Here is a 117,771-nt window from a genome sequence, read left to right as displayed (position 1 = left end):
GAATTCAGATGATGACCCAACATTATGCAAGATCTGGCCCCTGCATCTCTCAAGGAAAAGCCATGACCTTGGCTGCGTGTTGGAGAGTCCTGATGTGTGCATTGAATTTTAGGAGCAAAAATTTCCCTTCAGTATAAAGGTGTCTAGATGCCAAGAAAAGATTCTTATTATAAGAGGGTTTTGTTTTTGTTGGTATGATGAGAGAGTAAGCCAGCAGGGCTTCTTACAGCCCTTGAGAAGAATTTCCACTGAACTCCTGGTCCCTGTCCTCTTCTCTATTTGTGACATTCATTTTCCAAGCACCCCACCACCACCTGGCACTGCTTGCATCCCTCTGGAAACATCCATAACATAGCATTCCAGGTAGTTGTCAGCAAGCTGGCAGCATCCACAAACGAGACGGAAAGCCTTCAGACTTCTTTAAGAGGTAAACATACAAAGGATATAAATCTGATTCCTGTCCTCTGCAAAGCAATCTCCCTGTGGGGAAGTTAGATATGTCAACAGATCTATGGGAGTCTGAGCTCAGGGATGGAGAGCGACCTGTGTACAGGCTGGGCACCCAGAGGAGGGAGGGCTTCTCCTTGGGAGAGCCTGAAAGACTTCTAAGGAGACCTGACATTGGAGCTGGGTCATGACCAAGAACTCTGCAGGCTGAGAAAGGAGAAGAGAGCATTCCGGCAGAGGCATCAGCATAAGCAATGACTATTTGTGGGACAATCAGAGGCTTGGTGACAGAGAACCTGGTGAGGAGGATAGTAGTGGAGTGTAGAAACAGGGTGGAGATAGTGGATGCCAGACCATCCAGGGCTCAGACATCGTCAGGGACTCCAACTGAACTTGTCCAAGATGAACTGCTCTTCTTCCATACCCCTGCGGCCCCTCCTCCAGGGCTCTCCAGCTCCCACCCGGGTGACAGAGACCTGAGCATCTGCCATGATTGTATCTTATGCTTTTTGCCTCTCCTGAATCCAACTGTCCCCTCTACTCCTGCCCAGGCCACCACTACCTCCAGCCTGACACCTGCGATGGTCCTCCCTCTCCTCCACCCCTTGCACCCTAGCTCTTGGCTTCCAGTCTGGCTCACCTTTGCTCCATCTTCTCCCTAAAGCCCAAATGTTCCGTGTAGAAAACACAACTGATCCTATCATCTGGATGGTCGTGTAAAACTATAAACTATCTTAAATTGCTTACAAGTTTCTGATCAAAACCCTACAATGCACAGGGGAACTCATAACAGAGAGCACTAGTGTTCCCTGGGGCAGCAGGATGCTTTCTCCCCACAGATCTTCTTTCAAACCAGTTCTAGGTTGTAGCACTTCTGGTGCTTATTTCTATATCCATTCTAAAAGAAGAAGAAAAAAGTTAGCCAGGAAAAGGAAAGATACAGCATTCAGAAACAGTGCCTCCAACCCCGGAGGGCAGTAAAGGGAAGCCCAGGATGAGCTGCGCGCTCTGAAGAAAGCGAGGACAACATCCAGGTCAGATGGTCCCCAGAGCTCTTGGTGGGGGGTTGGGGAGGAGGAAGAGGAAGGCAGGCAATTACACCCCCCCCTCAAAAAAAAGTAAACAAGAAAATCTGGTGGCACATGCAGATAATCCCAGGGAGGTTGAAACAAGAGGGTCACAAGTTCAAGGCCAGCCTGAGCAACTTGTCAAGACCCTGTCTCAAAATAAAATATAAAAAGGGCTGGGAACATGGCTCAGGGGCAAGAGTGCACCTGGGTTCAATCAATATATATATAAATGAAATAAAACAGCACAGAGATGGCTGCAGTGAACATGGTCTTTCCTAACTGTTATAAAGTCAGCTTTTTTCCCCCCTCCCTTTTAGGATCAATGTAGAAGGAATTAACGGAAGATTCCACTAAGGTTAAGTAGAATATAATGTTATCAAACTGCTTAATGCATGTCAGGGGTAAGGCAAGAAATAGCATAGAAGGTGAGTAGTGGGACCTCTAAGGTATCCATTTTTGTTGTTTTGTTATTGTTTTCTTGTTTGTTTGTTTGTTTTGTTTTGTTTCAGTACTGAGGACAGAATCCAGGGATGTTCTACCACTGAGCTACATCCCTAGCCCTTTTTATTTTTTATTTTTTGAGATAGGGTCTTGCTAAGTTGCTTAGATCCTCACTAAATTGCTGAGACTGGTCTCAAACTTGCAATTCTCCTGCCTCAGCCTCCCAAGTAACTGAGATTACAGGTGTGAGCCACCATGCCCAGTGCTTGCTTTACCTGGTCTTCTGACCCATGGGTTGTAGATTGAGTTTCCCACAAACCTTTCCTTAGGTTTGATTAATTTTCTTGAGTGGTTCACAGAACCCAGGGAAACACCTATATTTATCAGTTTATTATGAAGGATATTATTAATGAAGAGAAACATAGGGAGAGGTAGAAGAGAAGGGACCCAGAGTCTCTATGCCCTCTTCCTGTACTTTTGGGCTTTCATGGAGACTTACTTGGTTGCATAGGCATGATTGAAGCATAGACACAGTGTTGAAATGTGATTGGACAAAAAAAGGATGATCTATTATTAATTGACTGGGCCAGAAAACCCATCAAGACTTGTCTGTTGATTCTTTGGTGTTCCTTCCTCCCAGATATGGGGCAGGCACCTTGTGAAACTGGAGTCCTATCATCTACTATCAGAAAAGGTAAGTCAGAAGGAAGAGAAATTCTAGTTTTTATATCCTGCCTTTGGAGGGAGTTTTGAGCCAGGAGCCATAGATGAAAACCAGAAGTTAGCTGGGGTGGTGGCTCAGTGGTAGAGTGCTTGCCTGGCATGTGTGAGGCACTGGGTTTGACGCTCAGCATCACATAAAATAAACACATAAAAATAAAATAAAGGTATCATGTCCATCTACAACTAACTAAAAATAAATGAATAAATAAATAAACCCAGAATTTATATATTGTAATGTCATGTAAATTTTTTTTACCTTTTATTATGGAAAACTTCACACATATATAAAATAATATAATGAATACTCATATATCCACCAACCAACTTTAGAGATTGTGGACTCTTGACCAACCTTATTTCACCTACTCTCCTACCCATGACTTACCACTGCCAGGTTACTTTGAAGCAAATTCCAGATATCATATCATGAGAAAATATTTAAGAATATATCTGGAAAAGATAAGGGTTTTTAAAAATATATAATAATTATACCATTGATTCACCTCAAATTAGCAATAAGTTCTTTTTAAAGAATTTTTAGATTGTTTTAATTAGTTATATATGACAGTAGAATGCATTTTGATACATCATATTTAATGGAGTATAATCTCTCATTAATGTCATCTGTTGGTATTCAAATTTTTCTGATACATATATAAATGTTTGCTTGTTTGAATTAGATCCAACTGCAGTTGTTTGTTACATGTGTCTGTGTTTTGCTGAGTGCATTGTTATCGTGACATTTGACATGGTCCTTTATCCCCTGTAATTCCTATGCATTAAAATCTGCAGTCTTCATCAGATTCAGATTGGATTCCTCCCCACCCGACTCCCTGGCACTGAGAATAGAACACAGGGTCTCATGCATGTTAGCCAAGCAGCCTACTACTGAGTCCTTTTTTATTTTCTCTTGAGACAGGGACTCACTAAGTTGCCCAGACTGGTCTCAAACTTGTGATCCTCCTGCCTCAACCTCCCAAGTAACTGGGATTCAGGAACGTACCAGCAAACCTTGCCCAGGTTGGATCATTTTGGAGGTACCTTCATAGGTGAGATTGTATAGTTCCAAAAAGGGGCACAACATGTCTACTGTTGGAGGTCTTTGTGAAGATCTATTATTTTATTAGGTGTTACAACATAATGATACTGTATTCTATCAACCCTAACTTATTTTTTTTTAAAGAGAGAGAGAGAGAGAGAGAGAGAGACAGAATTTTTTAATATTTTATTTTTTAGTTTTCGGCAGACACAACATCTTTGTTTGTATGTGGTGCTGAGGATCGAACCCGGGCCGCACGTATGCCAGGCGAGCACACTACCGCTTGAGCCACATCCCCAGCCCTCAATCCTAACTTATTAGCTGGAAGATTTCTATGGTAGAGAGAAATTTTCTCTCATTTACTACTTAGTCACCCTGAGGTTCCTATGCCAAAGGTAGGATAAATTCTGGCTTTCTCTCTTTTATTTAAACATTTTTCAAAATAATGAGTCCACAGCAACTTCCAAAGCCAAACTGTGAGGGTTTTAAAATTTTTTCCCCATGATACATCAAACGTGTTTCAATTCATTGCACTTATAATCCTTAACGGTGCTCCCACTTTCCCTTCTATTACCAGTGGAAACGTCTTTCAGTTAGATCTGAGCCTCCTGCCTTGATTTGTCCTTGATATCTGGAATTATTTGATGTTCTGGTTCATTATTTCCTGCCTCTGCTTCATCCCTGAATACACATCCTTCCACATTCTGTCATCTAGAAAGTTGTTGAAATCCTTTATCTGCAAATATCTTCTCCTGTTCTTTTCTGCACTAGAAAGAACAGGAATAGGGCAGGGATGTAGCTCAATTGGTAGAGTGCTTGCCTAGTATTTGCCAGGCGCTGGGATTGATCCCCAGCCCCATCACACACACACACACACACACAAATAAAATAAAATAAAAATAAAACACACACACAAATATATGTTAAGTTTCTTTCCTTGTAATTATTATAATGGGATCTCGAAGAGACAGAAGTACAGGGACTGAGAAGCCCCAGCCTTGTCTCTCACCATCTTGCCTCTGACCTGGCTCTTCTCATTTCCTGAAAGGGGTTTCAATCTCTCTTACTTTTGGACATTTGAAAACTCTTTCCTTCATCTGGGAATATTTCTCCTTCTCCACCTCCTGCTTTGGGCCTGGTTAATTCCTGCTCACCTTCCAGGCTGTGCCCCTTCCCTGAGAGGTCTCCTCTGACCCTCCACTAGATCAAGTCCCCTTATTTGTGCTCTCATCACAGTCTGTACTTTTTCATCATATTTCTAGAACATTCTATAACAATGTCTCCCCCTATTGCAATTACTTCTTCAGAATCTGTCTTCTGACTCTGGGCCCCTTGAAGGCAAGAGTTCATCTGTTTTGTTCAAGATCTCATTCACCTGCTTTAGAGAAGTTCCATATGATCAGCCAGGAGTCAGTGCATGGCCATCCCAGCCTCTAGGAAGTTACCTGGAGGTAAGGTGGTGATGAGCTACAGAGATGCCTATCAGAGAGGTGGACCAGGAAGTCATCTCTAGAATCTACCAGGAGCAGAAAAAGCCCTGGACTAGGGGTAAAGAGAGAAGGGAGCCTGGTTCAGAAGTCGTGTCAGAGACTATAATCAGAATTTGGAGTCCCTTCACAGAGAAATGAGGGAAAATAAGCATTCAAAGATGAATCCCCATTCCTTTATATATATATATATATATTTTTTAGTTGTAGATAGACACAATACTTATTTATTTTTATGTGGTGCTAAGGATTGAACCCAGGGCCTCAGATGTGTGAGGCAAGCACTGTGCCACTGAGCCATAATCCCAGCCCTGAATCCCCCATTTCTATCTTGTGAGAAGAGGAAAATTGTAGTTGTTTGCTAAGATAGGAAAGATCAACAGGAGGCAAGATGCAAAGTGAGTTTGTATAAGAAAGGTTCTAAGTTAAGAGGTGTTTGTGGGTCACCTGGGAGGAAGGTGCAAATGAGAATCTACAGCTCAGGAGAGACTTCTAGGCTGGGATGTGGGAGTCCTGAGCTTCCAGATGGTGAACCAATTTAGGAAGAAGGTTGGTGAGAAGGAAGGATCGGGTGGAACCTCTAGTCCCAAAAGGGCTGTGGAAGAACACCCATGGAGGGGAAGAGGAAGAGAGGGATAGACAGGAGAGGCAGGAATACCAAGGGGAAAGAGTTTCAAGAAACAAAAGACCTGTGGAAATGGCTCATTTGTGGCATGGCCATCCCTTTGGAACAAGCAGCAAAGTATGTACTTGACAGATGAAGACAGCAACTTTATTAATTTTACCAGTATTTCTTAAGGGCCTATTAAGTACCAAACATGGCTCCAGGCCCTGGGGATTAAGTAATAAACAAAACAGACAAAAACCCCTGTCTTCATGGAGTTGGCTGTGCAGTGAGGAGGACAGATGATGAATAAGTACATGAAACATACTGTATGTTAGAGGATGGTGAGTGTTAAGGAGAGAAAAAAAGTGAAGAAGGGTATGAGATATAGGGAGGGTTGGGATTTTATAGCTTGGCCAGGGAAGGCCTTACTGAGAAGGTGACTTTTGAGAAAAGGCTCAAAGAGTAAGCACATGAGCCACCTGGATGTCTAGGTAGGCACATGCCAGGTAGGGCTAGGAGTGCTCAGGGGACAGCAGAGTCCAGTGTGGCTGGAACAGAGAAAGCAAAATATCAGTGAAGTACTGAGGGAGCTCAGATCATATATAACTTTGCAGGCCATAGTAAGCATCTAGGCTTTTACTCTGAAGGAAAAGGGAGCTATGCAGGTTTATGAGCATCATAATGACAGGATCTGACTTATGCTTTAATAGAATCTCTTACTGAGCTAAAACATTGACATTGAAAGTTCCTGGTTTTTTTTTTTGTTGTTGTTTTTTTGTTTTTTTGTTTTGTCTCAAGGTAATGATAGATAAGCAAAGAAAGAGAGAATTCAGAAGTTAGAGGTATACTCAAACTAGGTAAAACTTTCCATGGTCCAGAAATAGATTATAAACCCAGAAACTTAGGTTAAAGTTTTGATAGGTGCAGAGTCTAGATGTGATGGAGATATCCAGGTCAGTGGCTCTTGAGAGCTTCCTATAGCTAACAATTCTCCTCACAAAGTGGGGGGCTAGAACCAGGCCCACTATGGAGAGCTGGGTATTGAGACAGAGCTTGTAAAACCACAGGTATAGCTTTCATGTTTTAAAAATAACCCTAACTGTGATGGGGATGTGGCTCAGTGGGTAAGTACTTCTGGGTTCAATTCCCCAGTACAAAAAGAAAAAAAGAAAGAAAAAATCCAAACTAACTGGGTGTGGTGGTATATGCCTGTAATTCCAGTGACTTGGGAATCTGAGCAGGAGAATTTTAAGTTCTAGGCCAGCCTCTGCAACTTAGCAAGACCTGTCTCAAAAAGGGTTGAGGATATAGCTCAGTGGTAGAACACCCCTGGATTTAATCCCCAGCACTGGAAAAAAAACAACAACACTAAATGTGTATGAATTCTACTTTTCTTATGCATGGACAAATGTCTAAAAAGATGTGTTAACCCAGAAAGTGGTGTAGGGGGCAGGGACAGGGATCTCCTGGTTTTTCCTTTGTATATACTTATAGATTTGGCTTTTTCCCTCTCAATGAGTATATACAATGTCTTAGAGAATGTAACAGGGGCTGAGTCCAGTGTGAAAGAAATAGCATGAGAATTGAGCCAGGTGCAGCAGAGTAGGTCTGTAATCCCAGCTACCTTGGAGACTGAGGCAGGAGGATTGCAAGTTCCAGACCAGCCTCAGCAACAACACTCTGTCTCCAAATAAAAAATAAAAAGGACCTGGGATGGAGCTCAGTGGTAGAACATCCCAGGTTCCAATCCCTAGTACTAGAAAAAGGAGGAGAAGGAGAAGGAGAAGGAGAATATGCCACTCGATTTGGCCAATAACAGGACATTGATAGCCTCAGCAAGAACAATTTCTTTAGAGGTATGAAGACACAAGTCACATGAGTGAGTTGAAGAGTGGATCTCTCATTCAAGAGGCTGCCCAGGAAAGAGAAAGAGAGATAAAGAGAAGTCCTGATGGAGTCAGGGTCAGACATAAGCCTTCTTTTTTTTTAATTTATTTTTTTAGTTTTTTTTTTTGTGGGACACAACATCTCTGTCTGTATGTGGTGCTGAGGATCGAACCCGGGCCGCACACATGCCAGGCGAGCGCGCTACCGCTTGAGCCACACCCCCAGCCCCTCAAGCCTTCTTAGGTAGAGGAGACTTGAGGGTGTTGGCTTGATAAGAACTCAGGAGATGAAAGGAAAGAGAGAGTTTAGCTGTGGGGAAAAGAAGGAACAACGGAGCCTATAAGAGGGAACTACCTTCACAGAAGAGCTGGGCCACGTCTTCCTTGGGGTCCAGGCAGCTATATCTCACAAGTCTTGGGCTGGGTGAGAGGAGGGAGGTGGCCTCAGGAAGGGCTTTAGACTGTGCCTGGCAGTTCAGATATAGCACAGCATGCCCATTTTTACTTTTCTGACCCCCATTGTATTATGAGGGCAAGAACCAGGCCTGCTCTGTCCCTGTGACTCCAGTGCACACAGTAGGCCTTTAGTTAATGTTTATTGACTAGGTGGATTTTTCTCCATAAAAATGAGGCCACCATATCAGCTGAGTGTGAAGGGGGACAAAACAGGGCAGAGTGATTAATATTTGAGTCAACAACCATAGGGGGTGACTAGGAATGCAGGCAGGATTTCCAAGCAACTCCAGGAGCTCTGCTGAGCATGGCACTGTCAGGATGGAGTGCTGTCAGGCTGCAGGGCTGTGAGACTTTTTTTTTTTTTTCCCCTCATGCAACTCTGGGCAGCTCAGGAACATGCCGAGAAAGCAGATGGGTTGTTTGTAATGTGAGTTGGCCTGCTGTCATTCTCTCAGTGGTGGCTTGGAAGGGTTTGTGTAGCTCCCCGAGGCTCTGGCTTCATTCCTGGAGGGTGTTTATGCCTTGGGTGGGCTCCTCCTTTGTGTCTGAAGCTGCTGCTGACCAGAACAAATTAGTGTGTAAGCCTCAGCCCAAATGTCATACCCAGGGACACCTTCTCCTCCCCTCCATCACTCCTCCCATCCTCCTCTGGGTGCCTGGCAGCGGGTACCATGTCTGTGAACTTCCTGCTTTGTGTTTGGCCCATCAGGACATCCTGTGCAGGGGATGTGGATTCCCCAGCGCAGAGCCCACCCTGGGAGGGCAAGAGTCAGTCTGAGCCATCAGGTATACTCAGCAGGCCTTCAGTAGGAGGCTGTGCCCAGGGAAGCAGAAGCAATGGTGTTAGTTGCATATGGGGTTCTCCAGGCCATTCGAAAACTGCAGTAATATCACACGAGGCAGGCTGGGAGACAGAGCCAAGGGAGAATAAGGCGAAGACAGACTGTGAAAGATGTGAACGGGTTGCTGGTATAGGGCGGCTCAGGATTTGGGCTTCATAACGCTGGTGTTTGCACCCTGTTATCCGACTCATTTTGCTTTGCTGAGGGCAGACTCTTAAAGGGATGTCTAAGTGGAGCTGTATGTATTATAATTAATAATTATTATGTTTGCTCTCCTGTTGAACTCTGAACTCTGGTATCCATCCTCATGCCCAAGTACTCAGTAAACCTTTGTTGTGTAAATGACTAAATAACCTCAGTGTTCAGCCAGTCATTGTTATAATTTGAATCTGGAATGTCCCCCAAAGACCCATGTGTTAAAGACTTGGTCACCAGTCTGTGGTGCTTAGGAAGTGGGGCCTACTGGAAGAAATTTAGGTCACTGGGTTTGTGTCAGTGAATGGGGCATTAGGACCTGAGCCCATTTCTGTCTCTATTTGCTTCCTAGTGGCCTTGAGGTGAATAGGGCTCCTTCATCCAATGCTCCCACCATGATATACAGGGATAGGTAATCATGGACTGAGACCATGAGCCAAAACCACCATTTTCTCCTCATAAGTTGATTATCTCAGCTGTTTTCATCACAGTAATGAAAAGCTGATTAACACAGTCCAGAAACTTCTACAGTCATAATAGCCTGGGCTAACAGGATGCTGAGAAGTGAGCCAAACAATCCCCTTCCAAGAGGAATGTCACAGATAATAACAAATTCTAAAGGCCCCAATCTGGGATTTATCAGAACCAAAGAACACTTTCCTTTATTAAAATGAATGAGGCCCAGGAGTGGTGGTGCATACCTGTAATCCTACCAACTCAGGAGGCTGAGGCAGGAGAATGGTGAGTTCAAAGCCAGGCTCAGCAACTTAGTGAGGCCCAAACAACTTAGTGAGGCCCTGTGTGTAAATTAAAAATATAAATAATAAAAGGGTAGGGGATGTGGCTCAGTGATTAAGCAACCTTGGGTTCAATTCCTGGTATGTATAAATTAATTAATTAATTAATCAATTAATTAATTAATTAAAATAAAAATAAAAAAGAATTCAGTGAACTGAATCTGGAGTCAGAAGACTAGATGAAGTGAGCTCTTGTGCCTTCAATCTCCTACCTAACAGCCATTCTCTGTGTCTCCTGTTGAGCATTAAGGACTACAGTTTTGTTGAGATAGCAACGTGCCCAGCCCCAGAGAACAGAGCTTTATCTTCATGTGTGGAATTATCTTGTTACAATGTAACCTTCAAGTTCTCCATCAGGCAAGTGTCTGGAGGTCATGAATAGACAGACTTGTGGACCAGTTTAAGATGCTTACATCACTCAGTGTATTGATTCCATTTCAAATTTACAGCGAGACTAGGGAACAGGGATGGGGCAGATTAACCTAGCCAGGACATGGTATAAGTGGGGTGTAAGGAACACACTGCCTGAATTCTATGTTCACACGCTGCCTGCCCTAAGTTCCTCTTCCATATCATCTGTCCCCACCAACAATGTGGTTTTGAAAATAAAAGTCAACATTGAACAAAGTGGCTGAACAGTCAGAAGTTGCCTAGAGCTAACACGTGTTCTGTCAGAGAAACCGGTACAAATATGCCTGGCTGTAGCTAAAACATACCACTGACCACCACACAGCTAGGAAAGAGCACAGGAGGGGCCAGAAAGGGATCATCGTGTGTCGGGGAGTGTCATTGTTACAGCTGTCAATGTGACATGATCTTTACCTTGGGGTTTCAATCCCTATCTACAAGTAACCTTTGTGTGTTCTACCTTATTTTTTTTAAATTATTTTTTAGTTGTAGTTGGACATAATACCTTTATTTTATTTATTTTCATGTGGTGCTGAGGATCAAACCCAGGGCCTCTTGCATGCTAGGTAAGCGCTGTACTGCTGAGCCACAACCCCAGCCCTCTACCTTTTTTTTTTTTAATCTATGTTTAACACCCATATGTTTTATTCATTCTGTGTCTAGCATATCTCACAAGTTAATAATTTAATATCTATACTTAACACATCTTCTGAATTTTGACTACTACTTTGTTGTTTTTCTTGCCTTCTAGCAGATTTAAATATTCTCACTATGCAGGCAACACACATTGCATCAGTCTGGGCATACCTCTGGAGATCTTGAAACTTCTGTGCAGTCAATGAGACCCCAGGGGGAAATGTTTAGGGAGGTATCTGGAAAAGCTTTTCTTCCTTGACAAATGGCTAGAGTAATGCGAGGAGGAAGTCCTTCAACGCCTTTCCTCTCTTCCCTTGTCTTCAGCATTTGAAATGGTGGTTGCTACATAATAGCCGCTTGCTATGTTTGGGATGTGGTTTGTCTCCCAAAGGTTCAGGTGCTGGCTGGAAGTATGGCTCCCCAGTGTTGCAAAGTGGAGGTGCTAGAATCTTTAAGAGGTGGGATCTAGCTGGGCACAGTGGCAAACGCCTGTAATCCCAGTGGTTTTGGGAGGGGGGTTGAGGCAGAAAGATTGCAAGTTCAAAGCCAGTCTCAGCAATTTAGCAAGATTCTAAGCAATTTAGTGAGACCCTATCTCTAAATAAAGTATAAAAAGGACTGGTGATGTGGCTCTGTAGTTAAGTGCCTCTGGTACAAAAAAAAAAAAAAAAAAAAAAAGAGGTGGGGCCTAGTGTATTAATCCTATTTTGCAAGAGTGGGTCAACTCTCTTGTGACTGGATTAATTCTCCTGAGAGCAGGTTGTTATAAGGTGAGGCTACTCCATGGTATTGGCCCCTTCTGTCCACAACTAGTATCTGCATCTCAACTGTGTTGTGATTCATCCAGGGGGCCCTGGCCAAGATGCTAGTGCCATGCTCTTTGGACCCTGTAGCCACCAGAATCATGAGCAACATACACCAATTTTTTTTTTTTTTGAGGGTGGGTACTGGGGATTGAACTCAGGGGCACTTTTGCACTGAGCCACATCCCCAGCCCTATTTTGTATTTTATTTAGAGACAGGGTCTCACTGCGTTGCTTAGTGCCTCACTTTTGCTGAGGCTAACGTTGAATTCGCCATCCTCCTGCCTTAGCATCCCAAGCCTCTGGGATTACAGGCATGTGCCATCACACCTGGCCCACAAACCACTTTTTAAAATACATTGCATAGTGTCAGGTATTTTGTGGTAGCAATTACAAAAAGGACTAAAGCACCCCCTCAACAAATACTTCTTTGAATGAGTGAATGAGTGTTTGCATTCAGTCTTAACTTCTGTGTCATTGAAATCAGTCTTTGTCTTATGACCAAGTTTCATTTCTGAGTCCAGGGTTGGAAAATATGAAAGCAGGGTGGCAAAAGTAAGTTTGTGACGATAATTTAAAATAACACTAATATTAATAACAGCTAACATTTATTGGAAAGCGTATGCTGTCAGAAAGGGTTCTAAGCACTTCACATATATGGTGGCAATTATTATTATACTGACTTTGTACATGAGGAAACTGAGGCACAGAATGTAAGAAAACTCTGCCAGCTAGTGGTGACCCTGGCATTAAAATTCTGACAACTTGGGTTCAGAGAGCACATGGTGCCATCTGTATTCGTTTCCTCTTGCTGCTATAACAACTTACCACAAGGCCTGTGGCTTTAGACAACCGCAAACTTGTTATCTTACAGTTCTGGAGAATTTTAGACTGCTAACTGCTTACCAGGCCAAAACCAAGGTGTTGGCAGGGCTGTGTTCCTGGGAACTCTAGGGCAGAACCCATTTCCTTGCCTTTTTCAGTTGTAGAAGCTGCTCAAGTTTCTTGACCTGCCTCTGTTTCCATCATTGCATTCCCTGTGATGCTCCTGTTTCCCTCCTACACGGACCCCTCTGGTGATATCATGTCCACTCAGATGATCCAGGATAATCTCCCCATCTCAAATTCTTTAACTTAATCACATTCGCAGAATCCCTTTTGCCACACAAAGTAAGATACTCTTAAGTTTTGGGGAATAGGAGGTGGACATTTGGGGGGCAGCCATTATTCTACCATCCTGCCCATGGGGGCCTATAACCCATCTGCAGCAGTAGTTCTGCCACACATCAAGGAATAGAGGAGTATTCCCTGGAACCTTCTCCATGTTTCCAAAGGCTTCTTGTTACCCCTCCCTCACAAGCCTCTCATTGCAGCAGGCATCCTAGGAACTCTTAGAAATCCAGGAGTGTGAACCAAATGAAGAGGAAGTTCATCATCATCTATATGGCTTTCTATACATTATCCAGATCCTTTGCTTTGTCTAGTTTTGTCCCCCAGCCTGTTGGCCCTATCCTTGTGTGTGTGAGTTCTCCTTCTTGCTTATTTGCTGTTATTTCTACTCCCACTTCAAGTTAGAATAATTTCTCTTGGTTCCCTTGAATTTTCTTCCAATCGCTCCAGCCAACCCCTCGGAGCCAGGGGAAACTTGACCTCTGTCTCCTAACTCCCTCTTAGTGGTTTCCCCGTTTCCTCCCAGCAGCAGCCTTTTCCAGACCCGTTTTGTCTGTCTGAATAAATTCTCCCCAGAGACATAGTTTTCAGACATATTTTTAGCTGCCGAAGAACGTTTGTTGAAATGAGACCCTAATTTATAAAGCAGATGGAGTGGAGCTGTTTGGGGTGGGGGTAGAGTCCCTCCCACTGGGCTCTTTCTCTGTCTCCCACAGCTCATCTGGGCCCAGTTAGAAAACCATTGCTCTGCAGGGTTTTGGGTCTTGCCTTTTGTTAGTTAAGTGACTCCTTCCTTAATGGCTTTCTTTAGTGCCTTGTACAATCTGAAGCATTCTTTCTCTCTCCACTTCTCATGCTCTTTGAAGGTCACATTTTCCCAAGAAAAGTGAGAGATTTTAACTTTCTCATCTCTGCCCAGCAATGTCACCACGTGGGGCTTCCTCTCACCTGCGTGTATCCTGCCTACTCAGGGCTGCCAGGATGGAGGTCACACTGAAATGGGCTGGCCAGCCAGCTGTGCATCACCTGGTCACCTCCATAATGTGAGTATCATACAGTCCTGTATATAAATTGTGGTTGCTAGACAATTGACATATCCCCCTACTCCCCTGCCCAGGAAAGTTCTTTTTTTCTATGACTAACTTGAAAGGGAAGAAGTCTTCTACCTTAGTGAGACCCAGAATTCCAGCGGGACAGGTCCCTGGAAAGATTCTCTGGATGATTGTGTGGAACTCCTCCTTATGAAGTTGATGTCAATCCTGTCCCGTTTCTCCAAGCCAAGCTTGGAGTGGGGTTTCTGGTCCAGAGTGGCAGCTCTGGACCGTGGAGTTGCTTCAGGGATCCCTGTAACTTCTGGGACTGGGGATCCTTGGGTGTCTGTGTGGCTTATTTACCGAGGGTGGCTTGGACCTCAGGAACACCATGAAACTTACATTTCCAGGGCTCTCACTTGCAAGCATCCCTTCCTTTTCTCGGTCTAAATAAGTAACTACTTCCATATCCACTTTGCCTTTATAACTGTGCTTTTTTTTTTTTTTTTTTTTTTTTTAAGGAAAACCTTCTAAATTCTACTAGATTTAAGCTCCTCAAAACTTGGATGCATCCTTGGAACCGTGGATGCATCAAGTCTCGCTCAGGGGACCCAGGGATCCATGTACAAGGAGATCCTCTTCTGTGAGAAGAGGCAGAGATTCTCATTTCCAGGGCTTTCCAAGGAATCCCTAGTATTATCTTCAGAGTCTCCATGCCAAATTCTCTGGTGGAAAACAGGAAGGCATACAGTCTCTCCCAGCTACATCAGGGTTCACTCTGGCACTCTGAGGCAGAGGACAAATAGAAAGCTATGTGGCTAGGGAAGGGTTGTTTGCTACTGGCTACCCCCCTCACACACACACCTAGTGCTACACAGCTCCCACACCAAATCTTGGTGCAAATTCTGGCGGTTTTCCTGGCAAATGGTGTCAGAACATGGTCTTTTACCTCGGGCCAGCTTTCCATCAGGCCAGGACTTCTGGTCTAGGCCTCAACCTGGCAGTACTGCCATTTGACTATAATCCCTAAATATGGGTTCTAAGAACCATATTTTGTAAAATGGGAAAGTTTGCCCATCTGGGAGGCCTGTGGACTTGTGAACTCAGTGCCTAGGACCTAGCAGGTTCTTCAGGTCTCCCCTTGCTTTGTATTATTTTTGCAGCTGTTGACACAAGTCAGACCTGGAAGTCAGAGACAGCAAATGTTGCTTTAAAAAAGTGTAGGCACTTCCAGAATAGGTAGTAGATTAGGGCCTCCTCATAGTTCTCATTCTCAATTCCTAATGAAATAAAAGCAAATAAAACCAAGGGGGAGATTTACTATTATTGACCAATACAGTATGCCTCAAAAATAGCATCCAAACAAAGATATGGAGGATCCCGGAGTGACCAGAAGTCGCAAAGAACATCTCTCTGTGCTCCCTATCCTATCCTCAATGCCCAGAAATTGACAAACTCCTGTGTTCTATCTACTGCTCCTGCACCTAAAAAAGAAGCAGGGATGAATCATGCTCTTATTCTTCCTTTTCTGGAAGAGCTCGGGAGACTGGATAGAGCAGAGCTTGGTCTACCCAGCTGTCTTGGCTAATAGAAATACAGGCTCCAGAACAACACTCCAGATAGGGACAGTGATCTAAGGCCTGGGTTATCCCCCTTTTGGGGGAGAATTATAGTGTCCTCCTCTCTATCCCCAATCAGGTGGCATGAGCCTTGTACCGGACTTTAAACAGAACTTCAGGACAGGAGCATGCCTAGGTATTCCAACAAAGTCTGTACTCTGCTTTGACCAAACTCTTCCAAAGTCTCCTTCCCTTCAGAATACTTAAAAGTGTACAGAATCCAAAGACCCAGCCTTGCACTTAGCTCAGAGGGAAAACCAAACTGGTCTCAAACAGTGGGGTGATGGTCACTAAGCCCCTTTCTCTTATCACTCTGTTTCAGCAGTATTAAAAAAATTCTGAACAGAGCCACACCAAAACAAATGACAAGAAAATGATTCAAACAAATGGGAACAAAATATAATGATCAATAAAAGGGAAACAGAGGACAAAAGAAGAAAAAAGTTCCTTCCTCCTACACCTGCCAAAATAAATGTGTGTGTGTGTGTGTGTGTGTGTGTGTGTGTGTATGTATGTGTATGTGTTGAGGAGGTTGGTTTGACTTCTTCCTAGAAGAGAAAGGAGCAAAATCTACCATCTTTTATAATATTCTTGCAAAATGGGAAAGTCTGCCCATCAAGAATATTATACCCAGCTAAGATATGCTTCCTGCAAAAAGGCAATAGGTAGACATTCTTAAACATACTTAAGAATGTTTGGAAAAAATAGCTGAACAATGAAATTCAGGCCATTAAGAGATTAATTGAGGGGCTGGGTATAATAACAGTGGTAGAGCACTTACCTCGAACGTGGGAGACCCTGGGTTCGATCCTCAGCACCACATTAAAAAAATAAATAAATAAGTGAAATAAAGGTGTTGTGTCCAACTACAACTAAAAAATAAATATTTTTTTAAAAAGAGATTAATTGAAATAAAGAACTTGCAACTGAAAAAGGTTTTGTAAAAAGACCAGCAATAAATGTCTGCTAAGTAACTATAAAATAGTGTTTACAGAGCAAAATATGATTGTTGTAAGCCTAGATATTGTAATAATAACAAATAACAAAGCCAGGAGGCAGGAGCAGGGTAGATGGGAAGAATCACAAAAACTAATTTTCCAGAGCAATGAACACCCACACATACACACATACACATAATTTAAATGTCTAACATAAAAACAATGTATAACATTGTTTTTCACAATTTTTGTTTAACCTCAGAGGTATCTTTTTGGAAGTAATATTTCTTTTTTAATTTATTTTTTAGTTGTGGATGGATACAATATCTTCATTTATTTCTATGTGGTGCTGAGGATCAAAGCCAGTGCCTCACATGTGTGAGGCAAGTTCTCCACCGCTGAGCTATAGCCCCAGTCTCTTAGGAAGTAATATTTCTTGTGGTCAAGAAACATTCTTTGAAGTTCAACTCCTCCTTCAGTTTCACTTCAACTTCAAGTAAAATTAAATGTAATACATTTATTTAAATAGCATCTGTATTATGGCCCACATTTCTTTAAAATATCTATTATCTTTCTTCTGGCATGTAAATATTCTCAGAAAGCTTTCTGAAATATATTGTTCATTATGGGCATTTCTGTGTGATGGCATTGGAACAATTCAAACTTTTCTGTATTGTTAAAATTATTTAAAGTATCCACATATCATTTTTATAAAATCATGTAGTTTTTATTAAAAAGGAAAGCATAGGATAAGAAATTATCTCTGATTAATTCTGAATGGTGTTGTCTGATTAATTATTTTCTTGCTTGTCATTTTTTTTGTTTTAATTCTCCAACAAATAAGCAAATAAAAATTTTAAAGTGTCAGGAAAAAATTTTCAGACATCTCACCATCCAGAACCAGATATGGCAAATATTGCTTCTGTCTTCCAATATCTCCTCTCCTTTTCTAATATTTAAGGAAGTTCTAGCTGTGCATGCAATGAGCAGCAAAAAACCCTATTTCTTAGTTCTCATATGGGATGTAAACAGAAGCACCATGTGGCAGCTTCTGGAAAGATTTGAGAATGTTTGCTCATTTTCTCTGTATTACTTTCATTTCCTTTTACTGCTTGGAATGCAGGTTCAGTAACACTATGCTAGACCATAATGGTCAAGCCATTCAAAGTCAAGCAAAAGGGCTGGGGATGTAACTTGATGGTACAGCACTTGCCTAGCATGTGTTAAGTCCTGGGTTTGATACCCAGCATCAAAGGAAAAAGAGAAGTGGGGGAAGAGAAGAATGAGGAGGAGGAGGAGGAGGGAGAGGAGGAGGAGGAGGAGGAGGAGAGGGAGGAGGAGGAGGAGAGGAGAAAGGAAAAAAGGGAGGGAAAGTCTTTTATGGACTTGAGTTAGGGAAGTTTTCCACAGAAACTTTATTCTTGTATGGAACTCAATATTCCCCATGGTTATTTGACAATGGAATCAATCTTTCCTGTTAAAATTCCCCCTGGAGTACAAGAAACACTTGGAAATGCTATTATAAGAAATAACACTTTGCAATGTGAGACATGATCGGTATACTCACCTTTGAGTCCCTATAGATAATTCTCACTCCTTCATAAGTTTTGACCAGCAGCAGCATACAAAGAGAAAGAAATCTGGGGTTTGGAAAATAGGAGTAAATTCTCCCAGTAAATTGAACATATACCAAGAGAAGGAAATCAGCTGGAGTCTGGGTAACTTCAAGGAGTAGGTATTTTGAGATATGCCCAAGTAGGGATAATGACCATTTTAAAAACAATTTAGGGCAGATCCCAAGAGTTGTGATGCAGAAAATGGTAGTCGGGAGTGCCTTCTTGGCACTTAAGAAGAAACAGCAAAAAAGGTCTAGGATGATCAAATCAATATGGATTGGACACTCATTCATTCATTCATCTTCCTTCCTTCCTTCCTTCCTTCCTTCCTTCCTTCCCTCCTTCTCTCTCTCTCTCCCTCCCTCCCTCCCTCCCTTCCACTTCTGAGCTTATAGAGATATATTATTAAACACTATATTTCAACTACAGTTTATGGCCCTTTACTTATTTTACCTTATTTAATCCTGTGATATAGATATTATGGATAGTATCTTTAATTTTAGGGCAAGGCAAGGGAAGCAAAGTTAAGTAACTTGCCTAAGTAAGATTAAAAAACTAGCAAGGAGTGAAGGCAGGATTCCAACTAGGAAAGTTTGCCACAGAGTCACCTCACCTAACCACTGCTTATACACAAAAATGTCCAAGAAACAGCCACACAGCAAGACAGAGAGAGGAACCCAGTGAATATATGTCAGGAAAGTCCAGCAGGATGGGATGTCAGTTCACCTGGGTGATAAGCTACTGTTTTCTAGGGAGCGAAAGGAAGGGGGAGTCCCCTCAGGGTGAGAAGGTCTAGGGCAGGGAGGCAACTCCTCTTAAAGAGGGGTGTGCCAAGTCCAGATTGGGATGGAAGGTTGTTTTTTAAGGGATTAGAGGGTGGACACACCTGGATAAGGCCAATGGAGGATCAAGAAACAAACCTTGCCATATTACCAAAGAGAAACCAGAGTAATGCAGAAAGAACGGAAAGAAAAGGAGAGTTTCAGGGTTTTGGAGTTGTATTTAGTACGGATAGTGAGAAGAACACAGAGCCCCTTGAGGCCTCTGGTTTGGGCATAGGTGCTAGTTGTCTGAGTTTTGTGCACGTTTTGAGTGGGAGCTTAGCAGAGAAAATGTTCATACATTGGGAGCGGTGGACTTCTGCAAAGATCCAGAATGCCATTAATATGCTATTCCAAACTCTTGGGACAGTAGGTGATGGTCAGTAGCAACATGATGCTTTTACCGTTGAGCTCTGTTTTCTACTGCACGATTTCTGGTCCGAACTGCGCATCCTGCGCATACATTGCGCAAGAAGCCAGAGGCTGGTCCCTTGCCCGGGAAGGCCGCCCGGCCGGCTGCGCCGGTCCTGCCCGGGTTCCCGCCCTAGCTCTGGCGGGAGCATCAGGTGGGACCCAAGATACTGGCAGTCGAGGCTGAAGCGGCCCCCCCAGGACCCAGGCGGCCTCTTGTAGCCCGTCTGCACTCTGGTGGGTGGTTCCAGTACATTTGCAGGTCCAGCGTGCCTAAGCAGCTTGGAGCGGGGAGCCCCCAGGAAACGCACAACACTCCTCTCTACTCCCCACACTCCGGGCTTCCTAGCGCGGGGGCCCAAGACACTTCCCACCGCGGCTCGACCCCAGGCTCCCAGGGACACGCGGCAGGCCGCTGGGCACCCGCCCCAGCCCCCCAGACAGACGTCAGGGCCCCCCAAATCGCGGACTACAAGTCCCAGCAGCCCCCGCAGTTGGCACCTCCCGCCTCGCCGCGGAGACCCCCGGCGGTCGCAGCCACAGGGCTCCGCTGCGCTCGTGGCCGGGCCGGGCGGAGAGGCCGGTCCCGCGGGCGGGGGCGGGGGCGGCTCCGCGGCTTCTCCCGCCGCCGCCGCCAAGGGGAGTTTCCAGGAAGTGGCCATATTGGATCCATTCAGCCGCAGCCGCCCGGGCGGAGCGCGTCCCGCAGCCGGCTTGTCCCCGTCGCGGCCCCGGCGCTCCCTGCAGCCCGCCCGCCCGGTGCGGAGCTCACCATGGCGGCCACTGACCTGGAACGCTTCTCGGTGAGGGCCCTGGTGGCAGCGGCGCGCGCGGGAGGCGCTGAAGGGGGCCGCCCTGCAGCTGGCCGGGGGGGCGCGAGGCGGGCTGTCAGCGCCGCGCGGCCGGGCCTCGACGCCCAGCGGCTCGGGAACACTGGAGCCGGCTCTCGGCCGCGCTAGCCCCGGGTCTCGGGGAGTCGGGCGGGGGCGATTCGCCCGGTGGCTGGCGAGGCAAACCCCCTTCTTGGGAAGAAGGAAGGACCCGCCTGGCTCTGGGCAGGTGTGAAGATAGACCTGGATCCCGGAGGCCAGAGGAAAGGATCCGGGGTACTCTCTACCCCCATCTCCCAGGGTTTTTCTTTCTGCACAACTGGGAAGATTCCTAGCCGCGCAGGTGCTGTTGGATGGACACAAACGGTGGGGATGAAGCCCTAAGGATCCAGGGAGTCCCCCCAAAGCTCTCAGGGTAGTTGCACACTTGGATCCTGAAGACCCTGCGCCCACTTTTCTTCCTCTTCTCCCCTCCACTTTCCTCCCCGCGTCGGGATCCTGGATGCGACCCCGACAGGTCAGGCCTCAGTGGTCGGGTCTGCGGCAGTCATTCCCCTGGAACAGGAGTGATTCCAGATTCAGCCCATTGGGTGTTTGGGCTCAGTCTGGGTCTGCCTTCTCTTGGGCTCATTTTTGGTGGTCCCTGCAGGGGTCTCTCTGGACCTGAGTCAGGCCATAGTCAACTTCCTAAAGGTTTTTATTATTCATCCGGGGGAGGGAGGCCTTTTGGGGGTTGTGTCTGTACGTCCCTTGGTGTCTAAGGCTGGATCTGGGTGTGTCTGAGAGGCTAGGCTGTGACAGTGAAGGGAGCTGTGTCCTCTTGGCCAGCAAGTGAGGCCCTGGTCGGCTGGAAGGGAGGAGGGAGATGAGAGGAAAGGGAGGGAGGGGAGGGTGGGGGGACGGGGGGAATTCTGACTATGTGACCGATAACGAATTGGTTCTGGGGCTAAATAAGGGAGCCAGGACTTATGTAATTAATGCTATAAATACTGTCATCTGAATTTATATATGTAAATTTCCCCTTTAATCTGAAAATACATTTGTTGGTCTACTTTGGAAATATGCATAACTAAGCAGGAGCTCATGGTTTCATAATTTATAGACTGGGTGTTTTATTTCCCTTGGTGCGGGGGGGGGGGGGGGGGGGGGAGGCATGTATCAGTTAAGTAAATTTAACTAGATGAGTAAAGATTCAGAGGCTGGGTGAATCCGAAATCTACTTCACCCCTGTGTAGTGAATTGGAATTTATATACTGGAGGAAGGCAGTTCCTGAATCCTGATAGACCCGCTGGAGGCTGAGACCAATGTATGCTTGTACGTGTCTGTGTGCATTTTCTGTGCCCAGCTGACCAGAAAGTTATGTCTGGTTCTTGTCTGTTGCTAGAGGTAGCTCTAGCAGTTGATCTTGTTGGGTGGGAGTGGTATGTAGGGTAACCAGAATCAGACGACCTGATTTGAATCTTATGTGCTACTTGTTGGTCATCTGACCTTGAGCAAGTTATTAACCCCTTGTTGATCTTAGCTGTATAAAAGGATAAAAGACATTATTTCTTATTGGGTTATTGTGAGGATTCAGTGAGGGAATTTAGATGAAGAACTTGAGCAGTGTTGGGTACATGGTAAGGACACAATAAATGGCACATGATACTTACTATTTATGTGGACATAAAGACTGATCCTCTGTGTGAGAAGGCAGCAGAGAACATGTTTGCCCCATGTTGCACTCTCTAGAAGGGCTTCCTTCCATTGATGTTTGTCCAGAGATAGTTCTTAGAGGATCAACTGAGAGGCCTGCCTGCACAGCAGTGGTCTGGAAGGGCCTCTTTATGTTTGCTCTTGGACCATTCCTGTGAGGAGTTTGGGTGTTGTTATCTCTCAGTGCACTGAGGCACTGAGAGTGCACTGTGAGCTAAGAGCATGGAGCCTCAGTACTGTGCCAGGTTGAACTGGAGGGATGGCCGCCTACCACACCCTCTGCTCTGGGTCATCAGCTTCTTGGGAAGACTTGGACAGGGTTGAATTTGGGTGGAGATCTTAGGTGGAGTTTGGCCTGAATTTTGGAGCCTGGACTCTATTCTCCCCTCATGTCTTGTCATTCTGGGAAAATAATCTCTTATCTTGCTTTTTCCTTATCCTGCTGCAAATTGGGCACCACCACACTGACTCTTCAAAGAGTTTGTGGAAGGTTAATTGTAGTCTTGGTGTGTTTGGAGATGTCTCAGGTGTCTTACCAGCTCCAGGGTCTGGATGTGGCTGTGGTAGGTCTGCACTGCCCCTCTGGTTAGCACAGTGGTTAGACCAGCCCTGAAGGGCCTGGGCACTGTCTTGACCTGAAGCTCAGAAGAGCATACAGAATTGTGCTTTGAGATCAAGATGTGCTAACTTCCTGTTTCCCCTGTAGCAGGATTGTGTGTCCCACATCCCCAGCAGCCTTTACCCTTGACTGGACCCTGCTCAGCTCTAGATCAACCATGGGGTTTGGGTTGATGCCTGAAGTATGTGCATGTCGGGGGCAGGAAACACCTCAGGAGTTTCTGTTGCCTCTTTCTCCTTGTGCGTCAGACTCCAGTCCACTCTTGCTTGGTCTCTTTTCCTTACTGGTCCCTGACTCTGAAGCTAACCTCTTCCTGCCCTGAGGGCCAGTTCCTGTTTAATCCTATCAGAACCTCATGATGCAAGATTCAGACTCCATGGTGAAGGACCTTATCAGGCCTGGGGAAAGTGAGATGTAAGGGGGGAGGAAGAAACGTGAGGCAGCCTCATGCTTGGCATTCTTCCCAGCCAGTCACACCCCCCCCCCATCTCGGCTTTATCCCCAGCACCATCTGTTGCTTCCGTTGTCACCCCTGTAATCTTGACACTTCCCCAAGAAGCAGACTATCTGAGAGTGCCTATTCTTCCCTGAAGCGAGGGATGTGGGAAGCAACCCTCTCACCCAGGTGGTGTTTCAAGGCCTCTGTCACAGTGTGGTATCTCCCTGTCCTGTAAACATGGCCATTGACCTCCTTGCCAAGCCTTCCTGAGGGAGAAATGAGAGGTGAGCAAGAGATGTCTCTGCAACTCCCAGTGCCTGATGACTTTGAGGGGTCACATGTGAGCACCCTGGGCAAAGCCGCAGCTCTTTGCAGTGGGTCTTCCCCAGCAGTGGGTCTGCCCTACCCTTCTCTCTCATTGTATCATGCCATGCTATGGTGCCTGCCCTAGGAGGGACTGTGTGGGATCTTGGTTGGAATGGTTGAGGGCTGTGAGGCTGGTCGGGGAGGCAGTGACAGTTCAAGGGTGCACTCCATAAAGGACTGACCAGGGTAAGAACAGAGAGGGTGGTGAGAAGAGACTGATCTCAGTGCCAAGGAGAATGGATGGAAGCTGAGCACCCAAGGATTGGACCTGTGTCTGAAACTGGAGACAGGGACAGCACTGGATGCTTTGTTTCCATCATCTTTTTGATACTAACAGGTGAGGAAGCCAACTTTGCTCATTGGCCAGTGAATGGAGGGCTCAAAGCCCAGATTAGCAACTAAGGACCCCTTGAGATGACCAAGAGGGCAGCCCTCTGTGTTTTGAGTTCTAGGATTGACCAGGTGGAGGAGCATATTTAGTGCAGTGACTACTACAAGTGTCCCTGTAACTCCAGTCCAGCTACCCCGAGGCAAGGCGAGCAGCTGTAGGATGACATAGCAAAGGACCTAAGGGACAGCTGGTCTCCATGGGTTCCTGTCTTCCTACCTCTGTGTTGCTGCTGCTTGGGTCTGGGGATTCCCAGACATAGCCCCCAAGGAACAAGCTTTGCCAGACAATGGGATGTGGAGCTATGCAGGCAGGAGGGAGACACCTCTGCCTGGTGAAAGGATGCTTTCCAAGGTCAGAATGCCTTCATAGTAGAGCTGGGTGCTCTTGACTGGGTGCCTTAGGAGTTGTCACCCTCATGGCTCTTGAGGAACCGTGGCTGGGTAGAGGCATTAGAAGACAGGGCAGGGGGCATCTTGGCAGTGATTGCAATTGCCCTGAAGGTCTTGGGACAAGTTAGATGTTCTCATACTCAGAACATAGCTTCTAGGTGCTTCTTAGCCCCATCTTAGAGACTTAACAGGGTTAGAACAAGGAGAAGAGGGAATAAGGGTCCATTTCTGATTGTGGCAGTTGGCTGTTCTCTGAGGGACCTTCTGGGCCACCAGGGAAGTTCAGGAGGAGCAGTGGTTATGGACCTAAGTCTACTCCCCAGACCTGGCTATGGGGTTGATCACAAGCCTGACCCTCTGCCTGCTGCTGGGGTGAATGAACAAGCACCAGAGTCATGTAGCAGTGCCACCCACACTTCCGTTCTCCATGTTGGTGCTCATGAATTCCTCTGTTCCTTGCCAGCACTGGCATCTGTCCTGGGGTGAGAGGAAAGAAGAGGGACCTTTGCTACCCACGTTCCACCTTCCAAGTCTAGGGTCTCATTTTCTGTGGAGCAAAGACTGCCCCCTCCTTCCAGCATTGTCAGACCCCTCATGACTTTCCCTGTTGTAAGTGACATCTGCCCTGAGCCAAGTGAATAAATAGGAACACCTGGTTTTCAGTGCTTTCTGTAGCCCAGAGAGCCTTTCCCATCTGCACAGCTGTAGGACAGACAACCTCTTAGCACATCGAAGCCCAAGAATGGGGCTGTGTCCTAGGCCTGGGCACTGAAGGTGACAGGCATGGGCCCAGGAATCAGCAAGTATGCTCTTGGTTCCTGGAAACCTGATTTTGATAGGAAATCAAATCATTCCCAATTAATATGCTGCCACCTGACTGATGTGCAGGGAGAAGGAGAATGTACCTTCTGGAGACAGGGAAGCAGAGAAGACAGAGTACTAGTATCAGCGGAGGGATGGTCTTAGACTCCCGCAGATAGTTTTGCTCCAGAGTTTCTTGTCTTCTGAGGATTTGGGGGGGGGGGGACAGCGGTTTGTGGAGTGACTGGTGGTCCAGCTGCTATCTCCCTGTTATTATCCCGTCTGCCACCACCGTGATGCTAGGAAGGTTGATCCCTGTTTGAGTCTTCTCTGGTTTTCTGTGGTGTAGGAGAGAGACACTTTGGTTCCTAAGTGTCCTGTTGATTTGGGACAGGTATGTCCTGCCTCTATTCTTCCCTCTCTGCCCAGGGTAGCAGCATCTCCACCCCGCCCTTCCACATGTAGTCCTTTTGGTTATTTCCCGTAACCTCTGACCCAGGCTTTAGAGACTTATTGTGGAATCCTGGGACCAGAGCCTAAGCCTTTCCTGGGAAAATTCCTAGGATTCCTCTTGGGCTCAAGGACAGTTGTGCTTAGTACCAGACCCCGCGTTCCAGCCTGAGGCCTCTGCTCTGGCTATTTAAGGCCCTAGCTCCTAGAAGTAGCTGGAACTGGTGTAGGATGATTTGGGTCAGGAACACTGGTAGAGAAGGCCCCCAGTGGTGCAGTGACTCCTGGTTCCTAACAGGGCCTCTCCCAGGGCTGGAGCGCTCCTGAGGTGAAGGCCTCCTTTCTGTCTGGCAGGGTGAACAGGCCAGTGGATGCTAAGCATGGGAACCCAGGTGAAGACAAGTGTCCCAAGCCCAAGGCATAAAGAACTCTGTGGAAGGCCACATGCCACTGTGTAGGGTATCCCCTCTATTTCCACCCTAAAAACTGTGTTGGTTTGGGGGTCTTTATTTACCCACAGCTTTCCTGGCTGTGTTGGTTTGGACATTGATCAGATTTCTGTTTTTTTTTTTTTTTTTTCTTTCTTTCTTTCTTTCTTTTTTTTTTTTTAATCTGGATAAAAGGCTATTATTTGTGTGTGGCTAAGCCACAAACAGTAGTTTCTTCCCTAAATCCCATCTTGCTTCTTGGTAAAGTGGGCAGCTCCTTTTGGCTGGCAGTTAAGTTAGGGTTGATCCAGAAGACTCAGAGAACCCTTCCTGGTCAGGAATAGGACGTCCTAGTTATCCGCTGGCCTGCATAACAAAATACAGTTCTCCACTTTGTTTTGGATGGCCAGGCTTGGAGGAACACAGCCGACTGAGTAGTTATTATTTTGGTTGTTGTCTTTGATATGCCAAAGAAATGATGACACAGAAGCCAGGGGCTTAGCTCAGGAGCCAAAAGCTTGTTAGTTATTAGAGAGGGGATAATGTCCCCATAAAGTTTCTCATTATGAGTGTAGAGCCCCAAGCTGCCAACTCTCACTGTCCTGGGCTTTGAAGACATTAACAGGTCCCTGAATGAGACCCCAAGTCGTTGGGCATGTGGAAAGGGCCAGAGGCAGCAGGGTCTGCCTTTCTCCAGGGTCCAAGTTGACCATTCACCCAGGCTCCTCCCTGTGGAACAGTGTCCTGTCAGTCTGCATGCTTGAGAACAGAGGCAGGTGCGTCATAGCTCCAGCTCATTCTCCTTCTAGGCCCAGGTTGCAGATGGTCAGGCCTTTGGTCTAGACCAGGCCCCTGATATGTCGTGTTGGGCCCTCCCAGGATTCTCAGATTGTATTTGTTGCCAACCTTTAAAATTTAGGGGATTTCACACAAAGATCTAGATTTCTGAATTCTCTTGAAAAATAAGGTTTGGCAACACTAGACTTGCATTCCCACAGTTGGCTGGAGTCATGGAACTGTGACCACCACAGGCCGTGTGTACACCTGGGCTCTGCAGCTCCCCACTATGCTTAGTCTCCCTGGGGGATCCCACACTTGGCCATATCAGTGGCATCTTTCCTCCAGCATGCAGGGTTGCCATGCGGCCAGCTGTCTGCGTTTCTCCATCATGCTGTCTCCGTTGACAGCCTGGCCTCACCCTCCTGAGCAGCATGTTTGTGTGCAAATTACTTAAGCTAGCGTTGCCTCAGTGGTCTCATCTGTTCAGTGCAAACTATGTTACGGCCAATCTCACAGGACCGATATGTGAATTAAGTGATATTAAATCAGAACTGTTAACAGCAAGTGCCCAATGAATGTTAGCTTGTTCTTGTCATCATTATTACTGTATTGCTTCTCTTCATGCATTTACATTACCTGTCTGGCCTCTAAGTACTTGAGTTTAGAATAAGCCTGTTGAAGGCAAAGGATCTGGTGCCCTCTTTTCATTGCCTGCCATCCCAGTGCCTGGCACACAGCAAGTGTGTCCAATAGGTGTGCGATGAGTGACACTGATGTACCAGCATGGTTAGGGGCAAGGGCTTGCTTTACTCTCACATCCCTGCTGTGCCCTGATTAGTTCCCACATCATGTGCCTCAATTTCCTCACTGGTAAAATGATGCCTGCTGCATAGACTAAGGGAGAGATCGTGTAACACACTCGGTCAAGTTCACACATAGTGGTCCTCAGTGTGGTGCTGGTGTCATCTTTGATACCCATTCCTTCCTGTGGTTGTGAACTCTGTGACACTTGACCTCCCACATCTTTCCACTCTGAGGTCTCTCTGCTCACCGCCACCTCCCCATTCCTGAGGATTCAGAATTTCACAGCAGCAGTCAAGGTACTTTCAGTTGCAAGTACTAGAGTACTTCACCCAACTGGCTTAAGCAATTAAGGGCAAATACAGCCAGGGGTAAAGGGGAAGGCCCAGAAATAGGGCAGACATTGACTCTTTATAGCCATCTTGAGATGGCTATAAAGGCTCCATATGGGTCACCTGCCTGTATCTGAGCCAATCATGGAATCATGCTGAGCGATTCCCACCAAATGGCAGGGCTGGTAGCCAATGGGAGACCTAATTTTATTTCTGAGACTTGCAGGAGATGCCTCGGGGGCTGCTGGCTTCTTGTAGGCTGTGATCCTGCTCAGATTAGTAGACACCTGTGGTGAGCACCTTGGAGCCAGCCATGTATCTTGGATCACATGTTGTTGATGTCAAATATATGATCAGGGAGGCTGGCATCAGTGAGCACCACCATTGATAAAATTGAGAGATCACATCAGCCTCCTGAGACCAGGGAAGAACACTGTTTCTATTCGGGCCATTATGTGCATGTGCTCCATAAACTGAATACCCCCACTGACCCTGAAGCTCTCCGGCAGCAATTGTCCCAGGTGTGTGACCTTGGTGACAGAGTGCAGCCTGTGCAACAACTGGGGGATAATGACCTCCATTCTCCACACACTTCCACAGAGAGAGCTGAGCTGAATGAGTGAAGGGCAGGCAGGCAGGAGCCTGGGTAGGTGGGCTTATGTGAGTCCCCCAGTGCTGCTCTAAGCCTCTGAAACCTGGAACTGTATGCGGGGTGGGGGATGGGGATCTGAGGCACAGGATGGTCTCTGTTTCTCTGCAAGTATTCTGCTGTGGAGTGTGTGTGTGTGTGTGTGTGTGTGTGTGTGGTTTCCAGACACAGCTGACTTGGTGGGTTTTGGCGGCAGACTACAGGATGTTGGATTGCATCCTGATTGTGTCACCCTTGGAACAGGAGGATGAATAAACACATAGCCTTCTCTGCAAGCACAGCACGCCTTAAATTTTAGAGATTTTCTGTCTCACCCAAAAAGAAGAAAGCTCCAGACTGACTGTTCTGTCCTCCATTTAATCCTCAACCTGCCAAGAGCAAGGGGAAAATAGACCAAATAATGAAGCCCCCTGTCAGGTGGGCAGATGCCCATAGAGTAAGTAATAAATAGGTAGTGTTGTCTAGCACTGAGCATGCTGGTGAGAAGAATGGGAAACATGATCTCCCCCAACCTGCAGCCAACTTCCGGAAGCTTATGGAATAGGTGGAGAACCAAGATGCACAAAAGGATAAATAACAGTGCAGGCCAGGTGACAGCAGTACCAGGGAAAAGCTAGAGCTCTGGAGCCTAGGGAAGGGCAGAGCTCATAAAGTGAATTGAGAAGTAACCAGTGGGGCGGAAGCTGAGCCTGTGAAGAAGGCCTGGAATGCCACACCAAGGGGGTTGTTCCTGGCAGCCACATCCGAGGCTCCATGCACTGTTCTTGATGTAGATGCTGCCTGGGGACTCTTTGTCGGGTTATGTTTGCAGCCCTAAAGGAGCCTGGGCTTAGTGGGGAGCTTGGACCATGATGCCCTGGGCTTAGGGGAGGGAGGAAGGTTCAGCTGTAAGAAAAGAGGCTCCACTAAGAGAGAGTCATTGGAGAAAACAAGTTTATGGGGTAACCTGGACTTATTTCAGAGGGCATAGTATACTGCCCAAAGAGGCCAAGTGGGGTATAGCCTGTCAAGAGACATACTTAGGAACCAGTGGTGCAGGGCTGTCATGGGGAGGTGGGCGTAAATGGGGAAGGAAGTTGGGCTTGAGTGCCAGATGGCTCTGGTTGTGAGGAAAGACTGCTCCGAGGGGCAGAGGCAACAGGCTGTTGTTGCAGAGTCAGACACTCAGGTACAGAGGAGATCCCTCTGCAGAGCAGGAGCAGGGCCCTCCTGTCCAGTCCTCTGTCCCTCTGCCCACTCTACCTGTATCTACATTTGTATGAGCAGCCATGGTGTTGAGTAGTAGCTCTTGTACTGACCTCTGCTGGGCCTGCTTCCTCCCCTTGGGAGCTCTGGGAAGGTGGGACTCTGAACCTATTGCCCTTTCCTGTCTTTAGCTGGTGGTCAGAGCAGAGGGGCTCAGGAAGGAGCTCCATGTTTCTGCCCAGCATGGAGTTGTGTGGGGCCTTCCCTTCAGTGGGGCTGAGCATTTTGCCTTCATTCCCAGAGAAGCCAGAGAGATCATCTACACAAAGGGGAATCTGACCTTGACCCTCTGCTTCATATTCTCATGATTGATTTCTTGTTGTGGTGCTATGGGCCAGCTCCTGTGACCCCTGCTCACTTGGGGCCTGCTGTCCATCTTTCTGCTAAAGCCAGGCCCCACATTCTCATCCAGAATCTTCTGTGTAAGCAACCATAGCTTGGATTGGGTTGGGAGGGTGACAGGAGCCAGAGCCTGGAGGTCTCTAGAGAATATCACTGAGAAGGAGGTAAGAGGCTTTCTCTGAGCCCAAGGGGTGGGATTGTCTTCATGATTACCAGCCCCTTTAACAGGACCCATGTGTGCATTACATACTTTAGTGCACAAGGAGTAGCGGGTGGACGTGGAGGAACATGAGCCCAGACTGATGGGGTAGTCCTCTCTAATGGAGCATAAGTGTGAGGGGTTGGGAAAAGGAGGATCTGGGAGCGGGCAGCAGCATCACTGTCTCCTCAGAGCTGGCCACAGGAACATACATTCTGCACTCTGGACTCTTGGAATCTTTATTTAAGATCCAGAGATAATTGGAGTCTCCTCCTAGGCAGGAGGACAGGTGAGCCCTCTGAGGTATCAGTCATAGGCCCTGAGACTACCCATGTTAAGAGAGATGGAGCCTGAGGCCCAAGTGTCCCTGGCCATGCCACATGGAGCAGAGCCTCAGAGGGAAAGGGCCTTGCCTTTCCCAAAGCCGATTCAGGGTCTCCGAGTATTGCTGGGCTCCCTTTGTGGGCGTATTAGAGTGGAGTTGTAGCTGTGGGGCCCTCAAGGTGTGCTGAGCACTGGGGGAAGAGAGGCAGGGCTTGTTTCACTCAAGGTACAGCCTCCCCCCCCCACGCCCCCACGCCCCCCCCCCCCCCCCCGGGGGCTCACAGCCTTGCTTTGCTTCTCTCAGCAGAATGCGGATCCAGAGCCCCGGAGCCTTTCCCTGGGTGGCCATGTGGGCTTCGACAGCCTCCCTGACCAGCTGGTCAGCAAGTCTGTCACTCAGGGCTTCAGTTTCAACATCCTCTGTGTGGGTGAGTGTCATGGCCAGATCAGGGGCATCCTCGGACAGAGGATGAATGGGAGCCTTCTAGGAGATGGGGCATTGCTGCCTTGACCACCTGTCAAACTATGTGGGGGCTTCTGAGGGATTTGGTTGGTGTCTCTGCCAGAGTCAAGGAGACAGGATTGGAGTCAAGGCCTGACTCAGAGTTGTCATGAAGAATAGATAGGATTAGGCACAGGAAAATGCTTTTGTAAACCGTGGGTGTCTAGACAGAGATTTAGTTTCATTTGTTCATTCATTTTTTTTAAAAAAATGCACTTATTCCTTCTATGTGTCAAGGACATGATGGTGAACCAGACCCTGCTCTTCACGGCAGTATCATGTAATAAAATCTCCAGCACACGCCTGAACAAACACAATCCTTAAACAGGAGCTCTGGGAGGAGTGCCTCAAGACTCCCAGGAGGGCACAAAGTGCTCTACCAGACACACACACCCCAGCCCCGTTTAAACTACACAGAGCTGGCTGAGCGCAGTGGTGCATGCCTGCAATCCCAGCAACTCCAGAGGCTGAGGCAGGAGGATCACAAGTTCAAAGCCAGCCTCAGCAATTTAGCAAGGACCTAAGCAACTTGTTCTCAAAATAAAAAATATGAAAAAGGGCTGGAGATGTGGCTTATTTATTAACTATCCCTAAGTTCAATCCCCAGTATTTTTTTTTTAAAGGACTACATAGAATTGAGGTGACTCGGGGTTTGTGGGACAAGTCATTGGTGGCTTTAGATCCCGACCCTGCTGACCTTATAATCATCTGGGACCTAGGGGGATGGCATGCATGGGAGGATATGTGTTTGGTGATTGGGTCCCTCTGAAGCCAGCATCTGGTGGTGACCTCACAGCTGTCTGACTCTGCTTCTCCACTGTATGAGGAAATGTCGCATGTTCTGCACAGCTGTGTCTTACGTCCAAAGCTTCCTTTTAGCTTTCTTCCACACTTTATTTCTTTACTTTCTGGTTTGTTTTTTGTTTTTGTTTTGTTCTTGTGGTGCTGGGGATCAAACCCAGGACCTCATACAATCTAAGCAAGCACTCTAGCACATCCCAGCCCCGACACATTATTATACTAAGAAAAGGGATAATTCCTAGGGAATAGGGTCAGAGAGGGATGGAGTGGGAGGCCTGCCCCTTTCTCTTGTATCAGGCCTAAGTGTGCCTGAGCCTCCCCCTTCATCCCTGGCCTAGCCACTAGCCAGGGACAGTCCCCGTTCTAGCTTTCCACATCCACTCTCTCCCTCCTGTCGCCTCTCCTTAGGAGAGACGGGGATTGGCAAGTCCACACTGATGAACACCCTTTTCAACACAACCTTCGAGACTGAGGAAGCCAGTCACCATGAGGAGTGTGTGCGCCTGCGGCCCCAGACCTATGACCTCCAAGAAAGCAACGTGCAGCTCAAGCTGACCATCGTGGATGCTGTGGGCTTCGGGGATCAGATCAATAAAGACGAGAGGCAAGAGATGGGAAGGGCAGCCCCACCTAGCCTCGTCCATCCCTCCCATGTTAACCCCGGTTCTAAAACTGCCTGGGCACATGTCATCTTAAACTGCCCCTATTTGAGTAGTTGAGCCGCCACACTCCAGCGAGGCCAGGGCAGGGCCTCTCAGGGACTTCTGAAGCATTGTGGCCATTAACTGACCAGTTTTTACTTGGGAAGGGGGTCAGCCACCTGGACCAGATAGGGTAGAGCCTTTTATGTCCATGGAGGAAAGGAAGGGCCAGAGTATAGCGTGGCTAGGCTCTGAGCCCTCCAAGCAGCTTAGCTACCTGGCTCCCAGGTGATGGAGCTGTCTGTAGTTACAGGCCTATAGTCGACTACATTGATGCGCAGTTTGAAAACTATTTACAAGAGGAGCTGAAGATCCGCCGCTCCCTCTTTGACTACCATGACACGAGGATTCACGTTTGCCTCTACTTCATCACACCCACTGGGCACTCCCTGAAGTCCTTGGATCTGGTCACCATGAAGAAATTAGACAGCAAGGTACGCGCCCTCTCCTTGTTCCCTCTCTCATTATCCACTAAGGTGTGATATGGCAGCTGCAGCTGGGCAGTCCACTGTGGTCCTTAGGGACCTTGCACGCAGCTCCCTTCGCTGTCCTCTCTATATTGTATTTTGCAACTGTCTCTTCTACTCCAGTGGGTCCACACTTGCTCTAGACTCTTTCTCCAGGACCCTGTCCCCTGAGTCTGGCCCTGAGCCCCTTCCAGCTGAATCATTCTTTGTTCCCCTGCTAGCTCATTCCCTCCTTCTAGAATGACTTCCACCTCCCTCTGATGCTCTGGGGCAGAGCCCGGGAGACCTTTGTTTCCCCTTCCCATCTCAGCCTTTTTTCTGCTTATTTTGTCTCTCATTTCCGTTTTCCTACTTCCCACTTTCACTTCCTCTTTCTTCTACAACATGGATCCTGAGCCCTCTAGGGGGAGGAGAGTGAAGCCCCAGAATTGGTATATGAACAAGGAGTGGGTATTGTGAGACCGTAAGAGCATCTTCATGGGGATGTCAGGAAGGGTTGGAGATCCTGGAGGGCCTGTGACTCTAGTCAACCTGTCCGCTCTCAGGTGACCTCCCCCTCTTAGGAATTAATGTGAAAAATATGATAACCTTGTCCTGGGAGATTTTGATATCTTTCCATATCTTCTGCTGATATAAAGGTCATCTTACCTGTTTAGTGGGGGGCTTGGTTCCCCATCAGTGCTTCTGTCAGATTCTATTCTGGTTGTGACCTTCAAAGCATTCTGGGTCAAAGCTTGATATGCCCAGGAGGCTGGATGGTTGTTTCAGAGACCAGGACTGTAAGAAGCATCACAGCCAATTATGATGGCTAGATTTGCGCTGGTACTGGCTGTGGGATAGTTCCATCTTCTTGGCTTCCTGTTCCTCTATTTAGAGCTGTCCATAGTCTGGGACCATTGCTCAGACTAACTAACTTGCTGTGTGCCCCACACCCCTATGGTCTGGCAGGTGAATATAATTCCCATCATCGCCAAGGCTGACACTATCTCCAAGAGTGAGCTCCACAAGTTCAAGATCAAGATCATGGGTGAGCTGGTCAGCAATGGAGTCCAGATCTACCAATTTCCCACTGATGATGAAGCTGTTGCAGAGATTAATGCAGTCATGAATGTGAGTGATGCTCAAGGGTCTCAGGGCTCTGGGGCCAGAGGGCTTGGAGCCAGCACAAATCTCAGACAGCCCCAGGAGACCTTTGTTTCCCAGGATTCTAGCATTAGCTTAAGGTGTGATATGGCAGATGAGTATTTGGCACGAGCCATTCCTATTTCCTGTGGGCAGGGGACAAGAGGACTTGGATATTGGACCCACACTGGAGTTCTCCTAGGTTTGAGTGCTAAAATATTTTTACTCAGAGTAGGAACTTAAAGCCTATAGGAGTGAGCAGACATGAGGCCAAAGTATGAGAACCTTAAAAGGAACCAGGTCCATAGGCCCATTTGTGGAGCCCCGAAAAGAACATCCTAGAGAGTTAGTAACATCAGGGAGGGGGATTGAGGCTTCAGCTCACTACCCTGTATGGAAGAGAACATTTATCCAAAGAGAGCCAGAAAATGAGCATCTGGGCCCAGGGCCTTTGTTCAGGTCTGGCAACCCCTCCCTGGAACCCAGGGGCAGTGAGGGAGAGTCTGTGTGTCCCCCTCTATAATGCAGCACTCACACATACTTGGGTCCCTTTCTAGGCTCACCTGCCCTTTGCCGTGGTGGGCAGCACCGAGGAGGTGAAGGTGGGGAACAAGCTGGTCCGAGCACGGCAGTACCCCTGGGGTGTGGTGCAGGGTGAGTGTGAGGAGAGAGCACATTCCCATCTGGTGATGTGAACTTAGTCCCCATCCTGTCCTGCCACCTGTGGCACTCTGACCACGTTTCTGCATGCTGCCCTTCCCCTGCCCAACTGTGTGCCTGCCACATGCCTCACATGCCCCCTGCTTTCAGTGGAGAACGAGAATCACTGTGACTTCGTGAAGCTGAGGGAGATGTTGATCCGGGTGAACATGGAGGACCTCCGTGAGCAGACCCACAGTCGGCACTATGAGCTCTACCGGCGCTGCAAGTTGGAGGAAATGGGCTTCCAGGACAGCGATGGTGACAGCCAGCCCTTCAGGTGACAGCCTGAGCTTCATAGCCACAGCTACTCTTGCCACACTGGCCTCTAACCTGGTCTTATGAGCCAGGCAGAGGCTATTGGAAGCCCAGCCTCCTCTTCACCCCAGCATCCCCTGATTGTACTTCTCTGGCCCTGTCCCACCCATTCTCTCCATAATCCTATCCTGAGTCTCTCTCCTTTGGGTCTCCACAGCCTACAAGAAACATACGAGGCCAAGAGGAAAGAGTTCCTGAGTGAGCTGCAGAGAAAGGAGGAAGAAATGAGGCAGATGTTTGTGAACAAAGTGAAGGAGACAGAGCTGGAGTTGAAGGAGAAGGAAAGGGAGGTGAGTATGCGAGGATGGGGCCGTGGTGAGGAAAGCGAGGGGACACTGGCTAGGCCTAGATGTGGGGGCCCAGCTCCTTCCCTCTTCATGCCAAAGTGCCTCTCCTTCCGTCGTCCCAGCTCCAGGAGAAGTTTGAGCACCTGAAGCGGATCCACCAGGAGGAGAAGCGCAAGGTGGAGGAAAAGCGCCGGGAACTGGAGGAGGAGACTAGTGCCTTCAACTGCAGGAAGGCTGCCATGGAGGCTCTGCAGTCCCAGGCCTTGCATGCCACCTCACAGCAGCCCCTGAGGAAGGACAAGGACAAGAAGAAGTAGGTGGTGGGCTCCCCCGCTACACTGGCTTCTCTCTACCCTGTGCACTCACCCTGGGATCTGGCTTCTGCTGTTCCTGCTCGTCTCTGGCTCACCTGGCCTTCTGTCTGGTTCATCCTTGTCTTGCTCTCCCTCATGTTCACTTGTTCTGCCACCTCTTCTTGCTCATGGTTCTTATTCTTGTTTCTGCACTAGTGCTCTCGATGCACCATAATCTGCATCTCTCTCTCATGGCCTGTGCTCTCTTGCATGGTGATCTTGCCCTCTCCTTTCCTGGCTCTGCCTTTCTTTTTCTCACCCCTCCCCCTCACTCTTCTGCTCACTCATTTCTTTTCCTGCAGCGCCCACAGCAGCTGGGGCCTGCTTGCTGCACGTGGGGAAGGCTGACCCCCCAGCCCTGGGTGGAGCTGCTGGGGTCTTGGGGAAGTCTCTGGGGCCAGGAGAGGAACCAGGCCTGGTATTGTCAGCATTTCTAGCCAGATTCCAAAACTTCCTGTGGTTTCTGCTTAGACAGCCATAGCTGTCCATCCTCGGCCTCTGAGATGGTGGGTGTGGGACCCATATTGGCTGGCAGATGGTAACCAAGAGCAGCCGGACTCAAGGCCAGCTAGCACTGACCTGGACACTGTGATTACTACTCAGCTGTTTTGAAGGGCACGTGGGGCTGAAAGGATAGCAGTTCTCTGCAGGACTCTGGTTTTGCCAGGTAACTGGACTGCCCCTCCAGGAGAGGTTAGAGCTGTTCATATAGAGTAGTGAAGGAAGAGAAAAGGATGCCAATTTTTTTTTTTTTTCAGCCTCCACAAGTGCTGTCAATTTATCAGCCAACTGGGGCAATTCTGAGTCACTTCTTGGCTTTTTGTTTGTTGTCTTTTTTTTTTTTTTTTTTTTGAGGTGCTAGAGATCAAACCCAGGGCCTCACACATATTATGCCAGTGCTTTACCACTTTGTTATACCCCTAGCTCTCCTTGATATTTTTCATGTCCTATTTATACACCCTTAACTTGAGTCCAGATGCCCTGGCTCTCCCTCACCTACCCTACTTCATGCAGAGTCCCATGCCATGCCACACTGTGGAGCTCTTATCTGTCCTTACATCTCCCTTTCCCCAGCCTGGATCTGGTACCATTATTTTCTTACCACCTCAGGAAATAAGCAAGTTTAACCATCTTGGACTTCATCTGGGGGGCGGTGGGTGAAGTCTTTGGCACCCAAGTTACTTTGCCCTTCTCTCTGACAGCTTGGCCCAGGTCATCTTGTTAAAGAAAAAGTAGGCATGATCCCCTGGGAAACATGCTGTGGAGAAACCACAGACATTGAAAACAAGGACCAGTTCAGGCCTGAGGGTCAGTGGGGGTGGGGTGCAGACTGGCTGCAGGGGACCAGCAGAGCTCTCAGTGGGGGCTTGTCCCTGGAGTCTGGTCTCCGTGGTACATTGTTGTCCTGGCCGAGGCCTGGAAGACAGGCTCTTCCTGTCTGCTGGATATGCCAGAAAGCTTCAGTCGGTTTGGCCCTGGGAGAGAGAACTCCTCCCGTGTTGGCCTAAAGAGGCTGGAGTGGGTGGGCTGGGTGGCTGGGGGCATGTTTTCCTCTTGGCCTGGTCAAGGGGATAGGGTGGGTTGGGAGTGCATTTTACGGGTGGGTATTTTTCATGACCATTTAGTTGAACAGCTTTGATTGGTTGTACTTATTCTTCAGATTTTAACCCGTTTTTGCAAAAATTACTTCCCAATCAGATCTTGACCCTCAGCCTGGGACGTCACAAACTGAAGCGAATTCTCTGCTTTGCCCGTCACAAATGCCAAACTGACTGCCCTTTCCCAGTGTCCATCTTGCTGTCTTTTGCTTCTGTTTGATTTGGTCTGTGTATCTTTTAATGTGTCTGTTTTTGTTTTGTTTGTTTTATTTTTATTTTTCAGTTAACGCACGCACAGACTTACATGTCAAGAGCGGACTTTAGACTTTCATGTGTTAAGTTGCTTGAGTTACACCTTGTGACCCTTCTCCCATAACATGGTGTGAGGACGGACTGGGAGCCGGTACAGACTCCAGTGTTTACAGCCTTGCTTTGCCCCTACCCCAATCTGGCTCCAGGCTGCCCCTGGGCCTGGCCTGTCACCCCTCTCTATGCAAATACCTAAAAGCCATGAATGCTGGAATCCAAAACTGATGAGGTTTATTTTTTTCAGAGCCAGTGGCTGGTCTTCCATTTACAGTGTCACTATTCCTTGATGGAGCAGTTATGTGCCGCTCTAGTGAAGGCCCCTGCCGGCGATGCTAGGCCTAACTGTTCAGCGTCAAGATGGCAGCTCACGTGGTGCCTAGGTGTGGCCTGTGGTCTGGTATACATGCTGCAAAATTTGCCCGATTCCCTTTCAGTTTAATTTTTCTAACCTAGAGTTTAATTTCAATAATAACTTTGAAACACTTCTAAATTTTTATTTTGGCACCAGCGTAAAGACAAATAATATCCTCTCCCGTTATTTTCATAAGTAACACAGACTTCCTGGTTTTTTAAAAACTAAAAATATCTCTAAACCTTCTTATGTAAAAAAGTACCCCTATAATATAAAGGGAGAGGTGGGTAATAAACTTCCTGTAATGACAGTGTTTGGAATTTCTTTACGGAATGAAAGTGAACATGAACGAGACCACGTCCAGTGTTTTTACTGTGAATGTAAATGGAACAGCAGCCCAAAGCCATTGTCTCTGTGCCCCCAAGGTGCTGTAACCAGGGACCAACTCCATGTGTGTGTGTGTTAAGTGTTCGACTTCAAATAAGGCTCTCAAGCCAATCCTGCGTGTTCCAAATGAGTTGTTTCCAGTGGGGAAAAAGCTATTGCCCCAAACTCATTGTTTCTTTTTTCCTGGCTGAGTCACAGGACAGAAAGAAGGTCTCTGGTGTACTTAGGACAATTTGAGAACAAATTAGCAGTCAAGGAGCCTTCCCCACTTCAGCTGCATTCTACAGCAGAACATTTTCTAAAGTTCGGGCAGCACTGATTCTTCTTTGCTTCTGATGGTTTGCACCACCAGGATATATGAGTGTTAAAAATCATGGCCGGGAAAATCGGTTGGTGAAAAATGAAGAGATGAGAGGAAGACTAGCCTCAAGGTTGCTGCAGCACTGTGCAGCCTGATGCCACCTGGAGGAAAGCCCAGCCCTCTCCTCAAGGCATTCCCTCACCAGGAGTCTTAGGAGGCTGTGTCGATTTATTGCTAGGCTGGCAGTGTTTCATGCCCCCATCTTCCATCACTCTTTCCCCCTTTCTACCTGGCCCTGGCCTGCTTGATTGATTTCCAGGACCAAGTTGGGGATTCTTCCTGCCCTTGATGTTCCATTCCAAGTGAGGTGGAGGTAGGGAGCTGTTGTATGTCTAACTGAGCCACAGCCAGAAAGGGGCAGTTTGTACATATGGGGGGGCTCCATATGCCAAGAATAGAGCAGGTTTTATTTATGCGATAAATGTTATGAAAATCCTCCAAGTGTTATGCTATGACCAGGGGTGGATTCTGACTTTTTTACTGAGCTGGAAGCTTGAACTATTTAGGACAATTGGTTTAAGAAAAAGAATGTGAATGAAAAATTAGGCACAGGGCCTTGGAAGGGACCCTGAAGATTAAGCCTTATCAGCTTTGCAGTTAATCCACCTCTGGTTGTGAGTGGAAAGGGATACTTCATTCTGGGTATCTGAAAAGGTCAACTGCTGATCTAAGGCAGATGTGGATGGTGAGCGACTCCTCCTTGGGGTAATTGTATATCTGAAAGTGTATTCAGTTGGGTCAAAGCATGACCTTTAAAATATCTTCTTGTAGCTAATATATATCTGACGATGAGGTTCAGTGACCCAACAGGTTCTTTGATTATGTAAGAAATGAGGACTCCTGGCTCATGGCCAACCTGAGGCTTCTGGAAAGGGAAGATTCTGCCACCCGTCCACCACACCTGCTGGCCACACCCCAGGCATACTGGAAAGCCATACTTGTGGCCAGTTGCTTGCCCGTAGGCCCAAGACTTCCCAACATCTCTGGGGAGACCTGATAGACTTGCATTTTCTGGGGTCTGAGCTGCCCCCACAGTCATCAGCTTTAGCAAGTCTTGCTGTGCTCTCCTGCTCCTGTTTGTGTTTGGGATTTTGTCATCTTTAGCTGAGACCAAATGAATCCTTGGTATACAAGGTGAGCATAATGCATAATTATTTAATGTACCCCTCATGTAATATGGCCCCCATGTGCAGATCTGATTTTCCCCTCTTTTTTATTTTTTGTTATTATTCGTTGGTATTACTAGGGATGTCATATAGGATCATGTTGGCATTTACTGTTTTGTCTCCTGAACTATGTTGGTTTGGGGTAGAATCACCGTAAAATTTATTGTCCAAACTAGGACTTTTGAAAGAGAAAGGGGATGCTGTCAATAATTAAGCCAGGTCAACATCCATAAACCAGAACCATCCCAGGCAAACCAGAATGTGTGGTATCCCTCATCAGCATAGGAGGCTTGTAATTGTTCAGATTGATTGCATTTTTGTTTTTATTTGTCCATGTGTGGGTTCCCTGTTTGGCAGTTTTTTGTTTTTTTGTTTTGTTTTGTTTTGTTTTTTTACTGGATAAGAGGGCTGAGGCTTGCTAGTCTGTTATGTTAACATGCATTTCTAAAACTGCTTCACTTGTTAATTCATTTACTCCATTCATTGACTGTTTTTGTTCCTTTCAGTTCACTTTGTACTTTTTTTTTCCCATTAAATTTTGCATTTATTTGAGTTTTTATGGTGTCTTTTTTGGACAGAATTTTTGATTTAACAAGTTTCCTGAGCCTATTAATACGCTACAGTTGTGTTAAGATACAGCTTGTCTTTTCTGTGAACTTCATGAGAGTTACTTCTGCAGAAGTTATGTTTCAATAGTGAATCATGCTATTGACATCTCTGAAGGGCTTTTGTATGGTGCGGGGTGGAGGAAAGAATTGCAAGAAAAAGAAAATGAAGTCTGTGGCATGAATATTTATTGGGCAACTGGGTTAAGGAAATGAGACTGAAACTCCCTCAAGGAGTTTATAAGGAGCCTTGACCCGGGACAACTAACATTTGTGTGCTCTCAACTGCATTACATGCATTAACTCCTCTAATCTTCATCAGTTTCCTATAATTAGATACCATTATTCTCCATATTCCACAGGTGAGGCACAGAGAGGTAATGTAATTACCTAAGGTCACAAAGCAAGTAATGGAAGAGTTGGGATTGGAACATTAGTTGTCTGTACCCTTAAGTCCCAAGCTGTAACCGCCTCTTGGCATCCCAGTAGGCTCATGTAAGAAGACTGGAAATGTGGTCATTGTTAGGGTATATAGTTTGACAGGGTGGGCTGCTGGACCTGGGAAGGTTTTGTAGAGCGGAAAGCCCTCGGATACAGGTAAATGGCTGAGAAAGAGAAAACTGTGTTTGGAGAAAATAACAAGCACATGGTTGGACCATTTGTTGAGAAGCTTTCTTTCTAGGACCTAGTCAGATCCTGGAAAGACCAAAATGAGAAAATAGGGACTGAGGTTGGGGAGTTGACAGCCCAACGGGAAGACTGGATGCTGACACCCCTGTTGAAGGTGTAGTTCAACTCTACCTAAGGGAGGCAAAGTCTTCACCAGTCTTTGAAGGATAGACTCTCCAGGAAGCCAGAGGGAGCTGGGCCTCCTTGGTGGAAGGAGCAATATCATACAACTTGACTCACCCGTGTGGGGGAAGTACCATTTGAACATGTTTAAGAAAGATCCATGACACTCCCCCCGCCACCACCTCCCTTAGCCTGTTGACCTTTCCCACTGCTATGGCATCTTCCTCTGGGCTTTCTCCCATCTCCATTTTTCTGCAGCCTCAGTCCTTTACCAACCCCCGCCTTTCTGTATGGGTGGAGACAAAAGATGGATTGTGTCCCTATTAATCCCCCCTACAGAGGATCCCTAGGGTCTGCTCCAAAGTGAATGTGAATTCCGAATGTCAGGAGGGGAAAATGTTAGAGGGGACTAGCACAGATCTGGTACTCTGAGGCAAGGGTGACCAGCACAGACTTTTAAAAATGTACAATTGGTACTTTGGCAACGCAAGTGTTAGCTTCCCAACAAGGGTTATGTCGTTTATAGAACAGCTGAACAACAAGGCGGGGATCACAGGTCTGTCTTCTTTCACTAAGATTTACATGTAGAGCCACTGGCTTACGAGGCCCAGATGCCTCCCAGCAGTTCCCCAAAGCCTGGTGTGGGTCCTCAGGATGAACTCCTGCCTCATCCACTGCCGTGCTCACTCACATTAGAGGCAAGGAGGCGGAGGGCAGTGGTGGCCATGCAGCTGCTCGGCATCTTCATCTGTAAAATGAGTACTGGATGTTCTGCCTCTCTGCCACCTGCCTACCAGATGTAGAACTGACCTACACCCTCATGGGAGATGTTTGCATACCAGTCTTTTTTTAGGCCTCTCAGCTCTCCAACCTCAGTCCTTATTTTCTCACTTTGTCCTTCCAAGATCTACCTGGAGGATAGTTATGAATAGGATCCAGGAGAGTGTGTTCCTAATGTATTTGACTCTAGAAGTCTGAATGCACAGTACTCTGTAAGTGCAAGAAAAGATTCAAGACAGTGTTGAAAGCAATTAAAGTCTATTTTTTACAGAAGCTCCAATAGGCAAACTTGTGTCAAGAAAAGGTACAGATGTATACTGACTTTAGTATAGATGTGATTATAGTGTATCTGGTTCTTACCAAATTGCCCCTAGTAGCAGACCATATCCCTACCTGCCATGACTTAGCACATTCCTGAAAACAACCGTTCACAGTGGAGAGACTTCACAAACCACCTCTAAATGTGTGCCCTAGTCATTCAAATCCCCAACACTGCTTACACAGCTCCAGCTGGCCTCTGGGCCAGCTGGGCTCTACTGCTTAGAGAATGGCCCTATAGTATCATGGCTTCAGAGAGGCAGCTGGTCTTTCTCTCAGCCACACAAGTAACATCCTCCTCTTCCTGGCAGCACAGTGGTTGGAGCAGGCTGGGCCTCGAAACATGTCTACCCCAACAAAAGCGCTCAGAACTGCTGCCTTCCCCTCACAGGTGTCACCCAGTAATCTCCATTAATTAGCATGAAATTCCTCTACTTAGATTAAAAAACTACTTTGATTCACAGTAACAAAGTTGCTTAAAGCATTTTTGAGTTACTGTACCTTAAATAAGGTCTACTCTAAAATCAAGACCTTGTGGAGAAGACTTAAGACCCATCATGGTAAATGATTCTGGAGAGACTGTCCCAGTTTTGAAGGGGCTGCAGGGCAGCTGAGATTGGGACACATGGACCTGGCTGGCTCTGGCATGTAGAACAGCAAGAACTGGTCAGTCAGGATCTGGTCCAGCCCCAGCCTTTTAGGCTTAAGCAGGGCCCACCCTTTGGCCTCAGCTCTCTGAGGGGCCAATATCAGCCCTTGCTGGAGAAGGAAGGAAAAACAAGTGCCATTGAAGCATGCATTTATTACCTGCTAGGTTGGGGGGAGAAGGGAGAAGGCAAGATAGTATCTGTCAACCACCCTTGCTACTGTTGATCATGACCCACCCTTCCCCTCTCCTGAAAATTTTCTCTTAGGGCCAGAGGCTCTTTCTCAGTTACTCTTCTGGGCCTTCTTCCTGTCTTGTTACAGGATTCATAAAGCCAAAGAATTCGTAAGAGTCCATGCATGGAGGGTTCCCATTATGCTGTGAAGGAACCAGTGTCGTGGCAGAGAGGCTGGGTGGCAGGTGGAATGGAGCTGCCTATGCGGGAGGCTGATTCAAACTTCCCAGGTGCTGCTTTACAAGTTCCTTGCAGCAGCTGTACTGCTCGGTACAGATGACCTGTGTTAAAACAGTGGCCAGCCTGTTTAGGCAATTGAGTACCCAAGCAGGATCCAACCACCCAACCCGCCAGCATTAACCCCACTGGGTCAGGGACGTCCCTCTCCAACTTCAGTAAACTGTCAGGAGTCTAATTGCACAGCTCCATCCTGACCTATCTGTCTGCAGGGATTCTGACCCTCCAGGGCCTGGTGCCATAGATTCAGACAGATTGGGGTGGGGGTGGGGTCTGCAATTTACAATTCCCAATATTAAGCTCAAGGTTGCTTCCTTCTGAGCTGGGCATTCCCCCCCAACACACACCCAATCTTCTTGGCACTAAGGATTGCCATTGAGATAAAATTTCTCATTGTCAGGGATCCACCTGCATTGATCCAGTGAAGATGCAGGTGTGTTCAATCTGATGTTCACAGAGTGTGGCCAAGTGTGGAATGCATAGCCCTTAGGCAGACTCTTGCCAGAGTCATCAAGGCCAGAGCATCTTCTGGAGCTCACAAGGGCCAAGAAAGGCCATGAGTACTCTTTCAGGGGCACAGTATATCTTCTAAAGGGGCAAAACTCAGAGCCAGGCTTGGGGCAAAGTTGATGTCTACCTGTGCTTTCTTTAGCAGATCAGATATAGGAGTCCACCAGTCGGGCATGAGCCTCTCCAACTCTAAGGTGATGATGACCAAAGCCAGTGTGGAGCCCTTGAACTGCAGCAGCTGGTGGCCCGCCATACAGTGCTGCAGCTGCCTGGTCAGGGACGCGACGTGGAGGGAAGGATTCCTCTGAGGCAGCAGCTCCACCACATGGGGCCGGCTCAGGACCACCAGGGAGTGGAACTGGAGACCATGGTTTTTAATGTTAGAACAGAAAACCCCATACTTTTCATATATCAGTGACCAAAAGTGCAAACAATCTCCGTTTCCTTCAGGGAGCATCAAATGTGGCCCAACCCTTCTCATCCATGGCCCCATGAGGGGCTTGAGGCTTAATGCCCATTCTGTGGCCAACCTGAGCCTCAACCCTGGAGAGAAAAAAGACAGTCTGCTTTGTGACAGTCTTTGCAGGCCTAAAGTACTTAGATGACAATGTTTCTAATCTGAAAAAATAGAAACATACTATTCAAGATCAAAGTAGCAGAAAAGTTACTTGTATCTGCTTGATACTAGAAGAAACTCAACTTGGCAACAGTGGCCAGTTTTCATAATGAAACATCCCTCAGTAATTTAATCTTCATGCTTCATAACAGACCAAAATTCTATGACATTTTCACATTGCATAATTTTGCCTTACTAACAGAATCATATCCTTGAAAATGATGATCATTCCCCTAACTAAAACAAACACAAACTAATGTATGATATTTTTTTAAGTGCCAGATCTATATGGTCTAAAGCCTCAATAAGGATTGTGTGTAGGTGAATAAAGACAGCTAAGTGAATGTGTGTAAAGTGTAGCAAAAGCAGACAGATATTTATGTACAATATTCATAGAATGGAAAGTTAAATATTTTTGCAGTGTGTATTTAAAAGAGAAACTCACCATAATAGTGCCGTTTAAAAATCTTTGTCAAGTAAATTTAATGTCCTTCAGAAATGGGAGTCTGGTGGAATGGTGTTGGATACATTTTCACTCCCGTATGTTGTGAGCCTTGTGGGTCACCTCACCGTGGTGCATGTGCAAGGACGTGTGCACGCCTGTGCTTTGCTGTCCTATGTTGTGAACAGCTGTTCCAAAGGCACAAATGAGTCTCAGGGAGACTCGGCAAACTCCTCATGCTTACTATAGTCAAGAATTCCAGCGGCGTCCCAGTGTGTAGGTCCCAGTGCAGTCTGTCCAGAATAGCCAGCTCCATCCTCAGCAGCTCATTCGGGGTGTAGCCAAAGCCATAGTGCTTTATGAAGTCTTTTATGCGTGGAATCAACTGTAAAAAGAAAATAAAGAGGCCAAAGCCCTACATTATGTCATAGTAGCTTTTGTTTTCTTATCCGTGGGGGATTGGGCATATACAACCTGAGCAGAGTTGTCTTCCAGTGGCATGCCACAGAAAATGCTTCTAAAAGAAAAACCAAATCAGACCTTGACTATCTATCAAGTCCCCAGAAGTTATGACACTGTAGTGCATGTCACATGGTCACCCTCTGCAAACAGGTCTTGATCCCCCAACTGCATGCCAGCTCAGACCCAAAGGTGCTTTGGAGACTGGGTGGGGCTGTTCTAGTTCCTGTGTTCAGCTACAAGAACTCCTCAAAGGTTTTCAGGAGCTATGGGTTTGGACTGTTCTTGTTCCTGATCCCTACCATGGTTTCTTATAGAAAGTTTCTGCTTATGAGCTTCCTGGTCCACACCAGGCAGGCACATTGACAAAACCTCCTGTGGTTTTTGCACCACTACAGCTGGATACACTTCCCTTCAACCTGCATTGAAGGTGGTTTAGTTCTGGGAAAAATATGACTTTTCTCCAGAGGGACTTTTTAGTTCAGAGGAATAATAAAACTTGTCTATGAGTAAACACTGATGTGTCAAGTGCATTAAAAACTTGGTCCTACTTTTTCAGGTATTTAAAATATTGCTATAACTTTCAGAAATACTTCTTTTAAGGGTTATTTACTTGATTTTTTCATTGGGCAAAAAAAAGTTCATGGAGCATAAATTATAATAAATAAGGGTTAAAAACATTTTTATTGAAAGTTTGGAACTGGACACACAAGCCTTTTGTTCCTGCTTCCTCAGACTTTGAGATCAGCTAAAGGAGACCCTTGAAAAGGACAGCAGTTTCCCCATCCCAAAGTAGAAGGGCTCAGAAGGTGGTGGGGGGTCTGGGAAGGGTACTGAAAGACAGTCTCCTCCAAAACAGAAAAACATGGTGAAACTAAGGTGACCAAGCAAGCAAACCTGAAGCACTCAGCAGGGACTCTCCTTTACCTCCAGCACATAGCCTTCCTGCCCCTCTCAGAAGAAGGATCCCAGAGTCCCCAAGGACTAAGTTCATTGGCATAACCAAGTCCTTAAGCATCAAGCAGCTTTCTTAGACATAGTTTCTGGGAGTAGACTTTAAGCCACATGGTTTTGGAAGACTTTTTTTCTCATTAGCATATGCCTCTATTTAGTGGGCATGACACATGGCATTTACCAATAATATCAGAAGTATGTGCCAGGAGGTCAGGCCTCTGGGTTTGCTGGGTCAGGAGAGTTCACGTGTTTGTACTTCCCCATTTGTGAAGGTTGAGCCTGACAAGCCAAAAGGCAGGAGCGGGGTGGGGGCCAGAAGAGATCCCAAGTGCTTTTCCCAAAATGCTCATCATTCCCAAGGGCACAGCCTTTCAGGAAACCCAAGAGCTCTAGTGTCACATCTCTATCCTTCAAATGTGACCCAGTGCAGACTTCCAGGGATGCATACCTCCTCCTCTTCATTCATTTTTACAGCAAGTCTCAAGGAGGTAATTGTGATAATTTGGAGTAACCTCTCTTTTATCTGCAGTATGAACACATTTAAGAAGACTATGAATGCCAGAAATAAACTGCAAAGCATCTGTGGGGATATTTTCTTTAGTTAAAACAAACCTTTTCCCCTACTTTTGTGATACTGGAAATTGAACCCAGGGGCACTCTACCACTGAGCTACATCCCCAGCCCTTTTTTTTATATTGAGACAGGGTCTTACTACATTGCCAGGAAGTGATGATACTTCCCTGGCCTTAAACTTGTCATCCTCTTGCCTCAACTCCTAAGTAGCTGGAATCACAGGCCTCTACCATCAGGCACCCAGTTGGTGTCACTTTTAAATATTACCAACAAAGATGTTTCTGATTTCAGAATCACTGGTGACTAGTCAGTAATTCCTTTGTTAGGGGATGAAAGGAGTTAGGAAATATGGTACTTTTTCAGGGATACCATCCTGTCCTGCCTCAAGCCCAGCTTGACAGGTCCAGACAAGGACTTCCTACTTCAACAGGAAGCCCTTCCCCAAATAGGTCCTCAAGGCCAATCCTGAGGATCACAGGACACCCAGACAAATGTGCATGGAGAGGTTCTAATCCCAGCTTTACCACTTGGGGCATGTGGTAAAGCTGGGATTGGTTTATGCATATGGAGCACTCACTTCTCAGGCAGCAATAGGAAACAAAGGTTAGTTTCGTGTCCCACTATCTCTCACCATCCCTTAGAGGCCTCCCTACCTTCACTGAAACCAGGAGGCGGTTGAGGATGGTGAGAGCCAGGTTAAAAGTGGTCTGAGAGAGGTGAAAGATGTTTCAGGAGCCACACCACGACTTTCTGGAAGTCATTGCAGATCTCAGCCTGATTGAAAAGGTAGGCAGGGAGGGCAGAAGTATTTCCGAGTTTGGGGCAGCCCGTGTCCACCAGTAGCACGAGCTGCCGGCTTAAGGTGAACTGAGGGGCTATGAGAAGCCCCATCACCTTAATCCCGGGATGGGATTAAGTGCCTCTCGGTGGCCCGGCGTCTCACCCATTGGTACCCCAACTCCAAGGGCACCTGCTTTTCGTTCTAATTCCCCAAATGCAATAGGGCCGGTTAGGAGGCAACTATTAGCAAAATTCCTTCCTGGTGCGGGAAGTCAGGGAATCCCGCCTAGAGCCGCGAATGGAGACGCACCTGAAGGGCCGGGCCTTCTGAGTTTTAGACACCTGATTGCGGATGCAGCGGATCCGCCAGTGAGAAGGGCCCCGCCCCGAGGACCGGTACCTGGAGGTTGCCGCCCCTCCACAGACGTTCTTCGCGAAGCTGGGCCAGATGCAGGTGAACGAGAAGCCTGCGCTCGTCCAACAGGCCACTCCAGTCGGAGGACACACCATGATCGCGCTGGGAGGACTGCTGGGTGGGTGGCGGGGACGCGGCCGGAGCGGTAGCAGGGACCCCGCCTGCGGCTTGCTGAGCTACCGCTGCCGGGTGCTGGGACAGCAGGGGTAGGCTCGCCGACGGCGCGGAGAAGGACGCCGCCCCAGGCTTGAGGATCGCCTGCAACTCGCTGGAGGACGGCGGCGCGGCAGGAGAGGCTTTGCTAGGAGAAGGCGGGAGAAGGCTAAATCCCCCAGAGCTCTGCAAGGCGCTTTCCTCCGAGGCTGACCGCTCCGGTGGGAGGCGCGCGTCTGAGGCCATGGCGTGGCAAGGATCCTAGGTCTGAGTGGTGGCTTAACCTGGCTTTTTATAGCCCAGTGCAAGGGACTCTGCAGCAGGAGCTCCGGGGTAGGGGCGGGCTCGGCGGGCCCCACCCCCAGCCCTCGCCGGGGAAGTGCAGGGTCTTGGCACTAGCCCGGGGGGGGGGGGGGGGGGGGATGGGCGGCGCACACCTGGCACTACTAGACCGAGCTCACTCAGGTGAGTGAAAGATCCCCATCTTTCCTTCCCATCTCCACATACACCTTCTGTACGCCTCTTCCCCACTTGTGGCCTGAGCCTCATGCAGTCTTCAGCCCTCCGTGTGGTGGCTAGTGACCAAGCCGACCCTGAACATTCGTGTCCGAGCACACATCCTGTGTCTTATCTCATAGTACAGATTTGGGGATACAGGTAGAGAAGCATCAGGAGCTCAGCTCCTCAATAAGACAGGTTTGCTATGGAATTTCCAACCTGCAGTGTGTGTCTGACCTCTCGGAGTCTCCTTCTCTAAAAAAGTGATGATACTTCCCTCAAAAGTATCATCCATGCATGCATTTATCTTTTCAGTAGTTATTTATAGAAGGACTGCTATATGTTAGGTGCCAGAACATAACAGTGAACAAAATGAGCATGATACTTACATTCCAGTTAGGAGAGAGAGACAAAAAACAAAAGTAGAATATATGGGGGTAAACCAGGCAGGGTGGCTCACACCTGCAATCCCAGCGGCTCTGGAGGCTAGAGCAGGAAGTTCAAAGCCAGCCTCAGCAAATTATGGAGGTCCTAAGCAGTTCAGTGAGACCCTGTGTCTAACTAAAATACAAAAAATGGCTGGGGATGTGGCTCAGTGGTTAAGTGCCCCTGATTTCAATCCCAGGTGTCAAAATACACACACACACACACACACACACACACACACACACACAAATACCAGCAATTCCCCTCTTGAGTATAGGCCCAACAGAAATGTTCATGTATGTACCAAAAGACACATAATGCTTAGAACCACACTATTTGCTAAGGCCCAAACTCTAGCTGAAATGCTCATCAGGAGCTAGAGCTAAATGAGATAGATAGGTTGTGGTATATTCACACCATGAAATATTGCATTTTGTTGAAGAATAATGAACTACACTATGCTTAGCAAGATGGAAGAATCTTACAAACATACTGAGTGTAAGGGAACAGAAACACTGTATGACTGGTTTATATGAGATTTTGTTTAAGAGATGGGGTCTTGCTACATTGCCCAGGGTTGACCCCCAAACTCCTGGGCTCAAATGAACCTCCTGGCTCAGCCTCCCTGGTAGCTGAGATGACAGTTACCTTCCATTGTATCCGGCCTTACAAGAAAAACTCATTACATTGTTTAAATGGAGAAAGTGGTTACCTTTGGAGATGAATGCAATATGACTGGAAGGGGACACAAGGAGCTCATGGGGGGGCTGATTATGCTCTATTTCTTTATCTGGATGCTGATCACATAGGTAAGTTTACCTTGTGAAAACAGATCAAGGTCTATACTTGTGATTTATACATTTTCTTATGCAAGTTACATGCTGTTAAAATTTGATCCCATTAAATGTATGAGATTATTAAAATATATGGGAATACTAAAGGAGAAAAAAGAGGAACAGAAGATGTATTTAAAGTAATGATGAGTGAGAATTTTCCCCAAAATAATGTCAGATGCCAAACTCCAAATCTATGAAACTCACAGAACACCAAGCTGGATGAATGGAAAAAAAAATGTATCTAGGTGTTCACATTAAATTTGTAGAAAATCAAATATAAGAAAAAAAACTGAAATAAATCAGGGGCAGGGAGCCCTTATCTATAGAGGAGCAAGGATATGAATCACATTAGAATTGTCTTCAGAAATCATGCAAGCCAGATAGTGGAATGAAATATTTGAAGTGTTGATAGGAAAAAAACCCACCAATCTAGAGTTCTTGTATTCATTGAAATTAGCCTTAAAAAGTGAAATGCAATAAAGACTTTCTCAGGCAAATAAAGTTGAGGGAATTTGTCACAAGTAGACCTGTCCTGAAAAAAAAAAATGTTAAAAGAATTTTTTTCAGGGGCTGGGGTTGTGGCTTAGTGGTAGAGTCCTCGCCTAGCATGCATGAGGCACTGGGTTCAATCTTAAGCACCACATAAAATAGAAAATAAAGATATTGTGTCCACCTAAAAACTAAAAAAAAAAAAATATTAAAAATATATTTAAAAAGATTTTTTTTCAGAGAAAAAGGAAAATCATATAGACCATAGACTCAAATCTACATAAAGGAAGAAAGAACATTAAGGAATACATGAAGGTAAAATAAACTTTTTGTTGTTAACTAATCTAATAATTATTGAAATTAAAGCTTATAGGCTATATAGTTATAGGTTATGGGTAAGCAAAATAAATGGCAACAATGATACAGGCATGTAAGGGAAGAATTAAGAATACTTTGTGGGACTGGAGTTGTGGCTCAGTGGTAGAGTGCTTGCCTGGTATGTGTGAAGCACTGGCCTCAAGCCTCAGCACCACATAAAAATAAATAAAATAAAGGTCCATTGACAACTAAAAAATATTTTCAAAAAAGAATACTTTGTAATAAGGTACTCACACTATCTGTAAAACAGTAAAATGTTAGTCAGAAGTAGATTAATTTTAAATGCATTAGTTTTTAAATTTTTTTTTAGTTGTAGATGGACACAATATTTTTATTTTATTTATTTTTATGTGGTGCTAAGGATTGAACCCAGTGCCTCACACATGTCAGGCCAGTGCTCTGCCACTGAGCCACAACTCCAGCCCTAAATGCATTAGTTTTAAATGTACATTGAAAAGTCTAAGGTAACCACTAGACAATTTTTGAAATATGTAAATAACATGCTAAGAAAGGTTAGAAATGGCACCATAAAATACTAGTAACACCAGATAGTCACCTGAATCCACAGAAAAATGAAGAGAAATAAAAATAGTAAATAAGAAGGTTAATGTAACAAACTATAATTTAAGCTTAGCTCTCCTCTCAGCTTCTTTAGACCATTTAAAAGATATATCACTGAAGTATAAATTAGAATAAATCTGAAGTTGTTCATGATATATACATATATATGTATATGTATATATATATATTTATATACATATATATAAAGCTCTAGAGCAACCACTAATAAAAATAACTAAAAAATACAGTAAAATAACCATGGAAGAATTCAAAGGTTAAACTAGACAATATTAACTAAGTGAAAAATGAATAGCAGAGCAAAAAAGACATGACATTACAGAAAACAAAAAGCAAAATAGAAGACTTAAATTGAATGGTATTAATAATAATATTAACTGTAAGTAGATTAAACAGTTGTATTGTCTATAGGAATTGTATTATTAACTGGAAGTTTGTGTCCCTTTAAAATTCATAAAATTAAACCCTAATCTCCAATTTTATAGTATATGGACATGAGGCTTAAAAATATACATATATACAAATATAAAAAATATACAAATATACATATACAGAGAGGTAATTAGAGTCTGATGAGGTCATAAGGGTAGAGCTGTCATGGTAGGATTGGTGCCCTTCTAAAAAGAACCTGCTCCCTACCCTCAGATTATTCTATGAGGCCAGGATCACCCTGATACTATAACCAATTACTAAATGAATGAATAAAAGATTCTTCTAAAAACAAAAACTACAAGCTTGGTTTAATATCCCAAAATGTGTGCCTGTGTGTGTGTGTGCACGCGCGCACGCACATGCACACATGCCTGCACACATGTACACCTATCTGATAAAGGACAACTGAGATGCACAAGCATCACAATAGAACCAGAAAAAGCATTTGACAAAATCCAATGCTCTTTCATAATAAACACACTCCACAAATTAGGAACTTCTCTAACTTGATAAAAAGCATCTATGAAAAACCTACTGCTAACATCATGCCTAACAGTGACCAAATGCTTCCCAACTAAAATCAGGAAAAAGACAAGGATGTCTATTCTCATTACTTCTGTTTAACATTGTATAGGAGGCAATTAGATCATAAAAAGAAAGAAAAGGTTTGGATCTAGACTAAACAGAAGTAAAACAAACACTACTTTTGGATAATATGATTTTGTACATAGAAAATCTTAAGGATAGAATACACACACAAACTACTATTAGAAGAATAAAGAAGGTGGGAAAGTTGCAAAGCATAAGATCAATATATTTAAAAAGTCAGTTTGAGCCAGGTGTACTATACACCTGTGATCCCAGTGGCTCAGGAAGCTGAGGCAAGAGGAACACAAGTTCAAAGACAGCTCAGCAATTTAATGAGGCCCTAAGCAATTTAGCAAGATCCTGTTTGAAAAAAAAGGGGTGGGGGCTGGGTATGTTGCTCAGTGTTTAAGCACCTTGGGTTCAACCCCTGGTACCAAAAGAAAAAAAAAGTCAATTTGATTTCTGTACATTACCAGAGAATAATCTGAAAATGAAATTTTTAAAAATTCCATTTACAACAGCATAAAAATAAATAAAATATTTAGAAGTAAATGTAATAAAAATGCAAATTCTGTACATTGAAAACTAGAAAACATTGCTAAAATTAAGTGGAACATTATATATATTTTTTCCATAACTAAAGGGAAAGACACTCTGTGTTCATGCATTGGAAGACTTAAATTGTTTTCGGCGAAACTTCTTGATATATGGATTCAACAGAATCACCGTTCAATTTTCAGTTGCCTATTTGCAGAAATTGACAAATGTATTCCTAAAATTCCTTTGGAGATGCAAGGTAAATCCCTGAATCAAATGGTCAAAACAATCTTGAAAAAGAAGAGCAAAGTTGGAGAATCACACTATGTGATTTAAAAACTCAGCTACATTCCTCTAGACAGTGTGGTACTGGCATTTGGACAGATGTATAGGTCAGTGAACTAGATCCAAGAGTTTAGGAATGATTAATTGGTTTTCAACAGAAGTGCCAGTTCAGTAGGGAAAAGAATATTCTTTTCAGCAAACTGTGCTGGGATAGCTGGAAGAGAACCATGCAGAAGAATGAAGTTAGATCCCCATGTCTATCAATATACAACAGTAAGTCGAGGGCTGGGGCTGTAGCTCAATAGTAAAGCACTTGCCTAGCATGTGCAAGCCTATGAATTTGATTCCCCAGTGCCACAAACAAAATGAAACAAACAATTAAACAAACAAACAAACAAACAAAAAACTACTTTGAGATAGATCATAGACCTGAATGTAAGAGCTAAAAATGGAAAACCCAGAGGAGAGAAAATCTTCACAAGCTTGGGTTAGGGAATGGTTTCTTAAATTTGCAACAAAATCACAAGGACAAAAGAAAATGTATAGAAATTGAACTTGATCAAAATTGAAAACTTTTGCACCTCAAAGGACATCATCGTAAAGTAAAACGACAACCCACAGAATGGGGAAAATATTTGTATATCATATATCAGAAAAGAGATTTGCACTCAGAATATATATAAAGAATTCAATGAAAAGACAAATAAAATGGGTAAAGGATTTGAACAGATATTTTTCCAAAAACGTTTTATAAATGGTCAATAAATACATGAAAAAATGCTGAACACCATTAGTCACCTGGGAAATGAAAAATTTAAAACCAAAATGAGATACTATTTTACACAGTGTTGGTGAGTGTATAGAGAATTGAAAACCTGATACATTGCTGATGGGAATTTAAAATGGTGCAACTACTGTAGAAAACAACTTGGAAGTTCTTCAAAATGTTATAAACATTAAAGTTATGAAATGATGCAAAAATTCTAGGTATACATACCCGAGGGAAATAAAAACATATGTTCAAGTGCTGGGAATGTGGTTCAGTGGTGGAGAACTCATTTAGCATGTACAGAGCGCTGGGTTTGATCTCCAGTGCCTGAAAACAAAATGAAGTTGGCATGTATAACCAGTATATATAAAATATCAGATGATGGTAAGTAATATGGAGAACTATACAGTCGAGAGGGGAAATAAGAAAAACTGGGGCCAAGTTTTGAAATTTTAAATAGGGTGGTCGTGTTAGGGCTCACTGAGAAGGTATCTTGTGAACAAAATCTTTCTAAAGGAGGTGAGGGAGCAAGCAAGTGAGGTATCAAGGAGAAGAGCTTCTGGGCTGCTTAAGTTTGAAGCTGGACTTCATCATGGCCCACATGTGTGACCTTGGAAAAGTTATTTATTGGCCTTGTGCCTCACTTTCTTTATTTGTAAAATAAAGATAATAAATACTACCTATTTTGAAAGATTATTGTGTGGCTTAAGTGATTAAAAAAGAAAATAAAGCACTTAGAACATTACACTGGCAGTAAGAAAATGCTTTATAGTTATTTTCATTAGTTTCTGCTGCAAGCACACAGCCTTTGCATGCTAAGATAGAAGCATGCCTGGAATGTTCAAGGAGGCCTGGTGGGGCTGGTGAAGAAGCAAGAATAAAAACAGTAGGAGGTGGAGGAGGATTTGTGGTTTTTACTCTGTGAGATGAGAAATCAATGGAGGATTTGGAGGAGAGAAAAGATCTGATTCATATTTCAACACCATCACTCTGGCTCCTGTGTTGAAAATATAGTCATCCCTCTGTATCTGTGGGTGATTGGGTCTGTATAAAAATCTTTGGATGTTTGAGTCTCATATAAAATAGCATAGTATTCGCATATAGCCTACACACCCATATACTTTAAATCATCTCTAGATACCTAGTCCAAAGCAAATGCTACGTAAAGAATTGTTATACTATACTTTTTAGGGAATAATGACAGAAAATGTATATGTTCAGTATAGATGTGAATTTTTTTCCCAAATGCTTTTGATTTGCTGGTGGTTGAATCAACGATGCAGAATTCACAAATATGGAGGCTTGACTGTATACTAAAAGAGGTCAAGGATGCAATCAAGGACATTAATTAGTTCTGAGATGTTGTAATAATGCACATGAAAGATGTTGGTGGTAAGTGGTCATATTCTGGTTCTTAAATTTGAAGATAGGTCCAGTAGACTGGATATTGGGTGTGAGAAAGAGACGTAGTTTAATCTGAGCAATTGTCTAGTTGTTGAGATGAGTCAGAGGAGCCTTTTTTATTTTTATTTTTATTTTATTTTATCTGTTTTTTTAGGGGCTTAAGATAAAGAGTCGGGGAGGCAAGTGGAGAGGGGATGAGGATTTACATTTTTGATTGTGCTAAACTCCAGATGTTTGTTACACATCCAAGTAAACTGATGCTCAAGGGAGAGGAGAGTTTCGGACCAGAAAAAGAACAAATCATTGGTTCTTTCACAAATATTTATTGATATCCCATCCTGTGCCAAGTTTTATTGTTAGGTTCTGGAAATAAACCTAGGAATACTGACTCTTGAAAGCTCACCTCCCAATGGTAAAACAGGTCATAAACAAGTTAGCAATCAAGCGAGGTAACTATGTAAGGTCTTTAGCTCTTCAGGTGGGACAATGTACAAATGCTATTGTTGTTTTCAATATTCGGGATATTATAAGTCTCAGAAGATAAATGAGCCTTGCAACCTAGGAGCGCCTCCTTCTTCCAGCCGGGACCTGCCAGGTATCCTTCCTCAGGGATAACCGATTCTTCAGCGCAGGGGATTGGCACCATTGCGCAGGCGCGGCCTCAGTCTGGCGTCCTAGGAGATGGACTTGAAACGCCTCCGCGCGTGCGTAGTTCAAGAGGCAGAGGGAGCCCGAAATCTGGGATTGGGCGGGGCGAACTTGGAGTGCGCTTGCGCACTGCACACTCTAGTCGAAGAAGCCGCAGTCTCGAGAGCGCCCAGGAGGTGTTTCAGTAGACTCTGGCCAGCCTCTCCTGCGGACCCGGTGTCGTTGGGCTACACCCCGGTTGGGGACGTCTCCCGGGCACGGGAGTGGGCCACGATGCCGGTGAGGAGAGCCACTCAGCCGCTAGGGTTCCTCATCCCAGCGGCCTGGCTCGGGGGCGCGGCCGTTGCCATAGAAGCGCGGAGCAGGCGGGAGGCCCGGGTGGGGCGGGGCAGGGCCGGACCCCGTGGGTCTCGGCCGTTAAGGGAACTGGCTGGTGGGCCCAGGGCCCGTGGGGGTCCAGCCCTCTTGTGGAAGCACTCGGGAGCAGGCCCTGTTGCCTTTGTCCCTGCTGCATCCCATGGGGCCTGCGCTGTTTGACATAAAGGTACTGTGCCAGAGGATGCGTCCTGGCTCCCAGCCCGGCCCGCTGGGTAGGGCGTCTGGGGGCGGCCACTGAGGGTCGTTCGTACGCTCCGCGCCAGGTGGGGTCTGCGCAGCGGAGGCACGCCCCGGAAAGTGGCCGGGCGAAGGTTGCCAGTCCCTGTTTTAGGGCCCTGACTTGCGTTTTCCTAGGTTTGAGCTGTCATTCCTCTTGTGGCGCTGTAGTTACCGTGCAGAATGTAACCTGTAGGTGTCTTTGTTGTGTATGTGGTGGATATACATAGTTACCGTTCTTTTAATATATATATTTTTTAAGTCCAATAAAGGGTCATGGAGAAAACTTGAGCCTTGGAGAATTATTTATTGGTTATACGGCCTCGGATAATTATTTAATCTGTCTGGGTTCTTAGTTCCTGCATAATGAAACTTTTCTTCATGGGGTTTCTTTTAGGGCGAAATAAGATGATACACAGGAGACGAAGGATAGTTTTGACATCTAGCATTCATTACTCTATATCTTTTTTTAATTGTTTTCAAGTTATTAATTCAGTCAATGTTGGGCATCAACCACATGTTAAGCACTGAAGATACAGTATTGAGCAAAACCAGACGCATTTTTGAATTTGGAAAAAAAAAAAGACTTGCTTTCTTAGGTAGAGGTGAAAATCATACACTAAATTTACAGAGATAATACATATTCTTAAAGCATGAAGTGAGTGGGTGGCATAAAGTAGAAACTAGTGTATACTAGTGATTGGAAAGTGTTACCATGTAGGAATGCTAGCCTACATTGATATCAAATCATGTATTTTTTATTAGAGATGGATCAACTGTTTTTTAAGAGACTTTAGAAATTGTGTGCTTGTGAAATTTTTCCAACTAATATTTTAAAGTACTGTGAGATAAAAGATATTTATGGGCTGAATTCAGTCCCTTGACTATTCATTTGCATTTCTGATGTAGACAGAGGGAAAGACATTAATCAAATAAGGAAGAGAGTAAAATTTTGTCCTTGGAAAAGAGAGCAGGGTGCTCTGAGAGCCTATAAAAGCATTTGACCTAATTAAAGAAGTGTTTCCAGATTAAGTGGATATTGAGTTGAGTTCTGAAACATAAGTAAATGTTATCTAAATGAAGAGGGGAGTAAGGAATGTTCTAGGCAGAAGGCATACCACAAGGAAAAGCCAGTGGTAAAGGAGAAGCATGGTGATTAGAGAAGACCATAATGAATGTAGTTGAGAGCAGGTGAAGTATCTTGTGAAATAAGCCTGGAGAAGAAGTAGACATGGGCAACAGCCAGATCTTACAGAACACCTTAAAAATTTTTATTTTTATCCTAAGATCTATGAGAAACTATTGAAGAATTTAAAGTAGAGGAGTCAACATGATTAGATCTGTGTTGATACTGACTGCCAGGAGTACAGACTATGGGACAATCTAATTCGACATCCTACAGGAGTAAAGGGCGTAGATGATGGGGACCTAGATTGTGGTAATGAAGGTAAAGATGGAGAGAAATGTGTTGTATTGGTATTATCTGTTAACTTGTCAATGACAATTTCAAAGTCAATGTTTTACATGTTTCTTTTAGTGTTTATAAGAGTATCAAAAACAGGAATTTGATAAGTTTATGTTCAATGGAAATGTTAAGCTTCATTTCAGTAATAGAATTGTATTTTGATTTATAAAATTTCAAAAATTGAAACTTTGGATATACAAGTTTCTTGAGTTTAGGTCATTCTAAGACATGTTTCTCTGTCTGCTGTTGTACTTTTTTTTTTCACTCTTAACTTCCTGTTGTCTTATATAGAGAAGATAAGCCATGCATGGAGCTATATTTTAAAAATAATTTTACTATTGTGTTATAGAAAATAAAACTAGATGTGTCAGGGGAACTAAGGACTGACTATATTCTTTTTTTAAAATATTTTTTTAGTTGTAGATGGACACAATATCTTTATTTTATTTATTAATTTTTATGTGATGCTGAGGATGGAACTTAGTGCCTCATGCATATGAGGCAAGTGCTCTATCACTGAGCCACAACCCCAGGCCTGCCCCCCCCCTACTATATTCTTGAATTAAATTTATTAACCATGCTCCTTGTGTTTTCTTATAAGCAGGAAACTCAGAATGTCAGGGACTTTTTTTTTTTTTTTTTTTTTTTTTTGTTACTGGGGATTGAACTCGGGGGCACTCAACCACTGAGCCACATCCCCAGCCATATTTTGTATTTTATTTAGAGACAGGGTCGCTCTGAATTGCTTAGTGCCTCACAATTGCTGAGGCTGGCTTTGAATTCAAGATTCTCCTGTCTCAGCCTCCCAAGCTGCTGGAATTATAGGCAAGTGCCACTGCTCCCAACTGTCAGGGACTTTGTGCAGAAAGACAGTCAATAATATACTAGTTCATTTTCTGCACTTACTATAGAAGTAAATTAGTTTTTCTATCCCCTCTTTTGCATTGTAAAGAAAATTTTTTTTAAAATTTATTTTGGTACTGAGGATTAAAGCTAGAGGCACGTTACAACTGAGCAATGTCCCCAACCCTTTTTATTTTTTATTTTGAATAGGTCTCATCTCACTAAGTTGCTTAGGACCCCCATAAATTGCAGAGGTGTGTCTTGGAATCACAATCCTCTTGCCTCAGCCTCCCAAGTTGCTTGGATTGTAGGTGTATACTACCAGGCCTAGTTTAATATCTTAAAATTTTTTTTTTTTAATAGTAAAGATGGACACAGTACCTTTATTTTATTTTTGCGTGGTGCTGAGGATCAAACCCAGTGTTTCACACATGCTAGGCAAGCACTCTACCAACAGCCCAGCCCCATAGCTTAATATATTTTTTTGAAGTCTTTTTTTAGTTGTGGATGCACACAATGATTTTATTTTTACATGTTGCTGAGGATTGAACCCAGTGCCTCATGAGTGCCAGGCAAATGTTCTAACACTGAGCTACAATCCCAGCCCCACTTAATATCTTAAAAAAAAAAAAAATATATATATATATATATATATATATATATATATATATATATATATTTATTAGTTGTAGTTGGACACAATACCTTTATTTTATTTATTTATTGTTTTAATGTGGTTCTGAGGATTGAACCCAGGGCACCGCATGTGTCACTGAGCCACAACTCCAGCCCCTTAATATCTTTTTAATAAGCTTTTGCTGTATATATATATGAGATCTTTAATTGCATTTAATGAAGACTTATGAAATCCTAACATATGCAGAACACTGAGATGGCAGCACAGTCCTTTTTAAATTATAAATTTAATAGGTTGATGGCAAAAGCAAATGTTCTTTTCATTATTTGTAAATATTGTCTCCACAGATCAATAAATCAGAGAAGCCGGAAAGCTGCGATAATGTGAAGGTCGTTGTTAGGTGCCGTCCCCTCAATGAGAGAGAAAAATCCATGTGTTACAAACAGGCTGTCAGTGTGGATGAGATGAGGGGAACTATCACTGTACATAAGACTGATTCTTCCAATGAACCTCCAAAAACATTTACTTTTGATACTGTTTTTGGACCAGAGAGTAAACAACTTGATGTTTATAACTTAACTGCAAGACCTATTATTGATTCTGTTCTTGAAGGCTACAATGGTAAGTGAATATATAGTTTATTTTTAAAAAACTTTATTATGGCATAATTAATGTCCCATAAAGTTATCTCTTGTAATAGTACAGTTAGATGAGTTGTAGTAAATATATACAGTTGTGAAACCATCACTATAATACAGTTTTAGAGCACTTCCATCATCCACCAAAATTATTTTGTGCCATTTTGCAGTTCCACCCCCAGGCAACCATTGGTCTGCTTCTGTCACTATAATCTTTACCTTTTCTCAAAATTTCACATAAATGAAATGTCATCTTTTTAATCTTTTTTCTTTTACTTGGCATAATGTTTTGAAGTTCACCCATGTTTTGCATATACCAGTAGTTTGTAGCCTTTTATTACTGAATTGCCTTCCAGTGTATGAATACAACAATTTTGTTTATGCATTTAGATGTTTGGCTATGATAAATACCACAGCTATGAACATTCATTTATACATCTATGCACAAACATATTTCAAAGTTTCTCTAACATACAGTTTTCAAAATTCTCCCATGTCATAAGAATGTATCAGTATTTTATTCCTTTTTATGGCCAAATATTCTCTTATATGTTATATAGATATAACATTTTGTTAATCCATTCTTTTGGATTAACATTTGGATTGTTTGTATTTTTAGCTATTATGAATAATGTTGCTTTGAACATTCTAATGCAACTTTTGGTGTGAATATACGCTTTTAATTCTCTTGAATATATAGGGAGGAGTGGAATTACTGAGTCATGTGGCAACTCTGTTTAACATTTTGAGTAACTGTCAAACTTTTCCAGAATGGCTGCATCATTTTATATTCCCACCAACAATGTTTGAGGTTTTCAACTGCTCCACATCCTTGTCAACAATTTTACTTGTCTTTTTGAAAGTGTCATTCCAAGGAGTATAAGGTGGTATTTCATTATGATTTGCAATAGATTTTTTTATATTGACCTTGTATCTTGCAACCTTGCTAAAATTGCTCTTTAATTCTAGTAGATTTTTTGTTTTGCTTTTTTCTTTTTGCAGTGCTGGTGATGGAACCAGTACCTTGCACATGCTAGGCAAGTGCTCTACCACTACTAGCCACCATATTTTGTTGCTGATTTTTTTTTTTAATTCTGTAGGATTTTTTTTTTGCATGTAATATTATGTTGTCTGCAAATAAAGGTGTTTTTTTTTATTTCTTTCTAATCTTTATGACTTTAATTTCTTTTTGTTGCCTGATTACACTGACTGGAACTTCCACTGAATAGAAATGGTGAGAGTGGACATTTTGTTTAGTTGATGATCTTAAGGAAAATGTATTCTTCTTTGTTTTTTTGTTCTTTTTAGGTATACATGATGAGTGTTTTTTTACATAATACATGGAGTGTAGCTTATTCTAATTAGGATCCTATTCTTGTGGTTGTACATGATGTGGAGTTTCACTGGTTATGTATTCATATAACATTTATTTTTTCACTAATAAATGTGATATTACATATAGATTTTTAAAATAAATATCCTTTATCAGATTGAGGTAGGTCTCCCTTGTTCTTAGTTTGCTGATTTTTTTTTTTAAGGAAAGTATATTGAATTTTTTCAAATGTGGAAACTTTAAACAAGTTTTCCAGTACTGGGTATTGAACTCAGGAATGCTCTACCACTGAGCTAATAATCCCAGCCCTTTTTATATTATATTTTTAAATATTTATTTAAATACTGGGGATTGAGCCCAGGGGCACTTTACCATGGAGCCTCATCCTCTGCCTCTGTCCTCCACCCTCTTTTTTGAAACAGGTCCAAGTTGCCAAGACTGGTCTTGAATTTAGCAGTCGTCCTGTCTTAGCTTCTTGAACAGCTGGGATTACAAGTGTGCACCACTATATCCTACTCTGTGCAACTAATGAAATAATCTTTTTTTCTGTGTGTTGATGTGGTCAATTACATTACTAGTTTTTCAGTGTGAAACCAGCTTTGCCACTTGGTCAGGAAGTATTACCCTTTTCAAATATTGTTAGATTTTGTTTAAAATGTTTGTATATGTGTTCATGAGGCATATAAGAATGTTGTTTTCTTGTAATGTCTTTATCTGGTTTAAATATCAGAACAATTCTAGTTTTATAGAATGAGGTAGGAAGTATTCCCTTCTTTTCAAATTTTATAAGAATTTGTCTAGAATTAGTATTATTTCTTTAAATATTTGATAGAATCCATCAGTGAAGCCATCTGGTCTTGGAGTTTTCTTGTGGGAAGATTTGTAAGTTTTGCCACAGATCAAGTTTCTGTAATAGATATAGGGCTTTTCTGATTGTGCATTTTTTTATTGAGTTTTAGTGGTTTGTCTTTAATGGAATTCATCTGTTTCATTGAAGTCAATTTATTGGCAAAAAATTGTTCATATTATTCTTTTATTATTCTTAGTATGTTAAAATATAGTGATATAACCTTTCTTATTCATGATATTGGTATATTTGTAATTTGTATCTCCTCTCTCTCTCTCTCTCTTTTTTAACCAGTTACACTGATAAGAGCTATATCAATTTGATTATCTTCTGAGAGAACTAGCTTTTGGTTTAATTTTTTCTATTCTCTTTCTTTCTTTTTGGTTGGCAGGGGTGGCAAGTGATACTGGTAATTGAACCACCCAATGTCTCCTCCAGTCCTCTTTTAAAAATTTTGAGATAGGTCTTGTCAAATTGCCCAGGCTGTCTTTGAACTTGTGATACTTTTGCATTAGCCTCTGAAGTTGCTGGGATTATCCGTGTACTCCATGGTATCTGGCTTGTTTTTATTTCATTGATTTCTGCTCTGATCTTTATTGTTTCTTTTCTCCTACTTACTTTAGGTTTAATTTGCTCTTTATTTTCTACTTTTTTAAGGTGGAAGCTGAGATAATTGAGAACTTTCTTCCTTTCTAATATAGGAGTTCAATGGCATAAATTATTCCCCAAGTTCTGTTTTAGTGGCATCTCACAGATTTTATCATACTGTGTGTTTTAGTTAGCTATGCTATCACTGTGACCAAAACACCTGACATGAATAACTTAGGGGAAAAGTTTATTTGAGGCTTGGGTGTCAGAGATCTCAGTCCATTCTGGGCTCAAGTGAGGCAGCATGCTTTGTCAGAAGGGCTCAGTAAGCAAAGCTGCTCAGCTAATGGTGGGTCAGGAAACTGAGAGGGGCTCCAGGGAAGGCGCACCCTTTCAGAACATACCCCAGTGACTCATCTTCTACAATTATACCCCACCTGCCTATAGTTACTATCCAATGAGTCCATTCAAACTATGATGAACAGGTCCAGTCATTTCACAATCCAGTCATTTCACCTCTGAATATTCATGCATTAACAGGAGCATATCCAAACTATAACTGTTTTCATTTTCATTCTGTTCAAAATACTTTTTTACTTCACCCCTGGATTTCCTTTTTTAATCTCTGACTTATTTAGAAATATGTTGCTTAGTTTTTATATTTTTTGAAATTTTCCAGAAAATTTTTTGTTGGTTCTAGTTTAATTTTATTTTAGTCAGAGAACATACTTTGTTTGCCTTGAATCTTTTTAACTTTATTGAGACTTGTTTTATTAAGACTTATTTGTACTAGAATGTAATTTATTATTATTAGATCTTTGTGTATACTTGAAAATGCATGTATATTTTTCTGTTCTTGGATAGAGAATTCTGTAAATGTCTATTTGGTCAATTTGATAGTGCTATTCAAATCATCTGTGTACTTATTTATCTTCAATCTACTTGGTCTGTCAGTTATTGACAGAGGAGTATTGAAGTTTCTGAACATATTTTCATATTAGCCTTTTTCTATCAGTTTTTGTTTCATGTGTTTTGAAATTCTGTGTGTACATGCATAGATGCTTAGGATTTTTAGGTTATCTTGATGAAAAAACCTCTTTATGAAATTATGAAATTACTTCTTCTTCTCTGGTAATATTCTTTGCTCTGGAACCTGCTTTGTCTGATATTAACATAGATACTCCAGCTTTTTTTTTTTGATTAGTGTTAACATGCATGACTCTTTTCCCATTCTGTTAACCTTTATGTGTTTTTATATTGGAAGTCCATTTCTATTAGGTAAGTGCAGTGGAGACCCTCATGATCACCCTAGATTCAGTGATTGTTCAGAGGACTCACAAGATGATCATATAGTTGTACTTATAAAAAGAAAAAAAAGTTTAGAAAAGGTAAAATGTGCTTGGAGCAAAGTTTCCAGGAAACTAGATGCAAATTTTTAAGAGTTCTTTCCTATTGGTCACCCAGAATATACAATGTGCTTAATTTTTTTGGCTTTCAGTATGAAAATACATATAAAGTATTGTCTATCTGAGGAAGCTCATTAGAGACTCAGTGCCCAATGCTTTTACTGGGCACTGGTCACATAGGAACTGTGAGCCCAGAACATGCCAGCATCCCAGACTTTTAGCAGGAAAGCTGAGATAGGGTCTTAGTGAGACCCTATCTCAAAAAATAAATATATAAATGACATTGTTTTGTATAAACTATTTAGGCAAGAGCAGGCACTCTTTTCAGCTAGGGAATGATGGAAACCCCCTAACTTCAAATTCCCAAGGGCCAGTCTTACAAGCAGGGCTTTCAAACAACAGCAGCCTCAGGTTGGCTTTGTTCTTTTCTGCACAACAGCATATAAGTCAGTCTTGCTTTTTAAATTCAGTTTTGCTGTCTTTGTTTTTGTGTGTGTGTGTGGTGCTGGAGATCAAACCCAAGGCCCTCACGCATGCTAGGCAGATACTCTGCCACTGAGGTGCACTCCAGATCTATCATCTCTTTTTTGTGTTTGTTTTGTTTTATTATATTTTTTGCTTTTTATTTGGGGTATTGAGGTTTTTAAGAGTATTTACATTTAATGGGATTATGTGTTTGGGTTGCAACCTGTCATCTTGCTATTTCTTTTTGTCTCATTTGTTCTTTGTTCTTCTTTTTTTTTTTAATTAAGTATTCTTATCATTTTGTTTTATCTTTGTTGGTTTATAGGAATACACAATTGTTTTAGTCTGTGGTTGTGTTAAGATTTATGATATAAATTTTTAATATATTATGGTATACCTTCAAATGATATTATACCACAATGTACAAGAATTTTTTAACAGTAGATTTTATTTCTTTCCTCTCAAATTTTGTTGTTATTTTCACATATTTTACTTCTTCATATCATAAATTCCATAACATATTGTTATTTTTGTTTAAACCATTAGTTATCTTTTAAAGATACTTAAATAATAAGAAAAAACATTTTATTTTTATTTTTATTTTTTTATGTGGTGCTGAGGATCGAACTCGGGTCCTGCCCGTGCTAGGTGAGCGCACTACCACTGAGCCACAATCCCAGCCCAAGAAAAAATTTTATATAGTATCATTTTTGGTACTCATTGCTTTATGCAGATTTATATTTCTATCTAATACTATTTTCCTTCTGCTTGAAAAACTTTAACATTTATAATAGTGCAGATTTACTGCCTATGAATTCTTTCAGCTCCTATAGTCAAAAAAAAGCATTCATTTCACTTTTTTTTTTTTTTTTTTTTGTGTGTGTGTGTCTATGTTGTACAGGCATTGAACACTGGGGATTCTACACTAAACTACTTCTCAACCCTTTTTATTTTATTTTGACACAGACTCTCACTAAGTTGCTGAGGGCCTTGCTAATTGCCCAGGCTGATCTTGAACTTGCAATTCTCCTACTTTACTCTCTTGAATCAAGGTCAGCAACTTAGTGAGACCCTATCTCAAAAAATAAATATATAAATGACTGGGAATGTAACTCAGTGGTAAAGCACCCCAGGGTTAAATCCCCAGTGCCCCCAAAAAAGAAAAATATATGTTCACTATACAATCTAGGTTGACGGTTTCTCTTTTTAGTGCTTTAAAGAATTGTGCTCTTGTCCTCTCACTTGCATTGTTTCTGATCAAAAAGCTGCTTTCATTCTCATTTTTGTTCTTCTGTACATAGCATGTCCTTCTTCCTCTATTTTTTTTAATATGGACACAATGTCTTTATTTTAATTTTTTTTTTTTAATGTGGTGCTGAGGATCAAACCCAGTGCCTCACAAGTATGAGGCAAGCGCTCTGCCACTGAGCTATAACCCCAGCCCCTCTTCCTCTATTTTTTAAAACTGTTTTTATTAGTGCATTATAGTTATGTGTAAATAGTAGGTCTCTGGTTGTTTTAAAGTTTTTGTTCTTTGTTGTTGGTTATGTGGTATTTGATTATGGTATGCTTTGGTATGTTTTTATTTGTGTTCTCGTGTGTGTGGTTTGTTAAATAGCATTTTGAATTTGTAGTTTGTAGTTTTCATCAAATTTGGACAAATTTCAACCATTATTTCTGGACATTTTTTCTTTCCTTGCCTCCAACCTTTTGGGGGAATTCCAAAGACATGTAGGAAGGCTAAAAATTAGGCTGTTTGGGGTTGAGGTTGTGGCTCAGTGGTAGAGTGCTTGCCTAGCATGTGCAAGGCACTGGGTTTGATTTTCAGTACCATAAATAAATAAATAAATAAATAAAGGAAGGAAGGTCCATTGACAACTAAAAAAATATTTTTAAAAACTAGGCTGTTAGAGATATATGAGATGGGAGGGAAAGGGAGAAAAAAAGAAAATTGCATGGTAATGGAGGGAGACCCTCATTGTTATACAAAATTACATATAAGAGGTTGTGAGGGGAATGGGAAAATTAACAAAGAGAGAAACGAATTACAGTAGATGGGGTAGAGAGAGAAGATGGGAGGGGAGGGGAGGGGGGATAGTAGAGGATAGGAAAGGTAGCAGAATACAACAATCAAAAACTAGGCTGTTAGAAATTATAGCACAGCTCACTAATTCTCTCTCTCTCTCTCTCTTTTTTTTCTGTTTTCTCTCTGGGTTGTTTCTGTTAGTGTGTTTCCTAGTTTACCAGTCTTTTCTTCTATAGTACCTAATCTGCTATTAATAGTGTTTATTGTATTTTTCATTTCACACATTGTAGGTTTCACCTCTAGAAGTTTCATATGGACTTTATGTTTTCCATCCATGTTTCTACTTGGCCTTTTAACCTATGAAATACAATTTTTATAACTATTTGAATGTACTTGTCTGCTAATTCTCACATCTGTATCATTTATGCATTAGTTTTTTAAAAAATTTCTTTTAGTTGTAGATACCTTTATTTTGTTTATTTTATTTTTATGTGTGCTGAGGATAGAACCCAATGTTTCACAAGTGCGAGGCAAACACTCTACCTCTGAGCTACAACCCCAACCCCATGCGTTAGTTTTGATTGATGGATTCATTTCTTCGTTATGGCTAATATAGTTTTGCTTTTTTGCAAAGTTGGCAATTTCTGGTTGGATGCAAGACATTCTGAATTTACCTTGGTCTTGGATTTTTTTTATTCCTATAAATATTTATGAGTTTTGCAGTGCCTTGAAAACAATTTGATTCATTCAGATCACTCTTTTAATACTTGTTAGTAAGTATCAGAGCACTGTTTAATCTGAGGTTAACTGTTCCCCATTGAGGCAAAGACCCTTTTGCATACTTGTACCTAATGTCCTGTCATGGACTTTTCCAGTCTGCCTGTGGAAATAGATACTATTCCTGGCCTGTGTGAATGCTGAGTATTCTTTTTTACAATCTGTCTAGCTGATCCTCCCATCCCCCCATTTAGATAGTTTCTCATATAAGCCTATCAGTTTCAGCAGAATACTTTCGGAGGACCCTGGGCAGATGTACAGAGCTCACTCTATTCAGTTCTCTCTTCTCTGGTACTGTGTCCTCCTCTTCGGACTTACTTTGTAGTTTCTCAGCACCTTCTTCTTAGCTCAGGGTATCTTCTGGTTTCTGAGTTCTCCCTCCTGCTCCATGGCTTGGATTTTCTCTTAAGGCAGTAAGATGGGAAATCAAGAGACCCACCTCATTTGTGTCTCATTTTTCAGAAATCACAGTCCTTTGTTTATGAATGTTCATTGTTTTTTATTTATTTATTTTTATTGGTTGTTCAAAACATTATAAAGCTCTTGACATCATATTTCATACATTAGATTCAAGATGGTTATGAACTCCCAATTTTACCCCAAATACAGATTGCAGAATCACATAGGTTACACATCCACATTTTTACATAATGCCCTATTAGTGATTGTTGTATTCTGCTACCTTTCCTATCCTCTACTATCCCCCCTCCCCTCCCCTCCCATCTTCTCCCTCTACCCCATCTACTGTAATTCATTTCTCTCTTTGTTAATTTTCCCATTCCCCTCACAACCTCTTATATGTAATTTTGTATAACAATGAGGGTCTCCCTCAATTACCATGCAATTTCCTTTTTTTCTCCCTTTCCCTCCCACCTCATGTATCTGTTTAGTGTTAATCTTTTCTTCCTGCTCTTCCTCCCTGCTCTGTTCTTAGTTGTTCATTATATCAAAGAAGACATTTGGTATTTGTTTTTTTGGGATTGGCTAGCTTCACTAAGCATAATCTGCTCTAGTGCCATCCATTTCCCTGCAAATTCCATGTTTTTGTCATTTTTTAGTGCTGCGTAATACTCCATGGTGTATAAATGCCACATTTTTTTTTTATTCATTCATCTATTGAAGGGCAACTAGGTTGGTTCCACAGTCTAGCAATTGTGAATTGTGCTGCTATGAACATCAATGTAGCAGTATCCCTGTAGTACGCTCTTTTAAGGTCTTCAGGGAATAGTCCGAGAAGGGCAATAACTGGGTCAAATGGTGGTTCCATTCCCAGCTTTCCCAGGAATCTCCATACTGCTTTCCAGATTGGCCGTACCAGTTTGCAGTCCCACCAGCAATGTACAAGAGTACCCTTTTCCCCACATCCTCTCCAGCACTTGTTGTTGTTTGACTTCATAATGGCTGCCAATCTTACTGGAGTGAGATGGTATCTTAGGGTGGTTTTGATTTGCATTTCTGTGACTGCTAGAGATGGTGAGCATTTGTTCATGTACTTGTTGATTGATTGTAAGTCCTCCTCTGAGAAGTGTCTGTTCAGGTCTTTGGCCCATTTATTGATTGGGTTATTTGTTTTCTTATTGTTTAATTTTTTGAGTTCTTTGTATACTCTGGATATTAGGGCTCTATCTGAAGTGTGAGGAGTAAAAATTTGTTCCCATGATGTAGGCTCCCTATTTACCTCTTTTATTGTTTCTCTTGCTGAGAGAAAACTTTTCAGTTTAAGTAAGTCCCATTTGTTGATTCTTGTTATTAACTCTTGTGCTATGGGTGTCCTATTATGGAATTTTGAGCCCGAGCCCACAATATGTAGATCGGAGCCAACTTTTTCTTCTATCAGACGCAAAGTCTCTGATTTGATATCAAGCTCCTTGATCCACTTTGAGTTAACTTTTGTGCATGGCGAGAGGAGGGGATTCAGTTTCATTTTGTTGCATATGGATCTCCAGTTTTCCCAACACCATTTGTTGAAGATGCTGTCCTTCCTCCATTGCATGCTTTTAGCTCCTTTATCAAATATAAGATAGTTGTAGCTTTGTGGATTAGTCTCTGTGTCCTCTATTCTGTACCATTGGTCCACCCACCTGTTTTGGTACCAGTACCATGCTGTTTTTGTTACTATTGCTCTGTAATATAGTTTTAAATCTGGGATCCCTATACCACCTGATTCACACTTCCTGCTTAGAATTGCTTTTGCTATTCTGGGTCTTTTATTTTTCCATATGAATTTCATGATTGCTTTCTCTATTTCTACAAGAAATGCTGTTGGGATTTTGATTGGCATTATATTAAACCTATAGAGAACTTTTGGTAATATCGCCATTTTGATGATGTTAGTTCTGCCTATCCATGAACAGGGTATATTTTTCCATCTTCTAAGATCTTCTTCTACTTCTCTTTTTAGGGTTTTGTAGTTTTCATTGTATAAATCTTTCACCTCTTTTGTTAGGTTGATTCCCAAGTATTTAATTTTTTTTGAGGATATTGTGAATGGAGTGTTTTTCCTCATTTCCGTTTCAGAAGTTTTGTCGCTGATATACAGAAATGCCTTTGATTTATGCGTGTTGATTTTATATCCTGCCACTTTGCTAAATTCATTTATTAGTTCTAGTAGTTTTTTTGTAGACCCTTTTGGGTCTTCTAGGTATAGAATCATGTCATCTGCAAACAGTGATAATTTAAGTTCGTCCTTTCCTATTTTTATGCCTTTAATTTCTTTCGTCTGTCTAATTGCTCTGGCCAGTGTTTCGAGAACTATATTGAATAGAAGTGGTGATAGAGGGCATCTCTGTCTTGTTCCAGATTTTAGGGGGAATGCCTTCAATTTTTCTCCTGAATGTTCATTGTTTTTAAAACTGTGGTTTGGGGGCTGTGTTTGTAGCTCAGTGATAGAATGCTTGCTTAGCATGTGAGAGGCTCTGGGTTCAATCCTCAGCACCACATAAAAAATAATAAAAATAAGAATAAAGGTATTGTATAAAAAAATTAAACTGTGATTTTGTGTACTTTTGTATACTTTTAGTTTTAGCCAAGAAGGTAGGTTAATTTAGTCCTTGTTTATCTTGGTTGGAAACTGAAATATCACTAGTTTAATTTTGAAATAACAGAATTATGTGTTTTAAAAATAAATATATAGAGAGAATAGTATTCGACTATCAAGAGTTTATACCTACTTTTCAATGTCTGACTGAAAATTGTCATTAACAAGAGAAAACATAAAAAAAGTACCAAAATAATATGTAATGCAGTGTACTCTCCATTATTGAAATATGATTTAGCTATAACTTCTTGGATTCTCAATGACAAGTACATAATCTTTATACCATTTTAAAATAATTTTGTCCAGGCACAGTGGCATGCCTCTGTAGTCACAGCCACTGTGGAGGGTGGGACGTGAGGATTACTTGAGCCTAGGAATTTGAGACCAGCTTGGACAACATAATGAGTCCCAAAATAAATAAATAAAAACAAAATAAATAAATAAATAAAACAATTTAAAGAAATTAATAAATTTTATTTTAAGTGTTTTTAATTTCATAGCAAAATTACCAACAGAAAGTAGAGAGTTTCCATATAACTCTCATCCCCATACATTCACAGTCTCCTTCTTAATCAATTATCCCCTTCCAGGTTGGCATATGTGTTAAAATGATGAGCCTGTGTCAATACATCATTATATCCAAACTCCATAGCTCATTAGGGTTCCCTCTTGCTGTTGTGTATTCTATGGTTTAGATAAATTAATGCTAATATCTACCTACCCTTGTTTTATGCATAGTAGTTTCATCACCCTAAAAATTCTCTGTGCTTTCTGCCTGTTCATCCCAACCTCCCTTTTAACCTTGGCGGCCACTGATTGTTTTACTGCCTCTATACTTTTGTAGTTTTCAGAATGAGATAAAATTCTTTTACTTAGTAATATGCTTTTAAGTTTCCATACTCTTTTATGATTTGATAATAACTCATTTTTTTAATGACAAAGAATAATTCATTGTCTGGATGGTATTATATCCTTATGCCTACTGAAGATATGTTGGTTTCTTCCAAGTTTTAGCAATTATGAATAAAGCTGCCACGAACATTAATGTTCATGTTTTTATGTGGATCTTTTACCATTTTTAATATATGACAGTAATGAGAAGACTGAGTAAAAACCTCAATCCAGTTTTAGTTTTTTTTGTTTTGTTTTTTGGGGTGCTACAGATTGAACCTAGGAGTGTTCTACCAATCATCTACCCTTTTCATTTTTTATTTTGAGATAGGGTTTTGCTAAGTTGCCTAGGCTGCCCTGAACTCACAATCCTGCTTCAGCCTCCTGGGTTTATTGATACATGTGCCACCATACCTGGCTTTTCCTCTTTTCTTTCTTTGAGACAAGGTCTTACTAATGTTGCCTAGGCTGACTTTGAACTTGTGATCCTCCTACCTCAGCCTCCTGAGGACAGTTATTGATATTAACAAGTAAAGTTTTAAGAGATTCATGTTGAAGGAAACTATATGCCATTAGAATTGTTTAAGTTTGACATTTTAAAACCAGAAATTCTGACTCTCTAAAATTGAGATGAGATTCTCTTATTATAGGAAATCCATGATCTTCTTTTCTCAGGTGTAAAAAGTATAGATTAATAGTTTTTTTTAATTAGTAAATTTTAAGTATTTAATGCAGTCACAGAAATTGAAATAGGAACTAATTTTAAGTTAAAAAAAATTTTGACCATTTCATACTGTTGAAAAAATATGGGCTCTGTAGCCAGATGGACTATGTTCACACCTTGTCTCTGCATTTATGACATTGACCAAATTAATAAACTTAAGCCTCTTTTTCCCTAAATAAATTATGGGAATACAAATAGTGTCTATCCCTTAGGATTGGGGTTAAAAAAAAGAAATATAATTGCATGTAAGGTGCATGGCCTAGTACATAGGAAATGATCAGTAAATAGTAGCTATATCATGATAGAGCTTATTATTTAGTAATTCATTGTGTCTCTATAAGGGTTACAATATTTTCAGATCCTTTGAATGTAATAAGTTACATTCCTAATGGCAGAATTTGAAATAGCCAGTTTGAAAAAACTGAGACTTTATACTCCAATGTGTAAAAAATTATTTCTGGTGTGATTGATTTATTTTTAAAAATGTCTGAAAATGATGATGTCCTTTGAGGTTAACTGAATAGAGTATTCATAGTTAAGGAACTTTTTTTCATTTATGCTATACATCCTAGGCTATCTTCTCATGCCATATCATCTCCTGACTCCAGCTCTCTAACTGGTTTCTCTATGTCTACCTATGCTTTATTCCAACTGTCCACAATATAACCATAGAAAAATCATTCTATGGCTTCACTCTGCTTCAGGATAAGGCCTAAAAACTTTAATACAGTTTTCATGACCCTGTGTGATTAGGACATTGCTAGTTTAGTTTCTCTTGCTCTCTATGTATCTACCTTACATTTTACATGTTTCTTGCTTTCTGATCTCATTTCAGTGTCTGAAAACCTCCATTCTCTTTCTTCCCTTTTGCCTCTTCTACTCTATTCCCATCTCATTTGTGTTTCAGATCTTATCTTAAACCGTACCTCTTCTGGAAAGCCTTTTCTGACTGCTATTCCTAGCCATTCCCTGGTCTGGTTTATATCCTACTCTCATCTGGAACAGTTTTCTCAGTACTCGTCAGGCTAAAAATTGTTTTGCTAGTATCTTTTCCCCAAAATTATAAGCACTTTAAGATTAAGGATTTTATTAGTCTTGTTTGTGACTCTGGCCCTAGTGCCTAGCACAATGCCACACTCAGGTGTGTTGTAAATATTTGTGGGATGAAAAAGTTTAGGTATTTAGAAGGTTTTAAGTTGTGTCTCTAGTTAATCTGTAAGAATTGCATTGTCACTTTTTAGTTAACACCCCATATTTCTTATAAATGTTACTTTAAAACAATTTTAAAAAATGAATTTATTTAGGATTAATAAGGGGAAAAAACCCCACCATTTACTGGTACTCTCCACCAGGCACAATTTTGGTTATTTGTGTTTTTAAAAATATTTTTATTAGTTATTGATGGACTTTAATTGATTTACTTGTTTTATATGTGGTGCTGAGAATCAAACCCAGTGCCTCACACGTGCTAGGCAAGTGCTCTACCACTGAGCTACAACCCCATCCTGGTTATTTGAATTAAATTGTTTCATTTGATTCTTAACTATCAATATAGAATATTCTTAACCCTGTTTTACCATCAGGGAGACAATCTCTGGGTAGATAAATTGTCCAAGGTCAAGTAGCTAAAAATGGGCAGATATGGATTCAGATTGAAGTCTTTTTGCTCCAGATCCTGTGTTCTTCTGCTGCCTTCTACAATTTAATGTCTACAATAAATAATACATATTAAAAGAAATTTCTTATAATTAAGAATAAGATTCTTGCATTTGGGGTTTAAGATTTTTTTATTAATTAGTAATATCTTATTGACTAGTGCTTTAGCAGTGTTTTATTTATGTGGCACAGAGTTCATATTGTACATGTTGATAATAAAGATGGAATCTGTACTAGAGCAAATTTTGAATTCAGGGAAGAAATTACATCACAATATCAAAGGAATTAATTTTAAGAGTTATTGTTCTGTCACATCAGGCTGTAAAAAGTGGCTGATTATCTTGATCATTTTCAGGAACTATTTTTGCATATGGACAAACTGGAACAGGCAAAACTTTTACCATGGAAGGTGTTCGAGCTGTTCCTGAACTTAGAGGAATCATTCCCAATTCATTTGCTCACATATTTGGTCATATTGCAAAAGCAGAGGGTGATACAAGGTAAAAGGGAATTCTTTTATTTTCTATTAATAAGAAATACAAACACAAGAAAGTTTTACAGTTATAAACTCATTTTAAAACGGGTCCCATAAACATTTCACTGCTTTTTATGTGCTTAAAATATTTTATTTATAGATTTTTGGTTCGAGTGTCATATTTGGAAATATATAATGAAGAAGTTCGTGACCTTTTGGGCAAGGATCAGACACAGAGATTAGAGGTAAGGGTAACTGAAATTGGAATACTTTCCAAAGCAATAGAATATTTACTAAATTAAGAACCTTTTTGTATAAAAAATACTTTTAATGTTTTAAGTAACCTTGTACATTTATTTCTTATTAAATTTATTTTTATTTTTATTTATTTATTTTTTTTTTTAAAGAGAGAGTGGGAGAGGGAGAAAGAGAGAGAATTTTTTAGTATTTATTTTTTAGTTCTCGGCGGACACAACATCTTTGTTTGTATGTGGTGTTGAGGATCGAACCCAGGCCGCAAGCATGCCAGGCGAGCGCGCTACCGCTTGAGCCACATCCCCAGCCCTCTTATTAAATTTAGACAAAGGAGATGGGGAGTTACTGAAGCAAGACTTGTGAGTCAAGTAGTAAATGATGTCAGTTTGTTAGATACTGTCATATTTTTAACCCTGTAAAATATGAGACAAATAACAAGGAAAGAATAGCCTTTAAATATTAATATTAAAAATTTTTTTGAAATTTCGTTTTCAGTAAAATAGAGGTGAATAACATGCAGAATAACAGTAGAATGGGGTAGAATTACAATAGCCACCATTGTAGGATGGTGAAGAATATATGCAGCATAGCAACAGCCACCATTACTGAACCTTTCCAATTGTGTAGACATTTGATGTAGTCAATGGCAGTTGGTAGTAGTGATATTTCATTTAATTTAATCTTCCTAACAGTTTACTTTTCCTGATATGGTAACTGAAATTTACAGGGGTTTCATCCATTGCTCAGGGTCATGTAGCAAGTGAATTGTAATATCATTTAGGATTAAGAGGATGGTTTCTGGGGTCCTGCTCTCTTAGTTTGAATTCTAGCTCTGATCTTGATCAAATTACTTAACCTCTGTGAGTCTTAGTTCTGTCACATGAAAATGGAAATAATAATAGGATCTACTTCATAGGATTGATGCCAACATTAACAAATTAAAGTGTTTAAGTCAGTGTCTGACATGTAATAATATTTGTTAGCATTTTTCATTTTAAGCTTATATAAATAGAGTTTTGATACAGCATATTGGAGCATTAAGAATTATTTGTTGGGCTGGGGTTGTAGCTCAGCTTGCCTAGCATGTTTGAGGCATTAGGTTTGAGTCTCAGCACCACATAAAAATAAATAAGTAAAATAAAGGTATTGTGTTCATCTACAACTAAAAATATTAAAAAATAATTATTGAATAATGAAGGCTATTCTGTAATGATAACATGTACATAGCAAATTGTAGAAACCATTTCTTTTTTTGTTGCTAGTTGTCATCTTTAGTTTTCTTATCTTTTAGTGTTTTTGCCTCTGAAAAGTTTGTTGTTTTATTTTTCAAACTTTTGGGAAAAAAATTATTTAGAAGGAACACTTCTGTTTTTGTACTTTAAATTATAGATCAGATTTATTCTCAGGAACATTCTTGCCAGTGGTTCTCAACCCTATTAGACCTTATGCTCTTTTTTTAATAACATTTTGTAATGCCCTTTTGACTATCCTGAAATGAAATTCACAGGTGATAAAATCTACCAACATACATAATTTTAAAAAATTTAGTATACTACCCTACTGTAATAAAAAGGAGAATAACAGTAATTTAAAAATAAAATGCTAGTACTTCAATGTGGAAATGCTTAGATGGGGGACCACAGTTGAGGATGTAATGAAATAGTTAGAGGCATGGAGAATCACCATGACTGCAAGAACTACAGATATAGAATATTATAACATACATGTGTGTTGTAATAGTAATCGGAACACTTGATTGGTGTCGTTGTCAATGACATGGTCTTTTAAAACAGTGATTAGCTTTTGGTAGAGTTCTGAGAAAAATTAAGTACAATTCTTTCTTCAGTTTTTCTGTATTTTTATATTATTGTTATTACTATTATGGAAAAGACCTCTGTCTTTATATCTTAGTCTCAGATAATTATGAATAGTTTTTTAATCCATGTAAATATCTACTAGGACATTGAAATTTATATGGGACAGTTGTTCTTTGGGTGAGCCCTCCCACCCATTTCAGAATGTTTAGTATACTTGCTCCTTGCCTATAAATACTAATTGTGTTTCAAGTAAACCATAAATGCCCCCACTATAACTGTATTGTTATAGAAATTAAATTTTTTATGATAAATTATCAGGGGGATAACGGCCAACATCTCATTAAGGGGTTCTTCTTCCTGCCCAGGATAATCCTGGCCACCCTAAGATTTATAATCAATCTCAAAATAATTAGTGAATAACAAAGCACAAATACTCAGAAATATATTTACAGAAAGTAGAGCCCCTGATAGATCTAGTGCTCATGGGTTCTGGAACTAGACATGATAAAAATGGCTCTGGTGGTTTATTTTAGGGGGTACATCAAAAGCAGGGATAAGGTTTTAAGGGTGGAGTCTTGCTTGGTGATATCTTGCAGTCAGCAGGTTGATTGATGTCTTCGCAGGTCACACGCATCTCAGGTGCTGTGGTGGGTCACTGCAGAGCCAGATAGAGATTCACATTGTCCCTGGGTAATTGACCAGAATCATTCCCAGACACCAGATGTCTCTACCATGAGGCTTCTATGAATGGTGACTCACATGCAACCCATGGACAGCTCCTGACAATAAATTTTTTTTTTTTTTTGTGCTGGGAATAGAACCCAAAGCCTTATGCATATTAAGCATATTTTTAAAACCTTAACAAATTCTCAGTTTTTAAACTTTAACAAATTTGAGATTGTATTTTATTTCTTCATCTTTCGTAGCTAATCAGTTATTAATTGAATTTTGAATTCATATGTGATTGGAAAAGACCTTAAAGTTCATGAAGACCAATAGTTCAAGAACAGATGTGAACTTGAAGAATGTTTCCAGTTGGCAGTAATGTGAACACAGAAAGTGCTTAAAAACTTCCATAGCAATTTGACATTGCCATTGCATCCAAGTATTTTTGTATTTTACAAAGATTTTAGTTTGCCAGATTAGAAGTGTACATGTCCTCTACCATAGTTTTTTTTTTTTTTTTTTTTTGAGAGTCAAATGATAAATAACAAATTGTGGAAGAATTATTATGATAAATGTAAGTAAAGTCTTACTTTTTTTTTTTTTTAGGTTAAAGAAAGGCCTGATGTGGGAGTTTATATCAAAGATTTATCAGCTTATGTGGTAAATAATGCTGATGATATGGATAGAATTATGACACTAGGCCATAAAAATCGTAAGTATAGTGCATAATTGTGATTAAATGTCTACGTGTTGAATAGATTGGTTGAGAGACAAAAACAGTGTGATTCTTTGCTCTATAGAGACTGAACTTTAAGGTTTCTTGAAAATTCTTTCCCTTTGATGATTACTATGTAGAGAATATAAATGAATGAAAGATATCAGATTGTTTTTAATGCTGACCAAAATTTTTCTTTTTAATTGTGCTAATCTTTGAAGCTCTCATATAATTGTCTTTTATTAGTTACACTAAATATTGAGAGCATTTTTTGAGCACTTAATAAGTGGGAAGCACTTGTGCTCAGTGCTTCATGAAGATGATCTCTTAATCCTCACTGTAGTCTCTGGAGATACTAAAGTCCTACCTTTTGAATGACCAACTGAGACTTAGTTTAAGTAACTTTTCTATGGTAGTATAGTTCCTAAGTGGCAGAGTGAGTATTTGAATGTAGGCTATTAGTATTAACCAGGCATTATACTGCTTCCCTTTTGTTGAGAGGGAAAGCAAAACAAAATCTTATCAAAATTACATTTATCTTAGTAGTTGTTTTATGTTTTTAATCTAAAGAATAAGAAACTTCAGCAATATTTAAAGTATAGGTGCCCAAAGCCTAGTACTAGTGATGTTACCAATAGCAATTAGAAGTTAGAAATAAATGCCAAGAACATAGAAAGGGAAAATATTAAGTTTTTGTGTCTTGACTATAGATCTAGCAAACACAAAGAAATTAAACATTATTCAATTTTTATACATAAACTAACAGAAAAATGATCAATAAGAAAATGACCAAATCTCAACAGAAAGATGAGCAAAAGATAATGTGCTATTCACAGAAAAATCATACAGAGCAATGATCACATGAAATGACTTCATAAGTAATCAGGATAATGCAGATTAAAACAATAGTAAGAGATATGCTTTTGGCAGGGGGTTGAACTCAGTGACACCTAACCACTAAGCAACATTCTCAACCCTTATTATTTTGAGACAGAGTCTTGTTAAGTTACTTAGGTCTTCGATAAGTTGCTGAGGCTGGCTTGGAACTTGCTGTCCTCGGCCTCCTGAGCCACTGGGATTATAGGCATGTGCCCCTTCTCCTAGCTCCAGATTATTTTATGCTTTGAAGAAATGGGCACTGAGGTGGGAGTGGAAATTGATATGGCATTTTTGAAGGATAATATGAACAATATCTGTTGACATTTAAAAAAATGTTCATTTTGATCTAGTATTTCTAACTCTTGATATATTGTCTAGAAAAATATTTTTAGATGTAAACAATCTAACCATCAATAAATCACTATTTTTTATAATTATGGTACAAAAATACTATATACATAAGAGATAATGTTAAGTGAGGGAAAAACAAGATAAAGTGAGACCTAACACACTGTAGAAGCTTGTATATTGCTACTGACTGATTAGGTGATTTTTGAAAAGTGGTATCAAATTTAATGGTTGTATTTTTTGGAGAAAATTCATATTTTAATTTAAAAGAAAATAGAAAAATATAGAATCGCAGATCCCTATGTTTTCTTTGATTAATTCTATCTATTCCTCATATAAATTATTTCTTTGTTCTTTCACTGATTTTTCATGTACTTTCTTTCATTGGACTTTATCAATGCAGTTTACATTCCAGTTATATGACTTCTAATATAGCCACACGCTAATATATTCTTTTAATGTCTCATTTCTAAAATCAATGTTTGCACAGAGAAGTTCTGCATAAATAGTAGGAAGATAGAAATTAATGCTTTAAAATACTTTGGAATTTAAGAAAAAAATTAGCACATGACTATTGTAAAAAAAGCATGTTTATGCAATATATTCATGTAAAAATGTACAAGTACATGAATATTTTATATATTTTAAGTGGATGCTTTTGTTTTTGCTTCATATAAATGGGATCAAACTTTATATTCCTCTCTTACTTGACTTTTAAAAAGTCAGATGCTAACTGGGCTTGGTGGTGCATACCTGTAATCCCAGCAGTTTGGGAGGCTGAGGCAAGACAAGTTTCAACTCAGCATCAGCAATTTACTGAGGCCCTAAGCAACTTAGTGAGACCCTGTCTCAAAATAAAAATAAATAATAATTTTTTTTTTAAAAAAGGAAAAAATGAAAGGACTGGGGATGTGGCTTAATGTTAAGTACCCCTGGATTCAATCCTAGATACGCTCCACACCGTAATTTAAATGCTGTGGGCATCTTTCACATCATTGGATACAGTTCTGCCTATTTTTTTTTTTTAATGACGGCTTAGTTGTCCAAAGTACAACTATTCTATAATTGATTAGCCATTATCCTATTTGTTGTTTCTGGTCTTTCATTGTTGCAAACAATGTTACACTATATATTCCTAAAGCACATTTGCAAGAATTTCCATGGTTTAGTTTGCTAGAACATAATTATCTTTAGAGAGAGCTGAATCAGCAATAATTGTTCCAGTTATTTAACACGTTTCTTCTTTTTGTGTAATTTTTTTTTTTAAGAGTGGGAGGAAGGGGGTTCTCACTATATTGCCTAGGCTCGTCTTAAACTACTGGTATCAGGGATCCTCCTCTCTCAACCTCCCAAGTACTTGAGATTATATAGGCACCATACCACCCTGTCTGGCTTTGTAAATTATTTATTTCAACAAAAATTGTAAGAGAGGGATGGGCTATAGCTCAGTTGGTAGAGTGCTTGCCTTGAATGCACAAGGCCCTGGGTTCAATCCCCAGCACCACCAAAAAAAAAAAAAAAAAAAATGTAAGGGAAACTTCATATAATGGCTAAATGCACACCTTTACTTTTATGGTCTAGCCATGTTCTCTGGCTTTTATTAAAATGATGTTAAGTATTTTGAACTATTCTGGGTATTTAATTATTACCTTACGTACTCTCTGTTACAGTTTTTAAGGATTTCCTTCCTTTATTAAAGGTTCTGTTGGTGCAACTAATATGAATGAACATAGTTCCCGTTCACATGCCATCTTTACAATTACTATAGAGTGCAGTGAAAAAGGTGTTGATGGTAATATGCATGTCAGGATGGGGAAGCTTCATCTTGTAGATCTTGCTGTAAGTAACAGGATCCTACTTAAGGAATAACTCGTACTATGACTTACATTTATCTCATAAATAAGAATTAATGTGGAAAGGTGTAATTTACATGAGATTTTAAAATTGTGACTTGTGTTTAACTTACTACTTATTATGGAGTATTTAAAATGTATATGAAAGTAGACTAGCATAATGATTCCTTATGTTCCTGTCACCCAACTTTAACAGTTATCAACTCGTGGCCAGTCTTGTTTCATCTGTCCTTGCTCCCTTTTTCCTTTCCTTAATTATTTTGAAGTGAATCTCAGGTGTTATATCAGGTATATTACTGTTAAATTGCGTTTTTTAAAAATCCTTAAAAAGAATATTCTGTATTATTATTATAATTTTAGCTTAAGTTTTGTCTCTGTATATTGCTAGGGCTCAGAAAGACAAGCAAAAACTGGAGCTACTGGACAGCGCCTGAAGGAAGCTACAAAAATCAATCTTTCACTTTCCACCCTTGGTAATGTAATTTCTGCCTTGGTTGATGGAAAAAGCACTCATGTGCCTTATCGTAACTCAAAATTGACTCGTCTTCTTCAGGATTCTTTAGGAGGAAACTCAAAAACCATGATGGTAAGACTTCATTTGTGGTATCGTTAACATACAGCAAATATAAAATTCTAATTTGTCCATAAGTAATATAAATAACATTTTTAAAATTGACTATTATGGACTGGGGCTATAGCTCAGTGGTAGAGCACTTACTTCTCACATGTGAGACACTGGGTTCAACCTCAGCACCATATAAAAACAAATACATAAAAAAGGATATTATGTTCATTTTTTAAAAATTAACTATTTTACGTCTTTGATTTTTGATTATCCTTTTTGTAATATATCATGTGTATTAGTTTGAAGTAGTATCACTTGGAAACCCATATAATTGACACTTTCTTTTTTAAGAAGGTCAAAGTGCCTATGTACTTCAGACATCTATTCTGATTTATTTGTAGTTGTACTATTAATTAATGGTAGTGTAAAATGATTTGCATTTCTAATTCAACAGTGTGCAAATATTGGGCCAGCAGATTATAATTATGATGAAACTATTAGTACATTACGGTACGCCAACCGTGCTAAGAATATTAAAAATAAAGCTAGAATTAATGAAGATCCAAAGGATGCTCTGCTTCGCCAGTTTCAGAAAGAAATAGAAGAACTGAAGAAAAAGCTGGAAGAAGGTAAATTCTTTGAAAAATATAAATCTTAATTTTGGCTAAAAGTATGTTGGTTAACGGAGAAGCAATCTAACAGAAATCACCTATTAAACTTTTTTGAGCTTCTAACATAAATATTTAAAAGAATATTTCTGAAAAACAATTGATACCTAGCATCTTCAATTAAGTATAAATTATATAACATTTGTATTTTTTTAAATTAAAGCTGTCATCTTTATTCCCATGACCTTTTGTAAATTTCCTATGTTTACTTATTAAATAATAAATTTTTATCTATGTATAGAAGCACATTCTACTGTGTGTGTATTGTGAAAAAGATCAGAGTTCTGGCTTTGTGATTGGTATCACTATTATTATTTTTTTAAATTTTTTTTTCACAATATCTTTATTCTATTTATTTATTTTTATGTGGTGCTGAGGATCGTACCCAGGGCCTCACACATGCTAGGCAAGTGCTCTACCACCGAGCTACAGCCCCAGTCCTCTCACTATTGTTAAGGAAAGATAATAGTTGTTTTTGCTATCAATAAAAGTGCATTGCATAGCCTTAAAATATGCTTTCATACTCAAATTTGAATGTGAGAGGGGAAATTTTTTTTTCTTTCTTTCTTTTTTTTTTTTTTTTTAAAGCACGGGATTGAACCCAGGGGTGCTTTACCACTGATCTGTAGCCCCAGCCTTTTTTATTTTTTATTTTGAGACAGGATTTCACTGAGTTGCTTAGGGTCTCACTGAGTTGCTAAGGCTAGCCTTGAACTTGTGATCCTCCTGCCTCAGCCTCAGATGCTAGAGTTACAGGTATGTGTCACTGCACCTGGCTGGAAATTATTTTCTAACATGATAATGCAAAATGGTTGGGAAATTTAAAGGTCTTATTCATCTCAGCAATCATTAAGTACCTAGTCACTCCCTGCACCTTCATTGTTAGGGACAGATAGGTCCTTCTTATTGGCAAGGAACTCCTCTGTGTATCATGTAAAGAGGGCTTAGAAACTGCACTTGTGCAGCCTTTGGGGAAGGAAACTAGTTCCTTCACAGGTGAAATTTAGAGATGCTAACCCCATCACATATGTTTGGAGAAGGTGCTAATTCAATCAACTAAAGTAAGATAATTGAGAAAAAGCAATGAGTGAACTAATGAAATTTGGTGTTTTAAATGTGACCACTAGGTGGTATTTATAGCCACTATGCTTTAAAGAGTTTAAATTTCTTGGTTATGTTGATTTTCAGTGCATACCTTTATTTTGCTGTCTTTATTTTTAACATTATTAGGAGGCAAAAATATATGAAACATAAAATGTATCATTTTAACCAGTTTAGTGGCATTAAATACATTCATATTTTGTGCAAACTATTATTACTTTTCATCTCCAGAACTTTTTTATCATCCCATATACAGAAATTCTGTACCCATTAAATACTAATTCTCCATTCCTTTCTCCCCCAAGTCCCTGGGGACCACTGTACTACTTTCTATGAATTTGACCATTCTAGGTACCTTAGATATGTAAAATCATACAGTATTTTGTAGATTTCCTATGTCCACTTGTTAAATAATGATTTTTTAAATCTAAGTTTAATTTTTATGTAAGTTTATTCACTTAGCATAATACCTTCAAGATTCATCCATGTTTGTAGCATGTCACAATTTATTTTCTTTTTAAGGCTGAAAAGTATTCCAGTGTGTGTGTATGTATGTATGTGTACACACACACACACACACACACACACACACACACTGCACTTTGTTTATCAATTCATCTATTGGTGGATATTTGGATTGCTTTCACCTTTTGGCCTGTGTGACTTACTTTGTGTTCATGGATGCAGACAGTCCTTGTTTTAAATGTTTTGGGTATAAAACAACAGTAGAATTGCTGGATCATATGGTAATACTATTTTTAGCACATTTTATTTTATTTGCTCTGCACTTTTGTTTTTATAACTTAGTTAATAGAGTTGATCATATAAACAATAAAAAGTAGGCAAAAGCGTTAAAGTAATTTTTAAACTTTTTATTTTAAAATTATTTTAGACTTACAGAAAATTTATGTAGTACAGAGTTTCTATGATACCCTTCATTACCCTTATCCAGCTGCCTAATGTTAACATCTGTCACAGTACCATTATTGAAACCAGGAAATTTACATCAGTACAATCTCACCAACTAATCTATATGCTGTTTCAAATTTTGCCAGTTATCTTTCCAATGCCACCTTTTTTTTTTTCTTATTTTAGTCCATGACTCAATCTAGGATCACACACAATAATTTTATTAGTCTATTTTTTTTTCTGTCTTTTAAATCTCCTCCAGTTGCCTTAGTACCTTTTGTTTTTCAAAATCTTGACACTTCAGTAGTAGGAATATGGCTCAGTGGTAGAGATGTGTCCAGCATGTTCAAGGCCCTGGGTTTGATTCTCAGCACTGCAAAAGAAAAAGAAAATGAAGAATCTTGACTTTCCTGAAGAGTGCTGGTCCTGAATGTTTAGATTGTCTTTTAATTTGTACTAGTCTGCAGTTCTCTCATAGTAAGCCTCCTCCACTGTAAACCTATTTTTTTCATTTGCAATTAATATGTATCTTATGGGGAAATACTTTGAGATTCTGCAAATATCCTATTTCTCCTACTAAGAGATAGTAGGAGAAATAAGTACCTTATTCCTAATTTTAGCATGTATCAGTGGTTCTTGCCTGTGACTATAATTCTGTTGCATTTGTTCAATGATGATTTTCTATTCTCATCATTCATTTTGTTTAGTGTTTGGAATTCTATTACTAGGAAGAGGAATCTCCATTTATTTATTCAAATTTTTATTTTATTTAGCCTGTGTGTTACAATCCAGTATTTTATCATTTATTATGTTGCTCATATTGTCACAGTTTTGGCTATTAGGAGCTCTAGTGGGGTAGTTCCTATATTCTTTCAGGGTGTTCTCATCAAGTTATTTTTAGGCACCTGCTTGTTTTTCTGGTCCTGCAAGATAATGTTTTAAGCTCATTTTGTATCTTCCCTACCATAATCTTAAAATACATTTCTCCCTGGTTCCTTTTATTGGAGAATGGTATATAGAATGGGACACTATGTATGGTCATTGCTGATACGGCATCATTGTTTCTGGTCTCAAGAATAAAATATTTTAAATGATTTCTTTACCTAAGACACTATTCTCTTTCCAGCCTTTATTTTTGCAATTTGTATGTCTTTTACTTTTTTCCCCCAATTACCTTTGCTTTCTTAAAACTTCATGTATGGACAATGATGTTTTTAAATAACTAATTTGAAGTTAATTTAGTGCTTCTCTGTATTACTATTTAATGGTTCCATTTTGTTGATTTTTTGTCTTTAAGAGAATATGTAGTTAACATTATCTTTGTACAGATAAAGCTGTCTTTGAAATTTTTTTGTGATATAATCCTAGATATGGGATCACTGTGTTAACTGACAGTTTTGTGGTTCAAAAAATATACAGATTGAATTATTTGAAATCTTAAGCAGGAAACAAGGAGAAGATACTCCCCAAAGAGATCACATTTAAAAAGACTGAACTAATAATTCTAACACATAATCTTTTGTATATGTTTAGAACTCTATTTAAAATAATTATTTGAATTTTTAAATGGGTCAGATTTTAACTTTTTTAGGAACTTTGGAAAAATAAAGTCTCTGTGTACATCTTAGCTATTTCTGAGATTAGCACAACTGATATACTATCTAGGAGCACTGAAACATTTAAATTTATATTTTGAGCCAGGCATAGTGATACACTCCTGTAATTCTAGCTATTCAAGAGGCTAAGGCAGGAAGATCACAAACTTGAGGCCAGCTTGGGCAACTTATTGAGACCCTATCTTCAAATTAAAAATTAAGAGGGCTGGGGTGTAACTCGGTGATAGAGCACCCCTGCCCAGGTTCAATCCCAGTACTGCAAAAAGTATAAGAAGTATATTTGAGTCAAAAAAAAGCTTAATGAAGAAAATTGGTATAAGTATTTCTGAAATAACCAATGCCTTGTACAGACTAAAATCATTGCATTAAATTTCTATCCAAGGAGAAGAAATATCAGGCTCTGATATCAGTGGGTCAGAGGAGGAAGAGGATGAAGAGGGTGAGGTTGGAGAAGATGGAGAGAAAAGGAAAAAGAGAAGGGGTAAGTTCTGTTAAGTATTCTAATTGGTAGAAATACTTAGGATTGCTACCTAATAATGCTTTCACATTTCTAAGACAATAGAGTGCATGCCTTCTATTTTGCTTTTATAGTTATGGTAACAATTAGAACAGAGGATGTATGCCATATACCTGGTTAACTTTGCATTGTTTTTTTCTCCACTAACCTGTTCTTAGCTTACTCAGAATAGTTTGGATTTTTTTTTTAGAATTATAAAACTATGAGAGTGGGTATAACATTTTGAAATTTTAGGTAGAGTTTTGATTTTACGTGAGGACATGGATCTGTTAGGAACCTACATATTTTAATAAATTAGGAAAATGTGGAGTTTTTCCTCAAGTAAGGTTAATCTTTAGAATTCATTAGATTTTTAAATAATAAATTTGTTTAAGTATTGTATTTTAAAATTCAATTCCTTTTCTTTATAATATGTGCTCATTCTCACCCCAATGTGGGGCATATGTTATCCTGTGTGAATTAAGACTTTGTCATGCTAAGATTATAGATAACATGCAAAAGAGATGGACATATTATAATGGCCTGCATTTCAAGCCTATTTATCCTAAATATTTATTTCAGAACTCTCTTCCATTAGTGTGGATCATTGTTTTCCAGCTGGTGCATATTTTGCTTGTCTTATTTAAATGATGTTGCTGAAAATAAACCCATCACTATTTTATCAGGAGTCCCAAATTTAAAAACTGTAAAGATTGTATAAATTCAAAAGAGAGGAAAAGCATGATTTAGAGCAGGAGTTGGTAAAATACAACCTTCTGGCCAAGTCTAGCCCATATCTGTTTTGTAAATAAAATGTTATTAAAACAACTATGTTCATTTGTTTACATATGTTCTGTGGCTGCTTTCACATGGCTTATGGCCTATAAACACATATTATTTGTCCTTTTGCAGAAAATGTTTGCCAAACCCTGACTTAGAGAAATGTATTTTTTGTTCATATCTAGTTTTTTTTTTTTAACAAAATGAACTGTTGTTTAGAAAGCTATAAATCATATAATAGATTTATTAAGAATAAACCTTTATGTAGAAAAATGCCACTATTTAATATATTAAAATATTTAATGATAATATGCCTTCCAGGCTTAGAAATTTAAATTTTTTCAGTGAGCCTTTTCAATTTTGCTGTCATACCTTAAACATAAATATTTATATTTGATAGTTTGATGCCATGAGGGGAGAGAGGGAAATTGGTGACAGACCTATAACATTAGTTGAATTTGACTTTAAGTTTTAAAACTTCCTTTAACTTACAACCTAAATAATTTAAATAGACTTAAATGTCACCAACTAACATTTTTTATTCTTGTCATTTCAACATGCAGTGTTTTAAATGAGTAGTAAAATTTGCACACAGTGAATCTTAAATACAGTTGCTAATCCTCCCATATGGCTTTGGGAAGTAGAGAACATTGGATAGATTACTACCAAAACTGGTTTTAAGGGAAAGTAAGTTTTGATTCTTTAATACAAAGCTTGTTTGTCCTTTAAAATTCTTTCTCTGGAACTGAATTTTTCTCTATTTGTGTGTTCATATTCCTGTTTTTTCTTTCTTTGGTTGGCGTTGGGCTCATTTCTTTGTCTTCCAGGCAGTAGCAGCAGCAGTAGTTCAGACTCCACATGTTCTGTCATAGAGAAACCTCTGGATAAGTTCTTGACTAGTGAGTGGTAGCTCTTAAATTCTCTAACAGAGCTTTGGCTTCTCCATAACCCATGGGCTTCATTTGAGCAATGCTGCACCGCTCCCTGTCATTATTTAAAGAATACATGTTGGACTTCTCAGTAGAACAAAGCATGTTGATGATCCCCCCATGCCCCTTCATTGCTTCCAGTTAACCATAATTGTTAAAACATATGCTTTAGCTTATGTTTGAGACAATGGAAGAGAGATTCATGCTTTTGCAGTTGAGATAATGTAAAGAGAGCTAGTAAGCTGTATAAAAGAAAAATTCTTATAGTTGTTTTTTTATGTTTCATTATAAATGTTTAATCTTGGTCAGTATAAGGGACATGTAACAACAAATCCTGAATTTCTAAAAGTACCAATTACATTTGGCAGTATACCAGTACCCATTATAACATGTCATACAGTTATAAAAATTTTACACTTTGGTGTCCTATTCTTAGCAGTAGCTTAAGATTAAAGGCTCCCAAATAAAGAAAAATGGAGTGTTTCAAGTAAAAATAAATTGAGTAGTATTTTATTTCAAATGGACTTTATCTCCATTTCTAATTACCTGACAGGTTTTAAGAATTTTTCTAAGATGTGATTAAATAATTAAGAACCACATGAAGTTTACTCAGGATCTGTCTAGACTTATTTCAGACTTAAAGACTTTTTCTTAAACTTTAATTAAGTTGAAAAGTATTATTTAATTTTATCTATTCATATTTTATTCTCAGAAGGGAGATGATACCTTCTTGTACCAGCTTGCAGCTTACTGTCTTTTTAAAGCATTATCTATATTCTTACCTTTCCCAAACTAATAACAAAATAATTGCTTATTGTTCTTATGCATTTAGCTTTTTAGAGGAAGAATCCAAGAATAGCAAAAATCTGTCTTTTGACAATTCTTAAGCAATTTACCAAAACGATTCACTTCAGAGGATAATTTGAAAAAAATACATGATGTTGCTTTAGAGACCATATAGAGGTTAATTTTGTTTTATAAACTGAAATATGAGAAATATCTGAGTAGGAAACATTGCATTTTTTCCAATGCAAAACTTATCTTAGTTCTTAAAGAATAGTTACATGAACTTACTGTGTGAAATGAGTTGTACTTTGTTCAATTCAAGAAGTTTTCATTGCTATTTGCATACTTAGCACATAAAATATGATGTTGTTGTAACATGGGTAGGTTGGTGAAGTGGAGAGATAGTTGTCCCAAGCATGTGGTTGCTGTGTGTAAGTTGTTATGTATGTACCCTCCCTTTATAAAACCTGAGTGGCCCTTTTTTTTTTTTTAGGTATCCCTTGCTTGAATCATCAGTTGTCATTTACTTCTATAATCTACTAATAGGTGGAATGTAAATTTGTTACTATACAGGTGTACTCCATTTTATGTAGTAAATTTTTTTCCTCTGAAAACACTGCTTATAAATCAAGTTGGAAAACAGTGTATTGTGAACTTGCTGTCTTTAAAAATTCTTCATAAAATTTTTTTGTCAAATAGTGAAAATTATAAACTTTTATCTCTTGTTGGTTCAGGGTTTTGAGTTGGATTTTCTTAAAATGGGGCACACCTGTAATGGATCTTTGTACTAGGAGACACATTGAATTGGGAAATTTTGGAAATGGACAATGTGAATTTTGTTACTTTCAACTTATTAATTTTAAAAATTGGCTTAATTTTCTGCTTTGTTCTTTTAGAATTTCCCAGGTCTTAACAGGTTCCCAATTCTTTGTCTACCATTTAACATAACCACATGATGCTGAATTGTTACATTTGCAGGAATTTGGGAGTCAGTGTGAGCTCTTTGATTTGTAATCTTCTCCTTGCTGAAATTGTATCTCTCATTATATTCAATATGCTTTCTTTTTACATGGGCTCTTATTTCCGTTTTGATAATGATTTGATTTATTTCTCTACTTATACTGTAGATGCTATTATACATTTTTTTTGTTTTACAAAGGAAATAATGTTTTCCTTTTTTTCTTCCTCATCTCTGTGCATATGCTTCCTGTCTACGATTTGCTTACCACTTCTTATTGCAAGATCAAGCAGGTTGGTGTGATTGATTTGCACTCCACTTGGTAGTTATTTATCTTATAAAGAACTTTGTTAATTAAATAGCACTTTTTAATTTAATATTTTTTTGCAAGGTAAGTATCCATTTTTTTTTGTATTAAAAAACTCTTTCAACTTCAACTTAAAAAAAAAAACAACAACACTTGGGAGACTAAGGCAGGAGGATCACAGGTTCAAGGCTAGCCTTAGCAACCTTAGTGAGTCCCTAAACAACTTAGCAAAACCTGTATCAAAATGGAAAAAAAAAAAAAAGTACTGAGGATGTAGCTCAGCGCTATGGGTTTCAAGCCCAGATACCAAAAACAAAATAGAACTTTCTTTTTTCCTAAATTCTTAAAATCACATTTTAGAAATACAATTATAAATGATTTCACAAACATTTTCCACTCTTTTCTTTTAAAGCCAAGAATAAAGTGCCTGTGAGCCATGCTGGTGGGTACTCATTTAATAATATGAAATGAATTCAGTTAATACTTCCCTGAAGTTCTTCCCCTCAGACGTTCCTTGCCAGTTCACCATCACAGTTTTGGTTAGAACACATGACGAAGTGCAACTGGAAAATGTTACTAGTTCTGTTTGTCTTAACTAAATACTCTTTATTCTGGCATTATTAAAATTTACTTACCTGAAATTTTGTGCTGAAATTTTATCATGTAATATTAGAAACTATGTTGTTATGGGGTGGTAGTTGTTGTTTTTTTAATTAACTGGCTTTGTTTATAAGAGGCTATGTGTGTATGTTGTTAGGGATCAAACCCAGGGCCTTACCAATGCTAAGCAAGTGCTTTACTTCCCAGCCTTACTCCCCTACCCTTTAAAAAAGTCTTTTAAAATATTTGTAGTTAGAAGAATCAAAGTTCTTACTTAATGGTGATGGTGATGAGGGGAGATCACCTCTGTGCTCCTGGATACCAGGCTCTTGCCCCTGGTATCCACCTTCCCCCAGACTGAAGCACCTTAACCCTAACCCAGGAGTCCACAGGCCAGCCCCCTGGAGGCTAAACCTTATTTGTATCATAAAGAACAGGGTAAAAATAAATAAATTAATTTTAAAAGTACATGTAAAAGTGACTATTAGTAATGCCTCATTTTAAAATGATTTGTTAGGAGAGTTGGAACATATTCAAGGTTAGCTTAAAGTATTATTTGAAGAAATATAATGATTTATCAAAGTGATTCTGGCTAGACTAACATGGTAAATATCAGACTTTTGAAATTGATTCTAGCTATACTGATTATATATGCATGGTCATCTTCATGAAAATGTTACAAGAGCAGCACAGTAGTGTTTTTTGCTGCGAAAGCATCACTTTGAAAAACATTACCAGATGGTTTTTACTAATATAATTCAGGCATAGTATTAATTCATCAAGAGGCATGCATTTTTATATTTCTACATATTCAATCTTTTTATTTTTTCACCACTTTATAGGTTTTGAAACTATTTTTATTTGTTTTGTTTGGATTAAAACCAGTGGTGCTTTACCACTGAGCTACATCCCCAGTCAGGGTCTCACTGAGTTGCTGAGGCTGACTTTGAGCTTGAACTTGTGATCCTTCTGCCTCAGCCTCCCAAGAAGCTGAGATTACCTGTGTGCCACCAGGCCCTGTAAAAACTATTTTTAACTATTAACAAAAACAATTAGAATCCTAAAGGCCTAAAAATATTCATGTTCATATGTCAAGCATCCATGTCTTCATACCTGTGTTGTTTTGCTTTTAACATATTTGCCATTTTTTTCTTTAAATATTTGTAATTCTGAGGTGGAAAGGAAGTTACAGGTTTTTAAATGCACACACCTAAATTTATCTTTTGTCCCTCAAATTTCTGAGAAATTGTGTTACTTATGGGAAATTCTTTCTAAGTATTCATTGAGAAAAGGAGTTAAATTATTTTTAAAAGTTATTTTTTAACCATATAACCCAGAAGGTACCACACAGGGGAATGTGATAAACAAGCCAACAGATTCAGGTCCACATCATGACTTTTGGAATGCAATGAATCACACCATACCAAAGCATGGATTTGGATCAGTGCTTTTATTTTAATTTGTTTTGTGGCTTAGATTTTGCTTTGAACTTACAGATCTGTAGAAATGAAGGATATTGTATTTTAAACCCTTGTTTGTTTGTTTTTAATATAATTTTGGCCTGAAGAGTTAAATGAAGCCCATAAATGATTCTTCCTCTCATGGTTCTTCAAAGAATATATTCAGATATATGTTGCCATCATAATTATTTTCAGTTTTTTTCCTCATTATTAGCAAAGGGGTTGGATTGGGGTAGAGGCATTAACAATTTATAAACTCTTCTGGTTTACCCTTTTCTTCTACAGTCCTTTGGGAAGGAAGTTAAGAATGATAAAGCTTTCAGGAGAGCCTCAGACCAATTCTGTGAAAAGTTTGATTGGTTTTCTGAAGGAACATATGATTCTGAGAAATAGTTGCCAGAAATGAATTGTCATTGATTCAGTTCCATAACCATTTTAGTAAGCTAGTTTTTATTTTCTTTTTGATTTTTCATATGAATTTCATGATTTTTGAAATTCATCAGTAAACTTTCATTGAATACCTATTATATATATATAAAACACTATTAGACATTATAATCAAAATGACCAACTGGAAGTTATGTTCCAGCTTTATTATTTGGTAGTATTTCTGCTTATATTTGACACTTATTTAATCTGAGTTAGTGAGATCTAGGATCCTGAGTTTGACATAGTAATGAGCATTTCAGTTGCTCATTTAGGATCTGATGATAATCATGACAGCTAATCAGCTATAAAATGCTTGGTTAATACTATGTAACTGTTGTATAATTATTATAGAATTTCTTTCTTTAGAAATATACTATGTGGTAGAAAATACTTTCTAATAATTTTATTAAACAAAGGTTTTAGAAAAGCCCTGAATAATAAATTTTTAAAACTCTCAAGAATAAATTAAAAACTATCTGATACAAATTCTGATATTTTTATCTGTATTTTATGTCTATATATGTCTTTAATTTATGTTATGTGGGAGATGGTTTTTGAGAAGCCACTTGTGATTGTACTTAATTATCAGGAGAAAGAAACTGAAGAATCATTTTGCTTTCTTTTTAATCCTATATGTATTATTTGGGGACACAGAAATTTTTGCTATTTTATTTGGCTTTCCTATTACTCTTTCTTTCCCTATTTTCAGCCCATCTGTTTTGCTTCTCTTTAACCTACTTTTGTTCTTAGATATCATTGTACATTTGAACAACAATTTGAATTTAGCAGTGAATTAAAAAGTTCTTCTAGGACTGGAGTTGTGGCTCAGTTGTAGAGCAGTTGCCTGGCATGTGTGAGGCCCTCCCTGGATTGATCCTCAGTATCACATATAAATAAATAAAGTGAAAAATCCATTGGCAACTAAAAAATATTTTTAAAAAATAAAAGTTCTTCTAGAACATAAATGGAAATGAGTGATACTATCAGTTTGATTTTCTTAAAATGTTGAAATTTTGTATTATTGAGGAGTCTAGTCAGTTCTGTATCAAAGATAATTTACATGTCTGAAACACTCACTTGTTTTAGTGATTGTTGCAATTAAATGACTCAAATAGGTAAAAAGAAAGTTTCTCCAGATAAGATGGTTGAAATGCAAGCAAAAATTGATGAGGAGAGAAAAGCACTTGAAACAAAGCTTGACATGGAAGAAGAAGAAAGAAACAAGGCTAGAGCTGAATTAGAGAAGCGGGAAAAAGATCTTCTTAAAGCTCAGTGAGTTTTATTGAATTGAGATGAATTCATGATTTAAATTTCTAATAGTTTTCATAAGATATATGAGCAGGAAAATTGAATAGTAACTAAAAGCTTGATTGTTGTTTCAAGTATAGCTGTTCTGGGGTAGAAAATGCCATGTATGTGATATATTTCTAAAGATTAAATCTGTTTCAATTATTTAATCTCTGTGGGAGGAAAAATATTGGTGAGTTTGAATTAGAGGTTAATGAATTAAAACTACACAGAGGTATAGTTTCATAGAGATGTTATATAATTATTTTTTAATTTTGAAATTGTACACCTAAAATTCTTATCAAATTTTGGGAAATGTCATTATTAGAACAGTAGCTGATCAGTGAATTTAGAGTATTCTCATTTGAATCAATAGACAAGAGCATCAATCTTTGCTGGAAAAATTATCTGCTCTGGAGAAGAAGGTAATTGTTGGTGGTGTTGATTTGTTGGCCAAAGCTGAGGAACAAGAAAAACTTCTTGAAGAATCTAACATGGAGCTGGAAGAAAGGAGGAAAAGAGCAGAGCAGCTTCGCAGAGAACTTGAGGAAAAAGAGGTGATGTGACTTTTTGCTTTAAGTTTAATATTCGTTGCCTAAGTTATTTATCTTTTAATATCTATAATCTTAATAAAATTTTGAAATAGGGTGTGTTGGAGGGTTCTAGGGATTGAACCAGAGTGCTGAGCTACATTTCCAGCCCTTTTTATTTTTTATTTTGAGATGGACCCTCACTAAGTTGCCTGAATTGACCTTGAACTTGTGATCTTTCTGCCTTAGCCTCCTAAATAACTGGGAGACAGGCACTAAAAGCAGATATATGGTTTACTTTGAAGATAATAGTCACTAACTTTTTAAAATAATTTAAATTTGTGTCTTAAAATAATTCTGAAGTTTACCAATTTTTATCATAGCAAGAACGCTTAGATATTGAAGAAAAATATACCAGTTTACAAGAGGAAGCACAGGGAAAGACCAAGAAATTAAAGAAAGTTTGGACTATGCTGATGGCTGCAAAGTCAGAGGTTGGTTTCTTAGAATGATCTACAAATGTAGTTCTGAATTTTTAAAAAATATTTATTGTTGTTGATGTTGTTGATGGACCTTTATTTTATTTATTTTTAAATGTGGTGCTGAGAATTGAAGCTAATGCCTCACACATGCTAGGCAAGTGCTCTATCACTAAGCCACAGCCCCAGCCCTAGTTCTGAATTTTTAAAGAAGAAATTCCTTTGATTAAGAATGCATACGTAATCATAACATGAGCTTACAGTTTTAAAGAAATAAATAAAAGAACTGCATAAGGTCTGACAAGCCAATGTCCTATGTCAGAGAAACTTTTGTACTGAAAATCTTATTTATAATATTTTTATGGATTTTCTGGTAGATGGCAGATCTCCAACAAGAACATCAGAGGGAAATTGAAGGCCTACTGGAAAACATTCGGCAACTTAGCCGGGAGCTTCGACTTCAGATGCTTATTATTGATAACTTTATACCTCAGGACTATCAGGTAAGCCCGAAGTTCTCTAATCTAGATGTTAGTCATTGGACTGGGGTTAAAAAAAGGAAATGAAATTTGTAATTTAATTTAATTTAGCTATTATCTATAAAAGTTTCTTGAACAATGCCAGTTAACTTCGGTTAACTTCCCTTAATATCTAAATATCTAATTAAGGTTCCCTTAATATGTAAGTATCTAAGAATTTCTCTTCCATTTGGAGAACTCAGATTCATGTAAATGCAATCAGAATCAAGGTATAGGTCCATTAAATAGAACCCCTAGGCTATTTTGCCTTATTTATGGATGTTAATTTTTGTGTGTCTGGTTGGTAAAATGAACATACATGAAATTTATCATTTTAACCATCCTTAATGTGTACAGATCAGCAATGTTAAGAATATTCATATTGTTGTGCAGCCATCACCACCATTCATCTCCAAATGTATGATAATTGTTAGTCAAGTATAATTTAAAAATCTTATCCTCTTTTTCATAACCAAAAATTCTCTTTCCAATTCATTTTAATCAACTTTGTAACATGATTTTCAAATATTGAATTCCCAATATTTGTCTGAAAGTAAGCCTTAGTACTTTTTCCTTTGGACCTCAGGTGTATAAAATTAATACTGGATACATAGCCCACTCTCTTTATTTGTCCTTGGATGGTCTGCTTTAATTTAGTTAGTTATTTTGTAGTGAATTCATCACCCAAAACAAAAGCTAGGACCTTGACAGTAACCTACTTTTAACCAAATGATTTCCCACACTAGTTCCATCCATGCTTCTTCCAACCAAATGTACCCATCATTCTGATTCCTGTGTTCTCATTCTCTTGACATATGTATATATGTAAATGTGTATATATATATATATATACACACACACACACACACAAACAGTAGTGTACACATACAGTATAACATATTTGTGTGTGTGTGAGAGTGTGTGTGGTGCTGGGAATGAAACCTAGGGCCTCATACATGCTCAGCAAGTGCTGTACCACTGAATAATAATATCCCCAGCCCTATTTTTATATAGTTTAATAGTTCCTACACATGTTCCTAAGAATGTATATTTTAAAACTTAATAGAAATGGTATCATGTAATATAATGTCTTGAAACTTTTGTCACTTAAGCATTCTATGACTATTTTTCAATAATTTAAATGCTATTAAATATTAAAAATGAACTGTCCTTGACTTTTAAAAGGAAATGATTGAAAACTATGTACACTGGAATGAAGACATAGGAGAATGGCAGCTAGTGAGTATTATCTTCATCCTTTCATGAAATAATGTGAACTACTTTCTCTGGACTAGAAATTGTGCTGGCTGCCATGAGGTGGGAAGTGGTCCAGTGGATGAATCAGATGAGAATTTAGTAGGGCATTTAAGATGGTTTTCTAATTAACTGTAACAGAGATCATGTGGTAGAAATGGCCTAGACCGGGAGATACGGAACTGATTGACCGCTGGCTCCTTTTCTGTATCAACATTCAAATCATGTTTCACTAGTGAAACATCAGGATATCTCACAGTAGTTTGCCTAATTCACAGTACTAATTACTAATTAAGACATTTCTTCCCCACCCTTTTCTTTTTTGAGAAATGTGTTGCCTATACAGGAAATAACATGAGGAAGCAAACACCAGTACCTGATAAAAAGGAGAAAGATGTAAGAATACTTTTTTTAAAAAATTACATATATTTCTTTATAGGAATGTGGGTCATTACAATGTGCTATTAACCTGGTATCTGTTAACCAGCTGTGCTGAAAAGTGGGCTCCTCTAGGATGGAGTGGTTGTTAGGACAGTTCTGCTCACTCTCAGGCTTATCTTGATGACCAGCTTATTTCTGTCACAAGAATGGCCTGGAGACACTCTTTGGAATCCTCTTTTCACCTCTCTAGGTCATGGGGATATGGTGAGAGACTAGAATGCATCTGCCTTCTCTTTCAAAGCTTGTTCTAGTTCTAAGTCAACAAGAAGAGGAACAAGGTTTAGGGAAGTTAGTAATAGTTTTTCTTTATGTCTGAGGAAATTTATAGTGTTTCAGATGTTCTAATTCACCAAACTTTGGTGAATACATTTCAGATATTGGAATTAGAAGAAGTCTTTAAATATTTATTTAGTTTTATCTTCTCTGTTTTTTTTTTTTTTTTTTTTTTTTGCTAGGTATTTGTTCAGTATTTTACATCTTCCCCTAAATCTGGTTTAACTTTTTAAAGAGTATCTGGTTTAATTTTTCTTTCACTAGCCCTTTGAAGTAGATCTTTCCCATGTGTATCTTGCCTATACTGAGGAGAGTTTGCGTCAGTCTTTGATGAAATTAGAAAGGCCACGGACATCAAAGGGGAAAACAAGGCCAAAAACAGGGAGAAGGTAAGGACCATCCTTGAATCCAATTAAATGATGATTAATACACTTAGAGGAAACTAAAATTTATCTGGCATGATAAATATTTTGGTTGATAAGTTAAAAATCAAATTTCTTATGTAGTCACAATTTGAGCAAGTAAAATCTGACTAAAGAATTAAGGTCTTCCAACTTCTTTAGCCCTCTAGAGTAATATAAGTTATTTTTAATCCACTTTGATCTTTCCAAATGTTCAAAGAATCACTATCTTGTTTAATTGCTTAATTCTTACACTAGTTTTTCTAGCAAGATGTTAATTAATTTGCCTGGTTAGACTCCCAAATTACTGTATTCAGCTGGTTAGTTTTTCTATCATAAACACAACCCCAAGAACTTTTATTTCCTCTATCACAATGGAATCTTTGATCATCTTACCCACTTCTTTGGACACTACAAGTATGATGGTAAGATAGTTGGTTATGACCATGGTAATGTACATGTATTATCACTTAAGCCCAAGGAAATCAGTCCTGGGCTGGAGTTTGTTCTCCATCTTTCCTACATCAAGTATTGTGCAGCCTGTTTAGGCTAATTGCATCAGAGCTCCTGAAATTGTAGCAGATAACGAGCTTCTTTTTTTTCTTGATTTCATGTACTTTTCTATAATAGATGAAGTTGTGTGTTTTTAATTTTTTTATTAAACAATCTCATAGACATAACATAATACTTTTAAACTTGAGGTAATAGAACTAGTGGTAAGGAAATCAGTTACACATTTAAAGTGTACAAATTTTTGCATTCTTCAGCATTTAGATAAGCAGTTTAAAAACTTTCATGTGCCCACCGAAGACACACATGCAGTATTAAGGAATGAAGCAAATTAGTTCCAAGAAACATAAGTTCTTTTAGATCTTTTACTTTTCCACTTTTACTAGAAATATTTTCCTCTTAACTCTGCAGTTACTAGGAAATATGACACTACAAGTATGATGGTAAGATAGTTGGTCCTGGCATAGTAGAAAGTAGCTAGTGGAGGGGGACTGGGGCAAGCTGGAGAGCTGTGCTTTTAAAAGTTCCTAATTAGTTGTGGGAATAGAGGGCCCATTGTTTCTGGATCTTCTCTTTTCTAAGGAGAAGCAAGAAATTCAGATTACTTACATGAGATCCCTCAGTTTTTAGTTACTTTTTTATTCTGTAGACCTAAAACATCAAATTTGATGAGCTCTTTGGATATGGCTTCCATAATGTTCATTTTTAAATATGTACCTTTTTTTTTTTTTTTTTAGCTTAGCTTTAGGTTAAGCTAAAAAAAACAGTGTGGGCTAACATTATGTGAGCCAAAGTCAGCATCTTTGTATACCAGAAATATCCTGTTGTATCATAAAAATTGTAGATAGCCATAAATCTAGGCAAATATATACAATAAATGGTTCATCAATATTATATTACATGATATGTTCAATGTGATAGTCCTCATTGGAAATACATAATTCATTGTGCTGGGCTTAATTGCATAAACAGTACAATAATATAGCATTTCCATCAGTCCCTACATAGGTATCTGTGAGTTGTTGCTTAAGATGATTTGTGTCTGATTCTTACACAATCCATCTGTGCCATTAGCATAGCCCAAAAGAGATTAGCAAGAGATTCCAAACTGGAGCGTGCAACCCACTTGACGTGGCCACATTGTCTAGTCCAGTTTTGGACACTAGCATCTCCCCAGTCTCTCACTATCCTGTATACTGGGGTGTGATGTCAGCCAATTTCCAGACTCTGTAGCCACCCCATTATTTTTCTACTACATGTTGTAAAGTGTTTGCATTTTTGTCTTTTTAAAAGCATTCATGTTTTCTTTTTTTCTTCTTCAAACAGAAAGCGTTCTGCAAAGCCTGAGACAGTAATTGATTCTTTACTTCAGTAAATGTTACAGAATCAAAGTCACAATAAAAATTAGTGATGTTCCTATGCCTGGACAGATCTTTAATTAAAACACTGAAGACTTCTGTGTAATTTCAAATAATGAAAACTATCATGATATAAGACTTGGAAACAATGATTTTCATAATTTTTAAACATATACATTAAGTTAACATATTAAAATTGTACAATTGGTGATTGTTCAGATTGTTATACTACTCTTGAACTGTACTGTACCAGAAAGTTGGGGGAGCAGTTCATTCTGTAGAGTTGCAATTTGATGTAATGTAAGTCTGTTAGCTATTTACCCAACTACTCTATATTTAGATAAAAAATTTCAAAGTACAGGGAAAAAAAAAAGTATGTCCTGTTTTGCATGTAGAAAGTAGCAGGTTGAATTACCCTATGTTGTGCTGCTATATGTGAATGTTGGGCTGCACATGTAAGAAATGACTCCTTCCGAACAACAACCCTGTTGGCCTGTTCATATATATTTTATTTTTATATTAATATTCATTGAATTTAAGTATGAGATGACTGATCTTATTCATGTTCTGTAGAAAATTTTGTAATTCAATGGTCAGTCCTCGCAAGTATACATTTTGAAACCAAATATTGAAAATATATTTCATTTCGATCTCTTCTGACCTTTTTTGCTACTTTGAGTTCAATTAAATACACTTTTTTTGTTGTTCTGGCTTCATCTTCTCTTGAAACATTGAATTGTACAAACGTAAAGGGGTATCTTTGCCTGTATTGTCTATTTTTAAAAATTCTCTTTGAAGTATGATTTGTGTATGCTTTCCCTTGTATAAGTTTTAAATTTTGATGGAAATTACTTATATCCCAATTGAAAAGGGCTTTTATTTTCCAGAAAATGCAACTAAGCCAGAAAAATCTTTTTGAATCCTTGACCTTTAAAACATTTTATTTTTCCAAGTGTTGTGGTGCACACCTATAATCTCAATGACTCAGGAGGCTACAGCAGGAGGATCATAAGTTTGAGGCCAGCCTCAGCAACCTAGCAAGACCCTGTCACAAAATTTTAAAAAGTAAATAAAAAGAGCTGGGGAGGTAGCTCAGTAGTAGAGTGCCCCTGGATTAGATCCTAGTACCGCAAAACAAAAACTAAACACCACTTTATTATTTTTTAAAATATTTTATAAAAGAAAATATTTTCTAAATTTCTTCTGTTGATAAGCCCAGTTGGACCATATTCCTCTCAATATAAAAATTATATTTATTCATTTCATAGTAATCTAAGTAATAGATAATTTGTTTTTGGTTGGCTACTTAACAAAATTTTAATTTTTTTTTTTGTAAAAGTTTTCTATTCTTAAACCACTTAGTCTTCTGTTCTGAGAGTTTTAAAATTTCATAATCACCCCTGACACGTGTTAGTTGCAAAGGTTTTGAGACTTCTCAAGTTAGGATTTATTAAATTAACATTATTTAAGTAAGTTTGATTAAACATTAGTTTAATAATTATACTGGGGTGTTAGAGTTGTGTTAGAGTGGTGGTAAGTGGAGGTAGAATACTGGTGAGGTGGCAGTAAAAATGTGTCCATATGTTTGAAGTACTTTCTGGAAGTGGAGTCCTGAATGTCCTGTGTGGTATTTGCTGGGTAATTAGAACTGCATTTCACTTGGCAGCATTTTCTTTGTAGTGTGTGTGAGAGTTAGAAGTATATAACTTTGCTCTGAGGGGCATTGTTTAGGTACTGTGAAGACTTGAGGTGAGTATGTCTTGTCAAGACTTTATGTGAGTAGAATATCTTGGAAATTGTAAAATGTTTTTGATGATGCACACTTAACATTAGTAATTAGTCTACAGATATCTTTACCTGTAGGAAAAAAGTGACCAATGATCTTTCTTTTTAAAAGTCCATGTTTCTAGCCTTCAACAGTTTATTTAATAGGAAAGGAATACCTTTTGAATTAAGCTTAAAACATTATAGAAATTTAAGCCACAGTATGTAAAATATTTTTTTTATCCACCCCAACACAAGAACAAAAAGAAATCTATGAAGTGTCAAATGTTGAGAAATTCTTGAGCAGCCTGCTTTAGCAATTTATTAAAAAAAAGAATTAATGCTAGAACTGATTCTGCCAGATGGACATTAAATATTCAAATATACCAAAATTAGATATTCAAGCCAGGTCTGAATATCCGTTTGAATATATAGGACACTGACTTCAGAGCTATTCATTTAACTCCAGTCACAGTAGTTCTGTTTTTTTCACATTTACTATATTTTATTTCACAAATGAAATATTTTATAAATTCAGTGTTAATTTCCTAAAAGAATATACATGAACAAAATTTGCTCATTATTTGAAGTAAATGTGCAGATTTAAAATGTCACAAATATATAATAGGTTATTGAATAAATATTCTCTTTCCCTTTAATTTAAAAAGTAATATTTATTTATTAAAAGGGGCCTTGCTACCATGTTTAGTTTAAGTATGGTCTTCAGTAAACCTTGTAATTATATATATATAGATAGTTGTAATTTAAAATATAATGGTATTCCCCATTTGTGCTTAGATTCTTGTGAAGTGTAAGATTCCTTAAGGGGGGTGGGGGACTTCTGCATCTACACATTTGTTGCACAAGTAAGAATTCATTTGACAAGCTATTTCATGTACTTTTTAGAAAAAGAAGAATTTTTTCTTCAAAAAATTTAACATTACTTTGGGGGAAGGAAGTGTAATAATATCATCTGAAACGTGTTTTTTAAATTATTATAGCTTCGGGGTTTTGTTTTTGCTTCTTTTTTTAGTCTGTTTTTAATATCTTTCCTCTTAATTCCTTTTTTAAAATTAGAACATAAGTAATTATACAGTATATAGTCATTATGTAGTGGCACATGTGTTCCCCTTAATTTTTAAGGAAAGTCCCTCTCTTTCCTACAGGGCTGTGAATTAAGGAATGGGTAGAGTTTACATTTAAGCACGCCAGTGTCTGCCCAGTTTCTTAATGTATGCATTTATTTTCCTTTTTAACTTTTCTTTTTTCGTAAAATACTACAAGAAAACATAGATCTTTTCTAGTGCCTTTGAACTTAACTTTAGTGTAATTTAAATCCTTAATAACTTCAATAGCATTACCAACAATACTGTATACTGGCCAAAATTACAAATTGTACAAGTTTGTTGTGTTAAATTTAAAAGCCACACTTTCATGGTATTTCATGTATAAATTGTATTTGTTCAAGTTGTATATATCAATATTGTATGTACACATGCAGCATGCTTAGATAAGAAATAAAATCTTTTACCTTTATAAAGCCTGTAGTGATGGTCTTTTTTTCAGAACTACTTTTTGTGTTTACTTTGAGCCTGATATTAATGAGCAGTTTCTTTGTGCTTAACATCTCAATTTTGTGTGGTTAAAAGAGGCCTGTGTTTTTAATTTCACACCCAGAAATTCTTAATGTTGTGGGTCTTTTAAACAGAAATCATTATGAAACAAATTTGGAAGAAATTTTTTTTGGGTAGGAATACTGGGGTTGAACTCAGGGGCACTTGGCCACTGAACCACATGCCCAGCCCTATTTGGTATTTTATTTAGGAGCAGGGTCTCACTGAGTTGCTTAGAGTCTTGCTTTTGCTGAGGCTGGCTTTGAACTCGTGATCCTTCCTTCTGCCTCAGCCTCCTGAGCCACTGGGACTATAGGAATACGACATCACGCCTGGCAGAAGTATTTTTAAATGTACTTTTTCTCATTGATAAAATTTCCTTTTCACCAAAAATATTTTAGCCAATTTTTGTTATCCTTTTCATTAGGTTTTGGAGAACAAAAACCAGTTCTTAGGTCATAATGTAAAGAAATGTGTATGTAGAAAAGTATCCCATGAAAAGTCAGGGGCAATGTTGCCTGCTGGTAACAAGACCATGATCTCATTTCAAAACTCTTCATAAGCTTAAAGCATCTCCAAAATAATCATAGTTATTGGCTTATATTCAATCACATGTTCTTTTGACAAACACCAATTACTAGGCACTGTGCCAGGCAGCTATCAGAAATTCAAAGTGGGTCTGGAGAAATTTTGGATTTGTGGACTAGTTTCAAAGGAGGACTTTTTTTTTTTTTTTTTGGTACCTGGTATTGAACTCAAGGGCGCTTAACCACTGAGCCACATCCCCATCCCTTTTTTGTGTTTTATTTAGAAACAGGGTCTCACTGAATTGTTTAGGGCCTCATTAAGTTGTTAAGGCTGGCTTAGAATTCATGATCCTCCTGCCTCAGACTCCTGAGCCTCCCATGGCTAGTATCAAAGGATTTTTTTAAGTGTACTTTTTTTTTTTTGCATGTAGAGGAGGAGATTCCTCTGGCCTTTCTAGAGCTTGCTCTCTTTCTTTTCACAATGGCCAACTTATATAAAACTCCTAGATGCATGCAGAACATGCCAATAAATTAAAAGCTTGCCATGGCCTTAGCAAGGTAAAAAGTAGGGCCACCTTTGCAGCTTTGCCCCTCCCCTCAATTTCAGAGCTTCATGCAATGCCACGAAGGTGCTCCTTTCTGCAACTGCCAGTTTCGTTGGACGGTGGCTTAGCACATTGTTCATCATGTCATCTCATTAAATTTTAAAAGCTAAGTATTAGGTAAAAGCAAGAATTAGGTAAAATGATGAGAATTTTGCTTTGGCTGATGGGACAATAAAATTTGGTAGCCTCTTGTACCATCTGTGTGACTCTGGATCATCACTTCTACTTCCTTTCTACTTCTACTCCCCTAATAACATTTTTGTTATTTTTCTGCTCTAATCTTTTTCAATAAGTCATTTTGAATCCAACTATCAAACAAATATATCCAAATAAATGAAGACCACAGCCTTTGTCCTATGGGAACAGTTAGCACAGCTCTGAAGCCCCAACCTGAATTCAAAGGGAGCTGGAACAGCCTCCAAACACACTTGTTACAATATTAGCTGAATATCTTGTTCTTAAGCTCTTTCATTTGCAAAGCAAATCAGGTATTTGTTCTTCCTTCGGAAGTTGAACAAATGTGTGGGAAAATGATTATGAAGAGGCTACTTCAAAAAGAACCTGTTTCCTCTCAGCATTTATCTTGGGCTTCCTGTGACCCAATCTTCATGTTACTTTTATCAACGTTATCAGAACATCAGATTGCCTTACCCAAACACATTTATGGCTCTGACTACAGAATATGACAGATCAGACATTCTTCCACACCTGTTCCCCTCCCCCATCCCTTTTTAGAGGGCTGGGGAAATTTTAGTTTGTAATCAAAGGCTCTTATTTCTCCAATTGTACAAAAGAATTTAACTGGGACTTTACAAACTGAATAAAATTTCTCAGGGTTGATACGTATCTTAGCAAGAGGATATTGCTTAATCCAATCCAAAAGTGCCAGAGTCATTACAGAAACTGTGTATTGCCTTACAAACTGTGTTTTGCCTTACAAGTATGTATTGCCTTGATTTCTACTTAAAAGTTGTCCTCTTTTTAATGTGTCTCTTCTGCTTTGGCCCATTATGTTGTACATGTACATCTCCTCTTTACTTACTAGGCACCTGCCCTATGCTGAGTAGAATGTCTTTGCCCTTGCAAAACTCAGCCTCCCTCAGAGGGCAGGTGGCCTCCAAACTGGAGAATGAACACATTGAGGGCTGAGGTAAAGGAAGGTGAATGTTCAGTGTTCTTCTCTGGCAGCTAGCTGAGACTCTTGGCAGAGGGCAGAGGAAAACCAAAGTCAGAGTCCATGGCATGGACAGATCCAAAACAAAGTCCCTGTGGCATTTTTATTAGAGGACAGCATTTCTAATTGTGACTCAAGAATATTTCAGGGAGACATGTAGTTATGGTTTTTTTCATTCATTCATTCAATAAATACTCACTGCCAGACTTCAGAGGTAAATACTTCCTGGGCCAAAGATAGAGGTAGCCCAGTGGGGGGTGGAGTTTGGTCTTTGCTGTCAATGTCACAGACTGCACAGACAAGAGGTTCATCCCATGGAGCAGGCACTGGCTGCCGCTAAGTTGCCTAAGTAACTACTCAAATGCCATCTTAATCCAATTTGTCTTCACTCACTTTTTAAAAAATGTGTATCCTTGATTCGTATTCTTGGTAAATTTAAAGACATTGTTGGATGTTTAAATCCAGATTCCAGGACTTCCTGTCCGGAAGTAAATAGGAATGTTAGTTACGCCTTGACCATCCAAGTTCATCTTATCACAGCCCTGGCTCGAGCGCACGTGTCCTTTCTGTGGCCTATTCTAATTTTTTCTTTTTGACAGCTTCTCCTTTATCATCCTGGCCTCATACCCAAAGTGTAACCCACAATTCATATCCTGTGGCAGACTACAGCTCACATTAGCCATTGAATGCAAATGAGCCTCAATCAAAGGAGAAAGGAAATTAAAATTTTCAGCGTGTATCTTCTCCGATTGGCCTTACAAGCCTCCATGACTCTCTCTGTTACTTATTGCCCTTGGCATGCTGGTATTTTATGTGGGCAGGGTGAAACTGGCTGTGGTCAGGGTGAGACTTTAAGCTTTTGATTTTTTCCCCTTATTTTGAAAGGGTTAAAAAGATGTTGTATATTTTGGTGTAATTTTAGAACTAGTATTAATTTTGTCACATGTGTAAGCGAGGATGAAAAGCGCTCAATCACTGTTACAAGATCCATACTCTTGCAAAGAATGCATCAAAAGGAAAATTTTGATGTCTTAACACTTGATTTTGTTTTTCTCTCCCTTTAATTTCCTTAAATAAAGAACTTTGTTGGGATATAACTCACATTCTCAGTGGTTTTTATTCTATTATAGAATTGTACATCCTATACCACTGTCTTATATCAGAACATCATCATCACCCCCCAGAGAAACTCCATACCTGTTAACAGTCACTCCCCCTTCTTCCATCTACTGCTCCACCTCCTATTTGCCACTGTGTATTTTCCTGTTCTGTATAAATAGAATCTTACCAGGCATGGCCTTCTGGACCTGGGCGACTTTCACTTGACGTAATGTTTCCAGGGTTTATCCATTTTGGGCATGTCTCAGTACTTCATTTCTTTTTATCATCAAATAATCTTCCATTGTATGGATATATCACATTTTGCGTATCCATTCCTCAGTTGATGGCATTTGGGTTACTTCTACCCTTTTGCTGCTGTTAATAATGTTACCGTGAATATTTGTGTAGAGGAATTTGTGTGGACATATGTTTTCAGGTCTCTGGGGGAGGTATAGGATTGAAATTGCTAGCCCATCAACTAGGTTTAAGCATTTGATGAACTGCCAAACTGTTTTCCAAAGTGGCCACACCACTTTCCAATCACACCAGCTATGTGTTCCAGTTTTTCCACATTTTCACCCACACTAGTTTTTGTTAGGTTTTTATTTCTTCTTTTATTTTAAAATACATGCAATCATTTATGTATATGCGTGCGCATACACACACACACACACACACACACACACACACACACGAAAGGCAATAGTCTCCCATCTAGATAGCTTTCCAAGCAAACCATAATCCAAAGATTTCTTGATTCATTATTGTTTTTTTTTTCACTTTTTTAAACAAAAATTTCAAGTAGATTTAAAAGCAGACCCATATCCCCATCCCCAGCTACGACAATGGTCAACCCAGGACCACTCTTTCTATTTTTGTCAACTTCAAATATTATATATTTCCCCCATTGAAAGAATGAGGCTTTACCCCTAATTTACCCTTTCCAAGTATTTTTCTGTTTGCTTTTGTTTTGTGTTTGAGATGGGATCTCACCGTGTTGCCCAGGCTGGGCCCAAGTGATCATCCCTCTTCAGACTTTGAGGAGCTGAACCACAGGGATGCACCACCATGCCTGACTTCCTTTCCAAATTTTTTTGAGTAAATTATTTTTAGTTCTATTATCTCTGCAGTTTTGAGCACCTTAATCTCTTGGTCTGGTTCCATCAACTTTATTATTGTTTAACTGAGCCCCTCCCTGCTGAGGCTGGGGGTGTTAGTGCTGTACCTCTTTCTTTGCTTCTGCTCTGACCATGTTGGGCTATGCCTTTTGTGTTGTCAGGTAGAGCGCTGACAGCCTGTTCTCTAACCATAAGTCTTCTGGGCTTTGTCTGTTGGTTGGTTCTTGGATTTGAAAATCAAGAGAGTGTGTTATTATGACTTTAACTATTATTCACCTCAGAGCCATATGTTGTGTAAGGATTACTTGTTTTTCCTACAGATTCAATAAAATGCTCCTTGTCCCAATGGGAGAAGAATGTTCTAAGCATCCCTTTGATACTTTTGTGACTCAGAAAAATGTGGTAGTCAGGAGGAATCATGGACTCACTCTAATCATTTACATCTTGTGTGACCTTTTATTCTTTAGCTATCTTGTGCTTTATATCCCCAACTAGACAGGGAACTCCTTGAAAAGAAAGTGGTCTGTTTTGTTGCTACACCATTTGTTGCTTCTCAGTTAAAATTAAATCAGTTTCCCTAGAAGTTGCAAACCATAACTTCATTTGCTGAGTAAACATAGCCAATACCATTAAACATCATTTTAGGTTTTACATATATTTTATTTTATAATGAATTATAAATATATAAATATTTTAAAAATAAAGCCATTAAAAACTTATAAATTAAAACTTGGACCTTCCACACTGTGAATATTTCTTTTGCATGGTGTTTTTTAGGCTTTCCAAGAAGTCTTCCAATGTTCTCTGCTTGGATTCACTCACGGGACAGTTGTGCTACAAAAGAAACATTACATTAGCTTGCATGAGTAGGCATCCAAGTCTCTCCACTATGTCTGTCTGCTTGTTCACGTGGCCTGAACAATTGGCAAACTGGGACCTCCTGTGGTCTAGCTTGATTGGGAGTCCAGCAGGATGCTACTTCCACTTCCAGAGCTGGTTACTGTAGCACCAACCCCTGCCTGCCTTCAGGGTGTGCTACAGTCTCTGGACAGTGTGTCACAGCTAGCAGAGGCTCAGAGAGAGTAATGTGACGGACGTGCAGGCTCAGACCTGCCCGGTGCCACTGCCTGGCCACCTGGACGGTGACATGTCATGTTACCCTCCTGCCCACGGAACAGCTGCAGCTGTTCTACCGCTCGGCCTCCAGTCCAGTATGAATCTCAGCTCTACCACTTATTAATTGCATAGCTTAGGACAAACAACTTAATTTATAAAAGCTTCAGTTCCTCCTTTTGTAAGGTGGAGACAATAGTGCTTACTTCATAAGTTAATTAAGAGGATTAAAAGAAAATGTGTGTTGTGCCAGCTCCTATTCATTAGCTTTCCTTTTAAATGCAGCAGTAGGCAGGGTGGGGATGAATGTCGCTGCCCTTCTCGAAAGCCAGGTCCTCCACTTGGCGTTAGACAACACCCACCGTGGCTGCAAGACTTCTGGCCCCACTCTCCCTCTTTCCTGTGGCATCCATTCTCTCTTCTTACTGGATTATTCCCATTGGGATACTAACATGCTGAACAGACCCCACCTTCAAGAACTTTCCTCATTCTGCAACTGCCCTTCAACTGCGATTCCATTTCTCTGCAACCTTATAGCAAAACACCCCAAAAGAGTTTTCCGTACACACTGTGTCTTCTTTATTACCTCTGCCCACCCATCCTCTACTGAGCTTACTCCAGGAGGGCTTTCATCCCTCTTCTCCATTTACATAAGCATCACTGATGGCCTCCGTCACGCCAGACCTGTGGCCATCACCCTCCCTCCATCTCACTTGATTTGTCAGGATGTTGGACATGGTCCATCCCCTGCCCAGGGGTTTTTTCATTTCCCTTCAGGGCTGAAACCACACTCTGATTTTCTCCCACTTCACTGGTAATAGTCTTCAGTCCTCCTCTTCCCTGACCTCTATATATGCCTCTGGGATGGGGCCTTGGATCTCTTGCTTTCTCTATTTTCTTTCATTTGTACTTGTGCACTTATCAGAGGACTCTCTATTTTATGTTATGAGCTCTGACTTCTCCCCTGAGCTCCAGTCTTTTTAACCATTTACACTTTGTTATCCACTCAGTTTTAGAGGGATGCGGCATAGTACTGGAGTTTGAGCCCAGGACCCTGCACATGCTAGGCAAGTACTCTACCTCTGAGCCATATCCTCTACTCGGTACCTTGCATTCATTATGAACAATGTTGAACTCTTTCTCTGCTCAGTCTCCAACCCTGCTTTGCCCCAGGTCTTCCATGTCTCTGTAAACAGTCCCAGCTATCCCCAAAGGAGTTCAGGTGGGGACCAAGAGGGTACCTTTTACTTCTTTCCCTCAACCCTCACAATTGACCTGTCAGCAAATCCTTTGGGGTCTAATTTTCATTATACCCCACATCGAACCACCTCCCTGGTCTCAGCCTCACTAGGCCACTGTTATCTCCAGCCTGGTCTACTGTGGCAGCCTCCCAGCAGGCCCTTGGTTCTTCACTTCCTACTCAAGTGTATTCACATGGGAGCCAGAGTGACCTGCCTAAACCTGTACAGGTGTTTCCACCATACCTGGGGCAGGATCCAAAGGCCTGTGTGAGCTGATCTAGTAAACCTCCCCTTGCTTGCTCTGCTCCAGTCACACTTGAAGCTTATTTTCACCTTAGGGCCTTTGCATAGCTATTCCTTCTGTATGTAAGACATGTGGCCTGTTCCCGCACTTAATTCAAGTATCTGCTCAGAATATATCACTGACTCCTAAATTAATCCCCGCTCCTATGACCTATGTTCTTTATTCCTATATTTTCGTTCATAGCCAGTATTACAACTAGACATCTGATTACATCTGATTCTTTTGTCTAATTCCCCCACTAGAATATTTCATGAGTCCCTACTCTGCCCCCCGATCTTTAATGCTGCATCCCCAATGCCTAGGCTAGCACCTGGCACTTGTAAAGCCTCAACAAATACTTGCTGAATGAATGAGTTCATTAATCAAGGGCATTACAACTAATAAGGAGAGTCATTTACAAGAGAGGCTGCTGTCCACCAGCAGCCACAGTCTCAACCCGCCAGTAGACAATGTAGCTTACCAACTGGGCCATGCTTCTGAGGTTCCTGTAGAGTCCTCTCAGGAGTTTGAGAATGTCAAGTTTTCCATTTTTGTTCAAACACCTAGACACCGGGTGGTCTTGATAGGTCTGCCGAAGCACAGTTGTAGCCGTGCAGAGGATTTCCTTCTCGGTTGTGTTCTAGGACAAGAAATGGCCTAGATGAGCCATGTGCTACACTATTTTGAGCATGGGAGAGAGATTTTTCCTCCTTGTTTCCTCCTTCTAGGAAAACACATGGAGATGAATTTGCTCAACTGTGGAGCTACATTCAAGTCTTTCTGTGACATGAATAAAGGCTGGTGTCAGTCATAAATCTCTATAAATAACCTCTATTTATTACCTGGAAATGCAGCAACCTTCTCCTCTGAACCTCCAAGTTTCTCTTCCCTTGGAGAGTTTTGCTGAAGGGGTACCTGAATAAAGTCACCAAGTAGGTATATGGCAGTGGGGATTTGAATGCAGGGCCATCTGGTGCCGCATCTGTGCACCATGAGAGATGCCCACGTGAGCTCTTAGGTGCTTTCATTCTTACAAGGAGTTAAAATCCAGCTTTCCCTGGAACCCAACATACTTGTTGGATAAACAAATGCCTGTCCGTGGCCTGCACTGCATAGCCTTTTCCACGTGACTCTCCCTGTGAGATAGAGCATGTGTGTGTAAAAGGCATGGTCCAAGTGAGGAGTTCAGACATGTCCCCATGCAGCATGAGGTAGGTGCCCAGTTCTGGGAAAGGTGCCCAGAAGTCTGGTCTGGGGAGAACAGGGAGGCTTCTTGGAAAGACACCATTGAGCTAGGCCTTGGAAAGAGTTGCTTTAGGCTTGGGCATAAAATGGTATAGAGTGGATGCTGGCAGTGCTGATGTGGGTCTGGCCACATGGCTCTTCTTGGGGACATTGAGCCTTAGAAAAGGGAATGTACAAGCAGCACAGAAGCTCTTGCTGGGAACCTGGGAGAGGAAATGTGTTTTAATCTATACCAGGCCTGAGTGTTCTCCCATTTTCCATTAAAGAACACAGGCACAGAACCCAGAGTGGTCTTAGCTTGGGCCCAGTTTCTTTATCCGAGTCTGATGAAAAGCTGCTTTTAGCCTCTGCCAGGACATGCCTGGGGTCTCTGTTACTCAAAGTGTGGTCCACGAACCAGCAGCATGAACATCACCTGGGAACTTGTTAGAAACACAACTCCCCGTCCCCTACCCTGGACCCACTGAGTCAGAGTGTGCAATGACAAGATCCCCTCAGAATTTACATGAGAAGCATCTGAGTTCTTACAGTTGTGTTTACCCCCCTAATTATCAAGGTAATGTAACATTACCTCATTCATTAGCAAAATTAAATTCATTCAACCCACCAGCCAGATATAATTACTAATGTATTTTGGTAATTGTCTTCCCAGGTTTTTTTTTTTAAACACATTTTTTCCCAAATAGGAACTAACTGTTTCATAATCTTTTCAATATACACTAAAAACACTTTCTGAAGCCATTTAAGTCTTTTAAGAAAGTGGGATTAGGAAGGGTGCGCTGACACATGCCTGTAATACCAGCGATTTGGGAGGCCAAAGCAAGAGGATCGAAAGACCAAGATCAGCCTGAGCAACTTAGTGAGGCCCTGTCTCAAAATTTAAAATATAAAAACAAAAAGGACTCGAGATGAATCTCATTGGTGAAGAACGCCCAGATTCAAACCCTCGTACTGCTTAAAAAAAAAAAAAAAAATCAGTGGGACCGAGAACTACATAGGAACCCACTGTTCCCATGTATTTGTACCATGATTTGTCAATCTTCTATGGTAGCAGGTTTTTTGCTTCTGTAAATAATGTAGCAGTGAGTGATTCTGTGTTCACCTCATTTCTGAAGACTAAATTCTAGAAGTGCAGATTATATTTTAAGGTTTTTTCCAAGAAGACTTAGACCCAGCCTGAGGCACCAGAACCCCAGACTACACAGGCTTCTCCTTTCCCACGTGGGGGCTGGGGTCCCAGGGCCAGGCAGATGGAAGGAAACTTAGTGAGCCAGCTGCAAGTCACTCCTGGTCTCTGACTCTAGTTGCCAACTGAGAGCAGTGCCAGGGGCTCGGGGCTGTGTGGTGAGCAAGGAGGGGCAACACCCTTGCTGCTGAAGAGAGAACCTGAGATCCGAGGGGGCAGAAAGAAGAGCCCCTCTGCTTATTTCCTCATCAAAACCTAGTGAGACTTTTCTGGAACTTTGGCTTGGAACCTGGGAATTAAACTGCCTATTAGTTTAAACCAGTCTATAGCTACATCATATAGGGGAAAAAAAAACCCTCTAACAATATTTTTCAAAAAACTTTCTAAAAGTAATTAAGATAAAATTGTAATTGAAAAGACTCTGCATCAAATGGAAAAATTTAAAGGAACTAATTCTAAAGGCAGTTTTGGTTAAAGACCTTAAAATTTTAACTTATTGGTTTTGCCGCCAAAGAACAACATTCCACCCCAGCCCTGACTTCTTGTCATCTACCTGTGGAACTTTCTGCCTCAGTGGGTCTGGCAGTGGCTCACAGAGCATACTTTGACAACCCAGCACACTTTGCAGCTCAGACCTGCTAAAAAAGAGACTCAAAATGTGACCACTGGCCCCAAGGGCACTTTTCCACTGAGCTACATCTTCAGTCCTTTTATTTATTTATTTATTTATTTTGAGATATGGTGTCTCTAAGTTGCTTAGCACCTCACTAAGTTGCTGAGTTTGACTTTGAACTTCCGATCCTCTTACGTTAGCCTTTTGAGTTGCTGGAATTACAGGTGTGCACCATCACACCTGGCCAAACTACTGGAATTCTTGATTCCCAAAAGAAATCAAATGAATATGCTTGGTTTTAGAAAGATATTATGTTTGGGGAACACAAAGAAGTAGCTTTTCCTACCATATACTACTTTGTGGGATTTTGAAAATAATACTCTTTCTCCATTCAGAAACATCTTAATATATTAAGTAGGCAGTGCTGAGTGTTTGAGGGAAAGAAAAGAATGGAAAAGTGAGGTTGTCAATTCCAGCAGGACGAGACACAGTCTGGGGTAAGGCTGTGAGATGGGTTAGCATGAAAGCAGCCACACAGGACACCCTGTGTGTGAGAACTAGGAATCAGCAGGTGGGCAGGGGTCATCTAGATGCAGCCCAGAGTCACAGGAGGACCTCCTGTGACTGCTGGACCTCCTCAGAAGTGCAGATTATATTTTAAGTTTTTTCCAACTGCTGGACCTCCTCAGAATCATCACTTATCTACAACCCAATCTGTGACTTTAATCACGGTTATATTAACACTCTCCATTAACTCAAGAGCTACATTCCAATCAACCTTCAAATCACCTTCAAGATCACTTTCATATCCTTAAATGTGGAAGCTGAGGCTCTGAGAGGTGTGAAGACTTGTCACAGTCCATACAGAGAGTTAATGGCAGAACTGAGGCTAAAATCTCAGGCTCTCTCACTTCCAGACCCTCCTACCTCCATGAGGGCCAGATGCTGATGAGCTGGTCCCTTTCCTTGGCTTCGTTACAGCCCTTTCCACATGCAGCAGGCCATGGGAGAACCCAAGGCACAATCCAGGGACTCTTGGCTTCCAGTGGGTACCATATGGGTTGGAAGGACTTAGAGATTTTATATATATATATAAAATTATATATATATATATGTGTGTGTGTATGTGTGTGTGTGTGTGTGTGTGTGTATGTGTGTGTAAATATATATATACATATATATATATATATATATATATATATATATATATATATATATATAAAATCTTTCAGAATCTTATCCTGCATCAGAGTTCAGAATAATCTTTAGTGAAATGAGATAGTCCAGATAAAAGGCTGAAGAAGAGTTTTCCTTGTGGAGTAGGATGGGCCCTGTTCATGGCCTGGGTGCTGAACAGGGGCTTCCCTGCTGGCCAAGTCAGCCCTTAGTTCACATGGCAAGCAGGTAGCTAAGGGACCACTGGTGAATTGAGGCTTTGGGGCTTTCCTTCTCAGTTGTGTGTTTCCATGAAAACAGGAACTGAAGTGCACAAAGCTATTGATATGGCTGTAGTCATGTGTTTGTCAGAGAAAATGCACTATCAGCTGTCACATCTATCTCCTCCCACTACAGATGGGGGGTGGTGAGACTGCAGGAGGCAGAAAGGCGAGATGCCCAAGCAGTAAGAAGCAGGAATATGTTGGACTCTATCTGGCAGGATGGAGGTAGACCAGGCTGCAGGAGCTTTGGCAGGACCAAGCAAGCTGAGGTCTTTGGAGAGCCAGCCCCAGATCCCAGCAGACTGCTAGGTGACCAGGCTGTGAGAGAGAAGGGGCTCTGGCAATACCTTCTCTGTTGCCATAGGAAGTCTCTTAGACAAAGTGAAAGCGCCCTCAACCTGTAATCTCAATATCTGTTTTTGTGAGAGTATTTGGTTCTCAAAACTGCATGGGCCAAAAAAAATTCTCCCATTCAGCAGGCATTTATTGAGTGCCTCCTGTGTTCCAGGTATTATACCCAATGCTGAGTTAAACCCTAGAGAGCTTTTCTTTGACAAGATCTGAATTAGGATTACAAACTCCCAAGTTTTCTATAAAGTATCTTCTAAATCAAGTGAAACCGAAAACTTCAAAACACACTTAAGAGTAAAAAATCAGAATTCCGATTATATGAAAACATTTAACACCCTATAATTAATTTGCGCCTGTTCATTTTTCATTAAAGAAATGTTCCATTCAAACTTTTGTGGATAGCCCTCCTCTCCCAAGTCACTCATCTGCCAAAGCAGACCATAGAACAGCTTCTTACCTTGGGGACAGCAAAGACGTCTGCTACCATCAGCTCCATGCATGTAGTCTTTGGCACAAGCAGGAACGAGAGAGCAAGAGACAGAGTTAGCCTCCAACAGGACAGAGAAATCCCTGATAAGCATTTCCCACTCCCTCACATTGGGAAAACTTCCCAGACTTCCCCAGAAGAAAGTGCCAGGGAAAAGTCTTGCTATGCTCCCTGCCTGGCCACCAACATTCACTATCAATTTCTGCCACAAACTATGACTTTCTCATGATCTGGAACTACCCACGGCATCACCAGAACATCTGGAGAGATGGTACCAGATAGGCTACTCACCTTTTTCCCTGAGAGTGTGTTCAAAGTTTTGATGATCTCTTCTAAGGTAACGTTGCATCCGTGGGTGAGGTTGCCAGGGCATACTAGGAGACAGAAGAGAGTGGCAATCAGCAGGGGGGTGAGACCCATCAATAGGTGTCTTTTGGCAGTGACAATGTGAGACGATTAGTTTATCAGGGGAGGCTAACAATGCAATTCTGACAAAGATATCTCTATATATAGATTTAAAATTGCTGAAACCAAAGGAAAATAAGTTTACATTGGAAATTTTCGTTACACCAGATTGTCAGTTATTTGAGGCCAATCAGCGCCTCTCTTCCAGGAGAAAAAATACTTCATAAAAACAGGTAAAATGTTCCTGTGAAATCAGACCAGTAGGAAAATGAAACCTTTTTTTAAAATTAACTACAAAGTTTCAGCATAGGAAATTACACCATAATTTGCTCTGTAGATTAATCTTATCAGCTTGGGGTTGTTGCTGGCTTTTTACTTTGCATAGAAGGAAGAGGCCACAGGTGTCCGAATTTGTGTTAGTGCCATCCTCCTGGGGAAAGATCGAGTAATGTCAGGAAAGTTTGACTTGCATGGTATTTCTACCTGGCTTCTTCCAGGTATGGGGGGAATCTTGGAAACTCTCCTGTCATGGGAAAGCTGACCTGGGTTCTTCTCTGAGTGGAAGAATAACAGGCCCAGGCCTTTTCCTCTCCTAGTACAGGACCTGCTGTTTCTGCAAGTGGACGTCTTCAGTGAGGGACAAGTAACATCAGGTGGGGCCCAGGTTGGGTCCCACCTGGTCCTTTAGGGTCTATACCAAGAAGAAGGCCCTGGGCAAGGTTGAAGGTTGTCTATCCTGGGGCTTCAGGAGTGACCACTTTTTAAGAGAAACTTGAACACATTCCCAGCTACTTAGGAAAAGGGACGACAATCTTCCAAGTCACCCATCAGTTCTCTTTGTGAATACCCCATCACCCACATGCTGTCTTAATCTAATTCTTGTGGCTCTGGTGAGGTGAACATTGCCTCACGCTGTTAGTCAGCCTAAAGACAAAAATTGTGTATTTATGGCATATGGAATTGTAGTTTCAATTTTTTGTGATGCTAGAGACCAAACCCAGTGCCTTGCACATGCGAGGCAAGCGCTCTACCACGGGCTACCTCCCAGCACTTTTTTATTTTTATTTTGAGACAGGGTCTCAAAATAAGTAATGAGTTGTAAGGATGGGCTTCTGAATTTTTTTTTTAAAATGTGTGTATTGTGTAATTGCTTAAGCACACAATAAACACAGTATTCATTTGTGGTGAGAACACTTCAAATCTACCTACAGTCCATGATTTTTAAGAATACAATGCATTGGGGCTGGGGTTGTGGCTCAGCAGTAGAGCACTTGCCTAGCACATGCGAGGCCCTGGGTTCGATCCTCAGCACCACATAAAGATAAGTAAATAAAATAAATGTAATTGTGTCCAACTACAACTAAAAAATAAATATAAAAAATACAATTCGGGGCTGGGGATGTGGCTCAAGCGGTAGCACGCTCGCCTGGCATGCATGCTAGGCATGCGTGAGGGTTTGATCCTCAGTACCACATACAAACAAAGATGTTGCATCTGCCAAAAACTAAAAAATAAATATTAAAAAAAAATAAAAAAGAAAAAGAAATAAAAAAATACAATGCATTGTGTTGAGAGCCACAGACAA

At 40.4% G+C, this 117,771-nt stretch overlaps 3 protein-coding genes across 9 annotated transcripts; 2 read left to right on the top strand and 1 right to left on the bottom strand.

Annotated features, from left to right (window-relative positions):
* The first annotated feature begins 20,128 nt into the window (after window positions 1–20,128).
* Septin8 (septin 8) lies at window positions 20,129–45,484 on the top strand. Of its 6 annotated transcripts, none has more exons than XM_076856453.2 (10): window positions 20,129–20,246; window positions 30,832–30,952; window positions 32,236–32,431; window positions 32,776–32,962; window positions 33,944–34,105; window positions 34,675–34,771; window positions 34,928–35,096; window positions 35,292–35,424; window positions 35,544–35,734; window positions 44,213–45,484. In XM_076856453.2, the coding sequence occupies exons 1-10, from the start codon at window positions 20,217–20,219 to the stop codon at window positions 44,376–44,378; spliced, it is 1,452 nt and encodes a 483-aa protein (XP_076712568.1). In that variant the 5' UTR covers window positions 20,129–20,216; the 3' UTR covers window positions 44,379–45,484. The 6 variants fall into 6 exon arrangements, with proteins under 6 accessions (XP_076712568.1, XP_076712570.1, XP_076712569.1 ...); XM_076856455.2 differs by having other exon boundaries at window positions 30,829–30,952; window positions 32,782–32,962; XM_076856454.2 differs by having other exon boundaries at window positions 30,829–30,952; window positions 44,216–45,484.
* An 11,003-nt stretch (window positions 45,485–56,487) lies between these two features.
* Window positions 56,488–103,225, top strand: Kif3a (kinesin family member 3A). Of its 2 annotated transcripts, XM_076856451.2 has the most exons (19): window positions 56,538–56,610; window positions 60,218–60,491; window positions 74,614–74,758; window positions 74,894–74,978; window positions 78,078–78,183; window positions 81,113–81,252; window positions 81,655–81,852; window positions 82,286–82,460; window positions 86,508–86,606; window positions 88,229–88,300; window positions 90,359–90,367; window positions 93,986–94,142; window positions 94,534–94,714; window positions 95,071–95,181; window positions 95,544–95,669; window positions 96,870–96,923; window positions 97,266–97,334; window positions 97,917–98,041; window positions 99,890–103,225. In XM_076856451.2, exons 1-19 carry the CDS (start codon window positions 56,605–56,607, stop codon window positions 99,936–99,938), a joined length of 2,181 nt encoding a protein of 726 aa, XP_076712566.1. In that variant the 5' UTR covers window positions 56,538–56,604; the 3' UTR covers window positions 99,939–103,225. The 2 variants fall into 2 exon arrangements, with proteins under 2 accessions (XP_076712565.1, XP_076712566.1); XM_076856450.2 differs by lacking the exons at window positions 88,229–88,300; window positions 90,359–90,367 and having other exon boundaries at window positions 56,488–56,610.
* A 5,321-nt stretch (window positions 103,226–108,546) lies between these two features.
* Window positions 108,547–116,201, bottom strand: Il4 (interleukin 4). Its single transcript, XM_076857610.2, has 4 exons — window positions 116,073–116,201; window positions 115,752–115,799; window positions 110,942–111,100; window positions 108,547–108,657 (listed from the first exon to the last, which is right to left on the bottom strand). Exons 1-4 carry the CDS (start codon window positions 116,199–116,201, stop codon window positions 108,547–108,549), a joined length of 447 nt encoding a protein of 148 aa, XP_076713725.2.
* Window positions 116,202–117,771: the final 1,570 nt, after the last annotated feature.

The sequence above is a fragment of the Callospermophilus lateralis genome, chromosome 5 (genome assembly GCF_048772815.1).
Source record: "Callospermophilus lateralis isolate mCalLat2 chromosome 5, mCalLat2.hap1, whole genome shotgun sequence".
Taxonomy (NCBI): domain Eukaryota; kingdom Metazoa; phylum Chordata; class Mammalia; order Rodentia; family Sciuridae; genus Callospermophilus; species Callospermophilus lateralis.
The sequence above is the reverse complement of the archived record's forward strand: the minus strand, read 5'-3'. Positions and strand labels throughout refer to the sequence as shown.

Bases quoted from the DNA above. Each gene is read 5' to 3' on its own strand.
- Septin8 (XM_076856452.2), top strand. From the start codon at position 20,217: ATGGCGGCCACTGACCTGGAACGCTTCTCG. The intron at 32,963-33,943 runs GTACGCGCCCTC...ATGGTCTGGCAG, and splicing joins TGAAGAAATTAGACAGCAAG to GTGAATATAATTCCCATCAT. The intron at 34,772-34,927 runs GTGAGTGTGAGG...CCCTGCTTTCAG, and splicing joins CCCCTGGGGTGTGGTGCAGG to TGGAGAACGAGAATCACTGT.
- Kif3a (XM_076856451.2), top strand. The intron at 60,492-74,613 runs GTAAGTGAATAT...GATCATTTTCAG, and splicing joins TGTTCTTGAAGGCTACAATG to GAACTATTTTTGCATATGGA. The intron at 74,979-78,077 runs GTAAGGGTAACT...TTTTTTTTTTAG, and splicing joins ATCAGACACAGAGATTAGAG to GTTAAAGAAAGGCCTGATGT.
- Il4 (XM_076857610.2), bottom strand. From the start codon at position 116,201: ATGGGTCTCACCCCCCTGCTGATTGCCACTCTCTTCTGTCTCCTAGTA. The intron at 111,101-115,751 runs GTAAGAAGCTGT...TTCTTGTCCTAG, and splicing joins ACGTCTTTGCTGTCCCCAAG to AACACAACCGAGAAGGAAAT. The intron at 108,658-110,941 runs GTAAGCTACATT...TTTCTTTTGTAG, and splicing joins TCAGAAGCATGGCCCAGTTG to CACAACTGTCCCGTGAGTGA.